The sequence below is a fragment of the Trifolium pratense genome, linkage group LG7 (assembly GCF_020283565.1).
Source record: "Trifolium pratense cultivar HEN17-A07 linkage group LG7, ARS_RC_1.1, whole genome shotgun sequence".
Taxonomy (NCBI): Eukaryota; Viridiplantae; Streptophyta; class Magnoliopsida; order Fabales; family Fabaceae; genus Trifolium; species Trifolium pratense.
The window spans coordinates 45,826,150-45,970,328 of NC_060065.1; the positions used below are offsets into that span (position 1 = coordinate 45,826,150).

At 31.3% G+C, this 144,179-nt stretch overlaps 13 protein-coding genes and 1 non-coding gene across 19 annotated transcripts; 10 read left to right on the forward strand and 4 right to left on the reverse strand.

The window, feature by feature from the left end:
• The first annotated feature begins 2,028 nt into the window (after positions 1-2,028).
• On the forward strand, positions 2,029-3,952 carry LOC123899761. Its single transcript, XM_045950970.1, has 2 exons — positions 2,029-2,250; positions 2,361-3,952. The coding sequence occupies exons 1-2, from the start codon at positions 2,197-2,199 to the stop codon at positions 3,033-3,035; spliced, it is 729 nt and encodes a 242-aa protein (XP_045806926.1). The 5' UTR covers positions 2,029-2,196; the 3' UTR covers positions 3,036-3,952.
• Positions 3,953-8,944: 4,992 nt separating this feature from the next.
• Positions 8,945-10,019, reverse strand: LOC123899107. The gene is made up of 2 exons (XM_045950165.1): positions 9,924-10,019; positions 8,945-9,355 (listed from the first exon to the last, which is right to left on the reverse strand). Exons 1-2 carry the CDS (start codon positions 10,017-10,019, stop codon positions 8,945-8,947), a joined length of 507 nt encoding a protein of 168 aa, XP_045806121.1.
• Positions 10,020-15,893: 5,874 nt separating this feature from the next.
• On the forward strand, positions 15,894-20,107 carry LOC123899333 (protein SOSEKI 3-like). Of its 3 annotated transcripts, none has more exons than XM_045950443.1 (6): positions 15,894-16,590; positions 16,832-16,901; positions 17,153-17,268; positions 17,375-18,248; positions 19,415-19,621; positions 19,713-20,107. In XM_045950443.1, exons 1-6 carry the CDS (start codon positions 16,398-16,400, stop codon positions 19,783-19,785), a joined length of 1,533 nt encoding a protein of 510 aa, XP_045806399.1. In that variant the 5' UTR covers positions 15,894-16,397; the 3' UTR covers positions 19,786-20,107. The 3 variants fall into 3 exon arrangements, with proteins under 3 accessions (XP_045806399.1, XP_045806400.1, XP_045806402.1); XM_045950444.1 differs by having other exon boundaries at positions 19,415-19,601; XM_045950446.1 differs by lacking the exon at positions 19,713-20,107 and having other exon boundaries at positions 19,415-19,625.
• Positions 20,108-21,209: 1,102 nt separating this feature from the next.
• On the forward strand, positions 21,210-23,191 carry LOC123898058 (pentatricopeptide repeat-containing protein At3g56030, mitochondrial-like). Its single transcript, XM_045948908.1, has 2 exons — positions 21,210-22,733; positions 22,830-23,191. The coding sequence occupies exon 1, from the start codon at positions 21,253-21,255 to the stop codon at positions 22,645-22,647; it is 1,395 nt and encodes a 464-aa protein (XP_045804864.1). The 5' UTR covers positions 21,210-21,252; the 3' UTR covers positions 22,648-22,733; positions 22,830-23,191.
• A 9,625-nt stretch (positions 23,192-32,816) lies between these two features.
• Positions 32,817-35,024, forward strand: LOC123898749 (transcription factor FER-LIKE IRON DEFICIENCY-INDUCED TRANSCRIPTION FACTOR-like). The gene is made up of 4 exons (XM_045949762.1): positions 32,817-33,310; positions 33,883-34,068; positions 34,259-34,432; positions 34,703-35,024. Exons 1-4 carry the CDS (start codon positions 32,822-32,824, stop codon positions 34,799-34,801), a joined length of 948 nt encoding a protein of 315 aa, XP_045805718.1. The 5' UTR covers positions 32,817-32,821; the 3' UTR covers positions 34,802-35,024.
• Positions 35,025-45,342: 10,318 nt separating this feature from the next.
• On the forward strand, positions 45,343-52,913 carry LOC123898381 (transcription factor FER-LIKE IRON DEFICIENCY-INDUCED TRANSCRIPTION FACTOR-like). The gene is made up of 4 exons (XM_045949317.1): positions 45,343-45,863; positions 46,784-46,969; positions 52,168-52,341; positions 52,557-52,913. Exons 1-4 carry the CDS (start codon positions 45,369-45,371, stop codon positions 52,653-52,655), a joined length of 954 nt encoding a protein of 317 aa, XP_045805273.1. The 5' UTR covers positions 45,343-45,368; the 3' UTR covers positions 52,656-52,913.
• A 2,896-nt stretch (positions 52,914-55,809) lies between these two features.
• LOC123897287 lies at positions 55,810-64,261 on the reverse strand. 4 transcript variants are annotated; one of them, XM_045947870.1, is made up of 7 exons: positions 63,723-64,261; positions 60,147-63,089; positions 59,447-59,500; positions 57,792-58,122; positions 56,864-57,005; positions 56,594-56,771; positions 55,810-56,245 (listed from the first exon to the last, which is right to left on the reverse strand). In XM_045947870.1, the coding sequence occupies exons 1-4, from the start codon at positions 64,164-64,166 to the stop codon at positions 57,865-57,867; spliced, it is 3,699 nt and encodes a 1,232-aa protein (XP_045803826.1). In that variant the 5' UTR covers positions 64,167-64,261; the 3' UTR covers positions 55,810-56,245; positions 56,594-56,771; positions 56,864-57,005; positions 57,792-57,864. The 4 variants fall into 4 exon arrangements, with proteins under 4 accessions (XP_045803826.1, XP_045803827.1, XP_045803824.1 ...); XM_045947871.1 differs by having other exon boundaries at positions 55,810-56,275; XM_045947868.1 differs by having other exon boundaries at positions 56,864-56,993; positions 63,723-64,260.
• Positions 64,262-75,057: 10,796 nt separating this feature from the next.
• LOC123899929 (zinc finger protein ZAT5-like) lies at positions 75,058-76,262 on the forward strand. The gene has a single exon (XM_045951198.1). It carries the CDS (start codon positions 75,188-75,190, stop codon positions 76,100-76,102), a length of 915 nt encoding a protein of 304 aa, XP_045807154.1. The 5' UTR covers positions 75,058-75,187; the 3' UTR covers positions 76,103-76,262.
• A 5,186-nt stretch (positions 76,263-81,448) lies between these two features.
• Positions 81,449-81,521, forward strand: TRNAV-UAC. The gene has a single exon. It is a non-coding gene; the product is annotated as a tRNA-Val (tRNA).
• Positions 81,522-85,673: 4,152 nt separating this feature from the next.
• On the forward strand, positions 85,674-87,146 carry LOC123898635 (protein SENSITIVE TO PROTON RHIZOTOXICITY 2-like). The gene has a single exon (XM_045949648.1). The coding sequence runs from the start codon at positions 85,771-85,773 to the stop codon at positions 86,950-86,952; it is 1,182 nt and encodes a 393-aa protein (XP_045805604.1). The 5' UTR covers positions 85,674-85,770; the 3' UTR covers positions 86,953-87,146.
• An 11,456-nt stretch (positions 87,147-98,602) lies between these two features.
• On the reverse strand, positions 98,603-105,927 carry LOC123896735. The gene is made up of 17 exons (XM_045947094.1): positions 104,669-105,927; positions 104,459-104,545; positions 104,135-104,339; positions 103,903-104,041; positions 103,318-103,557; positions 103,084-103,165; positions 102,889-103,001; positions 101,881-102,047; positions 101,142-101,352; positions 100,839-100,893; positions 100,678-100,734; positions 99,913-100,599; positions 99,694-99,758; positions 99,538-99,594; positions 99,355-99,448; positions 99,098-99,238; positions 98,603-99,019 (listed from the first exon to the last, which is right to left on the reverse strand). The coding sequence occupies exons 1-17, from the start codon at positions 105,506-105,508 to the stop codon at positions 98,912-98,914; spliced, it is 3,348 nt and encodes a 1,115-aa protein (XP_045803050.1). The 5' UTR covers positions 105,509-105,927; the 3' UTR covers positions 98,603-98,911.
• An 11,662-nt stretch (positions 105,928-117,589) lies between these two features.
• Positions 117,590-124,244, forward strand: LOC123897181. Its single transcript, XM_045947707.1, has 9 exons — positions 117,590-117,778; positions 118,418-119,293; positions 120,036-120,154; positions 121,352-122,218; positions 122,306-122,663; positions 122,779-122,944; positions 123,448-123,553; positions 123,643-123,819; positions 123,924-124,244. Exons 2-8 carry the CDS (start codon positions 118,466-118,468, stop codon positions 123,755-123,757), a joined length of 2,559 nt encoding a protein of 852 aa, XP_045803663.1. The 5' UTR covers positions 117,590-117,778; positions 118,418-118,465; the 3' UTR covers positions 123,758-123,819; positions 123,924-124,244.
• Positions 124,245-124,746: 502 nt separating this feature from the next.
• LOC123896509 (late histone H2B.L4-like) lies at positions 124,747-125,229 on the reverse strand. Its single transcript, XM_045946886.1, has one exon. It carries the CDS (start codon positions 125,227-125,229, stop codon positions 124,846-124,848), a length of 384 nt encoding a protein of 127 aa, XP_045802842.1. The 3' UTR covers positions 124,747-124,845.
• A 14,564-nt stretch (positions 125,230-139,793) lies between these two features.
• Positions 139,794-143,993, forward strand: LOC123896511 (serine carboxypeptidase-like 51). Its single transcript, XM_045946887.1, has 14 exons — positions 139,794-139,920; positions 140,116-140,210; positions 140,307-140,414; positions 140,633-140,873; positions 141,085-141,128; positions 141,217-141,284; positions 141,667-141,772; positions 141,860-142,050; positions 142,306-142,322; positions 142,434-142,462; positions 142,543-142,593; positions 143,072-143,124; positions 143,237-143,369; positions 143,925-143,993. The coding sequence occupies exons 1-14, from the start codon at positions 139,794-139,796 to the stop codon at positions 143,991-143,993; spliced, it is 1,332 nt and encodes a 443-aa protein (XP_045802843.1).
• Positions 143,994-144,179: the final 186 nt, after the last annotated feature.

Consider the following 144,179-nt stretch of genomic DNA (forward strand, 5'->3'; position numbering starts at 1 on the left):
AATATGAGATGATTTAAACATAAGATTATAAATGGAATAATTTTAACTTACAAACGAATTTTATAAAATTGTGTTAGGTTGAATTCAAAATTCTAAAATATACTTCAAAATTTAAAATAAAATAAAAAAGGAAAAAAAAATTCTATTAGAAGAAGAAAAAAATAATGGAATAGTTTTACTTCTTTTTATTTTTATTTTATTTTTAAAGTGTCACTTATTAAGAGATTTCTAAAATAATTATTATGATTGGTCAGAGATGCTTCATTCTAAACCACTAACGGCTAAAACAATTTGAGATGCGATAGAAATATGATTATCAGAAAGATATCAAAAGATCCTACGACTAGACTCTGCCCGGATTTATTACAACACCTCTTCCATACCTCAGGAGACTTCTATTATCCCTTCAAATTTCTAGATACTTTTATAATATATATACAATAATAATAATAATTTTGAAAATATCATTTGAGTATATAACATTAATTAATTGTATACATGGCTCGGTTCAATGGTAAGATAACTCAAGCAAGACTTTAAATCTCGAAAAATAAAATTTACTAAAAGCTCGAGAGCTCCTGTCTTCTCACAGCATAAGCGGCTCACCTCTACCAGCAAATAAGCCAAACCAAAGCAAATTAACGACGAGAAAGTCTCATGGTACATCTGCTAGTCCCTTTGATTTCCAATCGTACATGGTGATAATTAAATCAATTCGAAAAAATGTCTCTTATAAATCATAACTCATAAATTCATTAATTTATAGTAGAAAAATGCTTTTAAGAAAAATTTAAAGATTTTTGAAAAAGCAAATTATAAAATGAGACAATAACTATACAACTCTTTAAAAATTTAAACAATTATTTTTAAATTTACTTTAGAATTCGTTTTAGATCTCATATTTTATGTTTTTCCAACCCTAATTGGATAGGGTAGAAAGGGGATGATTGTTTTTACTTTTTTTTTTATTGTATTTAATTTCTCAATAACATGGGAGTGAAAGTGGCTTAAAAAGCAATTCAAAAAACGTGAACAAGACTTGTTGTCTCATATATTTGGTTTGATTTTCTACTTTTTTTGTTCCCGCTTTTACTGCTCATTTTTTGTTTATGTTGACTCTTATTCTTTTATACCAAAAATAATCTTTGAAACGCACACATTAAAGAACCTATATGTTACCAAAAATAATATTTTGATGAAACAATTTTTTTGTTTATAATGAGCTGAGAATCGAACCCCAGTATAATCAGTCAAGTTTTTTAAGTTTTTTAAGTAACAAATAGATTTTTTAAGTTTTTTTGTTAATAAACTGATCCTTTTTAAGTTTTTAACTTGTTGCACCGTTACTCTTCTTTCGGTTATCGTTCCTTCCGGCCACAATTGTCTGGGCAATCATAGTTCACATCAAATTTATCATGGTTAACATCAAAATTAAGGATTAAGTCATCATTTTTGTAAACGTAGGATAATTAAAAGTGTAACGGTGCAAAAAGTTAGCAACTTAAAGGACTTATTTGTTACGTAAAAATCTTAAAGGATCTAATTGTTATTTATAAATGCAAAACTTAAAGAATCTCTGAATGCATTTAACCTATTAAATATAGAGAGTTAAAGTATTGTACAGGTTTGACGACTCAATATATCATATCAAATGTTCATACAATCTTTTATCGCATGATGTTAACTCTTAGTCTTTAGTTACAAAAAAAGCTTGTTCGTGTCCAAAAAAAAACTCAAAGGCATCTGATTAAACAAATTTCAATTTAATTGATAAAAATATTTTAAACCAAATACATTAATTTAAGATCGAAAGGAGTATAACTTAAATATGTTAAGAGTTTTATTGGTGAGTAATTTAGGAGAGTCTTCTCAACTAATTTATTTTATATGTATAAAATAAATAAATAAATAAATGGTAAAGATGATTTCAAAAAAGATAAAGAACACAATGTAGTGTACTAGGATTTATTTAAGGCTTTTAGCTTTTAAAAGCACTTGTTCTCAAAATCCAAGTGAGAAAGCAAACCACAGTAGCCAACAGTGACTTGGACTAGTCTTATAAAAAGCACTTCTACCTCCACTCCACCCAAAATCACTTATCTCAATACCCTTTTCTTCTCTCCCTCTCTTCTTCTATTCCCTCCATTTTCCTTTCTCTTCTTTTCTTTCAAAAAAGTTCAATTCTTCATAATTAACATGGACAATCAACCTAACTCTCTTCTTAATTGGGCTTACTTCTGCCAAGGAAAGGTAATTAACTATTTTTCCATTCATAATGCTTATTACTTACATATCTTAACAAATTCATAATCTTTGATTAATTCTTGATTAACTTATTGTTTAACTTAATTGTTTTATAGTCAATGGAGGATTTGAGACAATCACTTCTATACACAACTTTGGAGCTTGAACAAACAAGAACTCTAGCACAAGAAGAACTCAACAAAAAAGATGAACAACTAATGAATCTTAAAGATCTAATTAACAACATAATTAGAGAAAGAGATGAAGCACAAGAAAAATGTCAAAGACTTCTCTTAGAGAAACTAGTTTTCCATCAACAACAAAATGCGCCGCTTTCCGGAGTTTCAAGCATTGAAGATGAACCAAGAAAAAGAACAACAATTGACTCATCAAACAATGGTTTTTCTTTGTCTTCATCAGATTGTGAAGAAAGCATTGTTTCTTCACCAATTATTGATCAATCTATGATTGAAGTTTTAACACCAAATAAGCCATTACCTGAAAAAGGTAAACTTTTGCAGGCAGTGATGAAAGCTGGTCCTCTTCTTCAAACCCTTTTGCTTGCTGGACCACTTCCTCAATGGAAACACCCTCCACCACCTCTTGAGTCTTTTCAGATTCCACCTGTTACTATACCACAGATTCTTCATCAAGATTCAATTTTTAGCAGCAATATTGATACTACTAATAGTGATTCTCATTGTGGAAGAGTAAGTAGAAAAAGGGTATTTTTTGATGACTCTGATTCTCCTAATAATCAGAATAAGTACCAAAGGGTTGTACTTCACTGATTTTTCTACTCATGGTCTGATTTTACCATCTAGTTTTTAGTTTAGTAGTTCGGTCATTTCAGTATATGTTTGGATTTACTGTCATTTGATAAAATTACTGTGAGTTACCGTGATTTTGACTAAAGTTATGGTTTGAAACTTCAACAAAATACAGGGTTATTGTGATTTTATCAAATTCACTGTGAATCTAGACATCCGGAAGATCATAGGATTTTTAAGGTTAGTGACTGATCTAGTATATGTATAGTGGTTTGTTTGTTTGTTTGTTTGTTTTTTTTATTAGTAAGAAGTGAACTCGGTAACTCTGAGTTTACAATAGTCATAGATATTATTGCGCACCAACCAGTTGCGCTAGAATGTTGTGGTAGTGGTTTGTTTGTTTTAGGACACAAAGTTATTTGGATTTGACTCATTGAGAGAAGGAGATGTAGAAGAAAAAACAAACATGGCTTGATTTAGGTATTTTTAGGAGGAAATATTTGAGGTGAAGAATTTGTCCAATCTTCACAATCTACTTTTGCTTTTTGATGCAAAAGAGGTTTTGATTTTGTCTAAAATTATTGTGTAACAACAAAGATACTGTAGTGCAGCAACCATGTGATTTAGGTTTGTTTGTGTGTGTTATGTTTGTGATTGAGTGAGTGAAATTGATGTATAGGATCACATCATGAAGAATTAAGAGAAAATTGGGTGTGGAGTGGTTGAATTGGGAGGTGAGTGTGACCAACAACCTAAAGTTAAGGTCTTTGAGCTTTGTTTGTTGGTATGGGGTGGACCCAAAATATTAGAATCAGTATCTATTACTGGTGTAATGTATGATTATGTTATGCTTTTGTTAGATAAGTTATGATTATTAAGATCTAATCTTTTGTTTTTTACATTAACAAGAATTAATCTCTCTTTCCTTTATGTTCTAATTGATTGCAACCTTTATCTTCGCCGCCGAAGTAGGATTGAAATTGACTGCTGTTAAACATTCACACAGTTCCATTGAGTAATAAATTTCAATGGTTAATTTGAGATCGAATGGTCTAAATCACACAGTAAAATGATTTCAACTGCAAAAGTATATATTTTAACGACACAATAATCTTGTTTTTTTTAATGTGTGATATTTTCTTCCAATGAACTTGTTTTAACTTTTATTTTTCAATTAAGATCCATCATTAAATATTTAATTTCGTCGAAGAAGAAGAGTAGAAAATGTTGACTAAATCATGTTCAATAAAAGCATGGCAATAGGAAAGAATATAAAAAACAGGATTCCACAGACAAATGAAACATGCTACATTATGATTAAACAAATTTGTCAAATTATTATGCAAAAAAGGAGGTTATATTATATAGTCTCAGTACATTTCTTATTACCAAAGCAAGTGCATTTGTCTAGCTTGTCTCTCACTTTCTTATCTATGGCTATGGCCCTTATTATTTTAACCAAACAGTCTTTACCATTTTTAGTCCTAATTTGGTGCCTTGGATTTGTCCAATTCAAGGATGAAAAAACTTACAATAATGTTACATGCAAAATTTTACATTAATATAATTTTCTTTCTTTCACTCTTGTACAACATTGACTCTTCCTTCAAAAAAAAAAAGATTGACTCTTCCTTCAAAAAAATTAACGTTGATTGAATGACCAGGAAAATGAGTGAAAAGCGATCCGGATCCTCGGCTGCAAACTTCCATGCTGCAATGTCTGCTGCAAGATCAAGAACTGTTGGATTAATCCAACGGCAGGAATAGAAGATGCAAAAATAAGATTAAAAAATTGATGAAACATTGAATTCTTCTTCGCATAGGCCTCTAATGTTGCCGCCCCAAAATCATTATTGGGTTTATTATGTTGCTCTTATTTTTATAAAAAATATGTTTTGGCAAATTCAGCTTGTCATACAATCCAACAAGTAATTGATAACTTTGCAATGAGAATAACACTGTGAATATTAAGATGTTGAAGAAATTGGATAATAGACATTAATGATGTGCAGAAAGACAATTTGTAAATGGTGAGGGATTAGATATCGGGCTATCAGTTCTTTAATCTTATAACATGGCCATACGATTAGTCCAAGGGTTGTCATATTTGCAGCAGAGAGCATTGCAGTTGAGGATCCAAATCGGAGTGAAAAGTGATTTTTTTTTATTTATAATATGTAACAGAGAATAGGTAGCAATGCTTTAAGCTCTAGTTGCTAGGAATTTGAGTTTAAAATGTTTAATTATATTTTTTTGGTTTAAATGTTTAATTATATTTTACTTATCTTTAACCGTTAAGTTTTTTTTTTTTTTTGCATAAATTAAATATCATTTACGGACAACTATAAAGTTTAATATTTCAAGCTGGGTAGGTTCGCAATAAGCAGCAAAATTCTCTCTCAACAGATTTACCGCCACTGCATGTTTTCGGCTAAATTCAAATTCATAACATCTAATTAAACTGAAGAAAAAAAAACTTTTACGTTCTGGACTGGGTCCAAACTATTTATCACGGCCCAATATGACAAAGCCCAATCAATTATAGTCCATAAGATTCAAATGACAAGAAGACGGGAAAAGCACTAAGTAGCGCCAGTAAACCAAAAGGCGGTGTCACGCCAAAATATCTTCACCTCCATGATTCCCCATCATGTTACTTTACGTGGAGGAAAATCACCACCACCTCCACGATCTGCCATAGCTTGGAGTGGAAGAAAAAGAAATCGCCCAGCATCCACGTAAGAACGGCGGAGAGAGTAGTGGCCGAAAATCAAGGTAGTTAAGCTTGGAGAAGAAGGAATCAAAGGACTATAAATAACACTGCATATTCTTTGTAAACTTAATGGACTTTTGTTGGTCCAAACTTATGCCAATTTTTTTCTTATAATCTTAATAATAGAAAACCCCTTAAGTATTCACCGGAACACGGTCTCATCTATATGGTCTTAGTACCTCTAAGTTCTACATTACTAGTACCCCTCCCTTGCTAAGGAAATACTAGGCCGTGAATGGCGCGACTCAACTTGAAGGATAGATATTGGAACTTTGGTCAATTAAGTAATAGGAGACCAATAATAATCCCAACAAATTAATTGAACTTTTGCTAAAAAAATACTTTAGACTCATGTTGGCACGAAAATTTCTCATCCCACCTACTCACTTTCTCACTCACCCCCTATTTTTCCATTTTTACCCTTGGTCAAAAAATTCAGAACGCGTTTTCCGAATTTTTTTTGCCTTTAAAAACAACTTCGGAATGTGTTTTCCGAATTTTTTCTAAATTTGAACTAAAAAAATTCGGAAAACGCGTTTCGAATTTTTAGACCAAGGGCAAAAATAGAAAAACAGGGGGTAGGTGAGAAAGTAAGTAGGTGGAATGAGAAATTTTTTGTTGGCACGACGTCCCACAGAAACTCTGACCCTAAACTAACAAAGCCCAGGTCCACAGTTATTTAGAAGCCCAGGTCAATAGTTTTATTTTATTTTTATATTTGATTTATGGATTAATTAAGTTTTTCCCCCTAAAAATATAATAAATTTTAATTTAAGTCCTTAAAAATAAAAATCGAATGTTTTCATCATCCCAATTTTTTTTGTCCCTAATGACCCAATTTCTATTCATGTTAATGTAAATGTTGTGATCTTTTGTGTTAAAAATTGTCCATGTTATGTCATCTACTATTTTCATGTCTGTTTTTGTCCGTATTATATTCTAGAGATGTCCAAATCGTATCAAAATTATGTTTATTAGGGATAAAAAATGAAACAAAAAATTTTAAAAGGACAAAAATATTATGTTTTTATTTTTGTGGATTAAAATTCATTTTATTTATAGCGAATAAAAACTTATTTAACTTTTAGATGCAAATCCAAGTTAACCATCTACAATGAAGGAACAAAAATAAGCCTACTTTATAAAAATGTTTGTAATATAGCTTTTAATAGTTCATACTTAAGTGATTTTTGGATATCAATATTTCGAATAATCAAGTGAATTTTTTTTTGGAAATATTGATATCCAAAAAAAGTTTCAAAATGAATAATTTATGTCTTATAAAAAGCAATTTACACTATATGTACCAAACAAAAAAGTAATTTATACTAAGTTTCAAGCATTTTGGGTCTGTTTGTTATAATTTTTTAAAAATAGATTTTTTTATAGTGTTACATAATTTTGTGTAAAAAAAAAATTTACAAAGAAACTTTTTATAGAAGTTTCAAATGAAAATTTGGTTTGAATAGTTATTCTTAAAATGTTATTTTAGGTATTTCATCATTTTATTGAAACTTTTTTTGGATATCAATATTTCGAAAAATCACTTAATTTTGAGGCTATTTCAAATAGATTTTCATAAAAATTATTTTTGAAATACAATTTTTTGAAAAAATTCTGATTTTGACTATGTTTTGATCTTCAATAATGCGTGTTTATGTTATATGATGTCAAAATTAGTATTTCAATTAGAAAAAACGAATATATTTGAAAAACAGTTTTAGAAAATCTATTTTAAAAAATTCAAAGAAAAAATCCATATTTTTAAAACCGAAACAAACCTACTTTTATTTCTTCCTAAAAACACAAGCATTTCGTTTTAGTTTTTGAAATAGTTTCGATTTAAGTATAAAACAAATCCAAAAGCAAGAATTGTTAAGTTATTATGTGAATGTATAGGACTGGGTGGCTTGAAGATGGTCACTCATTCTGCTTGACTACATTACATATATACCCCACATTAATTAATTGTTCAAAACATTAGGCTATACTCTACCTTGAATTTTCTCATTCCCGTCAATATTTTTCGCTAGTACACCTTTCTTGGGTTTTCTTTGGTCTTCCAGAAGCCACCACTTCACTCATGGTCATCATAGCATAGGACATTATAGTCAGGGTGGGTGTGTATCACATAATGATTCCTTTTACACGCAATAACTATGTCACGCAGTTACTTCAATTTGGGCTTTGATATAAAATTGATGATGTAAATGATGTAATGACAGACGACCTTGTGAAAATGCAATGTGAGTCCGCAACTAATGTGTCTAATTACGTGCTATGAAGTACGGACTTCAACACAAACATAGACACAAACACGTAAAAACATAGAGCACCGACACATTATAAAAGATCTAAATTGATTTTGTGTTTTTCACATTGCAATGGTAACAGGAAACAAAGCTGGAACACATGCAGTCCCACAAGGCCAATATGTAGCATAGTACAAAACAATACAATCATTTGAAAAATATATACTCCTATGTTTTTTTTCTAATACTCACCAACATGTGGGAATGTTGATGTTCTTTGACAACTAGGGACATATGAACTCATTTCTATTTTTTCCTCTCTGTTATTAAAGATTTGAGGGGTGTAAATAGAAATATTTGGATTCTAGCCTAATGTGTCACCTAAGGGTCTGTTTGGTTCAAAATAGGGGGAGGGGAGGTGAGGTATTTTTATAGAGGGGAGGGGAGGGAAGGGGAGGGGAGGGAAATTTTTTAATTATATATGTGTTTGGTTCAAAAGAGGGGAGAGGAGGGGAGGTGAGGTATTTTAATTAAATATATGTTTGGTTCACAAGGGGAGGGGAGGTATTTTAAAAGCAATTTACTTTTTTACCCTTAAAATCTTATAACACTCATATTGTAAAAACTAATATCTCTCTATTATTACATCAAAATAAATAACACATACTTTTCAAAGAAAAAAAATATCACATACAAGAAACTCACTACCACACCAAGAAATTCACGACATAGACATTAAAACAAAAGCTTTGATTCAATAAAACACGAAAGAAAATATTCAAACAAAGTACATCGTACAACCTCCAAAATATTCGTAAATATTCAAACAAGTGTTCCAAATATTAAAAAACATATTAAAATGCAAATAAAGTATTCATAAACATCATAACACCATTATAGGATGATTAATCAGATGAACCAAAGACCAGTTGCATTATCACAGCTTTGTGTGCTTCAAGTGGACATTGGAGAATCATTCTAAGCTTGTTAACATCGTTCATGACAGCACAATATATCTCAGGCAATGACGCTGCCTCACACCCGCAACCCTCTATTAAATTCCATGTTTCTTGACCAAAAATTGGAGGCAGATCATATTTTTGACGTTCTCTCATTATTTCATTTCCTTCTCGTAGTGCCTCAGCAACCATATTCATTGACTCTTTCATTTCAATCATTTCATTGTTTGACTCTTTATCCTTAGCCACTTTCAATTTCTTCTTTTTACTACCACTTGCTATAGGAGAAGGGTCTGATGATTGTGTTTCAGGTACAGTAAAATCAAAATGAGGAGCATCAAAACCCTCCAAATTCACCTCATTTTGAGCAACATGACCATCAATGTCTTGAATAGTTTCTACAAAGTCTTCATCGATGACCGATGAACTTTGTTTTCTTGTCTCCTTTAAAGTCCCAGATTCATCGCCATCAGCTCGGTTGGGTCCATAAAGTGTCACCATCTTCTCATAATTTGGACTGAAAAATAAGTTTCACAATAGTTATACAACTATTAATTAATAAAAATATTGCAAAATACAAGATTTATAAAACTTACCGCAATTAGAGCATCCCAAACTTCTGGCTCAGCATCCCATAATTGTGTAGTTGGATTCATGGAAAATCCCAAACTTCACGATTTTTAACATTATGGGTTAATATGTAAATTGTTTTTGCAACTTGTTCTTCCACGCTTGACCATCGTGTAGCCTGTAAACCCCCCTCTCTTTCTAACATATCACATAGCCTTAAAAAAGTTTGAGGGCTCATTCTCAATAGATTTCTACTAGTTTCACAATTACTAATTCGATACATTATTTCTTCACGCACCCTTTCTCTCTCAGAGCTCATGCTATAACTTAATTTTCTCTTACGAGACATCCGAACATAAAGGTAAACAATTGCACACATAAGTTGAGCTACAGCTCTACGACGCAGATCAAACCATCTATTAATAACAATTTCTCGATCTTGATGATCCATCTAATTCAATAAAAAAAATTAAAAAAATAAATAAGCAAGCAGTATACAAATAACACGTATAAAAATATGTTCAATAGTGAAAACGTGAACAGACGAGCAAGCAGTATAAAAACATCACTTATAAAAATATGTTCAATAGTTAGGATCCATCTAATACAAACACACATGAAGAAACATCAACGTGATGAGCAGAGAAGCAGTATAAAAACAAGACGTATAAAAATATGTTCAATAGTTAGAAAAAACATACACGGGTACGAGCAAGCAGAGGCAATGAGGATGAGCAAGCAGCCGTAATGATGATCAAATTGTGACAGACAAGGAGTATAGGTAATACAGACAACAAAGACCTAATAATAAAAATGGTAATAAGGATAATATTGGAATTTTAAAATATATTGAGGATAATTTTGTCAGTTTAATAAACTTTGAAAAAGCTTCCCTCCCCTCACCTCCAAATCCCCCCGATTTGGGGGGAAGCAAAAATTGAGTTTAGGAGGGATTTTGCTTACCTCCCCTCCCCTCCTATCCCCTCCTAAAAATTGAACCAAACACAAAAAAATTAAAATATTACCTCCCCTCCCCTCCCCTCCAAAACCCCCGAACCAAACAGACCCTAAAGCAATGAAGACAATTGAGAAACTGAGAAAGGATGATGAATCATTGCGGACATCATCACATTCGTAAATCAAGAGAGTCTGAAATATCGATCAAATCACATTTTGATGTCAGTTATTTTAATAAGTTAAATTAGCTCACCCAAATTGGCACAAGAGAGAATCGAACCTCAGACTCAGGGGCGTCTCCGAGTTTTAGGAGACTCTGTGCAAAATATAAAAGTGGCCCCTTAATATAAAAAAATTATTTTTTTAAGAAAAAAAAAACTGTCAGTTTAAATTGCGTATAATATAAAAAAATCATTTTTATTCTTGTAAACATATAGATTATCAATATTAAATCAATTGCATTAAATCAAATGGGATAAGAAATACAAAATAATTATCTTTGTATATAACGTCAAAAAGGAACCTCCTAATCTAAGTTTATATTTTATGCAAAGATTAAAATGGACTAAAACTATATTTACGAGTATAGATAACTAATTTATTGATACTCATGATATTATATGAACATTAACAATATATAACTATTAGTTTATGGCCTAAAAATTAATCTATTAATATACATTTGATATTTTATAGGTATAAATAATATATAAGTAATATTATAGGACCTCAAAATTTTGAGTTGAGGCCCTCGAAATTTTGAGGCCCAATGCCGTCGCACACCTCGCACATGTGTGCGAGCCGCCACTGCTCAGACTTCAAGAAGAGTATATTCTCAGATCTCAAGTCAATACCAATACACCAACCCAAGTGGGTTCACATTTTGATGTCATTGTTTTTTATGTACTTTAATTTCTAAAATATCTCTAACAAATATGATTGCGCTTATGTATAAAATAATTTTATAATGATGTATATAAATTAAATCTATAGTTTGAGTTCGTATGCTAATTAGATAGCCAAAATTGTTTGTGTGCGTGTGAAAACTAATAATACTACTCGATTATTATCTGTTTTGAATTGGAGCAAGACTCATTTATAGTGCTAGGGCGGATGGCCACATCATAGACAAGTCTTAGAGACACATTGAAGAAGGACTGATGGACTCACCGAGACCGTTAGATCAAAGAGCTAGCTAGTGTGATCTTCTTGCACATTGTATATATAGTAGAAGGTTCTAGAGTATAAAAACTCTAATTCTCTCACTATAAAACCTTAACACCTAAAACCATAAAATATGCATTATTCTAACCTTAAAACCTCACACATGCACTTTCTTACTTGATCGTCAAGATATTTATAAATATACCTCCACCTCCATGAATTGAATATCAACGGGCGGCCGTCAACAACCATCATCTACTTCCAAGCCAGAAATCTTGAGTTCAAACGGATCATTGTCCAAAAAAATTATTTGATGTTACTTTGAATTTTCAATGATGTGATAAGTATTTAATCCAGTCAAACTTCAACATGATGTGCAAGTTTGCCCTTTGCAGAAGGGAACCCTAATGTCATAAACCATCATCGGGTCCTTGTTAGATCAGTTGGTTGCATTGAACATGGGCAACTTGTTTGATAGATAAAAGACTTGCAATCATAGGTATATATATACATGTACATATACTGATACATGTATGTACACTTGAAATGTATGCCCCCATGGTGAGGCTAACCTAAGCAAAATTAGGTTTAAGTGGAACAAAATGATAAGAACAATATATCATATTTCTTAATCATCATATATATAATGATGCAATTATGTGTAGCCTACCTAAATGGCTAAATCATCTCCCTTAATTTATACTACTCCTTTTGATAGGAATTGATCTATAAAATATATTTATCAACATAGTTCATTAATGAGTTTAAGTGAAGATTGAATCGATTAATAGTATCTAAATTCAAACTCTACTTTAAAACCATCATTAGTTATATTTTGCACTTTTTAAGCAAACTTAAGATTACTAGAAATAATGAAAATTTGAAAAGTAAGATAAATTGATTGAAATTTAATTAATTGTGAGCCTGAGTTAAGTAGAGAGTTTGAAACAAGCTTTTCAAATTCATTTCATACATATGCACGAAAGGGAGTTAATGCAAGGGGAATTAAGGGTCATGAGTGTAATTGAAAATTGGCAGGTATTTTAGGGGGTCCAACAAGGGTACATATGTAGTTTATACGCACTAATACATAGTACACATGTTACCTAAGAAGTGAAATTTGAGTAATGAAGGAAGAGGATATATAAGATAAGAGCCACTAACCTACAACCACTATACTTTGTTGTAAAATAAGAGTCTAATGTAAGCAATACTCCCTCCGACCTTATTTATAAGCAAAATTTACTTTTTAAATTCATTGAAAAATTAATGTATAGACTAAATACATTAATTTTTCAATGAATCTAAAAAATAACTTTTACTTATAAATAAGGTCGGAGGGAGTAGTGTCTTTATTTTCTTTTCCTTACCCGTGGACAAAGTGGAAAAAACCATCTAAAATTTATACATAACATTTTGAGTCGAACAATTTTTTTTATCAGATTTTACTTATCTCACGGTCAAATTTCATTACTTGAACCCTTTCTCTAAAGAACCGAAGAGTTAACACTAAAAGAAATTCAATTTAACAATATTAATATTATCAGTTGAATTTGATCTTATAGATATTTAATCTAACAATATTGATATTTTCCGTTGAACTAAATACTAACTTGTTTGTTTTGAAAAGTAAGTTCCTTTGTGATGGTAATAAAAGTACGCGTCTATATTAATTTGATGATGCCGTAATTTGCAAGCAATGATAAATGTTCACTTCATTGATCCAAATGATGGTGTTAGTAAATTTGTTGTGTATTAAGTACTTACGTATTAACCGATTTATTTGGCATGCATTTTAATACTCACTTACTCACAATAAATATTCCTACGTGCTACCAGTTATCTTGTTCGGGGACTAGGAAACATAAAAATAAATATAATTGTGGCTCATTACCGTAAAAAATAATTCCTCCGGACACAAATATAAGAAAAAATAACTGTTTATGCGGTGTTTAAGAAATTTAGTTAAGTGTAGTTAATTTTCTTGATTTAATGCAAAACATGAGTTAAGTTTACTATATTACCCTTTGAAAAGTGATTAATGCTTTGGAAATCACATAAACTTTTAAAAAGTGAAATGATTAAATAAGGATATATTATGAATAATAGTATTAATTAGTTTAAAAGTAGTTGACTTTTGCTTATATTTGTGTCCAAAATTTAAAGTGTTTTTTTTCTTATATTTGTGTCCGGAGGGAGTAAACGACTTGCAATTTTCAAAGACTAAAAAACATTTTCACATATTGAAATTTTAGTCTATTTTAGTCTCTTAACTTTCAAAATAGTATTTTTGACTTCCTAATTTTCACAAATTTGTGGTTTTGGCTCTCTAACCAAAATAATGCAAATCTGGCAAATGACTCGCATGATACGTCATCATAGCTCACCACATATGCTGACGTGACATGTCAGTTGTTGTCCACAGCAAGACACGCTGACATGACATGTGAATCACTTGTCATATGTTGACTTAGTCAAAATCAGTGGGGGAGCATCCTTTTGTAAAACGGGTTAAAGTTAGGGGCTAAAATTGCAAGTTTATGAAAATTAAAGGACCAAAAGTGCTATTCTAAAAGTTAAAGCGTAAAAATCGCAAATTTGTAAAAATTATGGGGTGATAACTGTAATTTAGCCTAAAATAAAAAGTACATCTTTATTTTGCCGTTTGTTAAATACCAAAATAAAACAAATTTATATATAAATAATTTGGAGATTATTTTCAAAAAAAATTGGTAAAAAAAACTATGTTGTGTTTTTTTTTTCAAGCTCCTTACAAAAATTTTGAGAGGTAAAGTAATTTGATTTTGTATTTATACTTTTGGACAACAAAATCACCTTTTACTTTCAGCATAATATTTTACAAAATAAAAAGCATTTATTTGGAAAAATAATATTTTTTGTCAATGAAATTTTAAGTGATTTTGATCCAAAGTAATATTTTATTTAGGCACACACTAATCCAAAAATTTAAAACAAGAATAATATAATCACATCAATCAACATCATTTTATTTCTTTTCTCTTTAATTTTTATTTGTTTTGTGGGTGTTCCTAACACCTCTTATTTATATTTGTGCCTATCAAAAAAATTTCCGACCGTGAGTGTTGAATCGACACCCTTACTGAAGTATAGGTCAACTACTTACCAGTTGAGTTAATTTATGTTGATATTGCATACATAACCAAAACATTTAATTTAATTTTTTTTATCAAGTAGCCTAGTGACAATAATTTTATTCATTAACTAAATAAATGGGGCAAAATATTGAATTCAAATTCCAACCCTTGTATATTACAACATCCTTATCAATCGAGTTGTGCTCACATAAACTAAATAACAAGCCTTATATGCATGTACTATCAACATAAAAGTATTTTGTACCGTGATCAATCATAATTATCATTTCATTAAAAACATTTGGCTTTTAACCCTAACTATTTTTAAATTATGCATATATGGTAATATTTTCTTATGTCTTACTTTCTTAGTTACCATGTTTTAGAACGAAATTTCGACTGTCTCGAGAAATCAATTCAGCACACAAATAAATTCTCTCATCTCAACCAAATTTTCTTACATATGCAAGTGTTAATAGTAAAATTTTTACACTTGCTTAAGAATTCAAATCTTTTATCATTTAAACCAACCCATATGTTTGACTTTAAATTATTTTATTTCAAGGAATTAAAGAGTGTTGTAAAAAATGTAATGACGATACATTGATAGTGTAAAATAGTTTTATGCGATTATCTAATAAAAAAATATCAATTTTCCATATTATATCAAGAAAGTTGAGTGAAGTGACTGAAAACATGATTATCCACCTTATGGGTGAAAATTTTAGCCACCAAACTACCTGACTATTTTTTTATTTTACACATGAATAATCCCAAATTACTAAACCATTATTTTTTTAATTTACAATGAAGTAAGAATTGAACCCGAAATCTCATACACACCACACGAATCTTTTAACATTAGATCAAAACAGTGGTGTCTTTAATTATTAATTAAACCAATTGAAAGTTGAAACTTCCTAATAAAACATGGTGAAGAGATCTCAAATTCAAATTTAGAGTAAGAACCACTAAAAAAATGGTATCAGTAAAAGCTGTGAAAAGGGTAAAAGCAAAAAAGAGAGAGTACTACAACTACAACTACAAAAAGAGTGAAACCATTAGAAGACTTTGTAAGTTGTAACAGTCAATCAAAATCAAATCATATCCAAAAAAGATTACCGCGAAATAAGGAACAAGCTTACTCACCTTCACTGTCTTGTCTTTTTTTTCAATTCCAACAACACATTCTCAACTCTCTCAAACCCACCACACTCTCTGTCTCTGTCCCATTTCCTCAACTAAACTAAACCAACACACACATGCCCTTCATAGTAGATTCTGACTCCACCTAATTCAGTACTTCAATTTTTCTTCCAAACCTCTTTCCTTTATTGTTTTTTATTATCCCCCTTATTAAAAGGGTTCTAAAGATCTGATTTTTATTCATGGTGGTAGATAATTCGCACATCCTTTTATGTTTTTGTTGAATTTCTGTGAGAAAGTTTGAATTTTTAGCAAGTTTTTGTTGTGGGGTTGTTGTAATTTTGGTGATAGAGAATTCACACACCCTTTTGTGTTTTTGTTGAAGTTGTGTGAGAAAGTTTGAATTTTTATCAAGTTTTTGTTGTGGGGTTGTTTTGATTTCGAGAATGGAAACAAGGGTGAAGAAATATAGGCAACAATTGAGTCCTGAGAGGTCCAAAGTATGGAAGGAAAAGCCTCCAAAGTATTATAAGAACAGGAAAGTTCCTGTTGTTTACTATCTTTGTAGGAATAGACAGCTTGAACATCCTCATTTCATGGAGGTTCCAATTTCATCCCCAGATGGTTTGTTCTTGAGAGGTAAATATTGGAAATTCTCAATTCAAAACTTTTTTTGGGATGTTTTTTAGTTGTTTGTGTTTTATAAGGATTGTTTTCTATCAAGCCGGGACATTCCTTGGATTAGGCGTGTCCAGTGTCTCGTGAACCTGTCTGACAGACACCTTACGTTGAATTATGTTATTTTCTCAAATTATTATTGGTGTCAACGTGTCAGTGTCCGTGTGTTTGTGCTTCATAGATTCGTTTTGTTTGTGTGCAGATGTGATTGATAAACTTGATGCTTTGAGAGGTAGAGGCATGGCTTCCTTGTATTCATGGTCTTGTAAAAGGTGAGAACTTGTTTTAGTTACTATCTCTTATTGGTGTTTGATTTTGAGTTTGTTTAGGTGAACTTATTTTAGCTTATTTAGTGACTTAAACTAAATACTTGTTAGACTGTTTGTGAGAGTTTATGAAAACAACTTATGACATGTTCATAACCTGAAAATAGCTTATTTTTATAAGCTTTCCAAAGTAGCTTAGGAAAACAACTTATAGCTTATATATAGTAACAGTTTGTTTATTTATTATGTAATTTTAGGAGCTACAAGAATGGATATGTATGGCATGACCTTAGTGAAGATGATTTAATTCAACCTGCACATGGTAACGAGTATGTCCTCAAAGGCTCCGAGCTGTTTTGCGAATCAAATTCAGGTCAATAATATTATGGATCTTGTTTTGTTTATGTTTGTTTATTATCTTCACATTTGTGTTTTAGCAAATCTTAAAATCATTGTGAATTTTCAACTTTGACTCGCAGACCATTTTAGCCCTATTAGCAATGTGAAACTACAGCGCCTAAAGCGGTTGCCGGAGCCAGTTTCATGTAGGAGCCACGACGAGGCTTCTTCCTCTTCAAGCATGAATGAAAGAGAGGGTAGAAACTCTCACGAAGATGAGGTCTCTCCAAGTCAACATACCGGTTCCTCGGATGTGTCTCCAGAGTCTAGAGATGGAAATAGTGATTCTCAAAGTTTATCATTGACAGAATACAAAATCTACAAAACCGATGGATCGGCAGATGCTTCGACTCAAACGGAAGAATATACTAGCAGATCTTCAACACAGAAAACTTGTACTAAGGGTGTATCGACTGAGGATAGCTCATTAGGATCTGAATGCGATGAAATATGTGAAACTCAAGCGCCACAAGTGAAAGATAATTCAGAAATCTGTCCGGATGTTGTTTCTCCTCCTCTCTCGAATTCGAGTCCATTGTCATCTCGAGGGAAGACCGAAACTTTGGAATCCCTTATTAGAGCTGATGCAAGCAGAATGAACAGTTTTAGGATCGTAGAAGATGAAGGTATTCATATGCAAACTAGTACAAGACTGAAGGCTTCAAATTTGCTGTTGCAATTGATCTCGTGCGGGTCTATATCTGTGAAAAACCATAGTCTTGACCTAATTCCTTCCTATAAGGCTCGATTTTCTCATTCGAAATTCCCCTCCCCGTTGTTCTCAACTTCTGTTATGTTGGGAGAATTAGATTGCATTGGAGGGAATCTGAAGGCAACGAGCCTCAGAATGGAAGACAGAGAGTATTTTAGTGGAAGCTTAGTCGAATCAAAAATGGCGAAGGAAGAAGATGGACATAATGTTCTCAAACGCTCTTCTTCTTTCAACTCTGAGAGGTAGGTTTTGCTTTCAACTTTGATGAATAGGACTTGTTTTGGCACATAGTTTTTCTCTAATTAGTGAATAAGGTGGAAAATGCTTGAATTTGGCGTTATTTTTTTAATGACTACGAGGAATCAAAATTAGTACCTGAGAGAGTTTGCAAAATTCACACACACACTGTGCACCAACCACTTGCGCTATAGCGCTAGACCCTGATGGTTTCAATTTGGTGTTTAGAGTTTTCATCTTACATGAAAATTTTCCTGATTGAGCCGCTCGTTAACTTAATGACTTGTTGGTTACAAACAATCCACAAAGCTAGTAATTAGTACCAAGTCAAATCTCAAATTCAATGACTAAACTCTGCAAGTCTACGTTCATATTTTGCATATGCTTTCACTTCTCTTCAAATTTAAATATCACTTTAGCATCTTTTCTTAATAACTTGGTCAGCTCTGAATTTGTTTTATAGTAAAAGATTCTAAACTAAGCTCTGGAGAATGTCTTTGTATTTCTTTAGCAAGTTGCTTTTTAAGCAATATTTAATTGAAAATAAGTGCTTTTAAAATGCTTGTTTAAAGCTAAACAATATTTAATAGTAAATAAGTGCTTTAACATACTTGTTTAGATCTTAATTTATACTTGTATTGCAAGGTGTCTAAAGGAGTTAAGGTAGCTTCATTGCTTTATACGGAAAACATCGATTTCATTAGAACTTCCAATATCATACAGTAACACTTTACACAAAAGGGAATAAAAGTAAGCAATAGAAAAGAATAAAAGCGAAAGGCTGAACAAATTGAGATTTAGATTCTCTTGTGTCTTTTTCTTTATTTTTTTCCATCTCATGTTATCATGTGCAATAATAAAGATGAATAGCATTTAGCCATTTATCAATAGCTTCTTTTGAAACAATTTCGGAGATAATGCCAAGATTTGATGATATAGTCGGCACTCGGCAGTACTGGTAGTTGATATGGTCCTAACTTGGAGACTAAGCTTTCTTACATCACATGATGCTGAAAATGGCTTAGGATCAAGAATTAATGTGGCTGCCTTTGTTGTTTCGTGCTTTATAATATTGCAATTGATTTTGATAGGCATGTGATATGCGTACGCTTTCGCCATCACATCTTTGCCAATGTTTCATCTGTAACAAAACATTTACTCAATTATGCAGGACAAATAAAGAGTCGAAATCACAAGACATAGAGGAGCCATCCTCAGGAACTTCAAAATGCAATTCGCGGTCAATTAATGACTCGGGCATATTGCCAATACCGTCCAACGGTAACAGCAAAAGCATCACTAGACCTACATCGGAGAAAAAGTATTCTATGAGGCTAAACTCATTTAGAGAAGAGAAGGTGATCCAAATCGAAGAAAGTTAAGCATTGACTTCATTATTTTTCTACTAAACACTGTTAAACTACTTATATTTTCGATCATTATTGACGAGTTTGATTTTAACTCAACAGGCTTGCTTCAGGAGCTCGTGTTATAATCCAATCCAAACCATCTTCCAACACATCATCACCTTATAGCTCTTAAAAAATAATGTTTTTAGAGGTTTTGCAACTAGCAAAAAAGTGTGGCATATTTACTACACCAAATTCAAATTCAAATCCAAAAGATGGTGTGTGTGTGTGTGTGTGTGTGTGTGTCCCCATAATCTATAAAGTGAAAAATGCTGTGACATACAAACTGCAAACGGTACTATATTGCAGGTGTGGTCCTAATGGTCCACTACACTTTGTGTGTAAATTTTGTGTGCTTGTTATAGGAATAGGAACTAGTATCTAAAAATTATGTGATTGCACAACTTCTTGTGCAAATTTTGGGTGCTTTGTTATATATAAATTGAGTTGAAATATTGTGATTGCACAACTTGTTTAGGACATGAACTAAACTTTCACTGTGTGGTAAGTAAGCCAAGGTTGTTTGTTTCCGGCTTCAAGACACCAACATGATGTTAGCTTTAAAATTAGGGTGAGAGCTAAAATATGTCAAGAGTTTCATAATTCAAGTGGAAAGTTTCCAAAATTGTTAAAGTTTGTGGCATTGTAAACCTATAAAAAATGAGTGAATACTAAAATGTAGTGGAGTATTGTAGATATGTTGAATCAAAATTAGACGGTTTAGATTTAAAGATATATTTTTTATTTTAGTTTAATATAAAAGTTTAAGATGGAATTTTGAACTATATTTTTTTGTTTTTGATAAGCGAAATTTGAACCGTATGATTTTGATATATCTCGATTTTCTCTAAGTATAGTATCAATGCACCGATCGGTTTATACGCGACCCTAGTCAAATTTGTTCAAATTTGATTCGTCCAAAAACCTTTGATAAAATTGTGGCGTGCATGATTGAACCTGAAGGAGATAAAGTAATTATTTAGCTCTTGCATAACCTTGTCTGTATGCATAAAAAAAAAACGTGTTCGTATTTTATGTTTTTAATTTATATTTATGTTGTTATTAAAAAAATGTATGTATTCTGCATCAGTTTCATAAAAATCGTTTTTTCAACGCTGGAATCCTAATGGGCGCACAAGAAGAATGAAGGTGTGCGATAAGAAATTCACTATTAATTATTAGCCCACTAATGAGATTTACTTTTGTCACCCTACCAGTTTTTCGCACGTCCTGCGTCTTTTCCATTTTATCCTTCCACTACTTAAGTAGCGGATGTTATAAAAATGATTTTTTTTTTTAAATGTCGTCCGCTACTTAAGTAGCGAATGTTATAAAGGTAGGGTGTTTTGGAGAGTGTCCGCTACTTAGGTAACGGACAGGGGTATTTTAGTAAATTCGTATGGTGCGCAACAAAATGAGTGGTCTTTACCAATTTATTTAGAGCCCAATAGTTTTTTTTTTTTTTTAATGTTGATATGTACTTGAAGTCCAATGCTTCAATTCCAAACAAACAAGTCACATGTAACCAAAAAAAAACAAACACGTCGTATCTTGACCGCTCCAAATGGTTACCTTCGATTTCAACAACATTGTCTAACCTATGGGAATTCGAAACCTCTGCAACAGTCGCAGGTTTTTCACAATTCCTCATTTCTTCACAAAAACCCCATTTTTAACCAAACCCTTTTCCTCCATCCATTTCCACTCACCAAATTCCCTTCTTTTCTCAATTGGGTCTTCCCCATTTTGCTTTTTCAAAAACCCTTTTGATGGTTCCAACATATACTTCAACCTTGGTTTTCAATTTCATACTTCAAGGTATTTTTGTTCTTACCCTTATTCTTCTTATAAGAATAAACCATATGCTACTTCAAAACAAGTTTCTGAAATCATTGCATTGATTATTGAAGGTGTGAATGATTTGGAATATAGGTTAAATATGTTGAATGTGTCTTTATCTATGGCATCAGTTATTTATATTTTTGATAAATTAGCAAGTGAAAGAGTTTCAGCATTGATGTTTTTTCATTGGCTTAATGTTTCACATCCTGAGCTTTGTTGTGATCCTGACATAGGTGGTTGTGTTGTTGATAATTGTGGGTTGTTGGGAAATTTTGAGGCAATGGTTCCTATTTTTAATGAGTTTAACCTAAAAAGGATGTGTTTGGGGAGAAGGGCATTTAGGTTTTTGGTTATTTTAAGGTTTGATGAAGATTCTAGAATGGAATGTGTGAGAAGAATTGTGAATGTTCTTAATGAGGTTGGTGGTGTGTGTCAAAGTTCTGGTTTTAAGGTTTTGATAGAGATTTTGAGTTTTTCGGGTAATTTTGATACAGTGGAGTTTGTGATAGGAGAAGCTGGGAGGCACGTGAATCGTTATAACTATTTATTGAGGATGATGTGCAAGAGAGGTGATTACGAGAAAGTAGGCGATTTAGTAGAGAAGATGAAGAGATGTGGTGTTGAACCGAATGGAAGTACTTACAATATGTTGGTTAGTTGTTTATTCAAGATTGGTAATTTTGCCGAGGCTTGTCAAGTTCTTGAAACTATGGAAAAAGAAAATGGTTTATCGTACGATTTTACGTTTGATACTATTGTAAGATTACTATGTAAACATGGACAGATTGATTTAGCTTTGACGTTTACCGATAAAATGACTTTGAAGGGTATTGAACCTTGTAGTTTAACTCATGCTGCGGTGATAAAGTGTTATTTTGAACAGGGTAAATACGATGAAGCGCACAAGTATGTGGTTGATTCTGCTTGTAAGGGTAGCTATTCCAGTAATGAAAACTACACTTTACTGGCTTCTCTTCATTTAAAGAAAGGAAGTGTTCTACATTCCCAAAAGATTCTTCATGAGATGATGGATAGAGGTCTTAAACCTAATTATTCGGTGTATATGAAGATAAGAAAGTGTCTTGAAAAGAAAAATAAAGCAGATATGTCTTGGGAATTATCAAGAAAATACTTGTCCTTGATTGAAACGTGAACAAAGATGCTGGATTTTGTGTGACAGGTTTGTGTAATGTCATCCGGGGTTTGATCAAAAGCTACTCCGCGTTTCCGAGTATTCAGGTATGTGCTGTTTCATTTCAGGAACTGTTGCAACTTGCAAGTACTAAGAAAAATGTTCTCCTTGTGATGATCTTCTTGATGTTTTAATATTGGCAGAAGCTCACCTAATGTAGCTTGGACACGTGAGGAAACATAGCGGCTCCTCAATCGGAAAAATTAGATCAAATCAAATGAAAGATAGTTTGGCTAAAACGGTAAAGAAAGAGTGAAGAAAAATTTAGAAGAAATTTATTCAAGAGCTAGCTCTGAATGATTTAACTGAAAATGAAGCCTGGTGTAATTTATAGGACAAGGGTTTAGTCGTTGTTGACACGAGTTAAAAATAATGTATTATACGAGGGCTATGCATGCCTACCCCTCCTCAATTTTGCCGAAACAAGTATTTTTTCATGTAATATTTTTCCCCTGAAAATAATAAAAATGGTTAAGCTTGGCCTGCTTAACATGATCTTCTTAGATCACTATGCTTTCTGTCTTACAAACATTGTTAGACTTGTTTGTCTGTACTTCATATTATTGTGTGATGCTGGAACAGATAACAATTTTATACTTTCTTGCTGCGGCAAGTGTGTTTTATGGCACAACAAAAGTGTTGTGTTATACCATCAAACCATTTAACGCTAATTGTTGTGATTTAGGTGATAATTTGAGAGGTTATAATGGACATTGTAAAACCAATTCGATTTAGAAATGAACCTTCTATTTAACTTTCACTCTTACGCATGTTCATAATCCGTGTAGCTTCTTCATGAAGCAACTTATGATGTGTACACACTGACACATACACACATTTATATATGTGTGACTTCTATGAATTTTATAGAATCTTACTATTGGTGTCATAATCTCACAATTTACAATCTCGGCTCCGATCTTACTATTGATTATCTTGACTGGTAGCACATAAGTGAGCATAGTATTCACTTGCATTGGGTAATATGTTTGAATCTTTTTATAAGTTTTGGTTTTCAAGAGGAGAGCATATCATATGTCTTTGCCATGAAATGTCCGGCAAACATACAACATAGGGTGCTTAAAATGTGTTTAGAAATATTGGAGTTAAGTGAAAATCTGCAGCACCGTCGACCTGTGGAGTAACAGTTTTCAGCAACTCGTGTTGTCTGTCCAAGACTCCAAGGCAACAGCACTGTCGCATCTACCGTCCAAGGTAACGTTTTTCCTCTTATTATTAACTTCTAATCCCTTTCTATCAGTTAAGTACCTAGCATTAACACTCGTTAACCTTGCTCCTTTTGCTTCACGTTCAAAGACAATGTATAACTCACATATATTCAACTTCCATCAACGTATATGTTCGGTCGTACCATCTGAGGCTCAGTTATGCGTGTATTTAAGTTGTTCATTTAGGTTCTGTTTGGTAAAAAATAGTGCATAGCTGATAAGCTAGCTTATAGCGGATAGCTTATAAGCTAGCCTTTAGCTTATAGCGAATAAGCTAGTTGATTGAATTTGTAGTGTTTGGTAAAATGATATGTTTAATTGATATTTTTTTTCAAGTAACATGATAGGGGTAAAATTGGAAGAAAAAATGATAAGCTATAAGCTATAAGCTCATAAGCTACTTGAAATAGTGTTTGAGAAATAAGCTATAAGCTAGTAAAATAAGCTATAAGCTCTTTTTTAAAAACTGTTACCAAACAGAGCTTTTACCAAACAGAGCTAAAAGCTATAAGCTAGCTTATTGGTCTTCCCAAATAGAGCCTTAGTTAGTGCTTTGATTAAATGTGTGGATACCTCTGTTATTCTGTCATGTTATCTATATCATCCTTAAGGTACACAGTTGTTTTTTAGAAGAATTGTGAATTATATTTGCAGAAAGCTTACAAAGGAATTGTGCGAAGTCATTGAACATCGCGTGCAGTCTTGTGACTTTTACAACCTTACGTATTCAGGTATGCCGGATATGCATTGGTTTGTATCAATGTTCAAAAGAATCCTTAGTTGAATTTTTTAAACATGACAAAGAGAGTGTAGGGAATTTAGTGAAATTGATAGACAAAACCAACGAGTACATATCTGCTAGCATCGATGCAAGCACAGTTGAGTTTAGCAAGATTTCTATAGAAGCTCCTGATATAGATATATCCTTTTTTGTTTCTCTTGTGACTAATCTGACTGATTTATCATTTGCTCAGCATTTTCATTACAGAATTACCATTCTGTAACTTTTAATCTGAATTGGTTCTTGCATCGAATGCTTATACTTGTTTTGAACTGTTTTTTAGTCCACTAGTAACAAAAGTGATGATGATATAATATTCTAAACACAATAGTTGCATTCCTTTGGGAAACATCATAACTTCTACACTATTATGGACTCCAAATTCATTCCATTAGTGTCATTATTTTGGCATATTGTTAGGATACATATTTTAGATTTCTTAACTATTTGGTCAAAAGTTTGGCCTCTAGTTGGTATGGAAAATTATATTAGGATTTGTCACCTGAAATGAATCTCTGATATCTTTGACGATGTTAGTTTGAGTAGCTGCACAGGAGTACCTTAATAAAAGAATACCAACACAGTATAATTTAAATATATTAAAAATAAAAAACTCATTTTTACCTTAAAAATGAAAAGCTGCTTTTTTTTTTTTTTAAAAAATGTATCAATCACTTCACGGAAGCTCTTGATTCAATAGCCAACCCCAAAAATGGAGGAATTTATTTGAGATTTTGGGCTAGTCCGAATCCTAGATGCAAGCTTCCTAGGTTGGTTGAGAAAGGGTGCTAGTCACTTGTGGTTTCATCTTAACATTCATTCATCGGTGAAGGCTCAACTCAAAGATGTCATACATGAAGATCGAAAAATTGTTTTTACATAGAATGAAAATATGAAAGTCGTAAGATTTCAAGGATAAAATAGTATATCAATTTCTATAAAGGTTTATTCAAACTTAATGGGACAAGTTCCCATGCCTACAAGTTGGTTCTTGAGATCCGCCAGGTTCAACCGAGCCGGTATAAGTGACTTGTGACGAGGTGTGAAAACTGATGAAGAAGCTATCTGGTTCTTCTTCTTAGGTTGAAATTTTTGCGACCAAGTTATCCGGATCTCCTCTAAAAGATACTTGGCGAATGGGATTCCAAATACATCAAAATCTGAAATGTGAAGGATCTTGAGAGAAGATTTGAAACAAGGAGGCACTTGAATGATGTCATCTTGAGAGAATATTCAAAGTCTTGATTGAGATTAGGGAACAGATCAATACCATCATCAGTAGTAGAATATGGAATAGTTTTGGCTAGTCGTAAGGATAGTTCAGTCAATGATGCATGGTTGGATATAAATCATTGTATGACGAAATATGTGATCGGTATGACAGGCGTTTTCTATGTAGAAAACAACTTTGGCTTTGGGAAGTTTAAAGCATATCAAAATTAATGAGTGTTAAATAGGTCCATAAGTACCTCCAATTTGATACCCATCCTCGCACTACTCTCTGGAAACGCTCTCCTTCATCTCCGTCTCCGCTGAAAAAATTCTCTACTTTCTCCAATAGAACAGTCTTTAGAGAGATTTACACATGGAAATAGATTCGCTGGAGTAACTGTGTCATGCAATTACTACTTTTGTCCGTCTAATTATAATCAACGGTCGAAATTGTTTAAATTTAATTTTTCTATGTAATTTGCACCGTCCAATCATAAATTAACGGTTAATATTCATTAATGTAACTGTGTTATTTTCCTACAACCGGAAATTTCCATAGTAGTATGAGTAGGGGTGATTGTACCTGAACAGTAGCGGAGACAGGGGTGGCTTGGTTGGGCCATGACCCACCCCACAATAATTGAAAGGGTAATATATAGGAAGAGTAAGGTCATGGGTTCAAACCCTTGCCACCTTATGTTTTTGCTCTTTTTCCTATTTTAAATTTTGCCTTTTTTTCCTGTATTTTTGCACTTTTTCGTGATTTAATTTTAAAATATTGATTTTTTTCTCTTTTAATTTTAAAAAAAACAATTTTAACAAGTAGCATAAGGATTTAGGGCATGTTTGGATTAACTTATTTTTAAGTTTATGCAAACATTTTATACAATTTTTATGTATTATTTTTTTTTTTTGAAAACTTGGTATCCGGTCTTAGGACCGACTAATCCAAGGGGACCAATCCCACCGTCCACTTGCGGGGGCCCCATTTAAAGCCAGAGTTTTTTTTGCTCTGTATGGACTTAGCCCACCGAAATTGGCACCAGTGGGAATCGAACCTGAGACCTTGAGAGGAGCATACTCCAAGAGCCCAAACCAACACCACTCGACCAACCCCAAGTGGGTTAATTTTTATGTATTATTATAAGTTTGTCAAGATAGTTTATGCTAAAATAGCTTATAAAAATACAATTTTCACTAATTTGAACATATAAAATAACATAAAACTTAATTTATATTACATAAGCTCAAAAATAAGTTAATACAAACGGTCCCTTAAATAGGTAATCTTGAGCGGCATAATAATACATCATACCATTAAAGCAAATACATGCCTTCTAAATTACTTCAATTAAAAATTTGAATGTATCAATACACTTGATCGTTAAGGCATTTAATTAATTTTTTTATAATTAATTTTATGCTTATTATAACTTAAATTTTTATATACAAAATAATTTTTGTATTTAATTTATCTATTATTATTTTTTAGTGGCCCACCCGAATATCTATTCCCGGCTCCGCCACTGTATCTGAACCAATTCAAAAGTAAAATCGCAAACTGAAAATCACAAAAACCGCATTTAGTTTAGATGTATTTGGATGACTTTCTTACTGAACTGCAAACCGCAAATCGTAAAAATCGTGGACCGCAAAAACCACATTAAATTAATATTATATATTAATATTCCAATATACATAGCCCAATTACCAAGTCAGTCGACCAAATTAAAGGAACTTCAAGTTGTTTTTATTTTTTGTACTATAATGTTATTTTGGTGTTGTAATCTTATTTTAGATAAACAACTTTTATCAGTTTTGTGATGTTATTTTGGAAATTCAAGTTCTTTTTTTGGATATTTAAAATTGTAAGATACTATAATGTTATTTTGGATAAACAATTTTTATTGGTACTACAATGTTATTTTGGAACTTTAATTTATTTTTATTTTTTTTTTATGTTTAAAATTGTTCAGTACGGAAACGTTATGCTGTAAAATGCACCAACCAAACCAATCTAAACCGCATTGGTTTGGTTTGGATGACTTTTTAAAAATCAACCGAACTAAACTGAACCGCATGTATTTTCATCTTGCAGTAGGATGATTTTTATGCTCAAAACCGAATCAAACCGCACCGCGAACACTCTAAGTATGAGATGGTCCAAGGCACGTGTCAGCGTCACCCAATCTTTTGTCTCCCACACTCCATCTCGTGCCATTCTTGTTGTACATGTTCATATATAATAATGTATCCTAATCTATTCTGATTCGATTATAAAATCAATTTGTTTCTAACTGACTTAGAAAAATGTCATGTTGTTAAAAAATACTTAGATAATGTCGGATGAAAGGTTCAAACCATATTATCCAGGTTTTATATGTTTTTGATTTATATTATAGCTTAATAAGCTAATTCAATTAAGCTAATTAGCTTAACAAAATAAGCTATAAGCTAATAAAAATAAGCTAAATTCATGAGAAAAACCTTATCAAACGGATCTTTTTTGTCATATAAGATTATAAGCTATAAGCTTAAAATGTGGTGTTGCCAAATCTATCACTATAGTGGGTGCAAATCTATCACTATACTCAACAGTATTTCCTCCTCCACTATTTAACAAAATAATAAGATGGATTAAACCATTAAATTGGTCTCTGTTTCTATAACTCGCTGTTAATTAAGTTATAGGCTTAACTACACATTTGGTCCCTTACGTTTATTTTAGGTTTCAATTTGATCCCTTACGTTTAAAAGTTATCAACTTGGTCCCTTACGTTTATTTTAGATTTCAAGTTAGTCATTTCCGTTAGTTTTGTCACTAACACCGTTTGAACAATACATGTGTCAGTGTGTACAAATGCCACAAGTCTGTCCACATATGCAAATTGACTGCCACATGTGATAAAATTGACGGAAATGACTAATTTGAAACCTAAAATAAACGTAAGAGAAATACCAAAAAAATAAAAAATAAACGTAAGGGACCAAATTGATACTTTTTAAACATAAAAGACCAAATTTAAACCTAAAATAAACGTAAGAGACTAAATGTATAGTTAAACCTAAGTTATAACTCGCTCTTAAACAAGTTCACGACTCTTTTAACATCTCAAATTAGTCATTGCTAAACATTTCTCAATTTGGTCTAGCTATTGACATTCATTTCCTAACACCGTTAAATGCACTAACGTTGAGTGTTAAGTGTTAGGTGGACAATGACATCAAATAATTTAAATGTTGCGTAGTTAACTATTAATTTAAAACAATGACTATTTAATAAAAAAATGGTAAATACATACATTAATTTGTAAGGACTATTTTGGTAGAAAGTGGACGAAGAGTCAAAGACAATAAATTATTTGACATTAAGTGAAAAAATGACTAAATTGAGAATAATTTGAGATATCGAAAAAATTTGAGAAGTATTTATGAACGGGATTGGTTATTATACATAAGCTATCCTTATGCACCATGCATAAGTTACTTAGTGCACCCCCCAAATTACTTGTGCACCCCCCAAATTACTAGTACACCCCCAAATTTCTCATGCACCCCCCAAATTACTTGTGCACCCCCAAATTTCTCATGCACCCCCAAAATTTCTCGCACACCCCCAATATGACTTTTGCCCCCCAATTTTATTTTTTTGGTCCCCTCCACATTTCTAGCCTAAACCATTTTGTTGTGGGAATGGTTTCAGAGATATGCACTCCAAAACCATTAAGTGTATAAGATGGTTTTAGAATACAACCCTATAATTAGAATACAAACAATAATTGTGATTTGAAACCATTTAACCAACATAATGGTTTCCAGAATTTTTAAAACCATATAAACACACATAAAACCATTTTACAATACAAATGGTTTCAGTGTATAACTATCTGAAACCATTTAACCAACATAATGGTTTCCAGAATTTTTAAAACCATAAAAACACACATAAAACCATTTTACAATACAAATGGTTTCAGTGTATAACTATCTGAAACCATTTAACAAGCATAATGGTTTCCAGAATTTTTGAAACCATAAAAACACACATAAAACCATTTTACAATACAAATGGTTTTAGTGTATAACTATCTGAAACCATTTAACTGGTTTTAAATAATGATTATAATTGTACCAAAAAAAAAACAATTATGATTCTAATTATAGGTTGTACTTCAAAACCATCTTATGCACTTAATGGTTTTGAAGTGTATATTTTTGAAACCATTCCCACAGCAAAATGGTTTAGGCTTGAAATATGGGGGGTTAAAAAAAAATTGGGCGCACAAGTCATCTGGGGGTGCGTGAAAAATTTTGGGGGGTGCGCTAGAAATTTGGGGGGTGCGCGAGAAATTGGGGGGTGCATGAGAAATTTGGGGGGTGCACGAGAAATTTGGGGGTGCGCGAGTAATTTGGGGGGTACGTGAGAAATTTGGGGGGTGTGAGATTAGGTGTGAGTGTGTGAGTTGAGATTGGCTAGGATTATTACATGTGGATGCTCAATCTAATGGATGTTATTGACTTATGTACCATGCATAAGGATTACACTTATGTATAATAACTTCTCCCTTTATGAACGAGTTACATAAACAGCGACCCAATTTGGTGGTTTGCTTGAGTCGGTGGTACTGGTGGTGCATTAGTATTTAGTAGTGTATGAAATAAATTAAACAGCGACCCAACGTGTTGTTTTTTCCACTATCAAATTAAGGGGTCTGTTGAATTTGTCTTATTTTTGAACTTATGAAAATAACTTGTTCGAATAAAAAACTTTTATATTAGTAATTCATAAGTTTTCACAAACAAAAATTGTATCCTTGTAAGTTATTTTCTCATAAACTACCTTGAAAAACTTATAATAATATATAAAAGCTTATTTATTTGCATAATTAAATTGTTTCACATAAGTTCGAAAATAAGCCAATCCGAACGGTCTCTAAATTTTTGCACAAATTATGGGTTCTGGATTTAGGTTTGAAGTGTAAAGTTTAAGAACTTTTTGCTAGATCTACAAATTTCAATGGTTTCTTTTTTTTAACAAGAAGATCAAATGATTAAAATTAAAAAAAGATGTCTATAGTGGAGAATTTATAATTTTGGTCCACCTTATACATTTTATGTTAAAAGTTAACGGAAGGGACCATTATGACTGACAGAAGCATAATTTAGGCACTTAAGAGGAACAAAAATTATTTAGGGGACCAATACAAAGCTAACAATTTAGTTGAATAACCAAAAAAGTAATTTAGCCTAAAATATTTGTTCTGGGCAGTTTACCCGTGTTCCATGTTTATATTAGTGCACGTTCTAAAGATGGCCAATTCTAACATGTACTGGGCGGGACCCGAAAAATTATATGGGCTTGACTCGCCTAAATATTATGATGGCCCAACGCGCCTAAAAGATTTGGCCAAGTAGTCCATAACGGATAAATTCGTAAAGGATCATATGGATTGAGCTACTAAGGGGGATATGGCCTAAAGAATAGGTCACATGGGACACCTCATTCTGAAAAGGCGAAACTAATCGCTCCCACGATGCCCACGAGCTATTCTTGTCAGGGCAGGTACTTAGGGACTTATATATAGGAAACCTTCATAATCGCCTTTCTACATAATCGCCTATTCTAAACTTAGACTCATAGCATTTCTGACTAGGTATCAATATAGGGTTTCTAAGAACAAGGGTAAAATATAGAATTAGTGCGAAATCAAAGAATATACAATTAAGCAATAGATTTGCTCCTGAGTTAATCTACCATAACATGGCTACCTTGGTCTAAACAAAAACATCGCACTTAACACTCTTCGGAATAGCTAAGAAACCATGATAGTTTATTCTAACCTTCCATACCCTAAACTTTCTTTACAATATTTGAATTTAGTTTGTTATATAAAATTACAAAAAGAAGTGAGGGATGTCATTCTTTTGACACTTGATTCCTTTCACACAATATATACACTATATTGATTGAGGCCCATATATATATATATACTTCGAACAAGAAATTGCAGAGTACTCTCTCATGATCTGAAAGCGACACTTGACAATCTCATTTAGAGCATGCAATCATGAGGGCTGATTGCACCTAATATATATATGTTCCTATAATTTAGCACAAAATATAGTCATGCAATAGCTAATAGCTCTATGATCTATGGTATATAAAAACGGGTGCATAATCTCTAGAAAATGTTAAAGATATATTCTTATTATATTTATAATAAAATGTAATATTATTTTTTTTATTGTAATTATTATAAAATTTATTTCTTTCCAATAATGTTGTACATTTAGACTACTTTTGTAAGATTCGTATTTGAAAATCTAATTAAATAAACAAGGTGATCATAACCAAATCGCCTTCACGAGATTCAACCATTTCTAGAACTACCCAAAAAAACGTATAATAATAGATTAATGCTAAACAGCGTGATGTGAAACTGATATATGTTATAGCAATGTAAATTGACAATCTCATCTACTTATATTAATGTTTGATAATTAATTTGTTAACCTTTTTTTATAAAAAAGTAGTTAATTCATTATCAAAATTAAAATCATAGAACAATATAGTGTGGCATAAATAGTAGATATTTGGATCCGTTAACTATTTAGTTATGTGTTTGATCCTTTACCAATGTGTATGGAAAAATATTTGTTAGCAGAGGTCAACCCTTAAAAGGATCTCAGTTACCACGAACGAATTAGTCTTTGCAGTTGCGCGTGGAGGATACTTTTGGTTTACCAAAATAATATAAAAAAATTAAAATGATAGAACCGGTGCAGTGCATTCATTAAATTGAAAAACACATCTTATTCCATTCACATCTTATAGTATTAATTAATTAATAATCTTGCTATATAATACTATTAGACCTGTCAACTATATCCAAATTACACCATGAACTCAAATATGGATGAGCACCAAAACTCACTAGTGTACACCAATAATTTTGAACTTCATGACTTCATTGATGATCCAAACTTTGATCAATTTATCGATTTAATTCGAGGTGAGAATGAAGATGAAATATGTAACTTTGGTTCTGACCTTATCAATGATTGTTTCGTTGATAATAATCATCATCAGCTTCTTCCAATTCCTCCAAATCCATTAATATTTGATCACAACAGCAACAACAATAGCAATATTGTGAATGTGTTTGATCCAAGCTCTAGCACAATTGGCTCCTTCTCTAGTTATTCTAGGGAGGTTAAGGGAGAAGCAGAAAATGATGGAGATGATTCTTCGGCACCAACAATCACGACGACTGGAATTAATGATGGCAAACCTAGTGGTAAAACCGATAGGTCTAAGACACTCATTTCCGAAAGGAGAAGGAGAGGTCGGATGAAGGATAAGCTTTATGCGTTGCGCTCTTTGGTTCCCAATATTACAAAAGTAAGTATTCTTATTTCAATTAAATTTCGAACTTTGAAACTCATGCATAAATTCATTTAGTGTCTCTTAATTAGTTCATCATTGAGCTACCTATTTGAGACGAGGCCATACTTGTTATTCAAGTCATCTCAAAGAAAATATTTACTTCGGTGAAAAATACTAATCATAGAAATCTACTAGGGTTTCGCCTTAGTTTTGTAAACTTATCTAAACCAAGTTGCAAAGATTTATTTTTATGGATTAAACATTTATAGTTATTTTTTTGCCACAAGATTAGGGTTTCTAAACTTTTTAAGTATTCAATCCAATATACTTGATATTAGTCATTAAAGAAAGAAAAATGTAAAAAACTTAAATGCGCTAAACTAATTAATACTATGAAGTTTTAAACGAAACAGAGAACAATGAATACTCTAAACCATACAAACTCGAATGGATTTGTTAATTTTCAATTTATGTTTATCTCTTTCGTAAATAGACAGTAAATAAAGCGTAGATAAATTAAGCAAACCCAAGCTCTATAAAATGGTCGGCAAAAAGTGTAATGTAATTGTTATAATTATATATCACAGATGGATAAGGCCTCTATAATTGGGGATGCAGTATCATATGTGCATGACCTTCAAACACAATCTAGGAAGTTAAAGGCTGAGGTTGCAGGACTTGAAGCATCCTTATTAGTGTCTGAAAATTATGAAGGATCAATTAACAACACCATTAATGCTCAAAGCCATCCCATTTGCAAGAAAATTATCCAGGTTTGTTTAATTATTTTTCATTTCACTTTTTTTTTTCCCTTCTATATCCTAGGTATGATTTGTGTCTAGTTGGAACTTGGATAGATCCATATAAAAAAAATATTGTGCAATAGAGGAGAAGGAGTAGATAAACTATTAATTAGTCCAATACTTTAGTTGATCTTTCAATCTATATATGCTATATATGTAGGTGGACATGTTCCAAGTAGAGGAAAGAGGATATTATGCAAAAATATTGTGCAATAGAGGAGAAGGAGTAGCTCCTTCATTGTACAAGGCTATTGAATCTCTTGCAAATTTCAATATTCAAAATTCAAACTTGGCTACAGTTTGTGACAATTTTCTACTTACATTTACATTGAATGTAAGTTAATTAATTAGCCTCTTCATATACTCCTTCCGGTTTAAAGATTTATCGAATAACTAATGCATGTATTTTGTCTATATATATATATATATATATATATATATATATATATATATATATATATATATATATATATATATATATCAGATACATTAGTTATTCAATAAATTTGAAGAAAAAAATGTTTATGTTTGAGATTGGAGGAAGCACAATTCATTGATTAGGATTTTCTTAAGGATTAACTAGTCATTAATTTGTTGAAAACAGGTAAATGGTTGTGAACAAGAAATGAACCTTCAAAATTTGAAGCTATGGGTGGTTGGTGCACTTTTGAACCAAGGCTTTGAATTCATGCCATCCTTTTGAGCCATTGCATGAAGTAGTATTCCACGGGAAGATTGCTAGAAAAAATAAATTAAAGTATTACAAATTTTGTTGTCTCTATGTTTTTTCTGTTTCTAATTTGCATCCTTATTCAAGATTTTTATAGTAGTGATACACATTATGTATTTTGTTAGAGTAATTAAATTGATTGACTCTCTTTAATAAAATTTAAAACGGAAAATAATATTATTGATACTATCCGAGCAAAAGACAGGGCCGTAATAAAAAAAAAAAAAAACCATATAGTATAAACTATATACTGTATTTTTCATGTGGTATGTGCAACTGTATATAAATATCTCTTTTCTTGAAAAAGAATGTTTTATAGTAGTATTTAATAATAAACTAAGCAAAATGTGTACAAGAATTAGAGCAAACTATATTGTTTCAAAAGAAAAAGAATTAGAGCAAGTAATAGAACAATATAGATTCAATCTAAAACTCGAGTTCACAAGTGTGTTGGTTAATCAGCAGGAACCCTGGTGGCTCAAATCATAAAGACATTGTAGAGAAGATGGCTTTTCCCAGTGTTTGTTGGGACCACCAGACCACGGTGGTTGGTAGGATAATCGACAATAGAGGTAAGGACCATCAGACAACCGCGGTTAGAAGGACCATCGATCGGTAAGTAGGACTAGTTCTCTAACTCGAAGTGATATACATGAGGGTCGTTTAAGGCAGATAGTTGGTCAAAGGACCAACCTAGAAGCGGGGTGTGTACTTGCAATTATGCAAGAACTTTAACGATCAACTAAGTGCATAAAGTGAGAGGTATTGGTTATAATAGAACATACTTGAGCTTGAACCATATAAAAGGTAGGCTTTGGTGTGTTTGGTAAGTCCAATAAGCTAGCTTATAGTTTATTGGACTAGCTTATAAGCTTGTTTGAAAAAAATAAAAGTGTTTGGTAAAAAGCTTTTCTCACGAGCTTATAGCTTTTTTTGAGATGCTATTTCAAGTAGCGTTTGAGCTTATAGTTTATAGCTTTTTACAATATTTTCCATTTTTAACCTTTAATTTAATTTTATTATTTTTTATAAAATAAAAAACTACTCACCACATATAAATATCCTTTTATGTCTTTTTATATTTATCAATCATTTAAAAAACTAATTTTACCAAATACTTTAATTTCAATCAGCTAGCTTTTCAGCTATCAGCTATAAGCTAGCTTTTTAGCTATCAGCTAGCTTATCAGCTATAAGCTAGCTTATAGCTTAATTTTACCAAACAAAGCCTTTATAGTGAGAGGTAATGAATAAAATGTCAAATAAATTTCAAAATTTGTCAAATACCCACTGAAGTTTAAAAATAAGTAAATACCTCCCTGAAATTGTAAAACGTCAATCAAATTGCTCTCTCCTCCGTTTACTCCGTCTATTTTGATGAGGAAAAGATGGATGAGACAAGAATTGATAAAGAGTATGATGTTGGTTATTGAGGTTTCTTGTCTTGTTATGAATCTGATGACTCGTATTGGTCTATTTTTTGAAGAAGCAATCAGATTGGTCTATTGGGTGGTTAAAACCTCTTGATTCTAATTTTGAAAGCAATGATAATGATGATGAGGATAATTATGGTAATGATAGTTTTGTTGTTTCGGTTCCTTGTTATTCACCTGGTTGCAAGGAGGTTGAAGGTTCAAACAGTGTGCTTTTGAAGGCTCAAAATAGACGGAGCAAACGAAGCAGTGAGCAATTTGATTGACGCTTTCCAATTTCAAGGGGGTATTTGCCTATTTCAAATTTCAAGGGGGGTATTTGACGAATTTTAAAATTTCAGGGGGGTATTTGACATTTTACTCAAGAGGTAATATTCCTAGGCCATAAAACATTCTACTAGACAGTTGTCCCTGTAGACAACAAACAAATTGTCTAAGGTTCTTGATCTGATGGACATGATGGGTCTGTTGAGACAAAATCCTATTTTGATGTTTTAAAGATAACAACCCTTAATTAAATTTTAATTTGATTCTGATCATTTTGTGATCTAACAAGTGCTCTTGAGTGATTTAATTTAAGAACCGATGCAAAGGATTAAATTAACCTTGTTTCACTCATAAGAAAAGAATCAAACACGTTTTAGACAAATCTGCCTCAGAGAATGATCTCAGATTGGTCTCCAGACTCACGTGTTCAAAAGCATAAGCACTTATTCAAGTCAACTTGGTACAAGACAAGAATGAACTTTTAAGTTGGACTTATTAAAGGATCTGTTGGACATAAATTTGGCATTTATTTACCAAGTTCAAATGGTGAGTCCAATAATCATTTAAATACAAATACGTTGTTCAACTCGCAGCGAAGCATGTTTCGAAGCAGGAATATGTTGTTTGAAGGAGCATTCGAAGAGTGTTTCGAGGCAGGGTCTTTGTATGGATTTTCTCAAGTCAATTGAGTATAATTGATTGAGGTTACCTTGTAAAGGTAGATCAGCTGGTTATAGCTGGATACTTTGTGATCTTGATTTAGATCATAAAGGGTCTTTGATCCGGGCTTAGATCAAAGGGAAGTAATTGTAATCTTGGTCTAGATTATAGTGGATAATCTCACGCAAGTGGGGACCGGAGTATAGCCCATACTATTAAGGGGTGAACCAGGATAAATTCTTTGTGTGATTTTCTTCTCTCTTACTCTTTTATTTTGTGCAAACACTATACACACTAATCACTTAATTATTTGCACTTATATTTTTGAGGAGAACGTTCTCCAGTTGATCTAACAACCGTGCTACTGTAGGCTATTGTTGTCTTAACTTATTTTACAATTTAAAATTTTAAAAGGGTCACAATTCAAACCCCTTTTTTATAACAAACCTTGTTACTTCAAGGTCCTTCTAGGGTTGGGGTGACCCACTCCCTAAAACGACAATGGGCCTCAGCCCCAATGCCGAACAATATAATCAATTAAAATGCACAAACATATAGTTTGTGTAGAACACCGCCAATGCACAAATGGAAGAGCCTAATAAAAAAACAAGGCCACACCATAACCAATCCTCCTTTCGTCCAAATTTTCTTTGATCTTTTTTTCTTATAATTTAGGAAAAAGGAGTAAAGATTTAAAGAAAGACTTACAAATTAATTTAAATATAGTTTATTTGTTACATCAAAACAACAATAGAATTTTTAAAATTGTGGTGCTAACTTTAGAAGAAGAAAAATAAAAATCTGTTGATGTTCAATATGAAATATCAAGTTACTATATTGCAAATTTAAGAGATCAAATTAATCCACCCTTATAATTTTAAAAACTATGTCAAAATAAAAATTTCAAAATACATTTTGATCAAAATTTTGACTCAATAAATATTGACGTTTGGTTTAAAATGACAAGAGTATTAATTTAATTAAACTTTCTTCTAAAAAAAATATATTTGTTTAATAGAATTAAAAAGTTTTCAAATATTTTAATATTGACTTATGAAAATTATAAATAAAATAATTATTAATCATGTTAAAGTTCATATACTTGTTGTCATATTCAAATTGTGTTTGCATTATGTTATAAATACGTAATAATTTAATAGTGTTGTATTTTTTTTTAAAATTGATACATATACTTTTATATAATTATAAAATAAAAATATAAAAATATATATTATGCGGGTATGAGGCAAGATGGATACTAAGGCACCCACACCTATATATATATCCACTTTGATTTGCGTGTATTTACTCATATCATGCTCATACACATAATACGAGATTTTATCTTACCCGTTGTGGATATTTTTTGCATGTACCCACTGAGTATGAGCCTAGTTGTCATCCCTAAAATTATACAAAAAAATAGTATAAAAGAAAAAGGAGAAAGAAGAAATTGTTACTAATTAATAGTTACACTAATTTAACCATTTTATAATATGTTAGAACTTCGTTCTTTGAGGTTACAATGTCAATAGCTTTTACTCGTAAGATAACATATCTATTAGTTGTACATTAGTAGCAACCAATAATAAATTAGTGCAAATGGTATGAGTTTTAATCTCCTTCAGCATATGATTAGAGGTTCATTTCTCAACTTATGCGTATGGAGAAAATTCAGTTGAGAGAGAAGAACTCACCGATAACTCAATAAAAAAAAAAATTGTACATTAGTAGCATGTAAAAAGAATAATATATCATGACAAATCCCTATTTAAGCGGGGTCACCTAACATTGATTCCTAATGTATAAAAAATGTATAAAAAATGAATTTTGTGTACAAACTAGTGAGTTGTTGTTGGACATATATACTTCTCCGTCCCGATTTGATTGACACAGTTGACTATTATGTACTATTGACACATGTTGCTTTGACCTTATTTTTTACTAATAAACAAAAATAAATATTAGCATATAAGATGTTGTTTGATTCGTCACGATTAGTATTTTCAAAATATCAAATTTTTATAATTTTTACTATTATACAATTAAAAATATTAATCTTCAAAAATATGCATTGGCATGCATGACACAGTCAACTGTGTCAATTAAATTGGAACGGAGGGAATTGTTGTGTAAAAACTAACAAGCTTTTTACTTTTTATTAATATCATTTCACAAGGAGAGGTAAATATAGTGCTGACATTCACGTATATTTATTTGAAAAAACAAAGGATTATATTATATCAATGAAAAGATTCTAGTATGAAGAAGACAACTGAAAAAATGACATTATAGTTGCTAATTATTCCCCTCTAATGTTGGCTGGTCGAGAAAGTAAATGTCATCCAGCAATATCAGATCTCATATATGTTTGTTATATAAAGGACAATTTATATCATTTAAAAAATTATTAATTGAATGAGTGTTTTCGAGATTTTTTATTAAATATAATTATTTAAAATTTTGTATTACTAATAATAGTGAAAATTAATTATTTCATACAAAATAAAAAATAAAAAAATTAATATAATACTTATAAACAATCAAATAGTCTTTTGTTTATAAAAATTTACCATTAATTTATTTAATTAAAAAGTAAATGTACCGGTACACTGTAATTTATTAGTTTACCATAAAAAAATCCTTATATAAAGAGATTTCTCTTATGAATATATTAGTAGATGTCTATTAGTCTTGACCAATATTCATTGGCTCATATATTGTCCTATAAATAGAGCATATGATACAATGTAATATACACATTGAATAGAACAATACAAGAGTCTATTCTCTTTTCTCTTTCTCTCCTTCATCTCTTCTTCTCTATTCTTGTTATTCTCTAGGAATAGTTCATAACACGTTATCAGCATGATAATCTCTCTCCCCTCTCAAGAAATGTATAGCAACCATGTGAGGTGATAAGTTTATTTCCTAATTTTTTATTCTATTTTTTCGTTTTTTTATATTGATTCACAGCCTACGATCCGTAAGTATCGTAGTTAAATTTTTAAAATATGAATCCCGAAGATTCATCGTGTGATGAAATTTTAAAATATAAATCCTGAAGATTCATAAGCCTACGCTTCTAAAATATCAATCCCTGAAGGATTGGAAAAATAACTGATTTGTTCTATTATATCGTTCTTAAAGAACTTAAAAATCCAAATTTTGTTCTCCATGAAATCTTGATGAATTCAATTGGGACACATCCCTGAAGGATGTACAAAATAATTGACAAGATCTATATATTTATAGAGTTTTTGAAAAACTCGTGAATAATTCAATATATTTATGCATCCCTGAAGGATTGCACATTTTTATATAATATTATTTTATTCATTTTGAATTCCATAAGAATTCAATCTATATGCATCCCTGAAGGATTGCACCAATATATATTCTTCTTACATTATAATTATAATATATGTTATACAGTTCTTGAAGAACTCGATGTTGTATGCATTCTAGAAGAATTGAATAAATGATTATTTTTACATTATAAGGATGTTATATAATTCTTGAAGAATTTCCTATGAATTATTTCTTATGAATTCTAGAAGAATTCAATTTAGATATACATGCATCTCTGAAGGATAGCTTTATCAATTTATTTAGAGTTTTGGCTATTTATAATTTTTACTGAATTTATTTTTATTTACAGTTATAATAATAATAATAATAATAATAATAATAATAATAATAATAATAATAATAATAATAATAATAATAATAATAATAATAATGGTGTATGATCTATGCATATTATGTTGATTAAAAAAAAACTAATTTGATAGTATCTTGTAAAGCATAAACATATCCCAATAAGTTACTATTAATGTCATTCATAACATAGGTTACATTATAATTATTATTAATTTCATTATGTTACTATTTAATTTGCATTGTAAAATTTCAGTACATTACATTATATTAGTATTAATAAAATAATTATTTTTATTAATACTAATATAATGTAACGTACTAAAATTTTATAATGCACATTAAATAGTAACATAATGAAATTAATAATAATTATAATGTAACATATGCTATGAATGAGATTAATTAGTAACTTATTGAAAATAAATTAGAATATTTTTATGCTTTACAACATGATGATACGTATCAAATTATTATTATTATTATTATTATTATTATTATTTATTTTTTTATTTTTAATCAACATGATATGCATAGCTTATACAATAGTATTATTATTATTATTATTATAACAGTAAATAAAAATAAATTCAATAAAAATTATAAATAGCCAAAACTCTAAAAAATAATTGATAAAGCTATCCTATAGAGATGCATGTATATGTATATTGAATTCTTCTGGAATTCATAAGAAATAATTTATAAGAAGTTTCTTCAATAACTATATAACATCGTTATAATGTAAAATTAATCATTTATGCAATTCTTCAGGAATGCATACAACATCGAGTTCTTCAGGAACTGTATAACATATATTATAATGTAAGAGGAATATATATTGGTGCAATCCTTTAGGAATGCATATAGGTTGGATTCTTATGGAATTCAAAATGAATAAAATAATATTATATAAAAATGTGCAATCCTTCAGGGATGCATAAATATATTGAATTATTCATGAGTTTTTCAAAAACTCTATAAATATAATAGATCTTATCAATTATTTTGTACATCCTTCAGGGATGTGTCCAAATTGAGAAATTGAATTCATCAAGATTTTATGGAGAACAAAATTTGGATTTTTAAGTTCTTTAAGAACTATATAATTGATCAAATCAGTTATTTTTCCAATCTTTCAGGGATTGATATTTTAGAAGCGTAGGCTTATGAATCTTCAGGATTCATATTTTAAAATTTCATCACACTGTGAATCTTCAGGATTCATATTTTAAAAATTTCACTACGATACTTCTGGATCGTAGGCTGTAAATCAATATAAAAAAAACGAAAAAAATAGAATAAAAAATACAGGAAATAAACTTATCACCTCCCATGGTTGCTATACCTTTCTTGAGAGGGAAGAGAGACTATCGTGCTGATAAAGTGTTATGAACTATTCCTAGAGAATTACAAGAATAGAGAAGAAGAGATGAATGAGAGAAAGAGAAGAGAGAATAGACTCTTGTATTGTTCTATTCAATGTGTATATTACATTGTATCATATGCTCTATTTATAGGACAATATATGGACCTATGTTGCATGGGTACTCCATTTTAGATCGAGTACCGGTACCGGGTACGTACCGGGTACCGGTACGCGTATGGTACTCCCCCGGTACGCACCGACGCCGTACCTAATTTTTTATTTTTTTTTTTGTAATGGGTACACGTGTGGTACACCTGTGGTACGCGCATGGTACACCATCCAAAAAAATATGGTTTTTTTTCTACTTTTTCTTTTATTATTAGTTTTTTTTTATAGGAAGATTTATGTTTTTTATTTGTTTATAATATAAAGTAGCAACTATTGCTAAAAAACAATAACAAAGTAGCCGCCGAAATTATTCACTCATTCATTGTGAACCTAACTTCGTCTTCTCTCAAGAAAGAGAAATATTAATACTTATAATGAAAGTGCAACAAAAATGTGAGATATTCGTAGAGATAAATGAGATTTATTTAATATATAGTTGATATTCTTGAAATCGCTAGTCTTTCTCGCGGTGAACCTAACTAGAGGTCACTCTTTTTAGTGATGATGAAGAGGGAAATTATTGACTTTTTTTGAGCTAATTGGTTTTTAATTTCATATTTTGATGTTTCGAACAATTTAAATTACATTTATAGTGTGGTGTGATCTTTTTTATGTTTAATTATTTGTTTTAACAACATAACTATATTATTTGATATATATAATTATATTTTAAAAAAAAATTATAGGGACGTACCCGTACCTTAGTTTTTCTAAAAATAACGTACCCCGTACCGGTACCAGTACCGGATACCGGTACCGTACCCGCACCCGGGCAACATAGATATGGACCAATAAATATGAGCCAAGACTATTGGACATCTACTAATATATTCATAACGGTAACTAGTTTTTCTAGTTTTCATTTTCATTAATGACAAATAGACGTAGTTGCATCTCATTCAAAACCATTAATAGTTTATACTTAATAGCAATTTATTTAAATTATGCTACATATACATTTATTTAATTAGCATTGAATTTTTGGTAGAAATGGTCACGATTCGATTCTCACGACTGTGATTATGAGTGAATTGGAATCACTTAATGTTAGAATTGACCTCTTAATTAGATTAGACGGTTTAGTGGGCCGGACCTTGATTGGTAAAAAAATAAAAAAATAAAACAGTAGTTAATTATGAGATCAAAATAAAATTAATAAATAAGTTAACCAAATTTATGAGATCAAAATAAAATAAATAAATAAGTTAACCAAAAATTCCAATTTTGCTTTAAAAAAATACTAGTGGTTACCACTTTCGTGGAGTGAGTAATAATGTAAGAAAAATAGTGGTCCTTATTTTTGGTCCCCCACATTTTAATTGCTTGCATTTAAGCCTTATTTTTTCTATTGTCAGAAAGACAAGTGAATATATTTTTTATATCTTACCCAAAGAAGGACGACTATTTCTTCTATTTTTATAATATAGGAAGATGACTAAATAATATTTTTTTGACACAGATGACTAATTAATTAAGCTAGCTTTATGGGTGTGTACACTTTAGTAAAAAGTGTACGGAATAACGTTATGAAGATATAGATAGGTCATATAGAAGACTTAAAAGTAGGATTTTGAGCGCCATATAATGCATAAATCTCTAAATAAAAAGTATAAAGGATTGTCGAGATAAAGATAAAAATAAAGAAACGTAAGGTGTTCACGGTAAAAAATTTAAAGAACCTAACTCTATAAATTTTTCAGAACACAAACAAATCAATTATTTTACACTTTTTTTTTTTTCAGTTATGCATTTATTAGTTTAGTAGTTCAAAATCACAAAAACATTATACTTAATATTCTTTAGATTAACTTAGATATTGAGCTTAAATAGTTAAATAGTTCCTCCTAAGACGAATTATTTGGGAGAACTCGAGTTCGATTTTTGGTGAAAATAATTTTTGACCTGATTTTTTTTTATTTTGCGGCTGAACTCTAGATTATAGGTGCCTCATTCGCTAACTTTTTTTTGATCTTACACCGAGAGAGCTAACTAATGCCAAATAAAAAAAATATATAAATCTTTGGAGTAGTTAAGCAACTCAGGTAAGGGATAGTGTTTTTTGATTAATAAGGGATAGAGTTTTTTTCTCAGTTTAATCACTTGAAGAAAAGAGAATTATTTTTTCCAAAAAAAGGGATCATTTTTTTTTTACACTTGACAGATTTTTTTGTCATGCCAAATAGTTTGGTGGTTAAAATTTTCACTCTTGAGTTTCATAAGATGTTTTTTTTTTTATAACTAATAATACATAATATTAAGGTTCATAATTTATTTATCATGTCCTATATAATTTTTTACGATATTTCAAACCTGCCATAACCTAAACATCCTTTACGATATTTCAATTTTCTTTGCAGAATTATTGAGGGATGTCATTATTTTGAGACTTGATTCCATTCACACACACAATATTGCATGCTCATTAGCTCATACATTAATAGCCAATAGCTATATTACATTGAAACGAGTGCATCTAATATATATTAATTTCAATAAAATTTTATATCATCCTTTTTATTTTAACTTAGTGATAATGATTCACATTTACACTAGTTTTGTGAATTTTATATTAAACACCTACCAAATTATAAGAGCAAAAAAATTCACACTTATTAAGAAAGTAAAATATGATAATTTGAAAAGTAAATTTATTTTTTTTACTAAAAATCTTCAAGAGTGTACTTTTTGACCATTTTTTTTAAGATTTGTATTAGATTAACCCTGAAAAATTTATACCATATATATAGACCATATGTGTATATTAATTTGTTACTCTTTCCAAAAGAAAAACAAAAAAGGTCTTTAGTTCATTGAAGAGGATAGACCCGATGAAGTGCATTATTATTTAATTGAAAACACATCTTATTCCATTCACACCCAAACTATTATATTAATAATAATCAATAATCATGCATGCTATACATTGCTACCCTTCTATATATTATATTAATAATATTGGATCTCGCAATTATATCCAAATTACACCATGAACTCAAATATGGATGACCACCAAAACTCACTAGTGTACACCAATAATTTTGAGCTTCACGACTTCATTCACGATCCAAACTTTGATCAATCTATCGATTTAATTCATGGTGAGAATGAAGATGCAATATGTAACTTTGGTTCTAACCTTATCAATGATTGTTTTGTTGATAATAATCATCATGAGCTTCTTTCAATTCCTCCAAACCCATTAATATTTGATCATAACATCAACAACTATGGTAATATTGTCCATGATCCAAGCTCTAGCACAATTGGATCCTTCTCTTGTTATGATCGGGAGGTTAAGGGAGAAGGAGAAAATGACGGAGGCCCTTCTTCGGCAACAACAATTACGACAACCGCGATTGATGGTGCCAAACATAGGGCTAAAACCGACAAGTCTAATATACTCATTTGTGAGAAGAGAAGGAGAGATCGAATGAAGGATAAGCTTTATGAGTTGCGTTCTTTGGTTCCAAACATTACAAAGGTAAGCATTTTTATTTCAATTGAATTTCAAAATTTGAAATTCATTCATATACTCATTTAGTGTCCCTTAATTAACTCATCAGTCGAACTATCTATTTGGTTTAAAAATAGATAAAAGAATTATTTAGTTGTCTCAAAGTAAACATTAATTGACTGATCCGATAAAAGATCTTAAAAATACTATTCACTAAAAATATACTTGGATTTAGCGTTAGTTTTGTAAACTTATTTAAACCAAGTTATAAGTTGCAAAGATATATATTTTGTTAAACATTTATAGGTTTCTTTTTTGCACAAGAATAGGGTTTCTAAACTCTTACTACTAAGTTTTCAATCCAACATGCTTGTTTGAGGATAAACTTGTTAAAACAACATCACCTATTAATAGGCTTTTACCCTTCTCCTTTTCAGTGGCTGCTTTGAGTGGTTTTGGTGGTTTATTGCTTTTCGGAGTTCTTTTTAATGCTTCTTATGTATCTTTCTTTTGTTTTTGAGTATTTCTGGTACTCCTGCTTGTATTCTGACCGTTTTATATATATATTTAACTATTTGTATTCTGATCGTTTTATATATATTTGTCGTGTAAAAAAAAAAACTATTTGTCATTAAATAAAAAACATCACCTAGAGGTAGTAGATAATTCATGTGATTTAGTCAACGAAGTTTAAGAATAGAGGTAGTAGATAATAACATTAAATGCAGAGTGAATTTGAATTTCAAATTTTTGTCTTTGGAGATAATTATTAGGGTAGTGATGTTGGAGTGAATTAGGGTTAATAATATGTTATAGAAAATTTTAATATTATTAAGATAAAATTAAGATAAGATAAGATTAAAATAAAATTATACATATATATCTACAGATAATGGAAGATTATGATAAGATAAGATTAAAATAAGATTATACATATATATCTACAGATGGATAAGGCCTCTATAATTGGAGATGCAGTATCATATGTGCATGACCTTCAAGCACAAGCTTGGAAGTTGAAGGATGAGGTTTCAGGACTTGAAGCATCCTTATTGGTATCTGAAAATCATCAAGGATCAATTAACAACACCATTAATATTCAAAGTTATCCTACTTTCAAGAAAATTATTCAGGTTTGTTTAATTTTTCTATTCATATTTTTTTTTGTTTTTCATCTTCGAGATTCTCTATAATTTGAATTTTATCAAAATACTATATCCATATAAAAAAAGTTACAAGTATTTTTTTTTAACGAGACATGAACTCAAAACCTTATCTATTATATGACACGAACTCAATGTTGGAACAAAGTCTCACTCTATGAATCCTCACACACAAAACTGATAAGGCACAAAAACCAGTAGAACAAAATGAAAATCTATGAACTCAGAAATTGATCAACAATGGAGGAAGGGTTTTGAGAGAGAAAGGAAGAAGATGAATTACACTTTAGGGAAAGTTTGTTCTCTTTATTCACAACACAAAAACTGAAACTTTACAATAGATGCAAGTGCATTATATAGCTATATTACTTGCACCTTAAGTCACACACTTGTAACTTCTAACAAACTCCCTAATTATTAGCTAACAAACTAATAACTACAAACTAACACTCTAACTAACTATATCTTGTAACACAAGTAGATTGCAACATTTGAATTATAAACTAACACACCACCTAATTCAATGTTGCTAATGATTCTAAGCCCATCATGTTTCTTAGCCTCTTGTACACTTCTATTTGCACTGCCTTGGTAAGAATATCAGCAAGCTGCTCTCCACTTCTGCAATGCTTCAAACATAACTTGCCATTATTGACCTGTTCTCTGAGATAATGAAATCTCATCTCAATATGCTTGCTCTTGCCATGTGCAACAGGATTCTTAGCCAAATTTATTGCTGAGATGTTATCAATATTCATGGTCACTGATCCATGATCTTCACCTGTCATTTCTTCATTAGATTTACTAGCCAGATGGCTTGGCATGCACACAATGATGCTGCAATGTATTCAGCCTCACAAGATGATAAGGCTACTACTGATTCCTTCTTAGAACACCATGCTATTGGAGCATTATTCAACAAGAATAAGTACCCTGCAGTTGATTTTCTGTCATCTGCATCTCCACACCAGTTTGAATCAGTATAAGCAATCAATTCACATTGCTTTCCTTTGTTTGTATTAGGGAATAGTATTCCATAATCCATTGTACCTCTGATATACCTCAATATTCTCTTTGCAGCAGCTAAGTGTGATAGTTTTGGCTTTTGCATAAATCTGCTAACCACACCAACACTATAAGCCAGGTCAGGCCTTGTATTACACAAATATCTCAAGGATCCAATGAGGCTTCTGTACTTTGTTGGATCTATCTCAGCTTCTTCCACACTCTTTGACAATTGTTGCCTTGGTTCAGATGGAGTAACTGCATGATTGCAGTTTTGCATATCAAATTTCTTTAGAATTTCACTGGCATACCTTCTTTGATGTATCAATAGCCCTTTACTGCACTTGTAAAATTCGATCCCTAGGAAGTATGAAATATGACCAAGATCAGTCATTTCAAACTCCTTCATGAGTTCACACTTGAATTTACTTATCTCACTTTCACTGCTACCAGTTATCAGCAAATCATCTACATATAGGCATAAAATCACTAAGTTATCACTGCTTGATCTTCTAACATACACACCATGTTCTGTAGTGCATTTTATGAATCCTATATCACTTAGATAGCTGTCAATCTTCTTGTTCCAAGCTCTGGGAGCTTGCTTGAGGCCATATAGTGCTTTATGCAGTCTATACACTTTATCTTTCTGACCATCAACTTGGAAACCAACTGGTTGCTTCACATACACTTCTTCATCTAAAGGGCCATTTAAGAAAGCACACTTCACATCCATCTGATATATAGACCAGTTGTTGATATTAGCTAATCCAACAACTAGCCTTATTGTTTCAATTCTAGCCACAAGAGCAAAAACTTCTTCAAAATCAATACCTTCCTTTTGAAGAAATCCTTTTGCTACCAATCTTGCCTTGTGTCTGGTTACTTCACCTTATGAATTCACCTTCACTTTAAACACCCATTTCACATCAATAGCCTTCTTGCCATGTGGTAAACTCACTAGAGACCATGTATCATTGTTTTCTATTGAATCCAGTTCTTCAATCATAGCATTGATCCATTTTGGATCACTCAATGCTTCACTCATACTTACTGGTTCAGTGTCAGCAAGGAATGCATAATGAACTATCTCACCCTCATCATTCACTTGATCATCTGGTGTTGTTTCACAGTCTTGCAGTCTTGCTGGCATATTTCTAGTTCTCTGTGGCCTGTTTGCAGCTGGTTGAACTTGTGCTTCAGTTTCAATTGTTTGATCTTCAAACATGATTCTCACATTATCTTTCTTAGCACTTTGAGTCCAATCCCATTCTTTAATTTCATCAATTATCACATCTCTGCTTACTACAATTTGCTTTGTCACAGGATCAAGCAACTTGTAACCACCTGTTGAATGATAACCAACCAACACCATTTGATTTGACTTGTCATCCAACTTTCTTCTTAACTGGTCTGGCACATGTTTATAGGCAATAGAACCAAACACTTTCAAGTGACTCAAACTTGGTTTAGTGTTTGACCAGCACCCTTCTAGTGTAATTCCTTCTAATTTCTTAGTAGGACATCTGTTCAAAATGTATGTTGCAGTAGACACAGCTTCACCCCACAATTCTTTTGGTAAGTGCTTGCCTTTCAACATACTTCTCACCATATTCATGATTGTTCTATTCAACCTCTCTGCAACACCATTTTGCTGAGGTGTGTATGGTGGCACCACTTCATGTATAATACCATCTCTTTCACATAATGTATCAAACTCTTTTGACACATATTCACCACCACCATCAGTTCTTAAAACTTTGATCTTGTGACCACTTTGTCTTTCAACCATGGATTTGAACTTGATAAACGCACCAAGTACATCACTTTTCTGCTTAATCAAGTAAGTCCACAGTTTTCTACTAAAATCATCTATGAATGTGACAAAGTACCTGTTGCCTCCCATAGATTCAACTTGTATAGGGCCACACACGTCAGAGTACACCACCTCAAGAGTAGCTCTAGTCCTGCTTCCAGCATCTTTACTAAAGCTATTCCTATGCTGCTTGGATTGCACACATTCTTCACACACTTCACTTGGAATTTCAAATTCTGGCAGTCCAGACACTAATTGCTTCTTCTGCAAGTTACACATATCCTTGAAATTCAAGTGACCAAGCCTGTAGTGCCATAACCATTCATCTTTACTAGCTGCAGTAGCCAAACATCTATGCTCCAACACATTGAGTTCAATTTTAAAGGTCCTATTCTGTGACATTGGAGCCTTTAAAATTACTCTACTATTTGAATCAAGCACTTTCATCAGTTTATCTTCTATTATTACTTTGTAATTCTTTTCAATTAGCTGACCAATACTAAGTAGATTACTTTTCATACCAGGGATGTAAAGTACATTAGAGATTAGTGATTGTTTACCATCTTTTCTTTTGATCAACACATCACCAACTCCTTCTGCAGCCAATCCACTGTCATTTGCAAATTTCACTTTACTCTTTATTGATTTGTTGAGGCTCACAAACCAATCCCTTCTACCAGTCATGTGTGAAGAACACCCTGAGTCCAAATACCATTGATCTTTGAACTTGGTTTCTTCAGTAGTTGTCACCATCAACAAGGTATCTCCAATCTCTTCTTGAGCCAATCTTGCATTATCTTCTGACTCTTTCTTTTCACTCCAACACTCATCAGCAAAGTGTCCATATTTTTGACAATTGTAACATTGAATGTTACTCTTATCAAACTTCTTCTTGCCACCTCTACCTCTGTTACTGCTACCACCTCTATAGCCATCATGATTACCTTGTTTATGACTGGAAGAACTAGCTTCTTGCTGGGAATTTCTATTGTTTGAATTGCTATGACCACCTCTCCCTTTATTGTTCCATTTTCCCTTATTTTTCTTTTCTTTGTTAGGTTGAGCTTGTAATGCAACTTCTGCTTTTGTCTTGCCTGCAGCTCTTTCATTCATTCTCTGTTCATGAGATTCCAATTGGCCTTGCAATTCCTCTTTTGACATGCTTGCTAGATCTTTGTTCTGCTCTATTGCAGCCACCAAATAATCAAACTTTGGTGCTAAAGATCTCAGTATCTTTGAGACAACAGACCTAGCAGTAATCACTTCACCACAATTCTTGATTTGATTCACAAGTTTTGTGACTCTTGTGAAGAAATCAGAGATAGTTTCACTATCTTCCATTTGAATTAACTCATATTGTCTTTTGTAAGTTTGAAGTCTAACCTCTTTCACTTTCTCTGCACCACCAAATGATTGAGCAAGAATGTCCCATGCTTCTTTTGAAGATTCACAATCTCCAACCTTCTCAAGATTATCTGCATCTACACACTGATGTATTATGAACAGGGCTTTATAATCTCTCTTTTTTGTTTCTTTATGAGTCTCCTTCTCTTCATCTGTGGCACGAACTCCAATTGTTGGCATACCCACAGTTACAAGATTCCACATATCTTGAGAGCAGAACACTACCTTCATCTGCTTGCACCAGTTATCATAGTTTTTGCTGGTCAGAATTGGAAGATTCATTGGAAAGTGACCATTTGGATGATTCATCATGGATGCTTTGCTTATCTTGAATACACTAATCTTGAACACACTTCAAGAACCACTGCAAGAATCACTTCTTGATCAGAACCAGAAGCTCTGGATACCATATGTTGGAACAAAGTCTCACTCTATGAATCCTCACACACAAAACTGATAAGGCACAAAAACCAGTAGAACAAAATGAAAATCTATGAACTCAGAAATTGATCAACAATGGAGGAAGGGTTTTGAGAGAGAAAGGAAGAAGATGAATTACACTTTAGGGAAAGTTTGTTCTCTTTATTCACAACACAAAAACTGAAACTTTACAATAGATGCAAGTGCATTATATAGCTATATTACTTGCACCTTAAGTCACACACTTGTAACTTCTAACAAACTCCCTAATTATTAGCTAACAAACTAATAACTACAAACTAACACTCTAACTAACTATATCTTGTAACACAAGTAGATTGCAACATTTGAATTATAAACTAACACTCAAAACTTTATTTTATTTTATTTTACATAGAGAAAATGTTAAAATTATCATAAACCTTATTTACGCAGGATCTTAGATATATAAAAAAAAAACTTTAATTGGTCTCTCGAAATATGCACACATTTTTAACATTTATGCATTATGCTATATATGTAGGTGGACATGTTCCAAGTAGAGGAAAGAGGATATTATGCAAAAATATTGTGCAATAGAGGAGAAGGAGTAGCTGCTTCATTGTACAAGGCTATTGAATCTCTTGCAAATTTCAATATTCAAAATTCAAATTTGGCTACAGTTTTTGACAATTTTCTATTCACATTTACATTGAATGTAAGTTAATTAATTACCCTCTCTATTTACTCATTCCAGTTTCAACATTCTTATTTCTAATTTATATTATAAATTTGATACATCGGTTATTCACTGAATTTAAAAAAAATAAAAATTGTTTATATTTGAAATTGGATGAAGCACAACTCATAGAGGGTCATTTAGTATTTTTGCTCAAGGATATGATTAACTAGTCACTGATTTGTTGAAAACAGGTAAGTGGTTCTGAACCAGAAATGAACCTTCAAAATTTGAAGCTATTGGTGGTTGGTGCACTTTTGAACCAAGGCTTTGAATTCATGCCATCCTTTTGAGCCATTGCATGAAGTAGTACTCCACGTGAAGGTTGCTCAAAAAAAAAAAAATAGTATTACAAATTTTGTTGTCTCTAGCTATGTTTTTCTGTTTCTATAATTTCAATCCTAGCTTAATTCAAGTTTTTTTAAGTAGTTATTATATACATTATGTATTTTGGAAGAGTGATTAAATTGATTGACTTTCTTTAAATTATTAGAGCTATCCAAAAAAGATGGGACCAAATACAAAAAAGGATAAGTCACTAGGTTTGATCTGGTAGTGAGGGATTTAAATAGTAAGCTAAAAAAAAAAAGTAAGACTAGTGTGCGTTTGTTTTAACTTTAAAAAAAAATTGTATTTTTAAAAATAATTTTTATGAATTGTTAACGAAAAAACATTATGATAACTCAGTTAAAAATAGTAAAACTTATTTTAAATTCATATTTTTATAAATTAAAGGAGTGATTTTGACCTTCAATAACTTAAATATTCACGTTATAAATTTTAACTTAATAAAAATTACAATTTAAAAAAAAAAAGAATTATCTCTAAAAAATGCTTTTTATGAAAAACTTTTTAAAAAAACAAAAACTTAGTGCCGACATTCACGTTTATGAAGACAAGACAACAAACAGACATATAAGTTGCTTATTATTCCCCTCTAGTGTTGGATGGTCGAGAAAGTAGGTGTAATCCATGATATCAAATCTCATATATATTATTTAAAGAGATTTCATACATCATCTTTTGTTTCTTATTGTTGACATGGGACGGTTTAGGGGATTTAGATTTAAATCTGGACCATTGAATGTATTTAGACATAGTATGTGTTTGGTTGAGCGGCGACTAGAATTGATTCTAACAAAATTGAGTTTGATAGAATTGATTTTGGTTAAAAGTGAGTTTAACAGAATTGATTTATGTTTGGATATATCAATGCAAAAGTGATTCTCAATATATGATGTTGTTTGGGTAATTTGAATCAAAATTACTTTTAAACGTGTAAATTACCAAAAGGATCTTTTAAAATATATAAAATCATAACTAATAATATAACTTTTATAAGAAAACTAATAATGTAATATATATTATATAAAATAAATCACAATATTAATTAAAAAGTTGTTAAAAAATTTGAAGGGCAACTCAGTTCAATATTAAAAACAAAACCCACAGAGACAATTAAAAAAACAGATCCCATAGTAAACAAAAACATATTTACTTGACAAAAAAAATCCATATTCATCATTATCCTTTTCTCCAGAATTTATTTTAAAACAAAAACTCATATTCATCATTATTCTTTTCTCCGAAACCTCCAACACATTCAGTTTCCCTTTCTACTATTTCTCCTTCCCCTTTCCATAGAACTTCTATTCTTCTCCACTGACAAATCTCATCTCCCTTTCCTCTCAACATATATACCCATCAATTTTTCTACAATATAGGGAGACAAAATTTGTATTGTTATTCAGAAGGAAAAATTGTTGTGGATTTTGGAAGGCAGAGGCAACATGCAGTGAGTGAAATTGACAATTTGGGTGCTGAATAATGAATTGAGTTCTTGTAAGAGGAATAGAAATAAAGGGCAATAAAGGAATAAAAGGAAGAATCCAAACTGAAAAATGAAGAATTGATTTTGGGTCACCGCAGAAGCTAGGATTTCTTGCTTCTGGTAGAATTGATTCTAGGAGACAAAATCAATTTTAAAAGAGAAAACCAAACACGCATCAAGAAGAGAAGAATCACGTATGTGGGTCCAAACGTGCGTTTAGAGTGCGGAAACGCGGAACCAAACACACGCATAAGGACGTTTATGAAGACGGTTTAGGGGAGTATGATATTTAAAATAAGTTTGTATTATTCAATTATATTACTTGCTCACTTCAACAACCAAATCAATCTTATGTTACGTTTTGATTCGGAAAACAATAGTAATGGATAGAACAATATATGACAGAATATGATAGTAGAAGCTAGAATAAATTTGAATATGAGAGAGATAGAGAGATAATATTTTTTATATTTGAAAATAAAATAGATATTTTAATATTTTTTATAGTTGTATTTTGGACAAAAATTTATCCGATGGTTCAGTGAAAAACAAAAGTCAATTTCTAAATCAAACAGTGTACAATAACAGTTATCCAATCAAATTCCCTATTTCCTAGCAAACGCACCCTATATTCCTAATGAGAGAGAATTAGTGATGACTCAAATTGTTCGCTACTTCAAATTTTCTATATTGTAAGAGTAGCATAAAAATTAATGTGATTTTGAATCCTTTGAAGAAGATTAGGGATAAAAGTGTCAACCTAATGACTTGGGTGGCGTAAATATTATTGGTAGATAAAAATGTTTAGTTCGGTTGGTAGGGACATCACATTATATGTGTAGGAGTTGAGATTCGAACCCTAGAGTCCCAGACACTTCATTTAGTCATCTTTAAGGGGAATTTTATAGTCACTGTGCTACTTGAAAAAAAAAAATATATTATTTTCTAGTGTGGCATTTTGAATTGTTGAAGCACGTGGTGTTGTTTGTGCTTTATGTGATGAAAGTTTAAAAAAAAAAAGGTGATGAAAGTTAGAAGCATGTTTACTTAACTTTTTTTAATATACACAAATGAGATAAACCCTTCACTATGCACAAGTTTGTTTTCATCGTTAAATCAATCTCACAATACATCTCTTTCGATTCAATGGTTAAACTTTTTTATTACAAGTCCGCATGAATTATCTTGTGTGTTTTGCTTTAGACATTTAGAGAACTGCTGTCATATATTTTACAATTGTATTTTCACTAAAATGGTTTGGAGTGCAATATCCAATTGGATGGGTTGCAATTTTCTAGTGGGTGAGGCAGTCTTGAATCATTTCTTTATGTGTGGTGACATTATCAAATCAAAGAAAGGTAGACTTGTTCGACACTTGATTTGGTTAAATACTAATTGGTGTATTTGGAGATTGAGAAACAATATTATTTTTCGAGGGGCGGTGGCGAATGTGTCCAAGTTGGTTGACAATATCATGGCGATCTTGTGGCTTTGGTTTAGTGGTCGGGCCAGTAGTAAGTCTGCTTATTCTTACTCCGATTGGTGTACTAATCCTTTATTATGTTTACACAACATAAAAAAAAATCTTTTTTACTTTCATTAATATGTAAAGTTGCTTATCAAAAATAAAATCCAAACATTAAATACATTCCAGTAAAATAAATTAATACAGAGAACACAGTGCAAGCTCTGGTTACAACAAAGTTTTCAGCACGTTTCATGATCAAAAACCTTCCACTAAAAGCAAAAACTCAACACGAAACAAATTCGACATCAGGCAAACATTTTATACTATAATAATCTTATCCCGTCCATTACAGGCCCTCCGTCGCCCTTGAAATAAAGCGCTAAAGGCCCTTGCTTGTCCCTTTCACGATTTTGCAATAATAATGCACATGACCAATACCGATGCTTATATATTGCCATGTTTCATAATGAAGAGCAACATCCTTACATAAAAGGCAATAGCCAGTGCCTTGGTTATACATGATATTCTATGCAGCAGATGATGCCATTCAACCTTTCGTCAACTACAACTTTGCGAGGTTTCACCTGCAAGCATGGTTTTACCTTCACGTAAGTCTGCGGCAGTTGGAATTTCAATAGTAAGAAGGTTTAGTGGTAGCCACATGAAAATTAAAAAGCAGAAAATCAATTGACGGGCTCCAATGTTTGCTTAGCCGAGACTGATAAAAAATCAATCAAATTTCCACCAACCTTGCTGGACTCAACATACTACACTTTTTCATTCGTTTATTTATTTATTTATTTATTTCATCACAACAAACCATCAATGTTTGATAAAACAGATTAAACTAGTAAAATTACTATGAAGCTACAAGTGAAGATCCAAACAAAGGACACAAGTTTAAAATATAAGGACAACACTGAAATACGTACCATTACTAGCACAATTCAAGGTCTCTGGCTAATGATGTACAAATTTTAGACTCCCCTCAATCGTAGAATTCTTTCATTTGGCAGTGTCGTCCAAATAAATCCAGACAGCAATATTTGATCCATGGATTTGCATTTATGATTTATCCACATGAGATTATAGAAAGAGCAGATGAACATGCTACAAAGCCATCCAAAAAACTATTTAAAAATCTGGCAAGTATAAATAATTCACATTATCATACCTTTCTTTTAAAGTTCATATTATCATACCTTACTATGTTTAAAGCAGTTGATTCTATGTTACCAATTCCTGCCTGGATAAAGATGCATCCCACTTGTTTCCATTACAGCTCAGTAATTCCATTATAGACCATACTTGTCATCCACAAAGTTCCTTGTCCTGCACACACATCTAATCATAAGTTTATACATATACCTAGCAAGTGTATTAACTGTAATTTGAATAATGGGACGATGTGAATCTCAATATTGTCAATTGAAAATCGCAGAATATAGTGGTTTGTTCAAATTCCTCTATGAAATATTGTTATAGCTGCTATTTGACAATATTTTGTACTAAATAGTGTATCGTAGAACAATAGTGATATCTTCAAATTCAACTTCACTATAGCGTTGCTATTTAACAACACTGATAAACCCAACTAAAAAATAATACCCAGCAATGTCATAAACAATTATTCCCAGATAACAACAATTAAACACATCAATTTAACCAGAACTAATGACACAATGTCTGATTTGAGACATTTATCACTCAGTTTTTAACCTACAGAATTTGACATAATATTTGAAAGCATGTGATTTCCTGTAATTTGGCTAAAAACAATGCAAAAGACTCTAAACATTGTACACATCAGTTGCTTGAATGTATTTTTAGGTCTAAAGCGAAATTTGAGGCAATGTTATTTTAAAAATAATACATTATTATATTTATTAATTTTATTGTATCTGCTATAAATTTCAAAAAAATTAAAACGCAATTACTATGGTCGATGTAAACTTTTACTGTGCGGGTAAATGCAAGACTCGTAATCATTTTATGCAAAATATAATTTTGATTCCTTCAATATAGTGCATCTAGATTCTATAGTCAGATGATCATTACAAGGTGCATATATGTCCCCATTAAATTTCCGAAACATGTCAGCTAAGAGGAGAAGAGGGATTTAGGCTTCACCTGAATTTTGGATCAGCAATTGAAACCCTTCGATTTACATTCAAAATAGGCCACTCAAAGATTTAGTCAGCTTTCACTGTGTTTGATATCCCTCACCACTGCTCCCTTTGGACAACATCTGCAGTATGGTGCCCTTGGTAATCCACGCAGTCATTTCAGGCTGCTGTTCAAAGGGATTAAGAGGATGTTTGTTTCCATCTTCAAGATGCACACCGTACACAAATGGTAATCTAAGGGTAAGGAAACTATCTGGTGGCAAGATCACTGGACATCCAAGGCTAAACTGCAATTTTTGTTCACGATCTGGAACTGACGGAGGCAGGCATGATGCCTACAAGGACAAAATAGTATAATGATTATAGATTGTACCGACAAAAAGAAAGTATGATGATTATAGAATTGAGAAGAATAGCAAAAAGTATAGCTGTATTAATATAATTTTAGGAAGTGTAAACAGCAATACTGGAAAGGAGCAAACAGAAATGCACAAAATGTATTTAATAAAGGGTGTTACTAACAAGTGCCCTTAGGGCACTCTTAGGAATCCAAATAAAGACATTATTTATTCAAAAAGTTAAGCATTTCAATTTCCAATGCATTGAATTCAAACATTTTCATAAAAGCGTTAGCATTTCCCTTTAACACTGATAAGAAGTCTATTCAGAGATAGCACCAAATAAATCTTACGTAAATCAAAAAGGTTTTCCAGTTCATTGTTGATTGTACAGTATCATTGTTTTAAAGTAATCCCAGCAAGGCCAAATACAAAAATGAAAGAATGATGTTAGACAAATGCAACGGGTTTGTTTGGCCTGACTCTTTTAGTTTAAAACCTACTTTATAATATAGGTAAAACTAAAAATTAAGAGCTTTAAGAATAAAGTTAAAATTGTTTGATAATTTTATCTTTTTATAGATATAAGAGCTATTTTTATGCCAACATATGTTTGGTAAACATTTTTTAAGCTCTTATCTTATTAAGCATTATGATAAGTAAAACAATTATGCAATAAGTACTTGTTCAAAAAAATTATGCAATAAGTAGAATAGAAATTCTTTAGGAAACAAAAATAATTAGTTAATAAAAGACACAATTGTTTATAGTCTGTTAGACAATCTTTAAAAGACACGATTTTTTATATAAATAATTTACAAGTTATACTATCTAATAAAGCTATTAAATGGTTACTAGTATATTTTTTTTAAAAAAAAAATCTTGGTGAATATTTGATTTCTAAAGTTATGTATGGCAAAATACACTGTGTCGGAGTATACAAGCAGTGCATACAATACTTGTAAATATCAGATTCCAAATTCCCCCCTACATTATTGGATTCAAAGAGAGAGCCTTGAGCCCTTGACCGGAAGCTCAGCAAAAGCACCGTTCTGCATGTTTTCTTCTATACAAAATATGCTACAAAATAAGTTGGGCCTAATATACTCTAAATATATTAACACAACTTGGGCCGAACACGCAGCAGAAGGTAGTTTCTCCCAAAAAAAAATTGGGTGCCATACTTCTCCCAACTTAAAACATCCATTTGTTAAGATACTTAACTGTTTTCTAAGCGAGTCTTTAGCATTTTAATCATGTAATTTTTTTAAAAAAATTACATACAAATATCCAAAATGCACACTAATGAAGAAAGGCGTACCTCAAATTGCACAACAGGGCATGTTGCTAGTATTACAGGAAATGCTGGTGTGACCTACAGCAATAACTATACATTAGGTAGGTGATCCGACAATAGTAATTATTATATTACATATACAATTATCATCATAACATGAAAATAAACTAAAAAACAAATATGCGACATCCAATACATTCACTCTCAAAATCAACCACACGGTTTTCAACCAAAAGTTGGTTATAAATTGCTCATTAGTTACCAGTAAATTTAATCTTGTAGATGAGACCTGGATAAATTTTTCTAATTCAGAAAACATATTCTTAATGCTGTATTCAATATTGAAAAATATATCCACATGTCATAGTCTGATTTGAGAACTTGATGCAAGTTTTTTCCTTTATTTCAACAAAGAAAACCACTCTTTGCATCAAGGTTGAAAATATTTCATTATCCACATGGTGTCTTTCTTTAACAGTATAACAAATGTGAATTTTGTTAGAGAAACCGGTACCCATCAATAAGTTGAAGGAGACGTGGTTAATTAGACGATATAATATTTTTTTACAGAAAGAAAATTTGTTCAACCCCCACTGGTTTATAATTTATAATAATAAAAACAACTCAAAATGATAAAACACAAAATTGGAACTTTTTTTGGTACTAAAATGAATTGATGCTAATTGAAACATAAATTAATGCTTATTTGAGCAGAAACTCATACCATAAAAATCCTTTTAAGCTGTGAGATACCACTGGCAAACTTAACCTCTGCTGTATCTTTCTTATTCCTAGAACGCCTGCAGTGAGGGCAGATCATGTAGATAGGCAAATTTCGGTTCAGCATGGAGAATCCAAGTTCATCACCACCCATGTTATTGGCATGAAGATCCCCTCCAGAATCTTTCATAAGATCGGGGGATTTTGTCAATATATTCACAGATGTCATATTTTTTTCCTTCAGTGGAATAGAAGTATATTCTGCTCCATCAGCATTCAGATGACCATTAGGAATGATTTCATTTGATTTTCCCATATCTCTCTTATTATTGGATGCAGAAAGAATTTCATTTGAGCTTCGGTGAACTTTGGACCAGGAAGCATTTTTGCTTACTTTAGTATGAGATTCCTGATTTCTTTCAGCAGACTCCATAGAAGAAGATAAATGAGAATCTTCAGATGATGAGTATGAAGATCCAAGTTCAGTGAGGTGATTTGCATTTAACAGGAAACGATGGCCACGGGGGCATTCATGTTCAAATCCAACATATACTATTACATGTTTTAAAGAAGAATTTGGTTTGCTCTTTTCACCACCATTCAAGTATACAGGTACTACATTGCTACCTATCCTCAAAAAAGGGTCGCTGTCTGTGCAACTATCATTTCCATTACCATGAAGCGGTCCCTCAGTAAACAACATATCTTGAGATTTTTGAAATGTTTGGTGATCGATAGTTGCATTACCCCTTTCTGCATTCTGATTACTTGGCCTGCTTTGCTTCACACCTTTCTCTGAACCTGATGTAGGCAATTTCCTTTGCTGAAGAGGAGGGAATCCTGAATCAACACCCGCTGATCCAGCAACAACCTCAGAAAAAGGTTTTCTCATATTGAAAGTAGGAAAACCTCTACCAAAACTTATATTTTTGTCATCAGCTTTAATAATATCCAAAGATGTTCTATGGTCTTCCACTCCATTTTGCACAGCAGGGTTGGGTTGTCTATCACCAGTTTTCTTTGCAATATGTTCAACATTGGGTCCCCTGATTACAGAACTTTGTTTCACTGTAGTCTCTGTTGAACCATTTAGCCTTCTATGTTTCTCTAGGTATATTGTCCACTTCAGAAGATATTTCTCAGTAGCATAAAATCCACTCTGAAGTAAGCCTTTGGAAGATTCATAGTATCTTGAACCTCCAATACGCAGCAAATTCCAGGAAGAAGATTGAACAGGTCCTTCAACTTCAGTTTCTGGTAGTTTGACTGCAGGAAGTAGCTTATCACAGTCAGAGAAGCAACCAGCATTAGCTGATTCAAAATCAAACGGATCTGGGTGTAACTGTCGTGAACGGCCACAAGCACAGGCATGCAGGAAAAAGTAGCCACTTGAATGTGGCTTAGGCAAAGATCCCAATTCTGAATTACTGCCCTCAACATCATGCCTTTGGTGCATGCATGGTTTTCCCGTCAAACTAACAGCATCACAAAGTTGCCTTCCTGATTTCCAAATGGAAGAACATTCCTCTTCCAATGTTTTTACAAAAAGTTGCACAGCAGGTCCTTTTACCATTGAGCGAAATGAATGCAAAGCTTTATCTAAGTGAGCTTCATGTTGTGATGTAGGATAGCAAGCAGGCAAATCTTTCAAATATATCTCCTTTGCAGCTGGAATGGCTCTTTGGCACCAGGAAGTCGAAAACTTAGTGTTCAACCCTCTACCACATTGCAACCAAGATACAGCAACGTCTAAAGGATTTGTAGACTTCAATGATTCCTCCGCTGCAGGTGAAACAGTGTTCCTTGGACGAGGCTTTCTTTTATTAATTTCAAATTCATCCAAGCAACCCCCTTTTGCACAGAGAACTCTACTCAAGATATGAAGACTTGAAGTTAACCAAGTTTCAAAACTTGGAAGATCAGGAGCAGTAAATGTTTTACCAGATGCAACTGAGGCAGCAGCCGCCGCTGCTGCCACAGCAGCCATACCGACACCAGAGCTACTGTTGGTATTTACTAGCCCCCCTCTCCCTCTCAAAATATCAGATTGCCTGTAAATAAACTCTTTAACAGATATTAAATCCTCTTTGCTTGCTATTTGACCATGGCTTTCCAGCAGAAGGGAATCTGAGGTTGCTTTCCCGTTCAAGACATCTTCAACAAGTCCTGTGGCAAACTCCAGAGATTCACCTTTTTGAATTGAAAGCCGGTCTAACAAAACAACTGCCCTTGATGCATCAAGTGAAAAGAGAGCTGCAGAAGCTGAGGAACCCCCAGTCCTCACACCGGGGTGAGTAACTTCGGAACCTGATAATGTTCTACATTTCTTAATCAGAAAGCGAATTTGCGCTTCAAGAGACGACTGTAGTTTCTTCCTAAGTCCACCTTCAGATCGACTTGCAGGGCGTGCCAGCACAACGACTGAACCAGAACCTTTAGTAGCAGGAAAATTTGTCTTCCCTACACTACTCGAACTAGAAGACTGATTAAGCGAAGATACATCCGAAGAGTCCTCCCCATTTGTACTGGAATTTGATAAACTGGAGAAGTCATCCACAAACACAAACAGCATCACAGGTATACACTGTCCAGGAAATAAAGAAGTATAAGATCCTAACCCTGACATAAGAGACACAGCCGACGCATTGCGGTTCAAGTTACCACCACCACCACCTCTGCCCAGAGAAGAATCTAAACCTGACATAGACGCGTTGCGATTCAAGTTACCACCACCTCTACCAGGAGAAGAATTATTATTTCCTGTCGATACAGCTCGAGAAGACAATGAAGCCGAAGAATGCACTCTAGACGGTAAGCCCGGCGCACCACCTTGCGACCTAACAAACGGAGCCATAGCATGTTTCGCCGCTTGTAGCACTCGAAAATTCTTTAAAACCCTAGTATCAAACCGTGACCCCTCTTGAATATATATGATAACATGACAAACCTGCATTTCTAGCTAGTCAATAACATTACACCAACCAACCACACACAATTTCATTACCATAAAAGTACACACAACAAAGCACACCCAGGTTCAAACTCTGGTGAAGGAGAAAAATACTAACATAACACTTGGTCCTTCTGTCCCCTATTATAAGCAAAATTTTACTTAGGTTCTTTGAATAACTGATATATCTAGTCTATAATATAGACCACGTACATTATAGACTAGATACATCATGTAACCAAAAAAGACTAGATACATCAATTATTCAATAAACTTTAAAAAGTGAAATTTTACCTATAATAAGGAAAGGAGGGAATAAATAATAACATTGTCTATAAAACACACCTGCGCGTGAGCGCGCGCACACACACAACGCACCATTCTGCAACATAACCTAACTAAATCACTAATTCAGCAAACATTACAGTTCTTAAATCCTAATCCGAACCAATATAATCCAATCATCCTACATTACAGTTCTAATTTCCTAATCCAATCTGGTTTTGCTAATATAATCATCCTACTTTAATTCAGCAAACTTAGCACAATCAAACCAAAATTAAAAATAAAATTAAAGATAATGTTCAAAACTTCGATAAGATTAAAGCAGTGATGAAGAAAACGACTTACAGAGAACATGAAAAGCATTCCCTGTAAATCACCAAACTCGTGCTCTTCAACAACAGAATCAAATCCAGGCGAAGGTTCAAACGAATCATGAACAGAACAACAACGAGTTGAAGAAAAATGAAGGAACAAAATCCCCTTATCACGGTCACGAAAGTAACTAATTCTTCTACGCTTAAACCATTCCTCAGCTTCTTCATCATCAACGAGTAACGGTTTATCGAGGTTACCAGAAGCGAAGACATTAGAATCGATAACTCGGTTGAGTAAGTGAGTTGAATCGTCGTGTCGTCGCGCTATGAAACCGATTACTACCACGCCGTCGGAGGAAGAAGGAGGTGGCGCCGATGAGGGATTGCCGGTGGTGGTGGTGGTTGAAGCGGAGGAAGACGGTGGTGGACGAATGAGGACTCGAACCGGTGACGGAGAAGGGTTTCGAGCTTCCATTAACAGAATCTACTCAACTGTGTCTTCTTCGTTTTGCGAATTTTTTATTTTTTTCAACTTTAATCAAAATTTATTTTATTTTTATTTTGAATATTTTTATTTTTACTTTTTGGTAGTTTATTTAAACTTAAACGCAGTTTGCAGTTTCACTACTTCTTGTGTGGACTTAAAACGGTTAAACTTGAAAATTTCATCAAGAACAAAAAAAAGCTAGAAACTTCTAAGTAAATTTTTTATGGTAGTATGCAGTTTTAGTCGTTCTATTTTATAAAATCGTAATTTTGATCTCTTATTTAGTTTTTATGCAATTTTATTTCTTTTACTTTTAAAAATTTACATATGGACAAAACTTAGATAAAGTTCTTTAGGTCCAGTTTTTACTGTTATCCAATAAAAAATTGACACATGGACTGTTTATTTTAAATGATAACCACCGTTAGAAAAACGTTTTCTATAGCATAAAAAAAGTTCTCTGAAATCTTCAACACCCGAAATTTGTGAGAAACAACTCTTAATCCTGTTCAATCTTCCATTATGTGCAAGTTTGGTAAAAAATCTCATACTGTTTTTCCCCGACCGCCACATAGAAAAGACGTCACCCTTTTTCAAGTTTGGTGGAATCTATTTTGTTCTTGTGGCTGTGGTATTTGGTAGTTAAAAAAAATCTCAGATTGCACAAAGATTTGAAACGTGGTGGATTTTCCTTTCACCGCGTCAGTTTTCAAGAGGTGGTGGTTTGCCCCCGGTTGATTTAGGATGCAGGTGATGTCTGTCAAATTACAAGAGAGAAGTTCAATTGACGACGGGTCAGGAAGACGAAACGGGTCGGGAAGATAAAATTCTAACGCACGTTAACTCAATTTTAACGATGTAAAATAAACAGTCCAGGTGTCAATTTTTTATTGGAGAACAGTAAAAATTGGACCTAAAGAACTTTATCTAAGTTTTGTCCTTTACATATTTGGTTTCCCTACTAAAAAAATAGATAAGCCTGCACAGCCTACTTGAGATTATTAAGGCAGACGGCGGACTTTTTCATTAGGAAAGGGAAGAAGGTGCTAAGCATGTCGGATGTCGTACACTTGAGTGGCAAAGGAAAGGTATGAAGTAACTCAACCGATAGGGAGAGGGAGTTAGTACCTCTTTTTTCAAGCTGTCACCTACAAGCCACGCACTATTGAAAATAGAGTACCATAAAGACAAGCATAACAAATACCCTAATTGAGTTTCTAAAACAACCAAAAAAAAAACAAAAAACATATAAGGATCACATCATCTTTATTTTCTTCAAACTAATAATAATTCACGAATCTCCTATTAACTTCATTCAAATTGTGGCTAACCTAGTAAATGTAAAACCAAATTGCATAAGCAAATAATAAGTTATATAAGTACATGTAAGTCATGTTTATTTAAACTACAAACACATGATTAGATGAAATGATGAAAGGAAACGAGAAATGTGTAAAGTACAAACGGCGAATCATAACATCGCTCATCTGAAAGTTCACATAACTTATCCGCAGTAGAAGATCTACTTAACTTTCCCACATTAGAATCCACTGATAGTAGAAGTACATGGATATATGACCTATTGTCAACATGAGTTTCTTTCCCCGTGTGCTACATACCTAGGGGTGTATCGGTTTCGAGTGAATCCAATATCCGAACCAATAAACTCTCAATTGGTTTGGTTTGGTTCGGTTTTTAGTGTTTTTCAAAAATGAATCCGAACCAAACTCATCGGTTTGGTTCGGATACTTTAATCGGTTTTACTGTGCATTTTTTTTTATGTATTCCATGCTATTTTTTTTTTCCGATATATTTTTTTCCTATAACTTCATCAAGTAAGTTCATAAAATACAAAATACAATTCATCAAATACATAATGCAATTCTATTCCTATAAGTTCATCAAATACATAATACAACCATATTGAAATTAAGTTCATAAGTTTTTCAAATAATAAACTACAACAAAAATAAAATTTCAAGTAGAGCAGAAATCACAATAGGTTTTCTTATCCAATTTTGGGTACAAATCAACACTTCAACGATATTGAAATTCAAACAACTACGAAAGGGATCAACTACAAAATGAAAATCAGAAATCACAAACAAGTAGAGCAGAGTAGCGCTTGAGAGTAAATCGAAACAAAAAATCAAAACAACACTTGAGATGAGAGGTTACCGTTTTTTGAGGTTTTAGATGAGAGATATGAGAGCAGCGTGAGAGTGTTGTGTTGTCTGTGCAGTGTTGAAACTTGAGAGAAACTTGAGAATGAGGTGAGAAATGAGAGCAGCTTGAGGTTTTTTGCGACTGTCACTGTGAGGGAGAGAGTCTCAGAGTTTCTAAGTTAGGGTTTGTATTGTGATGTAAGTGAGCTAGATTTTTTTTTCTAAGTAGTTGTGCCTGTTTTATTTTTTAATAGATGTAGGTTGCCTAAAAAAATTATTAACTTAGTAATATATATATATATATATATATATATATATATATATATATATATATATATTGATGTGGTTTGGTCATCGGTTCTTAAAATTGAAACCGAGAACCCAACCAAACCACATCAGTTTTTAATTGGTTCGGTTCAGTTTTTGATCCAAACCATAAAAATCGATTTTTTTTCGGTTTGAATTGATTTGGATCGTCGGTTCAATTAGATTTTTCTGATCCGCTTACACCCCTATACCTACCACTTTGGGTGTGTATAAGGACATCAATGATTGAGTAAAGTAGGTTATTGCTCTTCTTTCTTCATCCATTGCTCTAAAATCCCAAAAATATTCTTTTATGGTGTATTTTTCTATGTGAACAATACGGAGAGAAGAGCAATTACAATTAAAATATACTTTGGGCCTTAATTTTCATTGATGTTTTCTCTCCCTACCCCCCATGAATCTTTTATCCCCCTTGAATTTCCAATTTTGCCCTTGAAAAAACTTCGGTTCGTAGAAACCGAAGTTTTTTTTTGCCTTGAAAACAAATTTCGGTTTCTAAAAACCGAAATTTACTCTGAATTTGCACTAGAAAAAATTTGGTTTCTGCAAGGGCAAAATTGGAATATTGGGGGTATAAAAGATTCATGGGAGGGGGGAAGAGAAAACATCATTTTCATTTAGTAAAGGGCCAACAACTGTTTTTTATAAGGCCCACTGACAATGATGTTCTCGTTTAACTTACTTTTTTTTTTATCAAATAGTTTAATGGTTAGAAATTTCATATTGAAAGTTAATAAGTGAGATGACCAGGGTTCAAACTCTGGCTCCATATATATAATGCAATATCTCTGTCAACTAAATTAAGGTCAGATGTACTTACTTTCTAATTTATGGTTCAAAGATGACTACTATTCTATATATTTTTGTTTGTTTGTGTGTGTGCTTGTTGAAACACGCTAGAGTAAATGGAATTGATGTTATTATTTCAAGCATTGAAACATGATGACCATGGGATTATTATTATTATTATTATTATTATTATTATTATTATTATTATTATTATTATTATTATTATTATTATTTTGTCAGGAAGTTTAGTGACTAAAACTTTACTTTTAAAGTTAATAAATGGAAGTACTAGAGTTCGAATTTCGGTCCTACAATAACATACAATATTCCTGCCAACTGATCTATTCTCACGGAAACGACTTTCAAAATTATTTTAAATGAATGCAAAATAAAATCGTGATGGAAAATGTACCAAGACAGAAAATAAAAATCGTCATGGCATTTATGGTGACAGAGCTATAGATTCATCACATGTGTTTACTGATTTACTCAATAAAATTAAGGAAAATGTTAAATAGTTATCGGACCACAAGTTAAACATACAAATATAAATTTTTTATCTTAGAACTTGTACATGCAATGCAACCTATTAAATATGTAAAAAGTCATATTCATATCATTAATTTTATCTTTTTAATTTCTTTTTTGACGACATGAACTAGTGTCATGGGGACACTATTTAGCATGACCCTAAAATTAAATATACGATTGCTTTGTAGCATTTTTTAGTAGTACTCCCTCCGGTCCTAAATATAAGAGAAATTCTACATTTTAGATTCATCGTGAATCTAATGCATCTGGTTCATAATATGGACCAGATACATTAAATTCTCAATGAATCTAAAAAGTAAATTTCCTCTTATATTTAGGACCGGAGTCACACAACTACAGTAGTTACTAATATAAGTCTCAATTTTATTTATCTATTAGAAGTTAATCTTAACTAATACTATATTGTTAGCCAACGTATTAGCATGGTTTTATAAAATCTTGATAGTGATGTATTTTCGACCCCTTAATTATGAAATAAATTATTTAGAGAGTGTGAACTCTCCTTAAAAAATATTGGAAAAAGATACAGTATGATCATACTTCTAATTAATGTAACAATTGGTTTCTATCATGCTTAGTTGTTGTTATGTGTAGAAATATATCCAAAATTATTTTTTATTTGTCTAGTGTCTTCCCTCCAGCTTGGGTCATGCTTGAATGAGCGAGGATGGAGAGATGTATAAGTCTATTTCTTTTTTAATTTAAAAAAATGAGGAAGTAAGAAATTATCACTAATTAAAGTGATAATAATAAACTTTAGGAGTTTGGTCTTCTGGTAAAAAAAAATAGGTATTTGGAGATTTAGGTTTCAACCTCACTAATATAATCAAATAGAGGAATAAATATATTTGCAAGATATAGTACTCCGCCCAACCCAACACCGTAAAGTTATCTAGTTATTCATCCAATTAAAAGGGTCAATACACCATTCATAAAACAAACATGATAATGAAAATGTTAATATGTCGGGTTGCAAAGTTTTCCTTTGGCATGGGTATGTAACAAAGATATGGTTTACGTAAAAAAATATCTAAAACTTAAACTCAAATTATATTTTTAAAAAAAATTAAAAAATGAAAATTGTAAAGCTGGCATGGCCTTAGACTTAGTTGCAAAAAGGGTCCGCAGTCACATTTCTCATCTTATATCAAGTTGAGTACAAAAAGTGATAGAAGGAAGAATGCTGAACTTTCTAATCCCTTTCTCTCTTTTCTCTTTATTTTTCTCTTTCACTAATAATAATAATAAAAGTATTGATAATTAATTCAATTTTATTTCTCTTTATCAAAAGGAAGTAGTGGAGGTAATTAAAGGCACAATATATATTGAGCTGAATATGTCACTAACAGGTTATGTATGGTATGGATAGCATCCAATAATCCTTACGTTACGTGCCTCACACAACACAACAACTTACCTTACCACATTAATTTGCTACGCTAAGAATCTGCCGTCCTTTTTTGCATGATAAAATTTCTTAGTATTATTCTTTTTGATTATTCAGCAAACTTTACTGTACATTGGAACCTATATCTTTGCTGTAAATGCATGTCACTTGCATACACATCACTCTCTGTTGATTCTCTTTTGCTGCATGCACTTCAATCTAATTACTAGTATATTCTTTTCTCTTTTAATAATAAAAAGTTTACAAGTGTTTGTCCTCGTGAACTTAGTTGAGTTAGTAAGGACATTGCATGTAATACGTAGGATTGAAATTCGAAATATGAAACTCTCATTTATTTACCTTAAAAAGTAAAATTTCAATCACTTGATTATTTGACAAAAAAAAATGTAGACGTGTTCGACCCCCGCCAGAGTTGGAAGACCTTAAATATAGTATAAAGCACTCAGAATATGTAGATGTGTTTCAGTGTAAGACATATTTTAGTATATGTTGGAAAAATTAGACATAAAATTATCTTATACAAATAAATCAAGTGATCAGAAGAAAGAACATATTTCGGTATATATAAAGATGGATTATATGGAATACTCAATCCATTATAAGGCCAAAATAAAGAGGGAAGAAGAAAGAAAAAATAATAAAAGAAGACATTCAACCTAAAAATCAAACCCATACTACCCAAAAGTTCTTCCAAATAACTATTACAGCAAACAAAGGAAAGATTTCATTATCCACTCCTAAAAAGTATGAATAGACCATGCGGACTCGCTCAAAAACCACTTAAGAAGAGAATTTAATATGATTTACCAATTATTAAAAATTTACCATCTTATCGGTGAACATAAAATCATTTTGAAACTTTTAAATTAACCACACAACAACATGTCAAACCTATTCTGGACTAGACTAAAATTAGTCCAACATCATACCCTCTAGGTCCATAATGGCTTGCCCCACCACATCCATGTCAGCAGAACATGGTGGAACCTCTCTACCAAGATAGGAGCAAATCACCGCCCTTCCCACTATCTAAGGGGAATATATTGGCAGACCATCTTATTGTGCCAACCCAATAAGGCCCAATAAAAGGACATTTGGCCCAGAGCTGGGGGCTATATAAGCTCTCATATTCGTGAGAGCAAGAGAAAACTATTCATTTACTCAATTACTTTCTCTCTCTTGTATCTCTCTTCTCTCTTTCCCTTTCTAACTTTGGCATATGAGCACCTGCAGGTACAACCCTCCCCTCCGTGGATCAGCTGCTCGACCCGCCGTCAACCACCTGCTCAACTGACTGCCAGCTGACCATCTACCTATTCTGATCAACAGTTAAGATCAAAACCAATGTCAAGCGATGTTTTGGTTGAGAGATAACTCAAAAGGAACAAAAGACTATGAAGTTCTGGAAAAACTCATAAGTCATAAACAAATGACGTGCTAAGTTCTGGAATAGCCTACAAAACTCATAGAAATGTGCGTTCTTCATTGTGAGAGCCTTGTCTAAAAGCAATTGCTATGAGAAATCAATGACCTTTATATTGGAGTCCAACTCTTCCATATTTGTGACAATATTTGAAGTTTGTCCCACAATACAAATACCACTAGAGGAGCGAGACCTAGTCGACAAAGTTGTGTAGACCAAGCTAACATAGAACTAGTCAAAGAAGTCATTCATCCCAACCATTTGTCCTCCTCAAGAATCAAAGTTAATTTAGCCACCAATAATCAAATCCACCACTAACTATCGCTCCCGAGTAAAAAAAAAAAAAATCGGCAATCTCCACAACTAAATGAGGACCCAGAGTCACCCTGCACCTTCCCACCGACCTAAATTACCAACAACTAAATCTCCCAAAATCAGTATCACAAAAGCGTTGCAGGATGCAACAAGTGCGAGGTATATTGTTTAGAAAAGTGAAAGTTGAACACTTTATAAGAAAGATGATCCATAAACCTAATACCTTAAGGTTTTGGATAAAAGTATTGTGTCCAACTCTCTTATAGAATTGTTGTTAAACCCAATGTAGATGATCTTCTGGATGTCCCCTCATGACCCAACAAAAACTACATCTTCCACAAACTTTAGATCAAAAGGAAGCCAACAGACTATTTCGATATCCATTTTCACAAATCCATATTAAAACCGATATGTTGTAGAGTTTGTAGTAAATCCTAATATAAAGAGACCTCATGTCTTAGCACTACTAGAAATTTCCTATTTTCCTACAGATTTTTTCCTCCACCAGCATTTTCTCAAAAGAGTGAAGTTGAAAAACCCTAATTTAATAATCACAAATAGTCAATCAAATGCAATATTTATGAATATTTTAACCTTCATATAACATGACTATATCTTGTTTGGGTTTCAATTTTGTACAAACACATCAATTATGATTCATTATAATTTTAGTTATATATTCAAAATTGTATATACATCTTTAGATTAATATTTCTATTATTCGATCCGAATTCAATAGAACTTAAGCCATATTTTATTAATTATAAATAAGGGATTTATTTGGACCAACAAACTTGCTTCATCATTGATCAACTCCAAATTAATTAGCTGGCATCTATATGTGTTGTTGCATCATAATAAAATGTGGGTCAACGGTACATTATCTAGATAATGAACTACTTTAGATTTAAGCCATGAAACAAATCCTCACACAAATTACATATGTATAAGCTATAGTATTATAGTAGTGGTATAATGTCAAATAGTGAAATAGGTCTTCATTATATGATATGACACCATTAGATAATAGTATAATTATTTTTTTTTTTTTGAAATTTTAGATAATAGTATAATTAAGTGTTAGTGAGATAGGACGTACACTTGTAATTATTTATTGACTTAGACACAAAAATTAAGTGATTTGGTCAAGATTTCGGTTTCAACTAACTACAAATCTACCAAAGAACTTATTGTTACTTTCACTGTCTGTGATGTATGTTTGTTCTTTTAGTAGTATTACATTGCTCTCACCTAGTAAAGACGATTAAGTCAATGATTTGATATCTACTTAATCAATAACTAACTAGCTTTTTTTTAAGTAGTTTAGCGACTAGAAATTCCACCTTAATAGATGGCGTGTCCAGAGTTCGAATTCCGGTTCCTACACATAAAGTGCAATGTTTCTACTAACTGCATTAAGCTCACAGGAACAACACACTAACTTAAACAACAATTTGGACCACCTTAAGAACGAGTGTAATTGGAAGCTATAAAGATGATTTGGTGGTGGATGTAGTGTGATGAATTAAGAAATTGAATGATAAAGAGATCAAAGATTTGATTTTTACATTCAGTAAAAATTATAAAAAAAAAATAATAATAATAATATTAATTATTAATATTGACTGTTTCTTGAACTGTAACTCATACTAATAACATCAAAATGATATAACCAACCTTTGCTTCCAAGTGAAATGGCCAACTTTTTACTTTTTCCTTCTTTAATTTTCAATTATGGTCACACATTTCATTTAATAAATATATATTGACAACAAATATTCTCCTTAAGTATAGGAATTTTTTTTTAAAAATAAATTACTAATTTTCTACCGATGGAGGTCAGATATAGTGGAAAAAATTAAAATCTCACAATAGACCGACCAATATTTAAATTTTTTTAGTAGATAAATGAAATATCAAGTGATTGAAAACTTACACACATACAAAGTGGAGGGATCGAAGTTCAAACATCGGTCATGTTGTCCAACATTAGTAATTTTGACATTTTTGTCAGTCGTATTAGAAATATTCGTGAACAACCAGTATTTGAACTTATCGAGAGAAATACCAACACTATAGAAATAAAATAATAAGATTATCTCAAATAGAGTAACTTATAATCACCCCAAAAAAAAGATAGAGTAACCTATAAGAAACAAATTAATAATTACCAAAATTAAGAAAATTGATACTAGCATTAAGTGAATGGATGGAAAAACGAAGGATGAACAACATATAAATAGGCAAATGTCTTAAAGATCAAATCTCATTATCTCCATAATCGTAGTACAAAATTTACACTATTAATATTTTTTAACAATTTACTAATTTTCGTGAAAAGGTCTATGTCACAATAGTTATGACAGATTCTCCTTTTCTAACTATTTTTTTTTTACTATATTATACGGAGTAAATATGAAATGTCTTTATTTTTCTTTAGGAACTAAATTAGACGAATGATATAATCAAATTCCAAAAGTCCCATTGTTGGTTTAACAATCAATATAATTGATAACAAAAAAAATTGATTATTATGAATTATTAGCTATACAACCTAAAATATATCCTCAATGTACCTTTAAGCAGAAGATTAAGTGTAACTAATTAGCAATTAAAAGAAAAGTATACTATTCAAAGTAGGAACCGTCCTAAAGTGAATATGTCATCATATACTTGTATGCTACATATACCCTCCTTACTCCTTAGTTCTTAACCGAATCATATACTTAATCACATGCCACTTATGTCCTTTTCTTTTCTTGTTGGAGTACTATTACTCATAAAATAAATAAAATTTATCAAATATATATTAAAAAATACTTAAAAGCTACCCAAATCTCTAATCACTCCGTTTAGATTAAATGCTTCTAACGTGCAATCTTTGCTTTAATGGGTTTGTGTAAATTGCTACCTCTTCTAATGTTTGGCTTAAATAATCTTCTAACCAAAGAAAGAGTGAAACGGATTCAAAACGTTAACACTTAACAACAACTTTCCTTTCTTAATTCAATGCTTTTTAATTTTAAACCATAGAAAAATTATTCAATTTTAATTATCAGTTAGCACTTCCACCTAAAACCGAATTTTAGTTCATTAATCTCCATCTGATCTCTTGTTTAATGTACTAGCACGCAATTATTCTTGGCCACTCGCAAATTTATGATTATGATTAATCAAAAACACATATTAATTGTAACAAAAAAAAAACACATTAATTTTCTTGACAAAAAAAACACACAAATAAAAATTACTCCAAAAATATAACTCAAAAAAAAAAAAAAACGCACAAATAAACTAAAACATTCCGCTCAAATTGTTCAAAAAAACTCGAGTTCAATTTCTGGTAGTAACAATTTTGGATTGAACTTTACTTATCCCGTGATCGAACTCTGAATCATTGTTGCCTCATTCTTTTAAGAACCAGAAAATTAATATCAAAGATAAAAAATACACTCACACACAATGGACATGTTCCAACTCATTAAATTCCAAAATTAATCACATAATACAAAAGCATGTTTAATCATTGATGAATCATACTCATGCATTACAAATTTATACAATCACTTCATGCCAATAATACAGTGTGCTAGTCACGAACTAACTAAAAATAATCACAAAAAATTATATTAAATTATTTCATTAAAAAGTAAACACTACACTAAGCAATACTATAAGGAGTGTGGCAGCAATAAAACAGAAAAAAGAAGAAAAAAAGTGTGGTTATGATTGAAGCGTGAAACCACTCTCCATAAGAAGCGCGTGAATAAAAACGAAAGAACTTTAATTTCTTGCTAGTAACATTTCCAAGGTTGGAAAAAAAGCAAGGAAGATTTTGGGTGCCATTCAATTCATTCACTATATACCAATATATATAAATACATATAATCATCTATTCACACTTCACACACTTCACATAATTCATCATATATAAATTACACACTTGTGTGTGTGTCTCTTTCTTCCTATTCTCTACTACTATCTTATACCTTTCATATTCATATTGTTAAATTAAATTGAAATTCTTAGGATGTTGTCTAAAATGGACATGGAAGGAATTCTAAGCACAAAGGAACATGGTAATGATGCAAGTCATCTCATCAAAGGGAAGCGAACAAAACGGTTGAGACAGTTGTCACCTTGCACCGTGGCAACTACCACGGTGACATCAAGCTGTTCAAGTGCCACTGGAGGTGGTGGATCTTTTTCATCCACCACCTTCGATGACACTGAACAAGAAGAGGAAGCGGATATGGCTAATTGTTTGATTCTCCTAGCCCAAGGAAGAACAGGAGAAGGAGGAGGAGAAGAAGAGAATCAATATCGACGTGCTCAGAGCCACCACTATGATAACAAACACCAACAGCAACAAATGGACGGTTATAACAAGATAGCAACAACTGAAAAAGCAACAAAAAACGGTTTTGAAAGTTATGAGTGCAAAACTTGTAACCGTTTTTTTCATTCATTTCAAGCGTTGGGTGGACATAGAGCAAGTCACAAGAAACCAAAGATGAAAGAAGAAAAACAATCTTCACCTTCGCAACCGCGACAAATCGCTACCACAACCGGTGAATTTGAAGAAGAAAACAACAAAATTCACACCAAGAATATTACTACTATCAATCCTCTTGTTCCTCCAGTTTCGCTTGAATTAAGGTGTGGTGTTAATATTAATTTCAAGCCCAATAAGCTCAATAAGATTCATGAATGTTCGATTTGCGGCGCGGAATTCACCTCAGGTCAAGCATTGGGTGGTCACATGAGGAGACATAGAGCTTCTATTGATAAAAGTAACAACAAAAACAACAACGTTGTAGCTTTTGAAGGTGTTCATGTTAAGTCTAGAAATATTCTAGAATTGGATCTTAATTTTCCGGCACCGGAGGAAGATATCTCGGATTCGACGTTTCAGTTTCCGGCGATGGTGGGGTGCCATTATTAGGCCAGCTTGGGATGAAGAGGGAGAGGGGATTATATTTTATTTAATTTGATCAACTATGATCATTGTGAATTAATTATGATTATTATCATTATTATTGTTGTTAGCTTTATTTTAATTTACAATTATTCGAAATTATCGATTCATTGGAATTTTTTTTTTTTTAAGTTTATGAATAATTTTTTTTTTTCCCTTTCTATTTGGTTGATCTACTTGTTGACGTTTTTGGAATACTTTGAGTAAGTAAGTGGTTAGTGTAGTTGCCTTTCATTCACGAAAAGTGAGTCATATGTTATAGAGTATCTTTATTTATTTATTTTTAAAAAAATACAAATTTTAATTTTTTTTTGGTTTGTTTGTTATATATATCTTAGTTTTTGTTTGGCTGTTTCTTTTGTGTAAGATTAAAGAAATGGATGAGATAGATAGAGTGGTGAAATGGATGGGCATGATTAGGGTTTGGTTGCACCACCACCACCACCACAACCAAACAAGTCATAGAATTCGAATATGTATCTTTTTTGTGGCTTTCAAATTTATCATTATTATTTTAATAAAGCTTATAAAAAATCTCTTTCCCTTTCACTCCCTATATCTTTCTTAGTTTCTCACTCACTCTACTACTACCACACTCACAAACTCACATACTAAATTATTTATTGTTCAAAATAAAGATTAATTAGCATTTTTTTTAACAGAGTTAGCATTTTTTTATTATTTAAAAATACAAGAAATTAAAATCTTGGTTTGGAAAATGTCACTTTGCAATTATCAATTTGCACACCGAATTATCTTAAAATACCATTGGCTTATGTATCCCTAACTATTCGTTATAATCCACTAGAAAGCTATTTATGAGTACTATATTTTTGGTCCACTCCACCACCATCCATTCTATATGTAGTATAATTGTTTAATTTAAGCTAAACTTTAAGCTCATAGTCATGGATGAGTTGCACCTAATTAACCAAAATGTTGTCACTGTATTTAAAATAAAACAAAATTAGAGAAAAAATTACCGTAAAATATGTTTTCGGTCCCTACTCTTATATTGAGTTTTGGTTTTCGTCCCTATACTTTAAAATCACTCGTTTTCGTCCTCAATTAATTGTCAGTTTTGTTTTTAGTCCTAAATGTTAAGTCAACTAACGGTTGACTAACAAAAGTCCGCGTGGCGCTGTCATGTTGATTTGTTGACATGTTGCGTCTTACGTAGAGTGCCACATCAGATTTTTTTTTAAAAAAAAATTACAATTTTTTTTAAAAAATAAATAAATTATTTAATACTTATCTTCAACTATTCAATGAAGTTGTTCTTAGGACTCATGTATCATGCATCTCTCTCGATTTCATTTCCTCTTTTTTTTTTATTAGTTTAAAAATAAAAACTTGAAAAGTGAACTATCAATTTAGTCTTTTTAAACTTCCATTCTTTCACCGATTTTCTTTCACAGATATTTTTTGAAATAAAAAAAAAATTAAAACAAACGTTGCTTTTTTTTTTTTTTCTATTATCAAGTTCATGTTATTACAAACTACATTAACATGTTCATCAAAGACAAAAGAAATTACAACCATAACGAAATTACTCTTATCTTGAAAATTTTAAAAAAATAACAGTGAAAAAAAGTAAATATTAAACAAATTTTATTTTTTTAAAAAAAAATGTAATTTCTTTAGGAAAAAAATCAGAGGTGGCAGTCCACTTAGGATGTCACGTGTAAACATAATCCAATGTGGCAGTGCCATGTAGACTTTCATTAGTCAACTGTTAGTTGACTTAACATTTAGCATGAAAACCAAAACTGATTAATTGAGGACGAAAACGAGTGATTTTAAAATATTGGGACGAAAAACAAAATTCAATACAAAAGTAGGGACTGAAAAAATATTTTTAAAAAAAAATTATAAGAAATTTATAAAACCCTATTTCTAATTTATAAAGAAATTTATTGATATTTTATAAAGTAATTAAATTGAATAATATGTAGCTTTGGGATTATCTATTAGTGGAAGTTGCAAGCCCATACAAAATTGATGCTCCCAAGAAAGATACTGCTGAGTGCTGACTCTCACACCACAAACATTTGATTATTTATGGAAGCTTTACTATGGTCCACTATTTTCCATTGGACCCATCAACCATACTCTTTATCTCACTTTTTAGTTTCTAGTTATTACTTATTAGCTTCCAACTCTTATTTATGTTGTTCACATAATGAAGATGAGATAAAGACATCACACATGAAAACATTTCTACTTTTTTCTCTTCCAAAAAAAATAACAAAATAGAGAATAATATACAAAAATGGACTTATTTTGTCTTACCCAAAAGACAAGGGCATATTTGTCAACATGTAGGATAAACACTAGTTTTAAGTCACTTGCACACTAGTAGTGACACCTGGAGCACTAACTAACTCGTCTCATTGATATATATCTGGTGTCTGATACATGTTAGTGTCAATATATATTAGACATATTTCTCGTATCTAATTTTATTTCTTAAAATAAGTATTATTGCCGATGTATTATTATCAGTGTAGTGTTGTGTCGTATTTGATGTATGTGTCTGAGACGCTGAGTTACATAAAGTTAGTTATGTGCACGTTTTGGTGAATGCTGGTAAGCTAAGCATGTGGACACATATACATTGCGTGAGGTGTCCGAATGTATAAGAAAAAATAGGAGAGAGAAGTGATTAGTGATCATGTCATTGACATTAGCACATGTAGGTTGAGAAGTTCCAACCATGTTGTGTAACCTCTATTACGTATTCTAACTTTATGGTGTATAAAATTAATTAATATTATATATTCTAAATAATATTCTTTTGCTTAAAAAAAATAATATTCTTATCATACTCTAAAAGGAACTTAAACATAATATAATAATGAATTGTTGCTTTGCTTGCTTTGTTAGGCCTATCCTAATTTCTGGTCACTCAACTCTCTAGTCTATCTGTATGTATTTAATTGAACATTAATTTCTTCAATATATCAACAATAATTCCATTAACTTCGCCATAATGTAAGGACACACCCCATATCAGTTTGAATCTTTTTGTGCAATTTTTTTTAGTAGAAATAAATTTATTTTATTTTCGTGAATTTAACTAAATTGGTAGGGACATTAATTATATATGTCGGAAAAAAATAGTATGCTTTGCGTTACAATACTCATACACATTAGCTTAGGAAGTTCGTGTTTCTCTATTACTCTCTACCAAAAGAAAATAAAATTTGAGACCCTATTTTTTAGAGCCGAATGCCCGCTTGCCCTAGTGGATGGCCGATCTTGCCAACCATTTGTGTTAAACTCCTGTAATGATATCTTTCGTGTGCAATACTATTATCTCGGATTCTTATTATGAGAAATTAATTTGGATTTTTTTTTTTTTGAAATAATTTGGAGATTATTTTGGTCTTATAAGAAAATGTCATAACTTTTAAGGTATATTTATTGCTTAAAAGACCTTTTTAACTCATTTAGTGTGGTTTTTTTTACTATTAGTGAACATATTTTTTTAAAAAAAATTATAAGAAAAAAGTAACAACATCCGATAATTGTCTTGATTTTGATGTTTTCTTTTTCTTTTTGTTTTCCTTAAGGATCAAAGGGACAATTATGATCATCCCTATTTCATAAAATAAATTGTCAAAAATTCTCAATGATGGAGGTTTTGGTAATCTAGCTCAACTACAAGGTAAATATAAACTGGTCAAAAATTATTTAAATTTAAATAAAATACATCAACTTTTGTATGTGTTTTTTTTTATATTTGAGATCCAAGAGAGTATCTTTTATGACTTTTCTTCTCATTGTGTATTGATCTTAGTTTTGAGTTTGGTGCTTTGCGTGCTCCAAATAGCCATGGTCAACTCAATTACTAGTATAGTATATAATGGTGGTTAGTACTTAGTAGCACTTGATGCTATTATTTTTCAAATTTTCATCTAATTAAATGGGTGTTTAGTGTGTCTCACGGGGCTTTAGAGTGTGTGCCACAAGTATTTTGTATAGTTTGGAGATTTGGGAACATTTTCTTTTGTAAATGTATGTTTGTTAGGCCTTTTTGCAACCTTTTATGGAAGGTGGATATATATAAATATAATGTTGTATTGAATGTTTTTACTATTTATTGGGAAAAAATAAACTATAATAATGGTCGGCATCTTGAGTCAATATTTATTTTTAGTTTTTGTTAAGTTCTCATTGCGACTGATAATCTTGTTTGAGGCATGTCGGGGACTATTCTCGATGTTGTAGTAATTTAGATTCAATGGTTGTTGACGTTGGTGTATTAAGTGTGAGTAAAAATTTTAAATTTAATGTAAATAGATGTTGAGCAATATATAAGTAATTGGACTCATATATCTAATATTTTAAAATTTTGAGTGAGATGTGATATCCAAAATTTACTTGTATGATTGTTTTTAGTCCAATTTCAAATGGTTAATTTCTTGTATTGAAAGTCTTTCTAACAATCATAGTCTTGTGTCAGGTGGTGCCATTTGTGGTTCTAGTGTATATGTAATGTAGATGAAAAAAATTGAACTTGAGGGAAATCATATCGAGATGAATAGATAGAACTACACTAACACTTGACAAGAAGATTGTTACTGTATAAAATGAGTAAAAGTTCCACACATTGGATAATCGAACATAGTATAATAAAAATTGTCATGTTCAGTCTCTTGTTATTTTTTAGCAGATCAAATTTGATTTTTTCCAAACCGTGACACTTGGCTGCAATTGAAAGTATATCTTATTGTGTGTAGGAAACTCAACTACACTGAAGCATGCATTGTGTGGCTATCATCCCTTTTGTTTTCAACAAGGTAGTATTTATTTCTTTGAATACCTACCTAAGTTCATGGTTTGGAGATAAAGACAAACAACACCTCAAATTAATTCATAAGTTGGTTTACTATGTGGCTTATTGTCCCTACTAACTAGCTAGCCCATCACCAAAAAATTGGGCATTGGCTTGCTTTCACATTCTATTTATGTTACTAGTATCAAAAAAATTTCTTTCAACAGATTAATTGTTCCACTTTCCTAATCCTCTATCCAATAAATTGACCATCAAAACGATTTGATTCCATAATATCATAACTAACTATTCATTCTTAGTAAATTGGGTTTGGTATTTGGTGAATGAACACTTTATTGCTCTATCTAATTTTGCACTATTTTATGTTATTTTTTTTTGGATAATTATGTTATCTATTTTTGATTATATATATCATTGGTTTAACATTGCCAAACATTTATTCAACAAAAATAAAATTGCCAAAAATGAAGGGTTATGTAATATATATCGATTAACGGAAATACTTACAACCAGTTGCTGTGGTGTAGTGGTTATCACGTCAGTCTTACACACTGAAGGTCTCCAGTTCGATCCTGGGCAGCAACATTTGAACTCACTTTTGTTCAATTTTATTTTTCTTTCCAAAATGGGGAAACTAATTTGTTTATTAATTCATTTATTGATGTCCTAAGAAATTATTTTTTACTCTTAAATATTAAAAACTTCTACTCTATAAATATGTGATCTGGTTTAATTATTAAAGTCTTTTAATATTAAAATTCATTAATTAGTGGTAAATATGTTAACTGGTTTAATTTAGCATATTTTGGTTTAAGCTGTTATCTAACATTAAAATTTGAATGAACATCATAATCATAATGATTCTAATTTTTCACTGCACCACCAAACAGCAACAAGAGTTCCATGTTGAGTTCCTCCTACAACATACTCTGAGAACAATTGGATATTATCGCAAGAACTAAAAGAACTTTTTTGCATGTTGCCTGAAAAATAATTTGATCATAATTGTATTGCATCCTTATCACTTGACAAACTTATAATACTCGTTTTAGAAAATTTTATTCTTTTTCAAATTTCTTGTGTTTTTTATAATTTAAGGTTATATTTTGTCTATTATACCTCATGTAAATTCCAAATATTTAGGAGTAGTTGTTGAAACCGAAAAAGATTTAATATATATTTGAAAAAATATATTTTATTTTTTATTTTTTTGGTACATAACATATTAAATTTATATTGGAAAGAGAAAGTGTGTGAAAAAAAATTATATTGGTGAATTAAAATAACGGTATAATAGGAAAATAAGATGCAAAAATACACTTTAAAAAAAAAACTAATCCAAACGGAGCCTAAGTTGATGTGCTATTTTTAGCACATTGTCATTAATCATTATAGCCAGATTTTTTAGCATGTTCTAAACCAATTTTAGCACACTGTGAGCAAATTTTTACACTATAGGCTTATGAATTTTAAATTTTAGCACTCTTATATATATATATATATATATTAAATTTTGTTTATTATTTGAAAAAAAAATTGGTTTTTTTAAAAGTAAAGAACGTTAAAAAATTGTTTTTTTTAGGGATTTTGTTTTTTTGGTTTTGGTCATTCATTAATAATTTTGTTTTGGTTTTGGTCCTTCATTTGCCACGTCAGCATGTCACATGTCATGTTGTTAGTCACGTCAGCATTTGTGAGACGGGAGGGACGAAAACCAAAAGGAATTGGACACGTAGGGAGTGTTTTAAAAAAAACATATAGGGACTAAAATCAAGAAAACGGGAACATATACAGGGACTAATATGATATTTAAGTCTAAAAATAATGGAGAATTTCTTGTCGTCCTACCTATTTTTTCGCGCGCCCTACAAATTTACTAAAATATTTTTGTCTGCTATTTAAGTAGCTGCACACCAAAGATACCTTATCATATTTATGTTTTATAACGTCCGCTACTTACTTAAGTAGCGGAAGGATAAAAATAGAAACATGTAAAACGCAGAAGAAATAGATAGGGCGGTAAAAGAAATTCTCTAAATAATGTGTCACATCAATTTTAAAGTAATTTTTTTTTTTGAAAATCAATTTTAAATTCTTAAAAACTTATGGATCACAGTATCACACTTTGGGCTGTTTAATTAACTGGGCCTCATATTGTTACTGGTATTTTCTAAAAAAAAAATACGCCTCATATTGTCACTCGGGGGAGCTCGGATGAAACAATAGAGAGAGAGAGAGAGAGAGAGAGAGACCCAAAAGCTTAAGACATTAGGTTAAATGATCAACTCTCTTATAAATTCAACATTATTCTCACATATAGTCATTATGAGACTTAACCACTCACACTTGAAATCCAACAAGACTGCATGAAATCTTTTTTCTATAAAAATGAAAAAACTTTTATATAAAAAATAGAAAGGCCGCATGAGTTTTGACTCATTTCTTGTAGGCCTGAATCAGCTCATGTCATGCCACCATGATGTTTATTTTCATATGTACTATTTTTTTTCTTTTTCAAGCAATAAACATGATGCAATTTTTAGTAAGATTCTTTATCTGAATGTGTCAAACCAATGAACCATGCGTCTATATTAAATATATAGATTTTAAGAATAAAAAAAATTAAGGACAGTGAAGTGTGCGCATGACAAAAATATGGGATTGGTTATTATACATAAGCTATCCTTATGCACCATGCATAAGTTACTTAGTGCACCCCCCAAATTACTTGTGCACCCCCAAATTACTAGCACACCCCCAAATTTCTCATGCACCCCCCAAATTACTTGTGCACCTCCAAATTTCTCATGCACCCCCCAAATTACTTGTGCACCCCCAAATTTCTCATGCACCCCCAAATTTCTCGCACACCCCCAATATGACTTTTGCCCCCCAATTTTATTTTTTTGGTCCCCTCCACATTTCTAGCCTAAACCATTTTGTTGTGGGAATGGTTTCAGAGATATGCACTCCAAAACCATTAAGTGTATAAGATGGTTTTAGAGTACAACCCTATAATTAGAATACAAACAATAATTGTGATTTGAAACCATTTAACCAACATAATGGTTTCCAGAATTTTTAAAACCATATAAACACACATAAAACCATTTTACAATACAAATGGTTTCAGTGTATAACTATCTGAAACCATTTAACCAACATAATGGTTTCCAGAATTTTTAAAACCATAAAAACACACATAAAACCATTTTACAATACAAATGGTTTCAGTGTATAACTATCTGAAACCATTTAACCAGCATAATGGTTTCCAGAATTTTTGAAACCATAAAAACACACATAAAACCATTTTACAATACAAATGGTTTTAGTGTATAACTATCTGAAATCATTTAACTGGTTTTAAATAATGATTATAATTGTACCAAAAAAAAACAATTATGATTCTAATTATAGGTTGTACTTCAAAACCATCTTATGCACTTAATGGTTTTGGAGTGTATATTTTTGAAACCATTCCCACAGCAAAATGGTTTAGGCTTGAAATATGGGGGGTTAAAAAAAAATTGGGCGCACAAGTCATCTGGGGGGTGCGTGAAAAATTTTGGGGGGTGCGCTAGAAATTTGGGGGTGCGCGAGAAATTGGGGGGTGCATGAGAAATCTGGGGGGGTGCACGAGAAATTTGGGGGTGCGCGAGTAATTTGGGGGTACATGAGAAATTTGGGGGGGTGTGAGATTAGGTGTGAGTGTGTGAGTTGAAATTGACTAGGATTATTACATGTGGATGCTCAATCTAATGGATGTTATTGACTTATGTACCATGCATAAGGATTACACTTATGTATAATAACTTCTCCCACAAAAATATTAGTATTTCTTTCTTCTGAATGAGAGATTAAGATAAGAGAAACATAAAAGAATTTTATACTAAGTAACATTTTTTATGACAGGTTTATATTAAGCAACCTATCATAATCAACATCTAGAATCCTAAGCTAATGTTTGAAGATAAAATTCTCAAACACACTCTTCATATATGACCTAAATGGAGTTTATAAAATTTCTTGTAAAAAAAAAAGAGTTTATAAAATTTCTACACGTTACAACTTACAAGTATACAAAATTTCAAAATGATATAAGAGTGTTGAGAATTTGAGATCTAGTTTTACACTATCGAATTAATCAAAAAATTCTACCTGGTAGTGTTTTTTTTTTAAAAAAATAAAATAATGAAGATTGAAGCGAAAATAAAGGAAATTAAGCTACAATTAGTCTAGGGTTGAAAATTTCCAACAAATCCGCATAAAAAAAACAAAAATAACTCGATAAATAATCAAAAGAGACTCATATTCACAATTCATACTAGTTAAAATATCCACATAACAATTTGCTTCACGATAGGAGTTCACTCTTTAACATGTGCGCCCTAGACTCGATAGCTCTAGACGTGAGAGATTTATCAAAGAAAAATTAAAAGCCTACACTAACCATACATTTGATGATTTTGTGGGGTTGATCATGTCCAAGATACTCAAAGCATATGCTTGATTGATTCATTTATTTATTCTTGAATCATAGATTCTTTAATTTCTATTACTTGCATCTTCTTTTCAATTTTAAATGAAGAAATGTTGTCTCACTATGAAATATAGGTACATGCAAGGGAGGTATTAAGTGGGGAAGCTACAACTTCAACTCCTAGTTGACTTCATCATCATATATATAAAGAAAAACTTACCATATTAATTATATACTCTCAATATATACATAACCTAAATTTCTTTGAACCAAATAAACTCAATTAATTCCATTAACCTTCACAAAATTCAACTTATTAGCTTTAGCTACAAATTAGCATTGAAGAACAATATGACCACACCTCCAAGCTTTGAAATTGGAAATCAAGGCATGCAAATGTTTCCTATGGTCATAGAAGATTTGATGCCATTACCAAATTCCATGGAAGGAATTTCAGGATCACCCTCTAATTCTCTCCTCTTCAATCTCTCTATTCTCAAAGAAAAATTCAATCAAGTGCAAAATCTTGTAGGTGTTATTCTCTCCCCAAATCAACAAGACTCATCAACTAATTCAATGGCTATATCCAACATGAATTCCACAATACAAGAAATCATAGTAACTTCCACATCAATCATGTTCACTTGCCAACAAATAGCTCTTGGTAATTTCCCTCAAGGTAATAATTCTACTACATGCACAAACCAAGAATTTCAAAAGCAACAATCTAATAATATTCAATCAAGTTTTGGCAACAATAATACAAACATAGATCTTAGAGGTCAAAGCTTATTAGATTCTAATAATGAGTCACAAGCATTGGATTGGTTTGGTGAAAGATATAAGCTAGAGCATGATATTGATGATCAAAAGTTTGGTCATGAAATTAGTGAAACCAATAATAGTATAAAAGGTTCTAATGAAGATATTTTAACGAAGAACAATTGTGATCGCGGTGATACAAGTCTAAAATTTGGGCCGTCTAATGCTCGGACTGGAGTAGAATGTGGCGAAGATATAGTTGAATTGGACGCGACGGATTTATTAGCTAAGTACACACATTATTGTCAAGTTTGTGGTAAAGGGTTTAAAAGGGATGCAAATTTAAGGATGCATATGAGAGCTCATGGTGATGAATACAAAAGTAGTGCAGCATTGAGCAATCCAATTAATAAGAGCAATAGTGATTATTTGATGAGTATGAAAAATAAGAAATATTCATGTCCTCAAGAAGGGTGTAGATGGAATCAAAAACATGCCAAGTTTCAACCATTGAAATCATTGATTTGTGCTAAGAATCATTACAAGAGAAGTCATTGTCCTAAAATGTATGTGTGCAAGAGGTGTAATTTGAAGCAATTTTCAGTGCTTTCTGATTTGAGGACACATGAGAAACATTGTGGTGATCTTAGGTGGCAATGCTCATGTGGCACTACCTTTTCTAGGAAAGATAAGCTTATAGGGCATGTTGGTTTGTTTGTGGGACATCATCCAGTTATCAATGGTTTGTCATATAGTACTCACACAAATTAGAGCACTAGAAAATAATGGCATATATGTAGGTTGATCTATATCTATGTTGGTTCCAATTTATATTTTTATGTATTTATAATTTATGAATAGATCATGAAGAGTGCTCTCCCAGCTTCACAACAATATTATATTTATGTTTTATGTAAAAAAATCAATGATATTTATATAAATGTAACAAAATATACTTCATCAAAGGTATGATATCCCTTATATACTTCATCAAAGGTATCGTTGAACTTATCTGGGAATGACCTGTTGAATCTGGGGATTTGCGCTTATGAGGCGGATATATCCTTAAGGAGGACAGTGCGATCAGCACGCCTCAGGTATTGTATCATGGTTTACAATTTTACAGGTATGATTTCGTTGTTGTTTACTATGCGGTTGACATCAAACTACTACACTCACAAAATTAGATCTATAATATTTGTTTGAGTCATTTAAATTTATATGTGATTTATTATTGTGAGTAGGTCCAATTTTTACAACAAAGTATTATATTCACGTTGTGTTGATCAAATATATAAAATAGTTACTCTCTCAAATCTCTATATCACACATTTAGAGAAAGAAATCAATGTGCAAATTTTTTCACTAAACTTAGATCTTCCTCCAAAAAGTATTCGTGATCTTCTTAATAACTACGGAATGGGAATCTTCTTTATTTGTTCGGGTAAATTGGATCACAGCGACTCGTTAGAACATGCATCAAAGTTCAGAGTGCACTAACATAAATAATTATAAATTATCCATTAGTAAGGTTTTCACATTGACAGTGAAAATTGGACTCACGAGTCACGTTCTTGTGAGATATGAACTAACATCTAACTAATTGAACCAGCCTTTGTTGGCTCAATGTGACTTTTTTGGTACTAACATTTGTGATTTGGAGGAAAGTATACACGAGTTTGAGATTTATTTGAAATAAAAATAAAATTTTCAATTTAGTGTATTACTTGTTGGTGCAGTAAATTCTTGATCAAATATAATGTATCAGAGATTCCTTGAGAGAATTTTTTTTAGAGAAATATCGTTACCAAATAACTTATTTACTTTAATTATATGAACTAATCAGTACGGGTCTAATTAGCCGTAAGATATATAATTATAAATTACGATATGATAATTGCAATAATAGTCCCTGACTCTTATTAATAGTTATCGCAAAAGAAATCATTAAAGTAAATTGTCTCCGTTGAAATTTAAAAATAATTCTTACGTCAGATGATGTCAGAGAAAATTCAACTTTAAGAGCACGTTTTCCCAATCTTGTAATAATAAGTCTTGTTCCATTGCATAATCCTAATTTTTTATTCGAAATCCTTAATAGCATAACAGAAACTCCAACTTTAAGTCTCAACTTGTGATTTGGGAGTCACAACGTAGAAATCATGTTCAAAAATTTGGGAGTATGAACATCATTCACTGTTTGACCATCTACATTCTGTGCGAGTGGAGTATCATAACTCAAATATGTTTATTCTTCACCGAGAATTAAATCCAACATATAATCATTTATTGTGTCGACTATTGAATTTTTAGGAGCTAATATAGCTCTATTTTGAAAACACGTTATATCGTTCATGTTTTGTAAAAGTTGAGGATATGTGCTTTCAACGATTGAAGCAAGAGGATCACCTGAATTTGGAATCAATAAATCTGATGGAATGTCAAGTTCTAAATCATCGTCGTTGTCATCATCAATTTCTCCATCGCCAACACCCAAAACTCTTTCAGAAAACAATCTTTTTTGATCCGGAAAGGTTAGGATACATTGTTAGCAAAAGAAACAAATGTGAATCATTGATTTTTTTCGTATAATATAGTCACGTTGATATATACCTGGAGTCAACTACTATTTGCATAAATATCACCAATTGATATATATATTTGCAGTAATACGATCAATCATACTCCTCAACATGAATAAACTTTTAAGTTCAGAAAAATATAAAAAAAATATATATATTTTTCTTAGCATATTTAGTTAAAATAAAGTAACTTTTAAGTCTAATGATTTTTTTCTTTCCGTAAAAAAAAAACACTAAGAAAATGGTTAACATGTTTAGTTAAATAGTAAAAAATATTGAATTAGGATAAAAAATGTAAATTTTTTCGAAAAATAAAACACTAAGAAAATGTACGATTTAATGATTTGCTAGATTTCTAATTATCGGTTTTTAATTGTTTAAACTGTGCAATGTAATTTGATGGTGTTTAATTGTAGTATCAAATCTTTCCTATGAAAATCGATCGTGCTTATCAATTATTGCACATAATTTTAATCATAATTGGTATACTTGTCATAGTGGTTGAAAATATTGTCTTGCACTGAATGGTCGCGTGTTTAAATCCTAGTCAAGACAAAATTGTATTATTTTTTAATAAAAATTACAAGATAAAAGTGGAGGAAAAACAAATTAGGTTTAGGGTCTTCTTTTGTATACAAGCTTATAATATAAGAGATAACACTACAAGAAAAAACGTGTTCCTGGTTAATTTCAAGTATATTAACAACCATTTGATGTAAATTAATTTTATATTATTACTCTATTTACTAAGTACTGTTATTACTACTATTCTCCTTATATATTTACTTATTATTATTATTTTTTGTTTGGCGTAAAAATCTCTGAACACGTCGTCGTTATCATCAATATCGCGACATCGATTTTGCAAACGCTCTCACTCCGATTTTGCTCCGTCCACGATTTTGCTCCGATCTCATTCACCCTTCAATTTGCTCCGATCTCACTCTTCTCCGATCCTCTTTGCCGCATTCCTCTTTCCTCGCGATTGTTATTCTTCGTTGAATATCTATTATGCTATAAGAGATAAGGATGGGGGCGAAGCCTGTTTTGTCCCTTAATGTCAAGATGCTCTTTGTCTTATTAAAAAAAAAAAAACACATCTATTATAAATTTTATTTTTAGTTAAACCTAATTAAACAAATCCAAAATATTAATACAAGGAAAATAATAGCTCTTAATCTCTCCAAAATAACACCTACGATGTTATGTCTACTTATATCATCACGACAACCTTAAGACTCAAAGTAAATCGAAGATTATCAGAAGGTTCAGCTCCATTAGCGAAATCAGAACCAAATAATTTCTCATCAAAATCGAACAATTCATGAACTTCAGGCACGAGCCTTTGAGCTAGCTCCTCAATTGATTCAGAGGGAAAATCTTGGTGAAACAAGATAGACTTAATCCAATCTTGACCCTCTTGAAAGAATCTTTTGCAGCTAACTTCTTGATGATTATGAAGTAAGGTGTTAAGGCGCGAAACCGAGTTAGAATCAACGGAACGCGAAATAACGTTGATTTGAAAATTTAATTGATCGGTAGTCTTGAGTTTGGGACGTTGCACCTCTATATTGTAATTCATGCTTTGAAGGTGTTCATATTCCTCTTGGTATTGTGGATACAATCCATAATAGTAACGTGCAGGTTCTGAGCATGTTAAATAAAAAAATAAGATATGTGTACATATGATTCATAAAATAAAATTATTTGCAATTCTATACATCAAAATAATGGTTCCAATGCCTTAAGGTACACCATGCATGATTCATATTTGCACGTATTCATATAAAAGTGAGTTGAACAATAAATTTGAGTGTAAAATCAAATATAGAACCAAAACCCTATACAATTTCTAACTTCATGTTATAGTTAAATTTGAAAACAAACTCAAATTTACTTTTAAAAAAACCAAATATGTAACATTTAATTTTACACATCTAATATAAAACATACCTGATTGTGGAGAGAATGAGGAAGTCATGATCTCTTAAATTTCTTTTGCGTGCTCTTTTTTTGTGTTTTTGTTTTTCATATGGATGCAGCCCTATTTATACATGATGAGAAGAGGGTTTGTTTTGGAATTGCTTGGACAAGAAGATAGCTTTTATTTTATTTTATTTTTCTTCCGAAAAATTAGTTTAGAATCTTTGGATTTTTTTTTACTAATTAGAATCTTTGGATTTAAATTTTATATATATCTTTTGTCAAGGGTTTTTTTTTTTTAATCATATCTTTTGTCAAGGTAGTCTACTATAAACTAAGAAAGATGATCTTTAAAAACCTGTTTTGCCCTTTAAGCCCTTTTTTTTTTTTTTCTCTTTGATTGAAGGTTAAACTTGAAATATTTGGCATAAAATTCTCTCATTCATTCTAAGATCACTTTTCGACCCTTGACTTATTTGTCCTTCACTAATTACACTAATACTTTTTTGGTACAAGAACAAAACTTAGGCCAATAATGGAATTTCACAAAAATAAATTCACTCTGCCCAATTGAAATTTTTCACACTGCCCAATTTTTTTCACTTTATTTTGAATTTCAAATTTTAGATTTGTCAAATCTAACTTTTTCAAATCTCTCTTTTCTCATTTCTCATTATCCACTTCACACTTTCTCTCTTTCTTCTCACGTACGGGTTCTCACGTCTCATTCTTCATTCTTTCTTTTGCTCTCTCTCACATTCAATCGAAGACCGAGAAAGAAGATAACATCGACGGAAGAACGGGAAAGAAGAAGATCTGTAGAAGAATAATACAAGGAAGGAAGAAGAACTACATGTTGGATATTTTATTGAATAAATTTATTTTAAAGTTAATTATTGTATAATGATTAAATTAATTAATTTTTTACCAAGTCATATAGTACACGTTTTTGTCTTAATTCCTATTTACTTGGTTTTTAATCCTAATTACTAGGATTGGAAGTTATGCTTGGTACTATTAATTAGAACATGAGTATATTATGTAAAAGAACATAAGATGATGGTGGTACGTGAGAGGATAAATTATGAGAATGAGATGTGAGTAAAATATAAGTGATTAGAGAAATACTCTTAAGAAAACTTCTTCCTTTTCACATATAATTGAGTTATCTTCCTGGATTACATCATCGGTGTCAATAATGTCTTGCTAGTTCTGTCACCTCGGATATGATTCATATCCGGGAAGGATCTGTTGAATCCTGGGGGATTTGCGCTTATGAGGCGGATAAATTCTTAAGGACAGTGCGATCAGCACGCCTCAGGTCCAATTTTTACAACACTACATGGGTTAGTGATTTTCTTCTATAAAATCATATCTCTCTCTCTGTGTGTAAAAGTTGTGATTTCTTCTTCTTGGAATTTGTTGTGTTAGAATGTAATTGCCTATTACTATTTTATGTTGTTTGTTTCGGATTCATACAAGCACACCATGTGTTTGATAAAATGTCATATAATTTTTCCTTTTATTTGCTTTCAGTGTTTCAGTAAAATTCTGTTATAGTTACAAATCCTGCATATGTTAATCTCTGTAAAAAATGTTAGTTTATTATTGTATGATGTAGTTATTTATGTATTTATTTAAAATGAAAAAGTTGTGATATCTAAAGAGATGAATATTGAGTTGTCAAGTCAACCATAAGTTTTCGTCAAAAAAAAAAAAGAAAGTCAAGCATAAGTTTGTAGCAGGATGTTGTCCTTTTGCGGCAACCTTATGTAAGGAAGAAAGCTAATAATTAATGTTTTTATATTTTATTAAAAAAACACTATTATACATGCTCATCATTTGTTTTTATGGTAACTAATATACATGGAGAATTTGTTCTCAATAAGTACGGTTAGAAATAGACCCGATCGATCTACAGGGGTCTATGGCTTAGCATACATAGGCTTCGGTCAGTCTATTTTTTAAATAGAGCAAGTCAACATATATAATCAATTATAGTTTTTCACATATATAAATACATTATTATAAACTCAAAATGAAATATGACGATATATATAGTTAAATTCTCTATAGTATCATGTTAAATATGAAAGAAACATTCGTTTATTAGTTCATAAGTATATTTAAAAGTAAATATAATTAGTTATTAAATATGTTTATGTGAAATAGACTTTCAAAGGAATCTGTATTGACCGATATGAGAAACCTAATCAAAGGAATCTGATGTATTTGATTTAACATTTGGACTAAATAATTTTTTTAATCCAAATATTTAAATAGCTACTATTATACATGGGAAGCAAGTTATTTTAATGAAATATTTAAATAGATATTATACACGGGAAACAAGTTACTTAATTATACATGAGACACGTTTTCACTGATAAATTTATACACGGGATACATTTTTCCTGATAAAATTCTAAAATATCTATTATACGCGGCACAAGTTTTCCTTGGTAAATTTTGTAAAATAACTATTATACACATGACAAATATGGAACAAAATATTGCAAATAATTTTTTAACTAAAAATATTCTTTTTACAATGTATTAGACTTAATATCATACACGGGAGAAAACAATAAAATTTTAAACTTAATATCATGCACGGGGAATAAGTTGTTTATGAAGAAAAATTTAAAATAACTATTATATAGAGGAAAAAAAATTGTTGCTAATAAATAAATTTAAACTTCAAATATTTTTATGTTTTGACAGTGTTTTAAACTTAATATTTTATAGGGGTAAAAAGCTAAAATTTTAAACTTAATAACATACACGAAGAACAAATTGTTGTTGATTAAAAATTTAAATTAACTATTATACACATGGAACAAATTGTTGTTGATGAAAATTTTAAAGTAACTATTATTCGCACGGAACAAGTTGTTGTCGATGAAAAATTTAAATTAACTATTATATACGGGAAATAAGGTACGTGCTGATGAAAATTTTAAATTAACTATTATATACGGTGAATAAATTTTTTCAGTGAAACATTTTAACTAACTATTGTAAACAAGAAACAAGTTATTGTTGATCTAAAAATTTAACTAACTATTATATACGGGAAAAGAAATTTAAATGATACAAAAAATAAGGTGTTGTTGTTGTTTAATTATCAAGAGTATTATGTCATTGATATCTTAATCCTTAAAATTGATTACAACTTTTTTAATTTTCCTATTCAACCAAGATAAATTTATTAAATTATTTTTTTTAATTTTTAAATTTATTACCAAACTCAATAACATTGTCGAATTCATTATTTTTAGTCCATGAAGTTATTTTGAAAGTTATTTATATTATGGAAAATTGTCTTAACCAAAATTATTTTATTAATCTTTATTCTTCTAAGTATTATTGCAGACAAATATTATTTTTAACATGATCATATTTATAAGTAAATGAACAATATTTTGAATTTTGTTTCACTAATACACTTTTTAATAAACTAATTAAATTGATCGTTGGTCCTAAGGCCGGATACCAAGTTTTCAAAAAAAAAAAAATTAAATTGATCGTTGTGTCAATGAATTATAACACAACAATTTAAATCAACTAATTCTTTCTGTTTATAAAATTAACTTCGTTGAAACCAACTTCTTAACGCGTCGAAGGCACGTGCAACGCACCGAAGACCCCTTAGGACCTAACTCCCCGACGCAATATAACGCGCCGAAGGCTATGTACCTAGTTTATGATAATAAAAAAATTCTAAAGATAAAATTTTTGTTGTCGAAAACTTAAAAATTAACATAAATATGTATTTATTTGCATAAGTTATTTTCATAAGCTCAAAAATAAGTCGAATCCAAACGGGTACATAGTATCTCAAAAAATACTATAAGTTAATGGGATAAGTTTGTTACCAAACACCTCAATTTTTATCAAACAAGTTTATAAGCTAATCCAATAAACTATAAGTTAATCCAATAAACAAGTTCACACTAATTAGAGCACTAGAAAATAATTGCATATGTAGGTAGAAAATAATATTGGTGTGAAACTGGGAGACCACTCTTCATGATCTATGTATTCATAAATTATAAATACATAAAATATAAATTGGAACCAACATATATATATATATATATATATATATATATATATATATATATATATATATATATATATATATATATATATATATATATATATATATATATATATATATATAGCCACTTCTATCATGAACAAGTTCATCAAGTATCACTTCTCAATAACTCTACGACGAATACAAATTTTATAAAATTCACCGTTACATTGAAAGTTTATATCACATAGATCATCCATATAAATTTTTAGAAAAATTGAAAATAATTTGATATGTTATTGAGACCCATCAAAATTAACGGCTTATGAGTTTTTATTAAATACCGTTAATTTTGACGGGTCTCAATAACATATCAAATTATTCTCAATTTTTCTAAAAATTTATATGGATGATCTATGTGATATAAACTTTAAATCTAAGGGTAAATTTTATAAAATTTGTATTCGTCGTAGAGTTGTTGAGAAGTGGTGCACCACGCACCACTTGATGAACTTGTTCATGATAGAAGTGGCTATATATATATATATATATATATATATATATATATATATATATATATATATATATATATATATATATATATATATGTTGGTTCCAATTTCACACCAATATTATAACTATGTACAAAAAAAAAATCAATAATATTTATGTAAATCAAACTAAACATAATTTGCAGGAAAACTATCTCATAACCCAATATTGTTCCTTACTATGTGGAGTTTTTTATAGGAAAAAGTTCAGGTGACTTGGATTCCGGTGACTCGTTAGGACAAGGCTCAAAATTGAAAGTGCACTAACATAAATACTTACATATTACTCTCTCCGTCCCAAAATATAAGTAAACGTTGGTCAACAAAAGTGAATGTATTTGGTCCAAATATTTAACCGAATACATCAAGTTTCTGTTTCTTTGTCTTAGTTTTGCTTATATTTTGAGACGAATGGAGTATCTAGTAATAAAGTTCTCGCGTTGACGAATTGGATATATATTCACTACCTTGTAAGATATGAACCAACACCTAACTAATTGAACCGGCCTTGTTGGCTAAATGTGCATCTTTTTTCGTATTAACATTTGTGATTTGGGTGAAAGTATAGAAGAATTTGAGATTTATTTGATATAAAAATAAAATTTTTAGTTTAGTGTATTACTTAGAGAATTGCTTGTGCAGCAAATTCATGATCAAATATGAGATCAATTATAATATATGAAAGATTCGATAAGAGAAATTTCTGAAAGAAATATCGTTATACCAAATAACTTATCTACTTCAATTATAAATTTATTTATAGTTAAACCTAATTAAACAAATACTAGCACAAGGAAAATAAAAGCTCTTAATCTCCAAGCAAAGTTATGCCTACTAAATATCAAATATGCATGTCTAACTACATTTCCACCACAACCCTAAGATGCAAAGTGAACAACCTAAGATTATTAGAAGGTCCAACTCCATTAGCGAGATCAGAACCAAATAAACTCTCATCGAAATCGAACAATTCATGAACTTCAGGCACGAGCCTTTGAGCTAGCTCCTCGCGTGATTCAGAGGGAAAATCTTGGTGGAACAAGATAGAATTCATCCAATCTTGACCTTCTTGAAAAAATCTTTTGCAACTCACATCTTGATAATTATGACGTAAGGTGTTAAGGCGCCAAACCGAGTTAGAATCAAGGGAACGCGAAATCATGTTGATGTGAAAATTTAATCGATCGGTAGGCTTGAGCTTTGGACGTTGCAGCTTTATATTGTAATTCATCCTTTGAAAGTGTTCATTCTCCACTTGGTATTGTGGATACAATCCAAAATAGTAACGAGCAGCTTCTGAGCATGCATGTTGAATAAAAAATAAGACGTAATATATAAAAATAAGTTGTTTGCATAAGTACGAAAATAAGTTAAATATAGAACTAAAACCTATACAATTTCTAACTTCATGTTATAGTTAATTCTGAAAACAAACTTAATTCTACTTTTAAACAAAGCATGCTAATTTTTGCTTATAAAATTTGAATTTTTATAAAACATACCTGATTGTGTAGAGGATGAGGAAGTCATGATTGTTTCTTTCATTTTTCTTCTAAATACTCCTTTATCTCGTAAACTTCTTTTGTGTTTTTCTCATATGAGTGAATGCAGCCCTATTTATACATGATGCAAATACGCTTTCTTACGTCTTGGAATTTCTTGGATAAGAAGAAAGTTTAGTTTGTTTTGTTTTTCGAAAAAATTAGTTTAGATTTAAATTTTATATATATCCTTTATGGTCAATCCTAAATATTGTTCAAATAAATTAAAAGATAATCAATTATATATCCTAAATTATAGTATCAAATTTGTTATCTTATTTCCATCAATTATTTCAAAACGAAATAGATCTTAATTACCTGAAGAAAAAAACAAAAAAGAACACTTATTTAGTCGTCTCAAATTTTTGACAGTCTAATTCGATTTCTAGCAAAAAAAAATCAAACTCTAATTAGGTACTGTTTGACCAAATTTTTTTTAGATGTAAAAGTTTTTTTAATCATAAAATTAGAAATAATAGCTTTTTAACTAAAATTCAAATTGTTTGGTAAATCTTTATTTTTTTATAAAAAAATTAAAATTTGTTGTTTTTTATTATAATAGGGTTAAAAGATATGTTTGATAATTATAACTTTTCTTAAAATATAGAAGCTGTTTTTTTTTTTTTTACTATTGCTTATAAATATTATTGTTTGGCCTAACTTCTTACTTTTAAGGAAAAAAAGCTAGGCCAAACGATACCTTAATCTATAATATTTTTATACTTGAGATAAATTAATTTCTAATTTGTTACTCCCTCCGTTTCAAATTACTTGTCGTTTTAGAAGAAAAAAAAATTGTTTCAAATTACTTGTCGTTTTGATAATTTAAGGTTATATTTTGTCTATTATATCCTCATGTAAATTCCATATATTTAGGAGTAGTTGTTGAAACCGTAAAAGATTTAATATATATTTGAAAAACTAAAGTTGCAAAGCTTGATAGGCCAGCCTGTTTATATTTAATTATTATTATTTATATTTTTTTTTGCCAAAGAAAAAATATATTATTATTTAATCATATTTGTTATTTTATTAACTTTTAATTATTGTAATCATTTTATTAGCTTTTTCTTAATGTTAAAAAAATTATAAAAATTTAAATATGAAATAGGCTTTTAAGGTCTGTTTAGCCTATTTAAAAAGATTATATAGAAACTTTTATGTAACACAGGCTTTTAAATAGGCTACAAGGTCAGGCCAGACTTTAAAAAGACTCAGGTCAGGCCAAAATAAATAACATTTAATAGGCCGTAGACCAGGCCTGAAAAAAAATTGTAGGTCAAACTCAGACCTATCAAGCCCTGAATCAATTGTCTTGGCAAGAAGTATGCTATAATCAAGAAATGTGACTTGATTCAATAGAAAAATTCTACTACTAAACTTTTAAGCTACTTGGGATTACTTGGATCCCGAGCAACAGCCTTTAACTTGTACTTGAATAAAAATAGTATATGAGAGGAAAGGAGAGGAAGGTCATAAACACTGAGGATGAGCTAATATCAAAGAAAAATTAAAGGATAGAAGGCGGAGAGGGATGAAGAGATTTTTTCAAGAAACATACACTAAAACCTTTCAAATACGAAAGGTTTACCTCGCCTCTGCCAAAATCTTGAGTATCGGTGATGCTTACTACAAGTAGACTGTTTTACAGGTATGCATATGAGAGATACGGCAACCAGCAACAACATTGTTTTGCAGAGCAAAAACATGCAGCTGAGGATCAGAACGCCAAGTTAAAAAATTATAGAATCAATCAACAACAAAGGGGTGCAATAAATAATGTTAAGCCAAAATCTTTAGATTCAAATCAGAATCACATTAAAACCGCTCGATGGCAGCTAATAAGTGAGTTAGTAACAACCAAAAATTAGGCTAGCTTCTCAACATCCCTTCTCCCATGTCCTAGTTTCCTCAATGTTCAATTCTAATCTCATTTAATTTCTCTACAAAAAATTGCATCAGTAAGAGGTTTTGTTTCTCTGTACACCAAAAAGGCAGGTCCACTCTGTATATACTGAATAAAAGTGTACCCTGCACCCATCAAAATAAACCCAAAACAAAGGCCATTTCATAAGATGGCCTCTAAAAACTTTACACAGTTTCCTCCTTAGAAGTACTTGGTAGTGCACAAACAGGCTTCTGTAGTATTGAGGTCCCTTGAAAGACCATCATACGATAAAATCTCTTATAATTGTTTATCTGTAGGAAAGACAACAGACGTTAGCATAACAAGTAACAAACAATTTAACCCTGAGACACGTAAAAAAAATTACACACCTCATCCTGCTCGAGCTTTGTAAACTTAAATTTATTAGTCCATATATATTTAGCTTCTTCAGCAGCCGGAAGGACAAGGTTTTTCACACTTAAAGATCGAAGTAGTCTCTCAATGCAAGAAAACAGGCACTGAAAGTAACCCTAAACAAACCAGTATGATTTCAGTTAAGAATATTTGCAGACACTCGCACAATCTTAAATTAATTGAATTTAAAAACAACAAATAATGGTATGTTAACAAAACTAAATCAAATAACCTGTCCTTGGTACTTGCCGTCTGTTGCCACCAAGGGAAGTTCTGCTACTTCTGGTCCAAAGACACGAAATACTCCAGCAGAAACAACAACTTGGCTGAAAAACAATTTGAAAAAAACTGGAATCAGGTTATGAAAGAAGCCGGTTATGCATTTAGATAATGTCATTCTATCGTCATTCCTTACTTGACAGTGAGCACTGCACAGTACATTCCAGCAAAATCTTGTCCATGGATGTTCTTTCTGTGGAAATCAACCCAACACAAGAAATCAAATTCATTAACATCCATTAATGTTACTACAAAAAATCAACTAGTGCAAAAAATAATAATTGATATTTACCCAAACAGCATTGCCGGAATGAAATCACGGCCAGAAGAAGAATCAACGATAGGATCAAATTGCTCCTGGAGACAAGACATTCCAACTCTTAAAGTTAGGCAAGCGAAGCATATATTAAATCTAAATGACAACCAACTCTCCACTTCATTCCGGAGTATTATCAATATAATAGATGAACAACAAATAACCTATATGGGGAAGAAACACAAATATACTCACATGGAAGATTGAAACAGCCTTTGAAAGCACTTGCCTATATTCATTAGACAATTGCTTATTTTCACCAGACGCAACTAACCTCCAGCTCAGAACCCTCCATTTAATGTCAGGACCAACACCAGTGTCTCCAACTTTCTCTTCAACACCAGTGTCTGCGCCTTTCTCTTCAACACCAGTGTCTATGCCTTTCTCTTCACCGCCAGTGTCTCCACCTTTCTCTTCGGCACCAGTGTCAGCACCTTTCTCTTCAGTGCCAGTGTCTCCACCCTTCTCTTCAGCGACAGAGTCTGCACCTTTCTCTTCCGCATCAGTGTCTGCACCTTTCTCTTCCGCGTCAGTGTCTGCACCCTTCTCTTCAGCAACAGTATCTGCACCCTTCTCTTCAGCAACAGTATCTGCACCCTTCTCTTCAGCGACAGAGTCGGCACTTTTCTCTTCAGCGACAGTGTCGGCACCCTTCTCTTCAGCGACAGTGTCTGCACACTTCTCTTCAGCGCCAGTGTCTGCACCCTTCTCTTCAGCGCCAGTGTCTGCACCTTTCTCTTTAGCGCCAGTGTCACGCTTCTTTTTTATCAAACTTATAATAGAATCCGGGAGACTATTCTCCCCAGAAGCGACCAAATTCACTAGAGAAGAATGAATATGATTACAACTTGTGCTGCAGAACCAATCCCCTTCAGGTAATTCCTGGAAAATGACATCAAGTCAACGAAAAGCAAACAAATTTCAATCATAAGTTAATAGAATTAGAAATTATGATGATACCTCTAAATTCTGCATGTTATTCTCCTTCAAACACCCAACATGAAATTCCCTCTCACACTGCAAGAACACATCAATCAGTGCTTCAAATAAACCTATGGTGATATTCATTAAAGCAATTGACAATTAAGGCTTGAAAGTCTATAATTCACGTAAAGCAATACCTGATCACAAATCATTACTGTTCGAGGACTAAATAATTTAGTGAAATCATGACCTCTGTAAATTATAACAAAAACATCAGCAAGCGGTATCACAAAGCTATAAGCAACTTAATAAAATAAAAGGCAAAGTTGAAGCAAAACAGAAGCAATACAAGAATCAAGTCCAGAAATATGTCACAAAGCATAGCATAAAAAACTTGCTGTGTACGTCAGATCAAATAAGAAACACATAGGAATATAAGATTATAAATGATATATCTATATTAAACATGAAACTCGTTGAAAAATATAATAGAGCATTACCCGCACAAGGCACATCCCCCATGGTCGACAGCTACACTTTTGACAATGCGAATGCATCTTCGGCTTATCTGTTCTAAAGGATCAACGCCTGCAATCCTTCCAGCTGCGAGAGCATTCACATTACGTTGCACATTACTCTCCATCTGGAAATTATTCTGGCAATATTTACAATACCAAGTACCACTTGGAATGCATGGAAGAGGAACACAATCTGAAGTTGACAACAAAACGCAATGTCAGCTTAAAAGTCAAGTTACAGAAAAACAAACGGGCATATGTAGTTGACCAGTGTTTGTTTAAATGACTTTTTGCACTTGTCATGGGCTAAAAGCTGTTCTCAATATTTTCCAGTTATGTTTCTATATCTTTTTTGGCTGGGTGCAGAGAGGTACTCTTACTGGACTGAATTATTAGCAAAAATTCCTACTTTGATGTACAAAAGAGAATACATGTACCTACTTGCCGGTAACTATAATGTTTATCTTCTCACACCAATAATAAATTAATTTAAGAGCATTTTTGAAATACAAACATTAAATGTGGATAAATTAGTGCACAATGCTTTTATTTAAGTACAGTAAATTTAAGCTCTTTGTTTATAACTGAGTCTGGAGGGAATACTAAACAATCAAGTTAGAAACTAAACCCAGTCAAAACAATTTTCTATACAAAATGAATAAAATCAACTAGCCATCAATTATCAATTAATTAATATATGATATAAGAAATTGATGTTAACCTATGTGAAAAGCCCTTGGGCATCCATCACAACACAAAAGATCCCCTCCATCTTGACATATGCTGCAAAGGTCATCATTATCACTGGCAGCAAATCTCCGATCTTTCGATATAGAGAGGGACAACTCATGTAGTGAGACTCCATTAGATGTATAAATGTGCAGGTAACTGCAATACAACTCAATGTTAAACAAGGAAGGAAATGAGGGTGAATTTCACAAAACACCACATATAAAGGTGCAAAATAACAAATCTCTAAATAGATTGTAAACCACTTTTTTGAGATAAGTGCAATTTAAAGGCATGCGCACACACGCATACACAGAGGCACATATATTATAAGAATCTATATGCATTAAGAATTCCATAATTAGTGGTTGTATTCCTCTTTCCTAATTTTGAATAAAATTTCGCTTTTCATTAAGTAATGGCACATGCCATTCTCATTTCTCAACTTGTAAAATCATCTTTGATAGGCCCTCTGCTGATGAAGTGGCCTTTGACAATCAAAAGAGGCCCAGTTTTTGGAGAATTTATATGAGGAAGAATAGAAAACTAGAAAAAGGTGGCAGGTGGAAGAGAGAAGGGAAAGAGTAATGGGTGAGTGGAAATTCTGTTGTAGAGGAGGTCGTGAGATGAGAGAGGCATGAAAAGTTGGTTTCTGTTTTAGGCAGAGAATTCCACATTCTCTAAGGAGCTCAGCTCTGTGGGTGGTTAGGGAGAGTAATCCCTGCAACTGTTCTATCTTTCCTTCAATTATATACGATTATTTCAAATATTTTTCATTGAATCCCTTTAAAGTTTCATTACTTGTTTTCTAGTTTTCTATCAATATTTATGTAGTTTTACTTTTACCGCAATTTAAAAATATCAATACAATGCACAAGGTATTTCATAGGCAAAGAAAAAGATAAAACTCGGCATATGATGAACAATTCCATGCAAAGCTTAGTTAGACAAGGCATATACACCCTACAGATCCAATAACAGAATTTAAACAAGAACTCACGGCTTGCGTCGAGATGCCCATCCAGCATGAGCTTCAAACTGAGAAGCACTAATCTCAGTATCGCAACAGGAACATTTAATTCCGTATCCCTGTTTGTGACCGACCAATAGTTTCTGACCACACCACAAAAGCAAAATCAGAAAAGATAAAAGTCATAAAACAAGGTAAAACAGAACCCATCTTAATAAAAGCAACCTTTCCATGAGAATAGTAAGCTACTTCAGTTCCATCTTCTAACACGTCCTCTTCAAATACCAACTTATGCAACCCTAGATCCCTATCAAAATATGTTCAAGAAAGATACCAAACTTTAAATTCCTGAAGAGACTAGAACGGCATGTGTAATGCATAATATATATAATAATATACATCTAAATCAGTAAATTTTAATTTTGGCAAATGTTTTAATTAAGTGCTTAAAAAACATACTTTCTAGTTATTTTTCCCCGACTCTTGCCACGAGATGCGCTCTGCTTCATCCTAGTGCTTAATCCCTTTGGAATCATCTGGGTGTTTGATGACTCTGGAACCGCCATCTCACTGTTCAACGAGTTTGGAACCACCATCTCAGTGTTTAATGACTTTGGAACTGCCATCTCATTGTTTAATGACTTTGGAACCGCCATCCCAGTGATTAATGACTCTGGAACTACTACTGTTTCTGGTGATCTGAAATAGTAGGATCACTCATCATATATACAATGATTCCAATGAATTTTGATAGATCACACAGCATGTACTATTTATGTGTATTCAAATACAAGCAAGCAATGTGCTTGTTTATAGCATTGTACACGTGACCATGTGCCCGAGCATAAAAAAGTGAAAGTGGCGTTAAATAAAACAGAGGAAGATAATGAGCCTTCTGATCATAGCATAGGTAAATACAGGGAGGATCTAAAATGCCCGACAAACATTATGCCAATCATAAAGTAAAGTACATACTTATATCTTAAATTCTTAGAATGTACCATGGTGCACCCAATATGTTCACATAACAAATAAATAAGATACCTGGGTTGAACTACTGGGGGAATACTTTTACTGCATGTTGCTGCTGTTTGAAGTTGGCTACTAGTTTGAGCCTCATTCAACTCCATGCATGAATTGCATACTAGTTTTGACACGCCGTTACTAGATTCAGAAATTGGCCCTGCAAACAATTGATCAAAATTACACGTTTAACCACCTCGATTCCAAATTACATAGTGTCACATCTAGGAAAGCAAACATATGCATATCAAACCTCTGCAATTGAAACAGATATTAGATTTCTGCAAAGTGAAATCACCAAGGACCAATTGGACAGCTTCGTCCAGCTTATCCAATGAAAAACCCAAACATGCATTCATGACATCACGAAGGGGTCTTCCATTCTCAAGGTAAGTATACTCCGGAGGACGTTTATTAGCACTACCAGCATGCAACTCAAAAACAGTCGGCGTGACAACCTACTCTCAACAAAAACACAAAATAGTAAAAAGCCACATTACTAACCTACAATACATTAAACCTACACAAACACACACACACATACACAAAATCAATAACTAATCTTCCTTTTACTTACCTTAGTCCCCTTACAACTCTCACAAAAGCACAAAACCCCGGCATCTCTAATCACTCCTGGCAAATCTTTTTCTCCAGGTTTACGCGCCTACACAAATCATTCACAAACAAACTCACATTTTACACTCACTTTTTTCATCAAAAAAACCCTAAACATCATTCACCAACAAAACCAAAAGTAAAAACAAAACAAAACAATTCAAAACAATACCTTCTGTCCCTTGACATATCTCACTTTCAACCCTTCAAGAATTCCAGTAGCCAAAAAATCCTTTAACTTGACAGGAAACTTCTTCAAACCAGACTTAGACAATTTCATCGGAGTCGGAGTTGACATAACCGGTAAAACATCAGTTTCCCTATTAACTACATTATCAACCATTCCAACAACATTATTATCCTTAGTTTCTTCATCTTTTTGTTTCAATGCTGATCTTGTAAACCTTCTCACTGGTTTCTCCAAAGTAACCTTCTTCCTTTTCCTAACACTAACACTAACATTAGCACCATCATCAAAAAGGGTATTATTTTTATCCTCTTTTTGTTCCTCTTTGGTTTCACAAATTTCCATCTCAATTTCATTCACAACTTTTTCTTTTTCTTCATTAGCACCATCATTTTTATCCTCTTTGGTTTCACAAATTTCCATTTCAATTTCATTCACAACTTTATCTTTTTCTTCATTCAAATTCTCATCAACCAAAAGGGTTTCATCATCATCAATCACAGTATCAACAACACTCTTAACAGATTCCAATTCACCAACCAAAACCCTAGGGTCATCATCACTAACAAGATCCACAACATCACTTTTAGCCTCTTCTTCACTCATTACACCCCCCACATCTTCTAAACCAGTTTTCCTTGCTTTTTTCCCAACCGGTATCTCCTGAACCGGTGCCTCATTCCGGTTCTTACTACCACCCCTTGTTCGACCCAATGAACAATCGATCTCAGATTGTGCCTTCATTGCAAATGCAAACTCTCTCTTCAAACCTGTTCTAACCCTAGAAAGAACCATAAACTCATCGGAATTTGTTCCTTTCGCCATAGAATGAAATTATACAAAAAACCCAAATAGAAAATATACAAAATCCCAAATTAATCGCTAAAATAATAATGAAAAGGATTCAATTTATATTTTTGGCGAAAATAAGAGAGAGATTAGGGTTTTTTTTATAAATCAAATAATGATGAGATATTAAGATATGAATTGAGAAATTGGAGATTTGATTTTGATATTGTGATGATGAATTTATGATTTGATTGATGGGTTTGTGTTGATTTTGTGAAAGTTTTCTGAAATGGTTGAAGAAAAAAAACAAGAGGGTGAAAATTTTGAAGAGAGAGAGGGGGGTGTATAATGAAATTATATATGTTTGATATGACGAAACTACCCCTTCTATGATGGCGATTCATTTTCTTTCTACTCAAGTTTTTTCAATTTATTTTTTGTCTTGTGTTTCGTGTAGTATTTTCTTGTTTCTCTATTCCTTATTTATATGCGTAATAAATTAATAATTTTTAGTACCCAAAAAATTTAAAATAGTAAACGTATGAGAATCATAATTTGAATAATAACTTTCTTGTGAAGTTGTGGGTAAACTAGATTCCTTGTACATGTACTCATGTAGTATCTAATCAAATAAAATGTTTTTTAAAATTGAGAGAGTGATAGTTCGGTTAATAGTATATTATTACATTTTCTTAAAAAAATACTATATAAATTATTACACTATTATGTACATATATAAAAATTGAAGTCTTTTTCTTGACGTAAAAAATTGAAGTTTGAATATGAGATTATCCACTTATATTTAATTTAAAAAGTAAATTTATAGTATGAAAAAAATCGAGAGATTTATTCCAGACACAAAAGAGCAGGGAATGTTTACAAAAATTTCAGACCAAATTTTTTTAGAATATGGTATTTTAAAGTATGATACATGTATATGTGTGTGTCAACAAATTCTTAAAATTGTTTAGAATAATAAATTTATTATTAATTGGTAGAAAGAAAATGAAAATTGGAATTTAGAATTTTTTGCCACGCCTAACACACGTGTGGGCTATTTTTCAAAACAAAAAAAAAAAACACGCGTGAGCTGGCATGGTAGGGTTTTCCGTTACTTCTTTACCTGATTTATGATTAAACTGGTTCTCATTGACCCGCAGCTGACCCGACTTATTATTGTGTTATAGGAAGAATTTCACAATAATTTTGTAGAGATTTTAATAGCGAAATAACAAGAGAATCCCCGTGAAAATTTATAGTATTATCAACCCAATTAAAAGAAATTCATGATTGAAATTTTAGGGTTCATTGCAGATCTGAAAAATAAACACATGGATTTCTCATCTTTCACTCAATAAAAAAAGTTGATTTTTAAGTATGATGTTCGTACAAAATCAATGAACAAAAGCCCTCAATATATTTTCAAGAATAACAATTTTAGTCGGATTAAAATGAACAAAAGATCTGATGGTTACACGTACTGGGAGAAAATAACAAATAATAATAGCCATAAAATGTACCCATTAAGCTCTGATATCCATCGTTGAATCTTGACAGATATACCAAAAATCGTATGCGCAATTATATGGTGTGAATAGGAAAATTATAAATTAGTAAATATCGTACCTTGTATGAATGATGGATCAATTGACGACGATTGAGCAATCTTTAGAAAAATCCTTGGGAGAATTTGTTAGGGCTTTCCACCTTTTAGTCTCTCACACTGATGCGCAGCTTTTGTTTCAATCAGTTCATGTTAACCTAATTAATGGAGTGGTTATGACTTATATAAGCAGTGACGAGTCTACATAGAACTCAGGGGTGCGCATGTACACCCTCAATTTTTAAAAAATCCACATATTTTGTCGTGTTTTTCTTTTTTTTTTTTGGAATAATTATTGTTTGCACCCGTTAAAAACAATTTGTCTCGACCTGCAAGAGCTAACCCTTTATTATACGCACAATTACCTCTTCTCTACTGTCACTGATGTGGGATTGATTCCATTTTTCAACTTATTTAGTGAAAAATTTCATTCATCGTGATCTTTTTCAATTTAATTACTACAAGAAACACCTTAAAAAGTTATTATACATTGTTTTAGCATTTAGCGATGCTTCCTCTCAAGGAGTAAGCATAAACAACTAAAGTCAAGCATAGTATGCTTCACATTTGATTGGATTTTAATTAAATTATTAGATTATATATACTCCATTTTTTATACAGGGGTATTTATGTCACGCAACTAAAAAGCCTATCACTTTCTCTTTAAAATAACAATTAAAGAAATATAAAATTTCATAAAATGACACTAAAAAATGAACGAAAAGAGTATTAGTCAAATTGTTTGCACCTAGAACCAGAGTTATGGCTCAGCCACACTAATATAAACTCATCAATTGAGGTAGGGATCATTCAAGGGTTAAGTCAAAGAAACAACCCATCACCAATAGTAGTTTCCAATTACAGACCAATACAACATCCATATATAGGGAATGTTTCAAGTCAAAAGAGTTTTTAATTATAACCATTCCATTAATTAAATTAAAGTGAACTGATTGAAACAAAAGTTGCAAGTCAGTGAGAGACTAAGAGGCAAAAAGTCCTAACAAATTCTTCCAAGACTTTTCTCAAGATTGCTTAATCGCTGAACTGATAGGGGCAATGATTGCCATTGAAACTGCAGCAAGCAAATGATGGAGTTATCTTTGGCTAGAATCATATTCTATGTTAGTTGTGCTTGCCTTCTCTTCTGCAAAAATTGTTTCTTAAGCTCTAAGGAACCGTTGGGACAATTGTTTAACTTTTCTCTCCAAGATGAACTTTTACGTTTCACATATTTATAGGGAGGGGAATCATTGTGCTAACAAATTAGCAAATATAGGTTTATCCTTGCATGGTCTCACTTGGTGGAATCATATTCCCCCACAGTTGCAAGGTGATTTTGTTAGAAACCGTCTTGATATGCCGTACTTTAGGTTTTCTTAATGCTTTACTTTTCTTGAGGGTCAGGTTCTTGAGGGTTAGGTTCTTAATGGGAAGAGATCAAATTACACTGGTGTAACATATGAGTAATGTTACACCGCTCAATAACGCTTTAACGAATACAAATTTTATAAAATACACCGTTTGATTGAAAGTTTATATCGTATAGATCATCTATGCTAAATTTTATAAGAATCTAAAATTGTTTGATATGTTATTGCGATAGATTAAGATTAGCGGTATTCAATAAAAACACATAAACCGTTAATCTTGATCGGTCTCGATAACATATCAAAACGATTTTAGATTTTTGTAAAATTTAACATGAATGATCTATACGATATAAGCTTTTAATCCAACGGTGAATTTTGTAAAATGTGTATTCATTAACGCATTATTAAGCGGTGTAACATTACTCAAATGTTACCCATGACTAATGTCTCTCTCTACAAACCCAAGGCTTTGTAACAGAAAAAGAAAAACAGAAAAACCCATGGCTCTGTAACAAGATTAGAAAACTCAATTTTGTAACTCAACATAGCTCCATATAAAACTAAGGACACACAATTCACTAGAATTCTTGAAATCTCAAAGATGATGGCATCATGAATTTCATTATTAGAGTCTTCCAAAATCAATTTGCCCCTAGCAGCAAAGATGAGGTTGAAAGAATTTAGTCTCTTGGAAAAAATTTGGCTAGTCAAACTCTGACTATTGACTACAAGTAAAGGTAGGAGATTTTCTATGTCACTCCTCAAATTGAATGTTGCATAATCACAGTCCTTATACTCTCCAAATGCTTTTAACCAATATTCTTTCAACATACTTCCAAGTGCAGTACCATTTAAATTATATAACTGACCGTGGTTATGTATCATAATAAAGTGTGATAAAGTGATATGTTCAAAGGGTTTAATAGTAAAATCACATAAATAAACTATTATTTAAAATAAATTAATATATCAGTATCCTAATACTTATACTTATTTTCTGTTACAGGATCCTTCATAATTTCAGGTTGGCAGACCCATATATCCATTCCACTATTTTCATATAATGGTCTCCCTTGATCTCTGGTCGGTATCACATAATTGAGTGCAAGAAGTTAAATTAATTAAGGGATTGGTGTCCCCGGACACTGGTTAAGGAAACCAAAAAAAGAAATATTTGAATTGAAAATAATACTTTTTAGCGTTTTAAGAAATTGATTGTACAAATTTCAATGACATGTTATTATATTTGCATCCTTAAACAGTGTCCCGAGAACATTGTTTAGCATTTACAATTAATTAAATTATCGTCACAATTTGGAGGTTGATCGTGCGTATCAAGCACACACACGCATATGTCCAAGAAATAACAGCTTAATTTGTAGGCTTAATACGTAGCTCAATTGGTAGTGGGAATGAATTGAACACGTATTTGAACCCCAGGATAGGTGGTTCGATTCCCACGAAAGGCAAAAACTCCACTAAAGAGGGGGGTGGAGAAGATCGTGAGATGACAGCCGGGATTGCCTACTAAATACGTAGAAAAGGGACTCGAACGGTTACACTATTTTTAGTAATATTGATATGAATGATTATACTATTTTTTTTTTGAAACAGTAAATGATAACATCAACAGAAGAATAAAACAACACTTTTCCATGGATGTGTCGCGGTTATACAAGAATATACAAGGAAAGAATAAAAAAACGTGGATGGACAGGATTTGTCGGCGGTTTTACTATTATATTAGGATTTGTCGACGATTTTATTATTTTTGGACAGGATTTTCTCTGACACAATCCGACGTAAGAATTCCATTTAAATTTCAACGGAGACAATTTTCTCTAATGATTTCTTTTGCGATGACTATTAATAAGAGTTGGGGACAATCTTTAAAGCATGTTGGAATATATCTTCCATCGCCAGTGTTTTCACATGGTCAGTTGTATGTTGCGATTTCAAGAGTTACTTCTAGAGAAGGATTAAAAATAATGATCGTCAACGATGATGGTGAAGATGCGAATAATACTTCCAATGTAGTCTATAAGAAAGTCTTTCGTAATATACCATAATTTTCTTTGTATGAATATTTATCTAAATTTATTGTTGAACTATTGTTTAATGTTAATCAACTTTTTTCGTATACATTTCATTCTTGCAATTACCATAATTTATTTTATCGCAAATTAGACCCGTGCGTGCACGGATCGATGTTCTAATTAGTATATCATTGGATGCATTTGTAAAATAATTTTAGACCGAGTATATATAAATTAAATTAAAAAAGTATTATATAAAACTAATAAAAGTATAGTTCAGGTTGGTTTATAGTTGAAAGAGCCATGTGGTAAGTAAGACTTAGGAATCTGGTCGGCAACCAATGCATATGTCATTAAACTACATACAAATTTCTTTCTTTTTAAAAAGGCATCCCATTTAACTAATAAGATAGAAGTAGAACTATACCATATTTTTTAATTTTTTTTTTACAAAGACCTTTTTCTCATAAAGAAAAAATGTATTAATCAAATATAATTAAATATCCACCTCATATTATTCAAATACATATACTAGTATATCTAGTATACTAGTGCAAATAGCATGATAGATCCACAAAACAAAACCAAATTAACTACTCCGGTTATAGTTATTTAATACTCGAATTAAAATATAAACTTAGAAAAGTGAATAATTAAAACCCCTCTAACTTAGATATAGGGAGCCTTATAAACCAAAGTATGGTTGATGAAAGAAAAGTGGTATGCCAAAGGATTGGAGTTGCCCTGAGGTGTGTAGGGTGATGATTAATAATTGTAATTTAATTATTAATCTCATTACTACCACCATAATCTCCAAATTAATTAGTAACATGTGAATGATCTTCTCTTCCATCATCACCTTCATGATCAACATCTCTCATCATCTTCTTCAGCCATAAAATAACTAACATGGGTGGTGTGGAAAGCATTTTTGGTGGTGCAAAGAGAGAAAAATTAACTATACTCGATGGAACTATATGTTGGAGTGTTGTAGCATAGTAATAAGAAGGGTTTATAAAGAGAAAAGAAAAGAGAAAAAGGGTTAAATTGTAAGTGAGATATGAGCATCTTCCATGGGATATGCGTGGAATCGACCTACTTCAATGCTCCACATACTTTCATCCACCCTCCTTTTGGTACTTTTTCTCTTTTAAAAAAGGCACATCGGTAATTAAAACTATTTTTTCTAAAGAATTTTTTTACACTGATCGTTAGTTGATCTAATGGTGATTAATGCTGGACTTGATAGGAATGATTATAGTTCAATTCGCCGCAACTGCAATCGGGAAGAGATTAGAATCACTTGATGTCAGAACTGACTCCCAAATCAAATTAAGCAGTCCAGTAGGCCGAATACTGGTGATGAATTTTTTTTTTTTTTACACAAATCTCAGTAGTCGACCGATATATATCATATCACATGCATCTTATGTGTACGCAGCAGGGGCGGTTCCACATTTATGTGCGGGGTGCAGCTGAACCACTAGAATTTTACTAATTGCACCTATATCTTATATTATTACAATTTTGCACCCTCGGTTTCAAACTTTGCACCGCCAAAATTCTCTTGTTTTTTAAGTACAAGTTTTTTCCCCTCTCTTTCTTCATCGGTTAATATGTATTTATGTTAATTAAAGTTAATTTTATTTTCATAAATCTTAGCTCAATTAAACATGTCGATATATTAACCAAGTCATTGGGTTCAAGTGGTTAATGAGCTTCATAAAAAAGGACGAATTTCAGGAGAACCCGGGTTCGATTTCTGGGTGGAACAATTTCTTGACCAGACTTTACTTACTTCGCGGCCAAACTCTGGACTACTAGAGCCTCTTTCCCTATTTTATAAACAAAAAAATAAAATAAAATAAACATGTCAATATATATATATTTTTTACTCAAACATGTCAATATTTTTAAGTTGAACAAATAATGATATTTGTTCAAATTTGGAACCTCAAAATTGTGTGTTTCGGTCGTATTTATCACTTCGTCTACAAATAAAAAAAGTTAATTTATTTTTTGCACTCCCTAATTCAGAGTACTGGCTCCACCACCAAATTGGATCCTCTCAATCTCTTTTCTCTACATCTCTCTCCTTCCTCTCTATCTCTCTCTTAATTTCAATCTCTCTCCTCATTAAAAAAATGATAAACAAAGTAAGAGAGAAAGTGAAATTAAAAGATAGATAGAGAGGATGTAGAGAGATGCAGAGAAAAGAGATGGAGATGATCTAAATCCGTTCTAAATCTTATGTGTAAGTCTATTTATTATATACTCCCTCTAGTAATTTATATAAATTATTTTTTGCTTTTTAGATCCATATCTTGATTATTTTTTAGACTAACTAGTAAATACATCAACCATTCTATAAACCTAAAAAATAAAAAATTTCTTATATTTAGAACCGGAAAAAATAATTAATTAAAATCCTCTTCTTTCCCTCCACCAATTTTAAACTAAAGCTATCTTTCGCAATTTATAAATAAATAATTAAATATAAGTGATTTTTGACCGTAAATATAAGTGTTAAATCTTCAAGGGCGATTTAAGTATAAGTTTCGTCCACTTTCTACTTACTAAATTGCTTAAAACAATGGAGGAAGAAAGATCTTTGGGTGTTGGCATGACACATAACCCGTGGACAGTGTATTGTGGAAAGAATATATGGGTGCGGTACGTAGTGGACTGGCAGAGTAAGAATCTTGCATGGTATATACTTAATTTGTGCGTACTATATTTTATTATTACCACATATATCATCGATTTTTGAATATATCTCAACATAACTCCCTCAAGTCAAGTGTGAGTCTCTTACCACCTGATCAATCACCACTCTCTTATTGCGCCCGTATTAAGTCCAATCGAACTTTGATACCACTGTTGTGCCATGAAAGCGAGTCTCACTAGGTTGAGTCCACATACATTGGATTAAGAGCAATCACACAAGTGATTTAGACATCACATCTTTACTCAAACCCCTAAAAACAATAATTTTATGGATCAAGTGTGAGTCTCTTACCGTACCTGATCAATCACCACTCTCTTATTGCGCCCATATTAAGTCAAATCGGACTCTGATACCACTGTTGTGCCATAAAAGCGAGTCTCACTAGGTTGAGTCCACATACATTGGATTAAGAGCAATCACACAAGTGATTTACACATCACATCTTTACTCAAACCCCTAAAAATAATAATTTTATTGATCATTTCACTTATATGTTGTTCAACTTTAACTCTTCCTACTAATATAAAATTTTAACTCACACTTAATATCTCAACAATAATATATACTGTATACTTATGTTTATAATATATATTTATTGGTGGAGTTTCAATTCACATAATTTTAATTTTATGGGGGTGTTGAAATAAATGTATGAATATAATAAATAATTTATATATGATATTTAACGGTGTTAAAATTGGTCAAGTGGTGGGCTTAGGCCCCTTTGTACACAAAAAAAAAAATTGGTCAAGTGGTTATAACATTTTTGTTTAGCAGGAAGAATGTCGCACTTTATCAAATCTTATATTTTTTTTTTTTTTTTTTCTAGTACAAGTGTGTATAGACTTAATCATGAATTATATGTCGGTTGAAATAGACTGACGGATGATTAAAGGGTAGTCAAATGAGCTCCGGTCGATAGCTTATTATAGGCAACTATTATGGACGGAATCTATAAAATGGAGGCCGGAATAATTAAATAATAACTAATAAATAAATCATAATCATAATTATAATAGTACTTAAATATATTCAATAAAAAATAAAAAATACATCATATTGTTTATCTAAATTATACACTATATTGTTCTATATCATAAAATTCATCAACAACTGAATCTGTATTAATTAGTTTGAAATTCATTTTCTATCTTGTTTCTCAACCTAATTTTCACAATCTTCATAGCAGAAAATAATCTTTCACTTGTAGCAAACAATCAAAACTAACTTAATTGAATTTCGACTTTAATAGTGTCTAATACATATTATCAAAATATTTTAAAGTAGTACATTATTACAATTACTACGTTGTGAGTGCATGATTTGCGTCAAATGGTCGTTACTAATCTTTTAACACATCTCTCAAATATCAATTTATGTGTACATATGTATCAGGAACAAATATATGAAAGAAAATAAAATATATGACAACAGGGGGGGCGGGCTCAGCCCCTACTTGCCCCCCCTTATGTCCGTCCCTGCAACTATAAGTGCAACCGAACACAAGAAGCCAAATCTTTCTCAAACCTATTAAGATCTAGCGTGATCGTCAAGGCTTTAGATTTGGTCAAACGACAACATGACTTGATAATAAGTGTTTTAATCATTCTCCATGCTTATAGCGCTACTAGCCTTAAAGGGTGATGATTGCAAACACCATTCTGTAAGAAAATTGCACATTACGAATAGAGTTAACAAATCTTGGCGTAAAGCGAAAGCATGTCGCCGACATGGGGCACCACAATAATCCATGAAAGAATGTTTTACACATTACCCGCACAAATAGCTGAATAAGACAAATGATCTATAGGGCCATAATGTTTGGCCAATAGGGCTAGTATTTACTTATAAACACCAACATTGTACTCAATTATATAGATAGATAATCGAGGGTAAATAGATTTTTATCTCCTGCAAAATATGTAATTTTTGTCTTACCCCCCTGCAAAATAGAAAGTTGTGATTCGCCCCATGCAATATGAAGATTCCATCATTTACCCTCCTTACTGCCACTTGAATTTGGAATCTTCATTTTTGTTGATGTGGCAATTGCCTATGTGGCACCTGACTGGACAAAATTGATTACATGACATGATACGTGGCTTTTAATTAATTTTTGATTTTTTTCTTAAACAAAATTCTTTTATATTTTTTCCCTTCATCCCTACCAACATCACTTTACAACATCAACAAGAACAACCCATCACCATGATCATCCTTTTCCCAACAACAATAACATCAACAACTTCTATAATAAACCCCAAAAATCATAAAACCAAGATGTAAAGCCCAAATCTGCAATAAACCCAAAATAAAAGTGAAAAGGGTTTGTTGATAAACCCAAAGTAAAAGAATTTTGTTTTTAAAAAAATAAAAATAAAAAATGAATTAAAGGCCACATAAGCAAAAATAAGATTCCAAATTCAAGTGGCGGTAAATGATGGAATCTTCATATTGCAGGGGACGAATCACAACTTTTTATTTTGCAGGGGGTAAGACAAAAATCACATATTTTGCAAGGGGGTAAAAAGCTATTTACCCGATAACCAATCAATCAAACAATCAAACTATTTAAGCAATTTTTATCGCTTTTATTTTTATGCATTTCTTAGGTCAGTAGTGAAATATATCCACACACCATACTTAGGTCAGTAGGGAATTTACAACCAAGAGACAACTTTAGCATAATCGCTTGAAGAAAAGGAAATCAATGTTAAGAGCTAACAAAAGTTATCAATCGATTCCACGAATAACTTTTAGGTTCAACAACAACAAGAAATATGGAGTTGCAAAAATATCACTTTTAAGGGACAAACTTGTGACCCTATCCACACTCAGTGCAAAGTTGTTTGATTCTTAGTCTTGGTGCGGTGTTTGTTTGGTTATCCATTATTTTGTACTATTCATCTAGTTCAGATTAAAAAATTTACTTCGATTAACTACTATTTCAACCAATGACTAGATTATCAACGATGTCGATCCAAAGACATGCGTATTCTTGTCACTTTGATTTTGTCGCATTATTTTGTAGGCTTGGCTAGAACGCTTTATGCTATTAACTTAGATGTTGTTCGCAAATTCATGATTTGCATTTTTAGTGATGTTCAAATTGTGTTTGTATCTAATGTATTATATCAATTTAAATGAATATCTATTTTAGTAAAATAAAATAATAAAATAAAATATAGCAGATACATTGAAAAGAAATATTTCAAAGTAAGAGAAAAAAAAAAGGTATTCATAGGGTACACAAAGTAGTACAACCCACCGATAATAAATTGATCAAAGTGATGCCGTAGATATTGTTTTTGATCCAAGTCTGGACATCTAAAATAAATGGTCGTGAGTTTGATCCTTGCCTCTTGCTCATGAAGAAAATTTTGTTGAAAGAAGATAACCCACCTTAGAACTCTTTAAGAAATTGGTCATGCAAAAATTTGGTAGGGAGAAAATAACTCACCTTTTGTGCCCCACATATTTTTCGACGAAGATTAATCACTACTAGTTGTCCATTGTTTTTTTTTTAATAATTGCGATGACTTCTTGATGTGATGGTTTGGGCTACCAACGGTTTATCCATATATTTTTTTAAACTGTTGCCACTTATTGGTGGCTTTTGGCCCCCAATAAGTAAAATGTCATTTTATTACCGACGATTTAGACCAATAACAACTCAAACGTTTTTTAAACTAAATTGTACTTTTGACCCCATAACTTTTACAAATTTACGATTTTTGGCTCTAACTTTATACACTTTTTATGCATCAACAATGTAAATATTTCGTCAAAAATCTTTAAAAGGTGATACTATTATAAAATAACTTGATTGAATGGTCATTCAAATTCATATTTTAGAATAGATATTACCTATTTTTTTTTTTTTTTTTCCTTTTCAACCAAACTCAAGTTATTGAAGTTTTTCTATTTGGAATCATGTAAAATATATACAAATGATTTTTTTTTTTTTAAATCTCCATTTCCTTAGCAAAATATTATTTACCTTATCAAGGTTTGACCTAATAATTAAAAATGACTTTCTTAATTGGATATAGAAATATTTGATTTGACTAAAGTTTTTCAAAGAAAAATAATTTCTTGGCATAAAAATAAAGATAATAATTTCTTAGCATAATTAAAAAAATTTCTTAGCAAATAGCAAGATTTTTTTTTGTTTTGACCGGACAATTATTAAAATACTAATATGAAAAAATTTCTTCTATTTATTATATGATACGAAAATAATTTTAATTTGACTAATTTAATATATACTAATTTAATAATTTTAATTTCTTCTAAAAAAAAAAGTTTTGAATTTTTGACGATTAAAATTTTCTTTTTTGGTAAAATATTTAGACGTTAGTCAAACGAAAAAAAAGAGAAAGTCACAAAGTCATTGCTGACGTGTCCATATTTACTCTCTCTCTCTCTCTCTCTCTCTCTCTCTCTCTCTCTGATTCAACTGCTTCTATTCCATTTTCGCTCGTTCTTTCTCTCTCCAAAACTTCTTTGATATTTTCATTCAGATATCATAGGGTTTCTGATTCTACTCCAAAATCAGCGTCACTGGTATATTTCTTCTTCATCAATTTTCATTTCACACTAATTAAACGCTGCGTTTTAACCGATTTGTGTTTGATTAATGCAATTCTGATGTATAATTGAATGATCTGCAACACCGATTTGAGATTTTGTGATTCTCAGTGTTTTAGAATTCTAGCTTAATTTAGATTTTTATTTGTTTAGATTATATCTAATATAGGTAATAATTGTTTTATTATTGGTTTTTTAATGTATTTTTAAGTATTTTATGATGATGATTATGCTATTATTATAATTATAAACTTGACTAATATAGTTAGTAGCAATTGCTATAGATTGTTCAATTGTAAATTATGAAAATGAAAATTCCATCTTTGTAATTTATTTTTTATTGATGGGGCTAATAAGGGTGGTGGGTTTAAATTTTAAATATATGTTTGAAATTGCGATGTGGGATCCGGCATAATGGTTTTTGATGTTGCCGAAACCACAATGCGACTGTGATTTTCTGTAATAGGAAAGATTGAAAACCCTGTTAATGATGATAGCGGAAAATGTGATTGAAATTTAAAATCTATAAGAATTGATGTGAAATGATATGTTTGGGAGTGTGTTTTGTTTTGTTATGTTAACGCCTGCTTACAAATTTTAATGCATTTGAATCAGATGGTTTGCAAAGACCGGTGATTCTGCGTGCTTGTTAGAAAATTAGAAATGGCTGTTGCTGGAGTGCACAATGTATCTGTGGTGGAATCTACATTTTTGAGGGACTCTCATTCCCGGTCACCAAGGAGGCAAGAAGATGGAGGGAGGGGAGGTACTCGGTCATCCCCGCTCTTGCAAATGTGGCGTGAGCTTGAAGATGAGCACATGGTGAGACAAGTTCAAGGAAGATCTGATGAAGTATTAGTTCAACAGAGGAGTGATGGGTTGGTTGTAGATGCATCACAGGAAAATATGAATCATATGTCAGAAGATGCAGTTTTAGGTGAGAATGATTCTGAAACATGGTCACAGTCACAGAGTCAGAATGGGTCTCAATATGAACAAGATCATGTGGACTTGAACAATTCTAGTCGTGAAAACTCTTCTGGTATTGGAGATGTTGGGAGGGAAAGAGTAAGGAAAGTTTTCAAGGAATGGATGAGTAATGGTGGTTCTAGGGTTCAAGCATCAAATATTACTCGAGGAAATAGTGGTTCGAGGGGTGAATTGCGTGGAAAAACTGAGCAGGAAAGAGTGAGTGTCGTAAGGCAATGGGTAGAGATGAGTAGCCAGCTGAGAGGTGTTTCTGTTGGGGAGAATAGGGAAGAACAGTCTTCTGAATTTAGTAACCAAACTGAATGTGTTCATGATGGATTGGTTGTCAATCAGAATGAAGGCCAAAGTGAGCATATATCACGAAGAAGAATCCGTAAATTACGTGGTCGGCAGGCTCTGCTTGATATGGTTAAGACGAATGTGGTGGATAGGGAAAGAGATATTCAGGAATTGTTGGAACGTCGGGCTGTATCTAATTTTCCCCATCGCAATCGCATTCAGGTTTGTCCACTAAATGATATATTTTTTTTATCATATTTCTTAACTTTTTCAATGCAATGAGTAAAATTATTTGTTAGTAAACCTGTTAATGAACACTTAGGTTATTTTTTTAATCATTTTATGCTCTCAATTTGTTGGGGAACTTGAAGTGTCACAGTATCATAGTAGGCATAGCGAAAGGTGACTAGTAGTATGTGCATTATGGAGTTCAAAAATACCTAGAAACTGAAATGTAAATAATTTAGAAAAGGAAAGAAGAAATCAATAGACAAGACCCCGTTTGTTTGAAAGGGAAAAAAGCACTTTGTCATAATTAATTGAAATTGTTGTCAATTGCGGATCACAAAAAATAGCAGTTTGTTTAAATTCCGCTACACAACAGTGTTATAGCGCCGCTATTTCACAAGATTTTGTGCTAAATAGTGTTTTGTGGAACAATAGTGACTTGTTTAAATTTCGCTATGCAAAACCGCTATAGCCACTATTTAGCAAAACTGGAAAACATTAGTAGAAAATTTCATAATATCAAGGTTTTTTTTTTAAAAAAAAGCTATTTTCTCTCTGAAGCTAAAATTGGAAATACTACTAAAAACTATACCTTTAAAAGCATCTTTTCAAATCTAACATAAACACACCCTATATTTACATTAAATCCATAATCAAAGAATTTAAAATCTAGGACTTTATTAGAATTTGATCTTTGCTCTTGCAGTTGATGATTGTTTGTTGAAAATATTTTCAGGCCTTGCTTAGAGGCAGGTTTTTGAGAAATGATAGACCCATTGATAATAATCGGCCCACTTCCATTGCAGAAAGTGAATTAGGCTTATTGAGACAAAAACAGACTGTATCATGTCTAAGGTATGCAGTCAATTTTCCATTAAGTTGAGAAGAAGCTAATTTTAATTTTATTTGAAGTCTTCTGGATTGATTTCTCTGCCAACTTATCTATTTGTGACTTCCTTTTTGCTTTTCTAAGTTTATTGCATTCTGTTAATAGGTCAAACATCTGCTGCTGACTTTCTCATATATTTTTGATCCATAAAGCTGACATGTACTGAAATATTCTGCTATTGTATCCATCTTTGGTTTGAAATGTGTTACAATTCCTTCCAATATATATATATATATATATATATATATATATATATATATATATATATATATATATATATATATATATATATATACTATATAATAAGGGATGATTGGTGTGCATTTATTCTATTTGTTCAAACACGTGGGCACTAATTTGATACAGAAATATATAACTAACTTTTGTTATTCTAAGCTTATGTCTGCTAAATGAGACAGTGAAGCCAGAATATTGTAGTACGATAATAGCATCATTTAAATAAGATGGTAAAATTGAAGTGAAGAAGGTGAATATTGCTAACATTAATATTAAGGGTGTGTTTGTTTGGTTTTTTATTTTCATTTTTGGTTGATATGTTAAATAATACTAGCAGAAATGTCACAGTATTTTTGTTCTATTGTTTTCAATTATGATATTTCATGGTTTATGTTATTTAGATTTTCTGATAACCCCACTTTATGGAAGTTATACATGCTTTCATGTGTTTTTTCAGTTCACGGAAGAAAAATTTGTTTGTTTTAGTTGTCAATCAAATCAGTACACAGTTTATATGGGTGTTTTTATTTTGTAGTATGAGTTTCGTTGGAAAAAGACAGAATGATGGTCTAAGGCTACTACTTCTTGAGGATAATTTTGAAATACATGTTATTGCAAATGTCCAAATTGTTGTGTGTACTATTTAATAGTATGTTTTTTGTTGGGAAATGACAATTTGACGGGTTAAGCTTACTACTGCTAGGAATTCATTTTGAAATTAATATTGTTATTGTAATTTGCAAAGTCGACATGGTTGGAATAATCTTCTCTTTATTCTTGGTTTCCCTTTATACAAACAAAGTGCAACTGTTTGTTGTCGCTTCAATTTTACTGCTTGTAGCTAACTTGTCCTTTTTTCCTTCATTAAGATGTATTTTTTTTGCATGTGCATTATACCAATGGACGTTAACTTGTCTTCTGAACAGGGAAGGATTTTCTTTTAGAAAGGATAATTTAGGTTATGGTCAAGCAGCAAGCAACCTATCTGTTACCTCATCTGACAGTGATATTGATGTCGATACAATTGAACAAACTGGAGCTACAAGTTCACAAGTAGTCGCCTCTGTACATTCCGAACAATCAAATCCTAATAACAAGGGAAGTGACAGACTTGGGATATCATGTGCTCATGAAGAAGAAACAAGAAATTGGGAGTCGTCTTCCAATATCAGTGTTGAAAGAAGAGATGGCACTGCACAAAATGTTGATACAATGCCAATCGAAGATACCGGTAACGACCTTACCCAACCAAGTTTGCAAATTGAAGTTACGGACCATAGCAATATGCAAGAGCAAGAACCAAGTGAGGCACATATTGAGCAATCTCTGATGGGTGATTTAACTGGTGATGAAAGCAGCTTATCAAATCACAACAATCGTGTAGGGGACGATATTGTTGATAATGTAGATTCGGTTTCGGTTGTATCTACTGCTCTGGAAAGAGAGCAAGAGGAAGAAACTATTATTGAAAGTGAAGGAAGTGAATGGCATCAAACTAACAGAGAGTGGAGAGATAGCCCCCAGGAAAGTGTTGACGATAATCAGCACAGTAGCACATCAAATGAATGGCCCCAAAATATCTTGGGAAATGATGATGGAGATAATTCTCGTACTCAAGAGCAAGTAGCAGCCTCTGAAGTGTGGCAAGAAGATGGCAGCTTTCAAGAGGCTGTGGAAATCTGGTTGGGACGACCTTCTGATAATGGAGCAGCTCCAGTTGGTAGAATTCATGGATTCTATTTTCCAGAAGATGACAATGTGTACAGTGTTGAACTCAGGGAACTGCTAAGTAGGTATGTAGACATGACTAAAGAGTTTCAGCAAATCTCTTTTTGAAATGGATTTTTTTTTAAGAATAAATGTCTATTTTCCTTCTGCAGGAGAAGTGTCTCAAACCTCCTACGAAGCAGTTTTCGTGAAAGTCTTGACCAGTTGATACAATCATATGTTGAAAGGCAAGGTCATGCTCACGTTGAGTGGGAGGAGCTGCAAGAAACAACCCCTTCTTCTCCCACCACAGAACAAGACCTGGATCAGCATAGAAGGGATCAGATTGTTGGTACGGAGGACATTGTCAATAGTCCACTGAACCTGCCTTTACCACCACCAACTCCTCCCCCTTTGCCTTCATGGGATCGACACTCACGTCATGACAATTGGTCACGGAATGGCATAAATAATCAGCGCCAAGGAAATGTGCATTCATTTACAGGACACAACCGCTTTCCTTTAGCTGATGTACTCCATACTCTCTAGTCTTGAGTCTTACAATAAAGTGCCCAACTTTTCTACCTTATACTTGTGTTATTATTTGAATGATTTTCTGATTTGATTTTTTTATTTTTTTTGACAGGAGTGGGATAGTATTAGTGACTTGAGAATTGACATGGTTAGGCTACAGCAAAGGATGAGTAATATGCAGAGAATGCTTGAAGCCTGTATGGATATGCAGCTTGAGTTGCAACGCTCAATTAGACAAGAAGTCTCTGCAGCCCTTAATCGCTCAACTTGTTCATCAGGTCTACAATTTTTTTATCTTTCATATTTTGCATCAAAATTGATTTTGTATTATTTTACACTTTTTGGAGGAGTTAAAATTGAATTTCAGAGGTGTAAATTTGATTTTGACATGTTTGAATGTTCTCAAATAGAATTGATTTTGCTTCCAGAATTGATTTTAACTTGCAGCTATAATTTGAAGTGTTTTCCTCTATCATTGATTTTTAGCCTAGAAATTATTGTTCAACAGTCTTACATGAACGCATTCAAAATAATTTTACAGAATAATTCATTCAAAATCAATTTTTCTCACTGCATGATCAAACACATGCCAAACAAGGTTTTAGTGAATTATATGTTTTTTTAGGCAAAAAACAGGTTTTGACTATAAATCTTAGTTTGATCAAGACTAATAAAATTGTTTTAACAAAAATAATTTTACTTAAAACTCACTTATAACTAATCCACTTTACAAAATTAATTGATGTTTATCATTCTCTCACCCTAGTTAAATTCATCACAGGAGTACATGACCAAGGTGTACCAGACAATAAAACTAATTGGGAATGTGTGAGGAAAGGACTTTGCTGTATATGCTGTGAAGAAAGTATTGATTGTTTGTTGTACAGGTAACAGTAAGCATCAATTTGACACATCAGAATCTACTTTGTTCCTAATGTTAATCACTTATTACATGTTCTTGTACTTTGTATTGCAGATGTGGGCACATGTGCACATGTTCAAAATGTGCAAATCAATTGCTAGATAGTAGAAGAAAATGTCCAATGTGTCGAGCACCAGTGGTGGAAGTGGTTCGTGCATATTCTATATAATTATTTTTTCATTATAGTGTCACATAACAAAACACAGAATAGCAACAATTTTATCTATCCAGGTATTTTTTTTTCCTTTTGATTTTTTTTCTTCTTATTACTGTATTTATGTTGAGTGCATCGAGGGAAATACCTGATGTTTGTTTTTCCTTTTTCCTTTTTGAAGCAACACCTGATGGTTCTATTTTGGAATTTTGATTCTGGAATAGAAAGTGTATTTTATCTGGGTTGGAAGTTTTGAGATATATTCCTTTATATGATTATGTGTATAGATAGATCAAATAGGACCAGTTTCTACCTTTGTCATGTAAAGTTGCATTCTCAGTTTTCTGAGTGTAAGCTATAGGTTTCTTAATGAATTGTAGCAACAACGTTAGTGGGTTATCTTGAAAAACTCTTGTATCAAAGATATAATTGATATTTATTGTTGTTGTATGCAATTGGCATTTTTCAATCTATTTCTTAGATTAGGTGATTGTTTGAACTATTCTTAAACGCCAAATAAAGAATGTGGAAGAGTTATTTTGAATTATTGGATTTTTTATTTTTGGTTTTTAACCTTTCCTTTCCCCAATACCCTATCCTCACTAAGAAATTGTGCAGAGTTCGGCCTCGGCCTTGTTCCACTTAGGAATCGAACTCGTCCCGAAATCCGTCCTAAAGCTCATTAAGGAAATAAGCCCCATTAGAAAAAATTCAAGATAAGCCTAAAAAGGGAGTTGGTAAAAAGTGGCATCCCTTATAAAGATGAGTGCAATTCAATAAGTAAGTTAGATCTGCATTAAAAAAAAAACACCTTGTATAATGAAAAATAAGTTAGGTTAATAGTGCTGAGCTAGAGAGAATATATTGGGAAAACAAGTCCTACATTAAAAAGAAATAAGTTAAAGGAGCTACTCCCATTAAAGAAGCAGTTTACATAAATGACAACCATGCTATTTATCTGCACCTTTTCTTCTTCTAAAAGAAATCTAAATAAAATAAACACAAGGGGCACACTCAGCAACACACACCTAAACTTACTATACACAATACAATTATACAAAGGTTAGGCATAATAGAAACATGAAAGCTTGTGCCTCTATATATTAGGCACCATAGGATGATATATAGTTGGTAACAGCCTTGGCTCCTTCAGCAATAGCATGTTTCCCAAGTTCTCCTGGCAAAACCAGTTTCACTGCCCCTTGAATCTCCCTTGAAGTTGAAGATAATGTCATGTGTCCTATGTATGTCGTCAGCTTTGCAGCTTCATCAGCCAACTTCTCAAACATGTCATTCATCAAATTATTCAGAATAGTCATAGCTTTAAATGAAATTCCCATATCAGGGTGCACTTGTTTCAATACCCTATACACATATCTCTGATACCCTTCTCCCATTCTCCTCACCCTTTTCCTCTTCCTTTTCTCTTTACCATAATTTCCTTCCTTGTTGTTGACCTTCTTATTCTCTGACTCTTTGGGTTCCATGGTAGCTTCATTTGGAGTATTTTCTTGGTTTGTTTTGTCTTCAGTAGTGAAAGTGGTTGTGCTTGCATTTGAATCTTCTTTGGCTGAAGGAGTCACTTCTTGAACAGGTATAATCCTCACATGCTCTTCTCTTTGATCATGATCACTACCTACATCTTTATCTATCTCATTATCTTTGTTAGCTCTTGTTGATCTTTTGTTGCTGCTTACAACTGAAACTTGTACACTTTCTTCAACAACTTTCCTTGTTGATCTAACCACCATCTTCTTATTAGCACGTTTTGGAGCCATTAACTATCCCTTTCACCCTTAGTCAGAAAAAAAAAAAAACCTATCCCTTTCACCCACCTTTCAAGTTTCTTTGCTAATTACAAATCCACAAAAGGAAATTTTTTTGTAGGGATTAGCCCAATATTTAGCTTTTTATAACCAAAAACACATCCCATTTGGCATGTGGCACTATATGTAGACATGTGGAGGGTATGTGTCAAGACCACATGAATCAAGTATATACGTGGGGTTAAAAGTGAATGGTAAGTTTAAAAGGTAATTGTGGATGTGCCACGATGTTTATGTCCTTCTGAATATACTTTTTTTCAAGTAGCTTTGCTAAAAATTCCAACTACACATATTGCAATGATTCTAACAACTGAGCTAAGCTCATAGAAACATTAAACCATAAAAAAGAAAATTTTATATAGAAAATAACACTTTTTACGAGTTTTAGTGATTGACTACACTTCCTTTTTTTTTTAACCAGTGCCCCAACATTTTTCTTTTTTAATCACTCTTAAAATAATTGCTGATGATTTATCCAACAACCAATAAAAACTAGTCACAAACAAATTTATAACTGAAGTAAAATGTAGTTTGTATATATCCCATGCAAATATAATCATATAACTTATTTTTATTAATTATTGGATAAATACCCTCTATTCTTCCGGCGGTATTGTATGTCTCACCTTGTTATTGTTGTTGTAAAAACTTGGTTATATAACTTAAATCCTTACTAATGGAATACCAAATTTTCAGCACCATTCAAGCAAAACTATTTTTGTCTACGATGGGAGTTCTAGCAAGATTCCAGCATAGCCATAGAAAACGACACAGTTATTGTTCTATACCATGAAACAATCTCGGATTGCTCGTTGTACTCTTCAATTACATTTTGGAAGACTATTGTTTTACTTGAGCTTTTTAATGATATCAGATATACTTGTTGCTTCCCATGGAGTGAGGGAGAAAAAAAAAACACAACCAGAAACCTCAAAACTGCTGAAAATTATATGAGAAAGTTTGTTTTTCAAGTGTGCGTTGACATCAATGTTTGGGTGAATATTTGATAAACTTGATTTTGAATTGAAATAATTTTGTAAAATTGATTAATTCACAATTGATAAACTTAATTTTAAGTATTTCTGACTTATTATAATAAACGTTTATATATAGACAAAATAAAGTTAAATTATTTTTTGTATATTATCAACTATATTAATTCATAAAAAAACTATATTAATTCATAAATTATATTCGAGAATTTATAAAAATAAGCTGAAATTATTTTATAAAAAATTGTCATAAATTATTGTTACAAGTTTTTCAAACAGACTCATAAAATTTATACTAGTATAAATACACTTAAATAAGGTAATTCTGGCCAGATTTTGATGGAGTTAAGTGGATTTTGAAGGATCATGTCGATACTTGATTTTAGATGCAGTTAATATCTCCATGAGTAGTTGATGGTGATGTATCTTCCATCCAGGTAATTTTTAATCAAGATTTTAATGATATGAGAAAAATCTAAAAACAAATTTTTGCTCATGTTAATCTTGATTGCAAGATCACGATCAACAATTTCAATCCTAATGAGTAGTTGATTTCATGATTTGGTATTTAATAATGATATCTATTTATATTTCCAATAAATTAAGATAACAATTTTCTCACGTTTTATTACTTAATGTGATGTGATCTATGGTTTAATTTTTATTGATCTTGCTAATATTTTTCTTGAGTGGGATCTTGTTAATATGACTGATGTGGTTTCCATAGATTATATCCCAGTGTACTCTAAGACTAAATGCAAAACACTTGAGAATAATTTTGCGAACCTTTGAGAGAGAAACAATTGTTTGCTAAGTTGTCTAGGTGTGGTTTTGCTTAGAGGAATTGAGTTTCTTAGGACATATGTGATGTCAAGAGGTATAATAATGTCATCTTTAACAACAATCGGTTTTAATTTGACTTCCATAGTTTTAAATTACTAATATATATATATATATATATATATATATATATATATATATATATATATATATATATATATATAATACCAAGACGAGCTCAAGGAAAGGAGTTGTTCCTGTGTGGAAATGTTGTATGGCTTGCATGAGAGTCCTTGATGCGGGCCGACACTGTCCGAGAAATTCAAAACAGACCGTGGGGGACTGACCTGAGCTATAAACGTTAAAGCAAATACGTCCCGAGACTCAAGGAATAACGCTCGGTAGGCTTCCTTTTCCTTCCTTATTTCTCATCTCAACATTCTATGGGTCAAGCCAGCTAGATACTACTTAGATGAGATGACACAGATTTCTTATAATCTAACCAAGGTTATGTGAGTTTGATGATCAGTTAGTTTTTGCAGTTGCGCGCAAATGATACATGAATTATGCAAAAAAATTACTAATATAATAATGTCATCTTTATTAAAATTATTTTACTATTTAATTCATTTTTTAAATATATTAACTTTTTTTTGACTGATTAAGTAAAATAAAATAATGTTAATTAATGACAACGGATACTTTTGACTGATTAAGGGAAAGCATGCATAACATGAACACACGTTTTTTATTTTTATTTTTATTTTTTTTGTGATGCTCGTAGGATTTTAATAATGATGGTATTGTTTTGTAAATAGTTTCTTTTCTTCCACCAATTTTAATAAAATAAATAATTAAGTCTTCCCATGTAATCTGTTTGGTTATTATTATAAATAAAAATTCATTTTTCAGGTTAATTGAATAATTAATGTATTTAATTTATATTATAAGTCAGATATATCAATTATTCAATAAATGAAGCAGACAAATAATTTTTTTCTCATAATAATAACCAAAGTGAGTGCTAATAGTAACCAAAATAATGGGAAGCACAAGGTAGAAAGTACATGGCTTGCCATATCCCTCCAATCTCAAACAAAAGTAAAAATGGTTAAAGAAAATTGATGTATATTGTCCAATTTTAGATCAAATACATATATTTTTATCGACTAATTTTTGTTTATATTTGAGATCGATGTAATATGCATTTTGATGGAATTTATAAAATTTGAACCTAATCATTTTTTTGGGGTCAAGTGCGAAGAAGTGGGAAATTTGTGGTTCGAATAAAGATTCTATAATAATGTCTCGGTACATAGTTACTAATTGAGCTACATTTATGAGATATTTGACCCTAATTATTAATTCTTTATAAAATTTGACCTAATCAATTACAAAAAATATTAGTTAAAATCATGAGATTAAAATTTCCATTTTTAACATTATAATATTATTATTTTTGACTAGGGGTAAGGGTCTTGATCCCCTTAAACATGTGGTTAGAGGTTCGATTCCTAGCTCATGTGTAAGGAAAAAATTCGATTGGGAGGGGAGAATCCATCTTGTGTGCCTCACAGGTTCCTCGACGGAGATTAGTCATCGCTAACGGTGGTGAAAACTTCATATCAATATCATGATAAAAAAATAATTAACAATATACAACGTGAATTAAGAATTTGTTTTTATTATGAATGAAATTTAGAGAGTGGCGCCCAAACTAAAGTAGGAATACCTATTTAAATCTATATTTTTACCATTGAATCAAATTGTTGGAGTTAAATTTTGATGTGTTAATTTGACAGTACTAAAGAAAAAGAAAATAAATCAACTACAATGGAAAGGAAAAATAGTACAAATAAGCTTTATTTTCTTTTAAATATTACTAGTATATTATTACTGCAGCACTTATTATTTTACTTCAGCACTCAGATTTTAAGAGGATGATTGATTTCTTTTAAGGAAAATGCTAAACAGTGCCCCTGGGGCACTCTTTAAGCATCTTAAATAGTAAGTTTTTGTTAAATTTTTATGGAAATGTGTGAAGTCAACGCTTTGGAAATCGAAATGTTTCACTTTTTGGATAAATTATTTCTTTAAAAGGAATGCTTAAAGAGTGCCCCGGGGGCACTGTTTAGCAAGACCCTTCTTTTAAATTCTTATTAGCGCCTCCTGCCCCAAAATTTTGTTTCCCAATGTTTTTCAATTGGTACTTTCAATTTCTCTTACCCTTTTATCATAACTTTTAACATGATTTGTATTTTTTTTTAAGCAAAAATTCGTGTGATGAGACAATTTTAAAAATTACTACAAGTAGTACTCAAACCTAAATACAGTACAACAAAGTACTATAAAAAAAGAGAAAAAACCTAATGCATGAATTACGATAGAATTAGCATTAAAAAATCGAATATAAGATGGATTGCATTGAACTACAAACTAATTAGCCTCCAATTGGAAGTTGAATACAATAAAAAAAAAAACCCCTAAAAATGTAACCTGCCCAAATGAAAGTTAACCCTAAAATCCTAATAGATTTGGATAATAAATTTTTTCTTATGGGGCTAGCTAGCCTCCTTATTACATATAAGATCTTAATTTCAATCGCTTTCGGGCTTCTTGTTTATCTCAACAAACTTCTCATACAATGACTCGAAGAAGCATATCACTTCCTCAGCCAAAGGTGTTGGAAAGAACACCATCGGTGTTGATGTCTTCGGCTTGCGCATCCTTTTTGGAGCAGGTGGGCACACCAATGGTGGAGGTATCATAAACTCCGAACCTGTGGGGGTTTTGAACTCTTCAAGTTCGTCACTCTCTTTCATCACATATTTAGGGATAACAATGGTCAATTTTGGACTCCGAACGCCCTCTTCTTTTGGATCATTCATCATTTGAGTTGGTGGAGTAACTTTCTTTTCAACATCACTTGATCCATTGGCCATAGTAGCTGTTGGGTAAAAATTTATGCAAAAAAGTCAAATATTAGATATAAAGATATCACCTTATAAAAAAACTATATATTATTATCTATAAAATGAGAAAGAGCCGTTGAAAGCTTTTGCTATTAAACTTTTTTACCTTTTTCCTACTTTTTGTTTTCCTTTTAGGAAGATTTTGTGCTAGTCTCTCGATCTCTTTTTTATCTTAAGCTTGAAACTAAAATAAAATGGCACTCCAATATTATTTGAGTAATGATAAGAACAAACTCAATGGATTCTTTTGTGGATAAATATTACCTTATATACACAAATTTTAGAACGTTGGCAAATTGCATTTTTAGTAAAAAAATCATAATGATTTCCTGAAGGCGTTATTTCCAGTTTATTAGATTAATATTTTTTTAAGAAAGTTTATTATTAATATAAAATTGAACGTTGAAATTTGTTACTACTAGACAATATTATATATATAAAAAAGTAATTTAATTTGGTCAAATATACATATTCAGTATTAACGTTAGGTTATATACAGTCATTCATGTTCGAATCCAAAATTTTACAAGTATGAGTTTTTGTTGGTGATTGTCATTTTGTCTATATAACTCATCTCGGAGCACCGTATGATGATCTGCATCAGAGAATTTTAACTTGACTAAGGCAAGCCACTAAGGCAAACGCCTTAAGCCTCTTAATTAAAATATAAAATATTACACTATAAAATATACAATATAAAATTAATATTTTTTGAACAAATATTAAATTAGTTGACTTTAGTTTTATTAAAATGTTATCATAGACTTTAAAATGACCGTTAAATTTGCCTTAGACATTCATATATGTTGACCCAACCCTAGATTTGACCGTTTGTGTATTCTTACGCTGCTTTGCAGGCAAAAACATTTTTGGGTAACATTTGGGCCATATTTATTAATTTGACTGCGATATTTTTTTTAGGCACTCATGATTCTTTTTTTCCCCCTTGATTTTACTTTTTTGCCCTTTAATAAAAACTTCGGTTGCTACGAACCGAATTGTTTTTGCCTTGAAAAAAAAATTCGGTTTCTGTTTACCGAATTTTTCCTGAATTTGAACTGAAAAAAACTTCGGTTTCTGCGAATCGAAGTTTTTAGCAAGGGCAAAATTGAAATATTTGGAAGTATAAAAGATACATAGCAGGCTTAGAGAGAAAACATCTTTGACTACAGTCCGGAACTTATATTTTTATTTGGGCTTGTAAACACTACTTGAAATACACACAAACCTATAAATTAAGTCTTAGGTTCAAACCTATGTATGTCCAACCTCATAATATCAATATTAGTCAATTGAGATGAGATAGATCTTACAAATGGTCTAATATAGTGTTTTGGGGACTCAAGTTAATTTAAAAATTGGAAGAATATATAATATATATTTTTTACCTTGAATATAATTAAATATCACATTATCTTTCATACATTTTTTCCTTTAAGATGAATATTGTAATTTGGTCACAAAGTTAATGTAATTAACGTTTTAAAATAACAAGAGTCATTTCTGTCAAAAAAAAAAAAGAAGTCATAACCAAAATTTCGTCAAAAAAAAAGTCATAACCAAAATATTGTGTTCAAGTAATTAACGAGCTCTGTCAAACACTACTGAAAATTTGCTTATTTCATGCAATTTTCCTGCGGATTTGGACTAAAAATCCACAATTTCTCAGAAAATTTGTTTCCGCAAGAAAGTTTATCTTTCCGCAGGAGATGGATATTTTTTTTGCAGTAATATTTTTTTTGGTATAACCAATTTTTTTCTTTTATTAAATACCAAATTGCATTTTGAAATCAAACACACTAACATATTGAACCAATATTGAATTCTAAGTCTAATGATTTCATGCCTTTGCTCTAAACTTGCATTAATGGAGCTGATGCAATGGTGAATAAGATAAAGTTGAGATATATGATAAAGGAAAAAATGAGAAGAGTACACAAGATTTCTTCTGTATGTCTCACAACATGAGATGCTACATACATATCTTGTTTTTTTTTTCTAGGTTGAGCAAGAAATAAATTTTGAGGAGAAAAGTATTTTAATTTTTTGTTAAATCGCTTATTTATTGGAAATCGAAAACCCATGTTCTTTCATATATATTAGTTTAATATTGCTTAAAAAAAAATCAAATGTTCATAAGTAAATTATTATCATTAGAGCATCATACATATCGATCTATTCAGAAATCTATCTCAGTAGATAATAGTATTATTTAAATCTCTCTAATTATTGATAAAGGACTTAAAAAAAAGGAGCCCTATGAGGTATTCCTTTTCTTCTTGAATCTGGCTTACGAAATGAAGCCGGTGGACGAGTAACAGGAATGACACTTTCTTTGTTGTCTTTTTCTTTCGTTTCATCCTCTTCATTTTCTTCATCAATTCTTGATCCAACTACATTTTGTTTTAGATTTTGCTCACGTGATTTTCTTGCTCTATCTTTTGGTGGGCATTCCTTGATCGATTCCTCTAGTAATCTTTCCATTTCTTCCATCTCTTCCATGCTTACAAAAAATCCCCCATCCTTCTTTATATATGCAAACTTGTATAACATGCACACAATGTAACCTCAATTAATTATATTTAAAAAAGAAAAGATAACAAAAGTACAATAATTAGACTGAGTGTAAATAATATAAGAAAATAACCATCCTTATAAATGGCATAACAAAAAAAGTCATATTCCAATCAACAAATTAATAAATTAGTCAAAGAAAAATTAAAAGAGATTGCGACCAAGAATTTTACCTTACATGCCAAAGAGCAAAAGTAAGAAGAATCCACAAGATTTCTTTTGCATGTCTTACAACATGAGATGCTACCATTCTTGTTATTTATAGGGTGGAAATGAGGCCTCTTGTTTATGAATATGGCTGTAAAATTGTTAATAATATATGTTTGAATTCCTAGGATGTCTACATGCTTGTAAATTTCAACCGTCTTGATTGCTTCACTATAAGATAACCTTCTTATCTGAATTAAAATTGCAAGTATAAAAATTCAGATTTACATCACAAAGTCTAAAAATTACTTAAAAATACATATATTATTGAGATATTAATTATATGGTTCTAGCTATCAAATTAAACAATACTCACTTGAATTATTCGGTGATCTTTATGACGAGTTGTTATGCAAGATTCGCATAACAAATTATCATAACAATCGAGGCACCAAAATTTGTTACACTCGGTTTTGGATTCGTTGGAGTGGATTTCACATGCCGAAAAAAAGGTTGTGATCGCCAACAATTTTTCCAGCCATGGCACAAACATCATATCCTAAGTGACAAAACAAATTGTATTAAGAAAAAAAGTACAAACAATTAAACTTAGCATTAAGATTTATATGGATATACATTATTACCATTCTGATTGGGCTGAAAGTGGAGTTTGTGCAAGACTTGAAGAAAGTGAGAGGAGGAGGAGAACCTTGAGAGCAAAAATGGTGATTAGAAATTTAGAATGCAAGAGTTTATATAGTAAAAAAAAATAATTTAAAAATTCACACATAGTGATCTATTTCACCAATATAGAACCTTCTGGATTACTGGTCGGTTTATATTTTTAAAGGGTGGAGAATTAAAATTCAACCATTAGATCTATATTAAACAAATTATTTGATTAAGATCGGATGGTTCTAATTTTGAAATCACAAAATTATATTTTAAAATGAAACGTTTTATTTTGAAAATGTACATTCATTAAATAAAAGGAATCTATGTTTTTTCAGAAACTTTGAAAATGTATACCATACGTGATAATCCTTTTTTATAAAATATTACTTTGTATATGTTTTTTCCTTTTATAAGGTAAACATTTATTAAAAAAGAGGAAAAAAACAGTAAATTGGGAGAACATGAACCTAACACAAAAAAAGTAAATTGACAGAACATGATAAACATTTTCAATGATTTTGTTGTCCGTAAAATATTTCGTAAGTCATGTTAAAAAAAAGTTGAAGAAGGATTTTATGACATGATAGTATCAAACGACCTTATGTCCCTTGAATGGCACCGGCCGGAAAATTTAGCGGAAAAAACCAACTTTTAATATGAAGATTGAATTTGAGAATGAAAGTTAGATTTTCTTCTCTGAAAATCCTAATTTGAAATATGTCCTAATTTGTTTTTTTTTTTTTATCACTCTTTTACACTCTCTCTGTAGCAATATATATGTAAAATGAATTTGGTCTAAGTTTCAAGTCAAATACATTTGACATTTTGAAGCTCTATTACTTAATACTCCGTCAGTCCAATTTTATAAGAGCTCATTTGACTAAATGACATTATTCCCTTATGTTACTTTGACCATACTTTTTTAATAATATACTAGCGGGCTAGACAGGCGCGAACGCGCCTGCCTGTATCTAACTTATGTACAAAAAAAAAAGATATGTTTTATGTTATGGTGAGTTTGTTAATAAAAGATTTTTGTTGCTACTAAAAAAGTAAGGGTATTGTTGGTATTATGAAAAGTCTACACCAAAACTCATTTATTCTCTTTATATATAGTATAGATGAAAAAACCATAAAAAAAATAAAAGAAAAAGAGAGGTAGTTAGAGGAAGTTAAGGGCAATTATGGAATAATTAAAAAGCCACAAAGAAAGTTAAGGGCAATTATGGAATAATGAAAAATCCATCCCAAACTCAAGTATCCTTTTTATATATTGTTATAGATAAATATAAATATTAACATATAAAATCTTGTTTTATTTGTTTTGAAGTGTATTTTCAAAATATCAAGTTTTTATAATTTTTATTAATAGACAATTAAATATATTAGGATCAAAATTGTGTGTTGGCATACGTGCAGTAGTCAGACTAGTTCTTATATTTTGGGACGGATGGAGTATTATTTTTCCTTTAGCCTTAATTTCCAACGGCATTAAATAATTAATATTAACTAGTAATAGACTCGTGCAATATCACGGGTCATAACGTTACGCTGATATATTTTTCTAAGTTATAGTTTGATAATCAAAATTGGTTGCAATTATAAATATTTAAAATTTATATATCAATTATAATTTTATCCCATGTAAAATAGTTTTTTCAAAATTTTTATTAGTAAGAACTTGTGTCACATATAATAATTATTTTGAATTTTTTATCGGTGATGATTTATCATGTATATGATAGTTAAAATTTAGAGTTTAATTGATATGCACCGACAGTGTAAAATAGTTTTACACCATCGTCCAATAAAAAACCATTATTTTGCCATGTCATATCAAGAAAGTGGGGTGAAGTGTGGTGATATGACGGAAAACATGGTTGGTATTGGTTAACAGTGTAAAATTATTTTACACCGTCGGTGCATATCAATTAAATCCTAAAATTTATATATGAGTTAGAATTAACACCGTGTAAAATAGTTGTTTTTTTTGAATTTTTTATTAATTAGAACTTGCTCACATATGATAATTATTTTTAATTTATTATATCAGTGATAATTTGTCCCGTATACGATAATTAAAATTTATATATCATTTAAAATTTATCCCGTGTAAAATAGTTTTATTAAATTTTTTATTAGTTATACCTTGTCTCACATATGATAATTATTTTGAATTTTTTATCAGTGATAATTTGTCCTGTATACGTTAGTTAAAACTTATCCCGTATAAAATAGTGATTTTAAATTTTTTATAATTTAGAACTTGTCTGACGTATGATAATTATTTTGAAATTTTTATCAGTTAAAATTTATTCTGTATATGATAGTTAGTTTGAAATTTATATAAGCTAGGACTTATCCCGTATAAAATAGTGATTTTGAAATTTTTATAATTTAGAACTTGTCTCACGTATGATAATTATTTTGAAATTTTTATCAGTTAATTTTTTTTTTAATTTACATCCACAAGTGGTCCTCGAACATACCCGTCTGTGTGATTCAATTTTTTTGACTAAATAAAAGGTATTCATTCATTCAAATTGATAAGAGTACATTGATGCAATACAAATTCAAAATCGCTAAAAATAAAAAGGATGAATCTACGAACAAACTCACAACATCTGTGTTAATAGCATAAAACGACATATTGCATAAGCCTACATATTTAACTATATTGAAATTTCCGGAATATTCATGCCTCCGGATCTGTAACGTTGATGACACAAAAATTATTGATTGAATCTGCACTGAATCAACCTTAATCCTTCAACCTGAAACAAATGAACATCGTACCAAGACGGGATAACAATACTCCGCACTAAGACGGGATAACAATAACAATCCTCCGCACTAAGACGAGAAAATTAAAACAAATGATGATGAAATCACAAAAACAAACAAAAGAAATACTCCCTCCGGTCCTTATTATAAGAAACACTTTGACAAAATCACACAGACCAAGGAAGGTAAATTTTCTCATTAATGATTCTAACATTTTATGTTATATTCCAAAACTAACCTTTGACTAGCATGTGAAATAGGACTATCTAATTAATGCACTAGCATTATAATGAATTATTTGATTGTATTTAATAAGGGTACAAATGGAATTGTGTCAAAGTGTTTCTTATAAAAAAGGACCAAATAAAAATTTCAAAGTGTTTCTTATAAAAAGGACCGGAGGGAGTACTAAATATATGTGGAAAAATCACTTATTTAATTAAAATAGAAAGAGGGGTGATTTTAGGCCTAAATTGACCTTAAATCACCTCTCTCTAGTAGATCAAGAAGAAGAGAAAACACTACTAGAAAAATCAAAATTAGAGAGGGAGCAAATCCGTCACTAAATCAACAAATTCCCTCACAAACTGATTTAGCGACGGATTTAGTGAGGCACCAAAATCCGTAAAGAAAATGAGCGTCGCAAAATATTTGTGAGGGATTTTGACATCCGTGGCAGTTTGCGACGGATTTGTACCGTATCAACGATTAAATCCGTCACTATTTGTAAACCAAAATTCAACTTAAGAGCATATTTCCGTAACTAATAGTGAGGGATTTTATGAGGGAAATATTTATGAGGGAATATTTCTGTCACTAATTTAAAAGAATGTATTTTTGTGAGGGATTTTTTCCCTCTCTAATTTATAACAAAAAGTAAATCCGTCACCTAGTTTTTCATTTTCTAATGTGATTTTTTTAAATTTTTTTTTAATAATATAAATTTAATTGCATCCATAAGTATCATATATTATTCAATAAAATACATAAAATTTATCCATATAAATTTAATAGAGTAACTACATTCTTGAAAATAGTAGTTACATCAAAATTCTCAAAACAAATTACTCAAAATTAGAGTAAGATACACTTTAGGGAAAATAAAACTTGGAACTCTTACAACAACTATACTAGGAATGCTCCCACAACCTAACTAAAACATAAAAATTGAACTCTTCACCAAATTCTTGTCCAAGAGTATCATTTAAGTCACCCTGCAGAGTCGAACAGATAAGCATACAAATTAGAGCATGGATTGGAGCTTGAGAATGAATAAAGAAAAAATACAACATATAGCAAAGCAAATAAATCTTTTGCAATGAAATGGAAGTCCAGAAATTACCATTACATAGAAGGCTGAAAAAACTAATGTCGCAGCACCAGATGTTACGCAAACATAGCTTAGTGTGTACAACTGTTTATTCAAAGGAATGGTTGCAGCATCAGAAAAAATTAGGACGAATGTTTGGTTAGATAGTAAATTTCAACCAACAATGAGGTAAGATACCATTGCTTCAATCTAGAAAGATAATCCTAAAATATAAAAAGTGAAGAGGTGAGCAGAAGTTAAGGAGATTTCAAGCACCAATTGATTACTTTGAGTCACAGGTTTTACCTGAAAGTGTATGAGTACATGTCCGTAATGCAATCCGATGATTGTGGATAGAATAGCAGATATTAAGCTGCAGTTGCATATGATATCACTCTAAGGAACAACAACAAGTTATACACCGGTCGTAATTCATAATCATATTACAGTCCTTAAAAGGAAGCCTTTCAAAATTGTATGCAAAAATTGTATGATTTATGAACGTCTCTTCCGTTACGTCGTTTTATCAGAGAGAAGAAGCGGAGTTGGCGGTGGCGCTTCTTCGTTGTGTGGCGGTGGTTGAAACTCAATCGAAGAGTTTTGGTTTAGCGGTGAAACAGTGTTGTTGGAGGAAGATGAACACGCAAGAGGACGATCGATGAATCTAGGAAAGGAAATGAACACGCGAGAGATTTGAATTTTGAAACTCAGCCATATATTCAGGGGTTTGGTCATTTTCATTGGTTTTTATATTCAAAAAACAGCTTTAAAATACTTGAAAATTAATAGAGGGATTTGTGACGGAATTTGTCCTTGTATTCAAATCCCTCCCTAACGATTATTTGTTAGTTTTTGTGAGAGAATTTATGACGGATTTTTAGTGAGGGATTTATTCCTTCACAAATTCCGTCGTTAGACTTTAACATTTTTAATTTATTTAAAAATATAAGATTCCGTCACAAATTCCGTCACAAGTCGTGAGGGATATGTTTCCCTCACAAAATTCCGTCACTAAATTGTGTTTTTTTAGTAGTGAAAAGTGATGACGACTAGGGTTAGAGGAGGAGAAGAATTTTTTGAGGGGCATAACAATTATTATTATTATTATTATTATTATTATTATTATTATTATTATTATTATTATTATTATGTGATCTAATTTTTCTATTATGCTAAGTTGTGTAAAAAATTATATTCTAGATTTTTTATATCTCTCTTTATTTTATTTTATTTTAAATTTTGTTGAAGAAATATGAAGAAGAAGTCTAAACTAAAAGAATTGAACAAATGAATAGAAACTGTTAGTGTGTAGTTGATTTTGGAAGTTAAAGAAAAGTTGTTGATTTTGGAAATTATAAAAGAATGGTGTGAATAAAATAAAAGAAATGTTAAGGGTATTTTGGGATTTTTAAAACAATGTTTTGCTTTTATATATTGGTATAGATTAAAAATATGAAAATCCGGTCCTTTTTATAAGGAACAATTTGAAAAAACCACACAGACCAATGAGTCACATTTAACATAATTATTTTCATTTAATACTCTTATAAATTTAAATTTATTCCATATATACCCTTATTTAATTACTCTTTATTCAACTAATTTACTTATTTTTAAATTCTCTCTCATAATAAATAAGGGCATAAGTGAAATTGAACATTTAAAACATTTGAAAATTAGTTAAAGTTTCTTATAAAAATGACCAAATTTTTTGCCCTAAGTGTTTCTTATAAAAAGGATCGGAGGGAGTATAATACTTATGCCTTAAGAAATGTCACTATTTATAATTGGTAGCAATGGTAGCACCATGATTTTGTCTTTTCCAATTTTTGTGCTCTTAGCCTTCTATTTCTATTGGGACCACCGACAAAATTAAACATGTTTATTTTCATTATATTGTTAGCTATTTTCATACCAATGCAATATAAATTGCTAGCTATTTTCATTATTGTTTACTCATATTATTACTTGTTATTGTTTTTCATTTTCACAATGGTAAAGCTTTATGTGTTTTTGGCCACTCTTATATGCATTGTTATCCTATTTCATGATGGAAAAGTTGGTGCTTTGAGTAATGAAGATGGATCAGAGGAATGGGGATATGTACAAGTTAGACCTAGTAAGTTCAATTATTGTGTTATCCTACAAATGCAGTTGGTGCATTGTTATCCTACAAATGCATTACAATTATATGTAATTTCAATTATTGTGTTTTCCAAACTTTTTAAATTGATTGCTTCATGATATTACAAAATTAAAATTGAATTGAATTATGAGTTGAATAATGGTGTTATTTTGAATCGTATTATCATAGAAGCAAATATGTTTTGGTGGCATTATAAAAGTCCATACAAAGTGGAGAATTCCTCCGAGCCATGGCCAATAATTCTCTGGTTGCAAGGAGGACCTGTAAGTATTATTTGAATTAATTAATTTTGAACAAGAAAAATCCATATTTTTATTTTATTATGGATTGAAGTCTCAAATATTAATTGAATTGAATAGGGTGATTCAGGAATTGGACTTGGAAATTTTGAAGAGATTGGTCCTCTTGATGTCAATTTGAAGCAAAGGAATTTCACTTGGTTGAGAAAAGCAGATTTGCTATTTGTGGTAACTTAGCTATGTGCATGATTCGAATATAGTGAATTTGACTAAATTATATTGACACTATTATTTTAAGATGAGAGAACTAAAATTCGAATAATGTATGAAATTCGATATTAAAATTCTAGATTTTAAGATGAGAGAACTAAAATCTTATTTCATAGAAAATGGAGAACTAAAAATTCAATTAACTCATATTAAATGCTTTTTTTTGTCATATATAGGACACTCCGGTTGGAACAGGGTTCAGTTTTGTCGAGGATTCAACATTACTTGTTAAAACAGACGAAGATGCAGCCACCGACTTGACTACATTATTAATCAAAATATTTAACAATGATTCAACCCTTCAAAAGTGTAATTTATTCATTTTTGGAGAATCTTATGGTGGAAAATTTGCTGCTACTCTTGGATTATCAGCCTACAAAGCAATTAAAAATGGAACATTGAAGGCTACACTTGGAGGTATTCGTTTTCTTTGAAATTCATGATCATTTGTTATAATTAAGGAATAAACAAAACAACTACTAAAATGAAATAAAAAAAAATACATAAATCATTTCAATGGGAAAAAGAAAAAGAAATCATATTGAAGTCCAACATGTATAAAGAATTATATTACTATATATTACTATATAGTATTTTGTGACCATATACTATTTTTATCCAAATTTAGGGGTGGTATTAGCAGATAGTTGGATCTCCCCAGAAGATTATGTGGTAAGAACAAAAATAATTGTATCCTTAATTTATTTCAACATTAATTTGAGCTTTCACTTTTTTAGCATTAATTTAATTGACTTTGCAGTTCTCATGGGCTCCTCTATTGAAAGACATCTCAAGAATTGATGACAATGGACTACAAAAATCAAACATGTATGTAACATATGCTTTAATTTCCATCTTCTAATGTTAATAAATTATGGTACTTCAAAGGATTGATCTAGTGGTAAGAAAATATGTCTTAAATCTGAGAGGCCCGCTAGTGTTTTTGAAGGAGGATAAATGTAAATATTTTTGTTGCTCTTTGAGTTATAACGTCTTCTCTGCCTTGAATTGTGGCATCATACCATCACACTTGACCATAATTATAAGTAAAAATTTTATTTTCAGATTTATTAAATAACTGAAATATGTGATCTATATTCAATAGAAAAAGGACCATAAAATTTCACTTATAATTTTAGTATGAGGGAGTATTGTATAATTAATGTACCAATTTCTCTATTTTATTTGATGAACATGTTTTTGAGAGCAGTTTGACTGAAAAGATCAAGCAACAACTTGAAGTTGGTGACTTTCTAAATGCATTTGATACATGGCATCAACTTGAAGATGTAATAAGCAATAGCAGCAACTATGTGGTACTAACATATATTTTTATTCATCATATTTAAAATCACTTAAATGAAGAATTAATTTCAATTAAATCTCATGTTTGTGTATTCCAGAATTTCTATGATTTTACGGAGGATGATGGAAGCCATTTAAATACCTTGTCAACAACAAAGAAGAGATTATTCAAGCGTAGTTACTCCAACTACATTACTTCTACAATTGGTAATGATGATATGGAGATTCTAAACAACTTAGTAAATGGTGCCATAAAGGAAAAATTAAAGATCATTCCACAGAATCTTAAGTAAGTCTATATAACTTTCTAAAATTAAAAATAAGGATCCGTTTGATCCGCAAAATATAAGCATGGATCAGAACAATACATAGTAGAATAACACATGATAAAATTTAAGGTATTAAACAAATGTTATCTTGTAAGATATTTGGTAGACAAATTTTTTATTTTTATTTTTATAGTATTATAGTTTAGTGAGGACAAAAATTTCAACTAATGTAACTAATTAATATTTTACTATTAAAATTTACTAAAAATAGTAAGGTTGACATTCGGACTAGGTCTATATTAGATGTTCTTAATTCTAATGATTAAAACCATAATTTCATGTTTTTTTGCAATTGGTGACAGATGGCAAGAATTAGTATATATATGAGGTGAAAATTTTAAAGGTGATTTTATGAAGCCAAGAATTAGTGAGGTGAGAACAAGCTTGGAACTTTGGTTTTAAATCAACTTGGGATTAAAATTGTATTCATGATGTTTATTTGATTGTCTTAGGTTGATGAGTTGCTAGCTCTCGGGGTCAATGTGACTATCTACAATGGACAAGTGAGTGTTCTTCATGAAAATAAATTTTGTTAATTGGATTTGAAATTATTTTAGATTTAATGTTGCTCTTGAAACAAAATTAATTGACAATCTTGTATTTTTCTTTTTATTTTAATGGAAAAATAATATTATATAAAAAACGACAAAGGTACAATATAATATTCAGAGTACAAGGGTATTAAAAGTACGCTCCACCAACATCTAATAGGCTATAACACATGTAAGCAAAAGGGCACAACAATAGCAAAAATAAACGTCTCTAAACATCCAACTATAAGAAAATCCAAAAATCTCTCAAAAAGAGAGACAATGATCTAAAATCATGTTCAATCCATATTTAAAAAATAAAAAAATAAATTATTTTTTACTATTATTAATTGGTTCCTTTTTAGAAAATCTAATATATAAATTATTCTTGACTATTATAGTTCCTACAAAATAAAAGAATATATTTGTTATTGATTAGTATTATATATAGGTTGATCTAATTTGTTCAACCAAGGGAACGGAAGCTTGGGTCAAGAAACTCAAGTAAGTAACCTCTCACCTATTTATTTACCTCTTAAAATTTGGTGAAAGTAACTTAATTAATTTGCATAATTGTCTTCTTAATTATCATAACTTTTTTGAGTTATTTGTGTAGATGGTCAGGCCTTCAAAATTTCTTGAGCAAAGATAGAACTCCATTGTATTGTGGAAGTGAAAGAAAGACCAAAGGCTTTTTTAAGTCATATGAAAACTTAAGTTTCTATTGGATACTTGATGCTGGCCATAATGTAAGTCAAAATCAATCATCATCTCAAAAACATTGCTTCTATTTCTCACTTAAAAAGAAATTAAAAATAATAACTGTGGTTTTTAATATCAAAATATCTACAAATTTTTTAATATATTGATCATGCGTTGTTAACTACGCGTATATACGATTGAAGGTCAGCCATGAAATCCATTCGATAACTGAGAGTGCTAAACTCATTTATTTGATGAATTTCATGGTCAACCTATGAATACAAAAAGTAATAGAGAGTTCAAGGGTTTAGAAAAATGATCATTTCACCTATTGAATTTATTATTTATTATTTAATATTTAACGGATGAATCATATATGTATTCGACCTCTGACCGCATAATAATAAAGGATTGAAATTCAAAATTTTGGAAAGTGAATCCTCTAAAATATTTATTTCATATGTATGAGGTGAACCACTTTAATTGTTCATTAATATTTATGATTTCATTTAGATATACTATATAATATCATAAATTTAATTCAAAACTATATATTTATGTATGCTTATCAATTTGTTCCTTTATTTTGATGATTGATGTAGGTACCTATTTATCAGCCATGCATAGCACTAAACATGGTGGGTGCAATTACACAATCACCAGCGGCTTGAAGTTACTAGCATATATCATATCATATATAGAGTATTTAAATAAATATAAATAAAAATAATACAAATAGAGAATGAAACATAATTGGAAATTAGGGAAGCTATATGTACAATGTTGATCTTTCTATGTTTATCGATTATTAATAATCATACATACCTTTTTATATGTTAAGATATTTTTGTGTGCTA

Coding starts and splice junctions, on each gene's coding strand:
- LOC123899761 (XM_045950970.1), top strand. CDS start 2,197: ATGGACAATCAACCTAACTCTCTTCTTAATTGGGCTTACTTCTGCCAA. Junction 2,251..2,360: donor CTTACTTCTGCCAAGGAAAG/GTAATTAACTAT, acceptor ATTGTTTTATAG/TCAATGGAGGATTTGAGACA.
- LOC123899107 (XM_045950165.1), bottom strand. CDS start 10,019: ATGGATCATCAAGATCGAGAAATTGTTATTAATAGATGGTTTGATCTG. Junction 9,356..9,923: donor GTGCAATTGTTTACCTTTAT/GTTCGGATGTCT, acceptor GCTCAAAATGAG/GTGAATTTGGAGGGTTTTGA.
- LOC123899333 (XM_045950443.1), top strand. CDS start 16,398: ATGGAAACAAGGGTGAAGAAATATAGGCAACAATTGAGTCCTGAGAGG. Junction 16,591..16,831: donor AGATGGTTTGTTCTTGAGAG/GTAAATATTGGA, acceptor GTTTGTGTGCAG/ATGTGATTGATAAACTTGAT. Junction 16,902..17,152: donor TATTCATGGTCTTGTAAAAG/GTGAGAACTTGT, acceptor ATGTAATTTTAG/GAGCTACAAGAATGGATATG.
- LOC123898058 (XM_045948908.1), top strand. CDS start 21,253: ATGGGAATTCGAAACCTCTGCAACAGTCGCAGGTTTTTCACAATTCCT.
- LOC123898749 (XM_045949762.1), top strand. CDS start 32,822: ATGGATGAGCACCAAAACTCACTAGTGTACACCAATAATTTTGAACTT. Junction 33,311..33,882: donor TGGTTCCCAATATTACAAAA/GTAAGTATTCTT, acceptor TATATATCACAG/ATGGATAAGGCCTCTATAAT. Junction 34,069..34,258: donor TTTGCAAGAAAATTATCCAG/GTTTGTTTAATT, acceptor CTATATATGTAG/GTGGACATGTTCCAAGTAGA.
- LOC123898381 (XM_045949317.1), top strand. CDS start 45,369: ATGAACTCAAATATGGATGACCACCAAAACTCACTAGTGTACACCAAT. Junction 45,864..46,783: donor TGGTTCCAAACATTACAAAG/GTAAGCATTTTT, acceptor ATATATCTACAG/ATGGATAAGGCCTCTATAAT. Junction 46,970..52,167: donor CTTTCAAGAAAATTATTCAG/GTTTGTTTAATT, acceptor CTATATATGTAG/GTGGACATGTTCCAAGTAGA.
- LOC123897287 (XM_045947870.1), bottom strand. CDS start 64,166: ATGGAAGCTCGAAACCCTTCTCCGTCACCGGTTCGAGTCCTCATTCGT. Junction 63,090..63,722: donor GAATGCTTTTCATGTTCTCT/GTAAGTCGTTTT, acceptor CTAGAAATGCAG/GTTTGTCATGTTATCATATA. Junction 59,501..60,146: donor AGCTTAAAAGGATTTTTATG/GTATGAGTTTCT, acceptor TTATTGCTGTAG/GTCACACCAGCATTTCCTGT.
- LOC123899929 (XM_045951198.1), top strand. CDS start 75,188: ATGTTGTCTAAAATGGACATGGAAGGAATTCTAAGCACAAAGGAACAT.
- LOC123898635 (XM_045949648.1), top strand. CDS start 85,771: ATGACCACACCTCCAAGCTTTGAAATTGGAAATCAAGGCATGCAAATG.
- LOC123896735 (XM_045947094.1), bottom strand. CDS start 105,508: ATGGCGAAAGGAACAAATTCCGATGAGTTTATGGTTCTTTCTAGGGTT. Junction 104,340..104,458: donor AGAGTTGTAAGGGGACTAAG/GTAAGTAAAAGG, acceptor TGTTGAGAGTAG/GTTGTCACGCCGACTGTTTT. Junction 102,048..102,888: donor TGGGCATCTCGACGCAAGCC/GTGAGTTCTTGT, acceptor GTTGTATTGCAG/TTACCTGCACATTTATACAT.
- LOC123897181 (XM_045947707.1), top strand. CDS start 118,466: ATGGCTGTTGCTGGAGTGCACAATGTATCTGTGGTGGAATCTACATTT. Junction 120,155..121,351: donor CAGACTGTATCATGTCTAAG/GTATGCAGTCAA, acceptor TCTTCTGAACAG/GGAAGGATTTTCTTTTAGAA. Junction 122,219..122,305: donor CTCAGGGAACTGCTAAGTAG/GTATGTAGACAT, acceptor TTCCTTCTGCAG/GAGAAGTGTCTCAAACCTCC.
- LOC123896509 (XM_045946886.1), bottom strand. CDS start 125,229: ATGGAACCCAAAGAGTCAGAGAATAAGAAGGTCAACAACAAGGAAGGA.
- LOC123896511 (XM_045946887.1), top strand. CDS start 139,794: ATGGTAAAGCTTTATGTGTTTTTGGCCACTCTTATATGCATTGTTATC. Junction 140,211..140,306: donor TCTGGTTGCAAGGAGGACCT/GTAAGTATTATT, acceptor TGAATTGAATAG/GGTGATTCAGGAATTGGACT. Junction 142,463..142,542: donor TGAAGCCAAGAATTAGTGAG/GTGAGAACAAGC, acceptor TGATTGTCTTAG/GTTGATGAGTTGCTAGCTCT.